General features: G+C 49.1%; 6 protein-coding genes across 13 annotated transcripts; 1 reads left to right on the top strand and 5 right to left on the bottom strand.

The window, feature by feature from the left end:
* The first annotated feature begins 4,230 nt into the window (after nt 1-4,230).
* Nucleotides 4,231-5,123, top strand: OXT (oxytocin/neurophysin I prepropeptide). Its single transcript, XM_012454997.2, has 3 exons — nt 4,231-4,384; nt 4,686-4,887; nt 4,972-5,123. Exons 1-3 carry the CDS (start codon nt 4,265-4,267, stop codon nt 5,025-5,027), a joined length of 378 nt encoding a protein of 125 aa, XP_012310420.2. The 5' UTR covers nt 4,231-4,264; the 3' UTR covers nt 5,028-5,123.
* A 14,614-nt stretch (nt 5,124-19,737) lies between these two features.
* AVP (arginine vasopressin) lies at nt 19,738-21,745 on the bottom strand. Its single transcript, XM_012454959.2, has 3 exons — nt 21,593-21,745; nt 20,059-20,260; nt 19,738-19,910 (listed from the first exon to the last, which is right to left on the bottom strand). Exons 1-3 carry the CDS (start codon nt 21,710-21,712, stop codon nt 19,738-19,740), a joined length of 495 nt encoding a protein of 164 aa, XP_012310382.1. The 5' UTR covers nt 21,713-21,745.
* Nucleotides 21,746-48,633: 26,888 nt separating this feature from the next.
* Nucleotides 48,634-94,962, bottom strand: UBOX5 (U-box domain containing 5). 3 transcript variants are annotated; one of them, XM_012455339.3, is made up of 5 exons: nt 94,875-94,962; nt 61,665-61,759; nt 59,380-60,580; nt 53,349-53,510; nt 48,634-49,341 (listed from the first exon to the last, which is right to left on the bottom strand). In XM_012455339.3, the coding sequence occupies exons 2-5, from the start codon at nt 61,716-61,718 to the stop codon at nt 49,133-49,135; spliced, it is 1,626 nt and encodes a 541-aa protein (XP_012310762.2). In that variant the 5' UTR covers nt 61,719-61,759; nt 94,875-94,962; the 3' UTR covers nt 48,634-49,132. The 3 variants fall into 3 exon arrangements, with proteins under 3 accessions (XP_012310762.2, XP_012310765.2, XP_012310764.2); XM_012455341.3 differs by having other exon boundaries at nt 49,125-49,336; XM_012455342.3 differs by lacking the exon at nt 53,349-53,510.
* Nucleotides 80,749-94,966, bottom strand: FASTKD5 (FAST kinase domains 5). The gene is made up of 2 exons (XM_021665761.2): nt 94,875-94,966; nt 80,749-83,486 (listed from the first exon to the last, which is right to left on the bottom strand). Exon 2 carries the CDS (start codon nt 83,294-83,296, stop codon nt 81,002-81,004), a length of 2,295 nt encoding a protein of 764 aa, XP_021521436.1. The 5' UTR covers nt 83,297-83,486; nt 94,875-94,966; the 3' UTR covers nt 80,749-81,001.
* A 3,228-nt stretch (nt 94,967-98,194) lies between these two features.
* On the bottom strand, nt 98,195-108,871 carry LZTS3 (leucine zipper tumor suppressor family member 3). Of its 6 annotated transcripts, none has more exons than XM_012455346.2 (5): nt 108,777-108,871; nt 103,281-103,505; nt 102,267-102,743; nt 101,058-101,921; nt 98,195-100,724 (listed from the first exon to the last, which is right to left on the bottom strand). In XM_012455346.2, the coding sequence occupies exons 3-5, from the start codon at nt 102,723-102,725 to the stop codon at nt 100,026-100,028; spliced, it is 2,022 nt and encodes a 673-aa protein (XP_012310769.2). In that variant the 5' UTR covers nt 102,726-102,743; nt 103,281-103,505; nt 108,777-108,871; the 3' UTR covers nt 98,195-100,025. The 6 variants fall into 6 exon arrangements, with proteins under 6 accessions (XP_012310769.2, XP_012310770.2, XP_012310768.2 ...); XM_012455347.2 differs by having other exon boundaries at nt 103,321-103,505; XM_012455345.2 differs by having other exon boundaries at nt 103,343-103,505.
* Nucleotides 108,872-125,673: 16,802 nt separating this feature from the next.
* DDRGK1 (DDRGK domain containing 1) lies at nt 125,674-138,053 on the bottom strand. The gene is made up of 9 exons (XM_012455352.3): nt 137,891-138,053; nt 136,594-136,800; nt 134,680-134,792; nt 134,308-134,409; nt 130,654-130,776; nt 130,253-130,291; nt 126,928-126,984; nt 126,344-126,392; nt 125,674-125,975 (listed from the first exon to the last, which is right to left on the bottom strand). Exons 1-9 carry the CDS (start codon nt 138,048-138,050, stop codon nt 125,809-125,811), a joined length of 1,017 nt encoding a protein of 338 aa, XP_012310775.2. The 5' UTR covers nt 138,051-138,053; the 3' UTR covers nt 125,674-125,808.
* Nucleotides 138,054-140,472: the final 2,419 nt, after the last annotated feature.

Below are 140,472 nucleotides of genomic sequence, written 5' to 3'. Positions count from 1 at the left end.
CCTTGGCCTCCCAAAGTGCTGGGACCTACTGCGCCCAGCCAACTGCACTCCAGCCCGGGTGACAGAGTGTGACTCAGTCTCAAAACAAAAACAAAAACAAAACAGGTGTGAGCCACTGTGCCCAGCCAACTTTCTTCTAAACATCAGAAAAATATGGCAAAAGTGATGACCATGATGATACTAGGTTATATGGCAAAGGTGAGGGGATTTTGCAGATGTAATAAAGACACCTAATCAACTTGAGTTAAAGGGTGGTGATCCGGGTGGGTCTGACCTACTCAGGTCAGGTGACCCTTAGAAAAGGACTCCCTGTGCGCTTAGACTTGAAGCAGCAAAGACTTTTCTCTCTGTCCCTGACCTTGAAGAAGCAGGCCACCACGAGTTTGACAGCTGCAAGGAAATGAATTCTGCTAACACTCACCTGGGCTCTGGAAAGGAATGCAGCCTGCTGACACCCTATCGCAGCCCCAGAGCAGAAGACCCAGTCAAGCCATGCCTGGCCCGATGTATTAAGCAAATGTTGTTTTAAGCTGCCAATTTGTGGTAGCTTTTTTGTTTTGGTTTTGAGACAGTCACGCTCCGTCGCCTAGGCTGGAGTGCAGTGGCGCCATCCTAGTTCACTGCAGCCTTGAACTCCTGGGCTCAAGTGATCTTCCTGCCTCAGCTTCCCCAGTAGCTGGGACTGCAGGTGCATGCCAACAAACTCAGCTAATTAAAAAAAAAAATTTTGTAGAAACTGGGTTCCCTGTGTTGCCCAGGCTGGTCTCTAATTCTGTGCTTAAGTGATCCTCCCGCTTCAGCCTCCCAAAGTGCTGGGATTACAGGCATAAGCCACCATGCCTGGCCCGTGGTAATGTTACACAGCAACAGAAAACTAATGTCCCCTCAGATATCTGCATGGTTTATATTCTCTTCTTCACAAGAAAGTCTACCCCAGGCACCCTCGGTGAAATCGCAATAGGCCTCCCTTTAATCTCTATAGCACTTACTAATCCACCGCAATACGTGCATGGTTACTGAAGTATGTTTATTGTTTACACCTGCTTCCTAACTTACCGAAATGTGCTCACTGTTTAACACCTCTGTTCCTCCATTAGAATATAAGCCCCATGAGGGCAGAGGTTTTGGTGTTTTGTTGCCGCTGCTTCCAAGCATTTGTAATGGGACGTGGAGCATCTTCAGAAGAGGAGTTGTTGAACAGGTGAAGGATGCAGCCCATCTGGGGGATATAATACTATGGTAATTTATGCACATGCATTAGCTCAAGTGAGGTCATTGTGCCCACAGAGCAGGTGCGAGGCCTCTCTGGGCCACTGCAGGGTCAGGCCCTTGGCCTTCTAGACCCGGAATGCCAATAAGCTAATCTGAGTGAGAGAGGACTGGCTGCTGATTTGTAATGCGGGTCAGCCTGACCGGCTCCTGAATGCTGGACAGCTCATGTTGGTGACTCATGCCAGTGACGAGGGTCAGATGGGCTCTGTGACCTGCTTAGCGCCATCAGCCTCCGCAGTGTCCTCAACAAGAGGGCAGGAGAGTCTGGAGTTGTCCCGTTCTCCTCTCCCAGGGGTCGGGGACTGGTCCACCGCTGATGCTGGTCTCTCAGTGCTTCTCGTTTCTTCTATTCTAACCTCGGGTTGGGTTCCCTAAGCAGCAGATGGAGATGGTTTCACAAAGAGTTTTTTGTTTTTTTTTTTTACAGGAGGCCCTGGGGGCCCAGACCTTTGGGAGGGTGGGGAAAAAATAGGAGTGGGCAGAGGGAGAACTGCTATGCAGACCTCAGCTGACCCCATAGGGAGCTCTGGAGCCAAAATGCTCCTTCAGAGTTATCCTGAATTTGGGCCAAAATGGACCAGTCATTGGATGCGGGCCACCTGGGAAGGGTGTGACCCGGAGCCAGACGGCTCTCTACTGCTGAATCAGGCCCTAGAAGAGCTACCCCTGAGGGGCACCTGCAGAGGGCACTCCCAGCAGCTGGGGGGGCAGGTGCTTTCCCAAGGGAGAGTTGAGCAGCGCCTTTCCTTCCTTGTGCACAATATCTACCAATACCTCTCCCATTGGGGTAGTCCATCTTTTCTTTTAATTATTTTCCTTTGAGATATATTTAAAAATTTTTAAAAAAGGTTTTTTTGAGACAGAATCTTGCTCTGTTGCCCAGGCTGGAGTGTAGTGGTGCGATCTTGGCTCACTGCAACCTCCGCCTCCCCGGTTCAAGCGATTCTCTTGCCTCAGCCTCCTGAGTAGCTGGGATTACAGGTGTCTGCCATCACGCCCAGCTAATTTTTGTATTTTTAGTAAAGATGGAGATTCACCATGTTGGCCAGGTTGGTCTGGAACGTCTGACCTTAAGTGATCTGCCCGCCTCAGCCTCCCAAAGTGCTGGGATTACAGGCATGAGCCACTGCGCCTGGTCAAAAAAATTTTAATGTAGAAAACAAAAGCAATAGAATTACAAAAGAAACCAATTATAGGGCCAGGTGATGCAGCTCACGCCTGTATCCCAGGCACTTTGGGAGGCCAAGGTGGGCAGATCACCTGAGGTCAGGAGTCGGCGACCACCCTGGCCAACATGGTGAAACCCCGTCTCTACTAAAAATACAAAAATTAGCCAGGTGTGGTGGTGCATGTCTGTAATCCCAGCTACTTGGGAGGCTGAGACAGGAGAATCACTTGAACCCAGGAGATGGAAGTTGCAGTGAGCCAAGATGGTGCCTGACATTGCACTCCAGCCTGGGCAACAGAGCAAGACTCTGTCTCAAAAAAAAAATATATATATATATATATATATATATATATATATATATATTCAGATATCAAAACGTTAAAACACTTTTTTTTTTGAGACAGGGTCTCGCTCTCACTCTGTCACCCTGGTTGGAGTGCAGTGTTATGATCACAGCTCACTGCAGTCGTGAATTCCCAGGCTTAAGCAGTACTCCTGCCTCAGCCTCCCAAGGAGCTGGGACTACAGGAGCACTCCACCACACCCGCTAATTTTTGTGGGGTTTTTTTTTTTTTTTTTTTTTTTTTTTTGAGACGGAGTTTCGCTCTTATTACCCAGGCTAGAGTGCAATGGCACGATCTTGGCTCACCACAACCTCTGCCTCCTGGGTTCAGGCAATCCTCCTGCCTCAGCCTCCTGAGTAGCTGTGATTACAGGCACTCGCCACCATGCCAAGCTAATTTTTTTGTATTTTTAGTAGAGACAGGGTTTCACCATGTTGACCAGGATGGTCTCGATCTCTTGACCTCGTGATCCACCCGCCTTGGCCTCCCAAAGTGCTAGAATTACAGGCGTGAGCCACCGTGCCCGGCCAATTTTTGTGTTTTTTTTGTAGAGCTGAGGGTTCTCACTATGTTGCTAGGCTGGTCTCACACTCTTGGGCTCAAGTGATCTGCCCACCTTGGCTTCCTAAAGTATTAGGATTGCAGGCATGAGCCACTACGCCCAGCCAAAACACATTTTGGTAGTGTCATAAACGTGCTTCTTTATTTAACCATCAGACAGCAAGATCTGGTGCTGGCCCAATAACTGGGATCATTGTGAAGAGACAATGAATCTAAGCAGTATTTAGAGGCATTTGTGACCTGTGATAGGATGTTATCTGTTAGTTTGATTTGTGACAAAGCCACAGGTATTGCTAATTCCACTGTGTTTTGTTGCCTAATTTATAGTGAAAGGAAAAGTTGAATTTCAGTTACAGATTAGAGACGGATGTGACCTCTTCCTATCTAAGTTCTGGGTGCAGGAAAGTGAGTGTTACTGTGTGGTGAGGGTGAAGAGGTTTTCTGGAAATTTGGGTTTAGGAAGAGGAAATTTTCCTAAAAGAGGGGACAAGGATGCATACCCGTGGTGGGCCAAGAGGGTGGGTGGGGAGTCCTGCCAGAGCTGCCTCCTACCTGGAGGGGTCCCAGTGTCCACCTGCCCTGCCCCAGCCCCTAAAGGCTTCGGCTGGGCCACACCCCACCCCAAATTCTCCCTGTCCCACGCTAGTCACCCACGCCACCCTGGCCCGCTCCCTTCCGCAAAGCACCTCACCTTCTGTGCCCAGACCATTAGCCAGCGAGGTGACCTTGACCCCGGCCCAGACCCTGCAAATGAAGAGGCGCGCCTGTAAGCGCTCGGCCTGACCCACGGCGACCCTCTGTGACCAATCATTCGACCAACCTCTTAAACAGAGCTCCACCGACGCAATGCCCAGGCATAAAAATGCGAGGCCGAGAGACCGCCAGCAGTCACCGACTCTGGACCCAGTGCACCCGCACCATGGCCGGCTCCAGCCTCGCCTGCTGTCTGCTCGGCCTCCTGGCGCTGACCTCCGCCTGCTACATCCAGAACTGCCCCCCGGGAGGCAAGAGGGCCGCGCTGGACCTCGACGTGCGCAAGGTGAGTCCCTAGCCCGGTCCCGAGGCGCTCCGGGGCAGGAGGGACCTGCAGCCACGGGGACGGGCTCCGCTCCGGCCTCGCCTGACAACCCCAGATGCTGAGCAGATTTTGACGCCCCGCCCGTGACTGCGGTCGAAGCCCAGACGGCGCCCAAGCGCGCCTGCAGCCTCGTTGTCCCGCCCGCACTGCGAGCCCAGGACCCCAGCATCCCCTCCCCGTGCACCCCGCTCGGCCTCGCAGGGACCTCCGGGTCACCCCAACCCCGGTCCCGCTCCTTCGCTCACCCCGCCCGTCCCCGCAGTGCCTCCCCTGCGGCCCCGGGGGCAAAGGCCGCTGCTTCGGACCGAATATCTGCTGCGCGGAAGAGCTAGGCTGCTTCATGGGCACGACCGAGGGGCTGCGCTGCCAGGAGGAGAACTACCTGCCATCGCCCTGCCAGTCCGGCCACAAGGCCTGCGGGAGCGAGGGCCGCTGCGCGGTGTTCGGCCTCTGCTGCAGCCCGGGTGAGCGGGGCGAGGCGCGCCGGGGCCTGGGGGAGGCGGGCGGGGTCGCGGCCGGGGGTCCCCTGACGCTACCTCTCCCTCCAGACGGCTGCCACGCTGACCCTGCCTGCGATATGGAAGCCACCTTCTCCCAGCACTGAAATCTGACGGCTCCCAACACCTTCGAAGCGCATCACTGGCTTCCCCCATAGCCACCCCAGACATGTGAAAATAAAACAAAGCAGATTATTCTCCTCCAACTCGACTCCTGTCTTAAGTGCCAGAAATGGGACGGGGAGGGGGTGTTTCGGGACTGGAAGATCGCGCCCGGTGGACCTGCGGCTTGTTGCACTCAGAGCAGGAATTCAGAGCTGGCCCGGGGGAAGTGTCCTGGCTGCTCGAGCGAACAGAGCGGTGCTGTCCTGGGTGCCACCATCCTGAGGGACTGGAAGAGGGAGGGGCACAAAGGTTCTGGGGACGTGGAAACAGCCCCAGCTTCCAGCTCCCAGCCTGGGCTGAGGCCCACAGCAGGCTGCACTTCCGAAGATCTTTCAGAATCGAAAAGGACCAGGATGAGGGAGCGAATTCAGACTAGGGTCTGAGCGGGGGTGACCACAGGAAGCCCAGTGCACACTGAATGGCTTCCTGACCCCTGAGAGGAAGCTTGAGCCCCTGAGAAGCTGGAGCAGAGCTGGTCTGTGGGGAGGTGGCCCTGGGGAGCAGCTGAAGGGCCACCATGTTTCCAAGGAACTGGCACCCAGGAGGCCACTGGCACATTCAGAAGGGGGAGCCCAAGCTGGGGGGCTGGGCTTGAATGCCAGCATGACTCTTTCCGGTGTCCCAGGGCTGGGTCTGAGCCACAGCCTTACTTCTGCCTATGCAATAAAATATGTCAAAGCTGTGGACCCCAAAGAGGGCAGGGGATCTTGAGAGCCCCCACAGAAATGGCATGAACAGAGAGATTCTCTTAACCTCTCTCCCATCTGTGAAGCAAAAGTTTCTGAGACGGGTGTCAATCAACTTATTATTATTTTTTTTTTGAGAGGGAGTTTCATTCTTGTCGCCCAGGCTGGAATACAATGGCACAATCTCGGCTCACTGCAATCTCCACCTTCCAGGTTCAAGTGATTCTCCTGCCTCAGCCTCCTGAGTGGCTGGGACTACAGGCACCCCCACATATCCTGGTAATTTTTGTATTTTTAGTAGAGATGGGGTTTCACCATGTTGGCCAAGTGGTCTGAAACTTCTGACTTGAGGTGATCTGCCTGCCTCCGCCTCCCAAAGTGCTGAGATTACAGGCGTGAGCCACCACGACCAGCCTGGTTTTATACATTTAGGGAGACAGGCATGAGCCATAACGTGAGCCACGGTGCACAGCTAAGGTCTCAATCAATTTAGAAAACTGATTAAGGGCGGGGCGCGGTGGCTCATGCCTGTAATCCCAGCACTCTGGGAGACCTAGGCAGGTGGGTCACCTGAGCTCAGGAGTTTGAGACCAGCCTGGCCAACATGGCAAAACCCCATCTCTATTGAAAATACAAAAATTAGCAGGACCTGGTGGTGGGTGCCTGTAATCCCACCTACTTGGGAGGCTGAGGCCGAAGAATCGTTTGAACCCGGGAGGTGGAGGAGGTAGTTTGCAGTGAGGCGAGATTGCACCACTTCACCCTGGCCTGGGCAAAAGAGAGAGACTCTGTCTCAAAAAAAAAGAAAGAAAGAAAAAAAGAAAGAAAGCTGATTAAGGACACACCTCAGGTGGTCCTGAGGACATGTGTGCAAGGCAGTCAGGGTACAACCTGTTTTTTTTTTGTTTGCTTTTTAGAAGGAGTCTTGCTCTGTCACCCAGACTGGAGTCCAATGGTATGACCTCAGCTTACTGCAACCTCTGCCTCCTAGGTTCAAGGGATTCTCCTGCCTCAGCCTCCCAAGTAGTTGGGATTACAGGTGCACACCACCAAGATCAGCTAATTTTTGTATTTTCAGTAGAGACAGGATTTCACCATGTTGGTCAGGCAGGTCTCGAACTCCTGACCTCATGATCCTCCCGCTTCAGCCTCCCAAAATGCTGGGATTACAGGCATGAGCCACCGTGCTCGGTCTGGTTTTATACATTTAGGGGGACAGGAGACATTGATCAATATAGCAGGATCGGAATTAGATATTACACGTGGAAGAATCTTAGGTTTATAGCTTTAGAAATAACATATGAAAAGGGTCTCAGTTTACAGCTTCAGGAATCACATATGAAAGGGTTCTGATTTAGTTTTAGGACTCACCTGTGAAAAGGTTTCTGGTTTGATCTCGTTTTAAGTAAAAATAGTGCCTTCCTGAGAGTTTCCCCAAGACCAAGGCTGCCACCTACAGGAAGGTGAAACAGGAGGCGCCAGTCGGTCAGCCTTTTCTTCTATTGAAATGCAGTGTGATAGTCAAAGGGGAAGTTGATCTCAGATGCCTGGGTCTCTCTCTTCACCCCCCTCCCCTTTGAGACCCTCACCACTCTATAATATTAGTGGGAGATCTCACTCTTATTCTCACTTTCCAGATCCTCTGAAGAAACTGATTAATGATTTATATAATATACTTGTGATGTTATTTTTCTGGTCTTATTACAGCAGTAAAGGATTTCTTAGCCATTTAGAGGAACAAGGTAGGGAAGCAGGAGAATAGTAAACAAACACCCACTATTGTTATTACACTAATGAGAAGGGTTTTTTTGTTTTTTTTTTTGAGACGGAGTTTCGCTCTTGTTACCCAGGCTGGAGTGCAATGGCGCGATCTTGGCTCACCTCAACCTCCGCCTCCTGGGTTCAGGCAATTCTCCTGCCTCAGCCTCCTGAGTAGCTGGGATTACAGGCACGCGCCACCATGCCCGGCTAATTTTTTGTATTTTTAGTAGAGACGGGGTTTCACCATGTTGACCAGGATGGTCTCGATCTCTTGACCTCGTGATCCACCCGCCTCGGCCTCCCAAAGTGCTGGGATTACAGGCGTGAGCCACTGCGCCCAGCCATGTGGAGGGTTTTTAATCCTCCCAAGGCTGAGGACCAACCTTCAAACAAGGACTTAGGGTTGAATTCATGCTATACCTGCACAGGCACGTGTGCCGGTTTGGTTATATTCTTAACTGCATGACCCTGGTCGGTTATGTGCTGGCAGCAGTTGGTTAGTTTGAATTTTCCACAGACTCCTCCTTCGGTTGCTAGCAAATAATCTACGGCCAGCTGGTTCTGATAAATCGCATTCCTCATTTGAGTTTCTTGTTGGGCTAAAAGGGACAGAGCTTTGCCCATTTTATTAGTGAGTATTTCCAAAACAGCCTGCAACCCGATGATCCAGTTGAGCATGTAAATAGGGGTCCGGTATCCCCATGAGCCATCCTCCGCCCATGTGGCCAGCCCATAATACTCAATCGCTCTCTCCGGTGGCCACTCGTCATTTGTCCAATCTCCTATTTTTAGGTTTCTTTTCTCCCTAGCAGAGTAGACTGAATACCTTAACAGCTCACCTGTCTTAACAGATAATAGGAAGAAATAGGGCTTAATGATGCCTACGACACAGCTACCTGTCCATCTCACGATTACACATCTTATATTGAGTACCATTATATAAACAGGTTCCCTTCTGTGTCCCTGTACATTTGTAAGAACTATGGGACAAAAGAATGGCAGTAACTTTTACATCCTACCTGGTGTACGTACTGAGGGCATTCTTCAAAATTAGTTAACGTTCCTACCGTACAAGTCCAAATATTAAGAACAAGTCCCACGATGAACTTCCTCCTGCTTCGGCCATGCGTGGACCAGTCAGCTTCCGGGATGCGGCTGGAGCAAGGCTTGTTGTCCTTTTTAAGGTGATTCTGCAGTCCTTGCCTTGGTCCAAGTCTCAGCTGCTGCTGGTTTTTACACGGCTGTGGTGGATTTAGGCTGGGATTCCCTCTACCTTCACGGCTGTGGGATTGGTCAGGATCAGGTCTGAGGTCCTGTTTACGGTTTTAAGAATCACATATGAAAGAGCTCTGGTTTACAGTTTTAGGACTCACACGTGAAAAGGTTTCTAGTTTAGTTTGATTTTTTTTTTTTTTTTTGAGTTGGAGTTTTGCTCTTGTTACCCAGGCTGGAGTGCAATGGCACGATCTCGGCTCACCGCAACCTCCGCCTCCTGGGTTCAAGCAATTCTCCTGCCTCAGCCTCCCGAGTAGCTGGGACTACAGGCGCACGCCCTCATGCCCAGCTAAATTTTTTTTGTATTTTTAGTAGAGACGGGGGTTTCACCATGTTGACCAGGATGGTCTCAATCTCTTGACCTTATGATCCACCCGCCTTGGCCTTCCAAAGTGCTGGGATTATAGGCGTGAGCCACCGCGCCCAGCCTTGATCTTGTTTTAAGTAAAAATAGTGCCTTCGGGAGAGTTTCCTCAAGACCAAGGCTGCCACCTACAGGAAGGTGAAACAGGAGGCGCCAGTCGGTCAGCCTTTTCTTCTATTGAAATGCAGTGTGATAGTCAAAGGGGAAGTTGATCTCAGATGCCTGGGTCACCCTCTCCACTATACATGCAAGATGAACATTGGTTTGCTCTGGAAAGGCACGACAATTAGAAGGGGAGAAGTGGGGGTTCCAGGTCTTAGGTAAATAAGAAACAAAAGGTTAACTTCTTGTCCAGGCGCAGTGGCTAACGTCTGTAATCCCAGCATTTTGGGAGGCGAGGTGGGTGGATCACAAGGTCAGGAGTTCGAGACCAGACTGATCAACATGATGAAACCCCATCTCTACTGAAAACATAAAAATTAGCTGGGTGTGGTGGCGCGTGCCTGTAATCCCAGCTACACAGGAGGCTGAGACAGGAGAATTGCTTGAACCCAGGAGGCGAAGGTTGCTGTGAGCCAATATTGTGCCATTGCACTCTGGCCTGGGGGACAGAGCAAGACCCGTCTTAAAAAAAAAAAAAAGTTGCCTTGTTTTGAATCTTTGTTCAGCCTTTCACTGAATACACAATTTACATGCAAGAGGGGAGTAGAGGAATAGTCACATATGCCTTACTCTGGCTCAGTGAATCTGCATTTTGACATAAACAACAGAGCAGAAGGAGCAATCAGATATGCATTTGTCTCAGGTGAGCAGAGGGATGACTGTGCCTGGCCTTTGTCCCACACCTGTGAAGATAAGCTATCAATTTACATTGCCAGGGTGAAATGAGGCTCACGGGGAGTTTCCCTGTGGGCAAATTGTGAAAGAAGTGTGTAGCTTTTTGTCTTTGTAGTTTCTTATTTAGGAATAAAATGGGAGGCAGCTTTGCCTGACTCAGTTCTCATTTTGACTTTTCCCTTTGACTTAGTGATTTTGGGGTCCTGTGATTTGAAATTTATTTATTTTCCCTTCCCACATCTATGCCTGCATCTAGACCCTGAGAATCAGATAAAAGCCTGGTCCCCAGAACATCACCCCCGCCACCACCCCACCCTGGGGCCCATGTCGCTGGGCGGTGCACTTCAGAAGGCCACACCCACACTCCTACTCCAAAGAAAACAGGAACAGCCCAATCCTGTGGCTTCCCCACACTCAGGAGCACCAGGGCGGGGCAGGGAGAATGAACCCACAGGTGCAAGACTGAAAAAAATATACTGAAGAGTACTAGATTTCCTTCACAGGTGGCGTCAAACAGGCCAAAAAGATGTATGGGCCTCAAGGTTTGGGTGGGCAGTGGCTGGAAAGAGTGTCAGGGCTTCCTGGGTGGTGCTCAGATTCTGTTTCTTGGCCTGGGAGCTAGTGAAACAGGTGTGCTCAATTTATGAAAATGCATTAAACTGTATACATGGGATTGGTTCACTTTGTTTGTAGTGAAACTTCCTGCCTGTGAGATGTACACCAGTGAAATCTACCAATCTGGGATCGTAAATATATGAAAAAAAAAAGTCTCTGTACTGAGCATGTGCAGACATTTTTGTCTTCTCATTAGTCCCTCAACAATATTTACATTGTATTAGTTTTTTGTTTTTTGTGTTTTTTGAGATGGAGTCTTGTTCTGTTGCCCATGCTGGAGTGTAATGGTACGATCTCGGCTCACTACAATCTCCACCTCCTGAGTTCAAGTGATTATCCTGCCTCAGCCTCCCCAGTAGCTGGGATTACAGGCGCCCACCACCATGACCAGCTATTTTTTTTGTATTTTTAGTAGAGACGGGGTTTCACCATGTTGGTCAGGCTGGTCTCAAACTTCTAACCTCAGGTAATCCACCTGCCTCGGCCTCCCAAAGTGCTGGGATTACAGGTCTGAGGCACTGCACCTGGCCTTGTATTAAATATTATAAGTATTCTAGAGTTGACTTAAAGTATAGAAAGAATGTAGATAGGTTACATGCTTCTCTTTCTTTTCCTTCCTTCCTTCCTTCCTTCCTTCCTTCCTTCCTTCCTTCCTTCCTTCTTCCCTCCCTCCTTTCCTCCTTCTCTCTCTCTCTTTCTTTCTTTCTTTCCTTTTGAGATGGAGTCTCGCTTTGTGGCCTAGGCTTAAATGCAGTGGTGCAATCTCGGCTCACTGCAACTTCTGCCTCCCAGGTTCAAGCAATTCTTCTGCCTCAGCCTCCTCAGTAGCTGGAATTACAGGTGCGTGCCACCATGCCCTGCTAATTTTTGTATTTTTAGTAGAAGTGGAATTTCACCATGTTGGCGAGGCTGGTCTTGAACTTCTGACCTCAGTGTCAGTGACCTCTCAAAGTGCTGGCATTAAAGATGTGAGCCACCACGCCCAGTCTCTCTTTTCTTTTTTCCTTTTTTTTTTTTTTTTTTTAGACAAAGTGTTGTTCTGTCACCCAGACCTGGAGTGCAATAGCACAATCTTGGCTCACTGCAGCCTCCACCTCCCAGGTTCAAGCAATTCTCCTACCTCAGCTTCCTGAGTAGCTGGGACTACAGGTATGTGCCACCACGCCAGGCTAATTTTTCTATTTTTAGTAGTGACAGGGTTTCACCATGTTGACCAGGCTGGTCTTGAACGCCTGGCCTCAAGTGATTGTCTGTCTTGGCCTTCCAGAGTGCTGGGATTACAGGCATGCGCCACTGCGCCCAGCCTGCAAAATCCTAAGCTTTCTTATGTACAGGACTTGAACTTACTTGGATTTTGTATCCAAGGCAGGTACTGGAACCAATATCTCACAGACACTGAGGGTCAACTATACTTGAAGAACGTGTTCCTGTTTGTTTGTTTGTTTTAACAGAATAACACTCATATTACTAAGAGGTGCGAAAGAGAATAGCAGTGAGGCTTTTGAAAGCCTCTGGCCTACGGCACAGTGGAGCGGTTTTTGCTGGGGCTGTGAGGGGACGTCCCTATTCTGACCTCACATCTAGGGGTCAGGAGGAGGGGAAATTTGTCATGGAAGGGAACAAGGAGTGACTCAAAGTGGAGACTGTGGAATCCTTTTCAAATTGCTCCGAACAATTTAATACACAGAAAGGGGTATTCGAGGAAAGCTGTCAAAGTTCTGTGGCCCCAGAAACCACCCGCAGGGAGAGGAAGTGCCAGCCTCGGGAGACTTGAGGGACCCGCCTCCTCCGCCTGCAGGGGTACGCGGCTGCGGCTTTGTGCTTTCCAAGCTGCCTGTCCACCTTTCACGGGATGTCTGGGCCTCCCCCTGGGTCCCTAGTCCCTCCTCTGAGTGCCTCAGATTCCCTCGCACCCCAGTGGCTGACACAGCAGAGGGGTGTCAGCCCAGGTTTTCCCACCTTGGGAGAGACTGCAGGATCCCTCACCCCCTCAGGCACCCACCTACTGGGCCATTCTTTTCCTGGGATCTGAGGCCCGCAGTGTTTTCTTTTGCAGCCTTAAAACACAGAGGGCTGGCCGGGTAAGGTGGCTCACACCTGAATCCCAGCACTTTGGAAGGCTGAGTGGGGTGGATCACCTGAGGTCAGGAGTTTGAGAACAACCTGGCCAACATGGTAAAATCCCATCTATACTAATAATACACACACACACAAAAAAAAAATTAGCCAGGCTTGCTGGTGCATGCCTGTAATCTCAGCTACTCCGGAGGCTGAGGCAGGAGAATTGCTTGAACCCAGGAGGCGGAGATTGCAATGAGCCAAGATCATGCCACTGTACTCCAGTCTGGGCAACAGAGGAAGACCCCATCTCTAAAATAATAATAATAAAAGTAGCATTCTGGCCTCCATAAGTCATGTTCTTTTATTTTTCAATTGTTTCAGAATTTGAGGGTTATAGTTAAGGTGAGGTTAGGCTACTGTAATAAAAACACTCAAATGGTAAACAGACATTGTGGGCTTAAGGAAGATAGATGTTTATTTCCCTCTCTTTTCTATCAGCTGACATGAACATTCCTGGTTCTGTTCCACCCTGCCATTTAGGACCCATTTTCTTGCATCGTATAGTTACATCATCCCCTAGACCTTGTCACAGCCTGCATGCTTCAGGCTGGAGTGCTGTGGATGCCACCTGGTGGAAAGAGAAAGCACGTGGCAGGGAAGAGCTGCACCCACTGTCTTATGAGTGGATGTGCCGGCCTGGCTTAGTGGGTTAGGCCCATAATCCCAGCTACTTGGGAGCCTGAGGCAAGAGAATCACTGGAACCCGGGAGGCAGAGGTTGCAGTGAGCCAAGATCGCACCATTGCATTCCAGCCTGGGCAACAAGAGTGAGACTCTGTCTAAAAAAAAAAATGATTTCAAGTGCCACTCTTCCTTTTACTCAGGTTTTTATTGACAAAAATATGGTCATGTGGCCATACCTTACTGCAAACGAGGCGGGGAAATATAGCTACAATTTCTTTTTTTTTTTCCCTAAAGGGAGTCTCACTTTTTCACCCAGGCTGGAGTGCAGTGGCACAATCTCAGCTCACTGCAACCTCTGCCTCCCAGGTTCAAACAATTCTGGTGTCTCAGCCTCCCGAGTAACTGGGACTTCAGTCACACAACACTACACCTAGCTGATTTTTTTGTATTTTTAGTAGAGACAGGTTTCACCATATTGGCCAGGCTGTTCTTGAACTCCTGACCTCAGGTGATCCACCCACCTCGGCCTCCCAAAGTGCTGGGATTACAGGTGTGAGCCACCTCGCCTGGCAACAATTTCATTACTATGAAAGAAGTTGTGGTGGATAGCAAAAACATTGCCCCAATTCTCCACCTCTCCCTGTAGCCAAATCCGCAATGTGACTTTGCAATTTCTCCCATCAAGAGAAGTCTATTTCTCTACTCCTTGAATCAGTTCTCATCTACCTATTTTGAAATGTCTCCATGGTGGTTTGTCACAAGCAATTCATTGTGGCCAATAGAATATGGCAGAAGTAATGAATGGCAGACCTAAGCTGAGCCTAGACCCCAAGAAGTCTTGTACACCTTGTTTGTTCTTTCTCTCCTCTGTCTCACCACAAGAACACACTCAGGTTAGCTACTCTACTGGAGGATGAGAGACCACATGGAGCAGAGTCAGTCCCCACCTGAGCTATCAGCTGCTAACAGATGTATGACTAAGTTCAGTCAAGATCAGCCGAACTCTGCCAGCTTCCCCAGAACCATTCACACAACCCATGGAGTGACGGGAAATAATTGGTGTATTTAAGCCACCTCATTTTGGGAGCAGTTTGTTACCCAGCATTATTGTGGCAATAGATATATGATATGGAGAGAGAAGAGATTTTGATGAACAGCTAGAGAGTATTAGGTAACTGGATACTCTTTGAACTCCTGGAAATGACAGTGTTTATCTTCTTTTGAGAATTATATGAACAAATTTCCCATTGTTGAGCCATCTTTCCATTCATTAAGAAATCCTATTTGAGGCCGGGTGTGGTGGCTCACGCCTGTAGTAATCTCAGCACTTAGGGAGGCCAAGGCGGGCGGATCATGAGGTCAAGAGATTGAGACCATCCTGGCAAACATAGTGAAACCCCCTCTCTACTAAAATATAAAAATTAGCTGGGCATGGTGGCGTGCGTCTGTAGTCCCAGCTACTCGGGGGGCTGAGGCAAGAGAATTGCTTGAACCCAGGAGGCAGAGGTTGCAGTGAGCCGAGATCACGCCACTGCACTCCAGCCTGGCGACAGAGCGAGACTCTGTCTCAAAAAAAAAAAAAAGAAATCCTATTTGCTCATCATGTACTCTTCAATTTAGTCTTCTGCAGCCGATTTACTATTATTTTTTGGATGTTTGAATCATAAATTAGATTGTTAGACACCTTTTTTTCTGTGCTATAATTTTATATCAGTTAGGATCGAATTTATCATTAGGTTGGTACAACCTAATAGGTTCTTGCCATTACTTTTGCACCCACCTATAGTAAGTAACAGAAAACCCAGCAGATAACACCTTGAATGTGCAGTTTATTCATGCAACTCATAGGCCACAGAGCAGCATTTTAGGACTAGTATAGCCATTCCACAGTGCCCTACCCATTCTGCCTTCCTGCTGCGTCAGCCTTAGTGGACACCTTTTGTCCTCATGTCACAAAAATATTACTTGTTCTTTGGACATCATGTCTAGGACCCAGGCGAGATGAAAGCAGAAGCGTCAATCATTTCTCTTTTAATATTAAGATAGAACTTTTGCTTCTGTCCACAGAGTAACTGGTAACTGACTAGACCTCCTACCATAAGCAGTTGCAAAACTGGATAAAATATATAAAGCGACTGTTTTCAGGCATGATAGATAGAGCAAAATTTACTAGGTGAACCCCATGATTACCCCGGGATTCTGCTGGGAACAATGGCCTGACCATGATGCAATGAAACAGAGTCTGAGCAAAGCATGGCTGCCACACTGACTGGGGAGGCATGGAAGGAAGTTGCAAAAATCCTCAGCAAAAAGAAAAAGAAAAAAAAAAAGAAAAAAGAAATTACTGTCTATGTAGAACACTCCAAAGAATCTTCAAAAAAATTATTAGATCTAATAAGTACATTTAGCAACATCACAGGATACAAAGTCAACACATAAAATTAATAATAATTCATAATTCTATATACTAGCAATAACTACTTGGAAATTAAATTTTAAAACACAGGCTGGGCATGGTGGCTCACACCTGTAATCCCAGTACTTTGGGAGGTTGAGGCGGGTGGATCACCTGAAGTCGGGAGTTTGAGACCAGCCTGACCAAGATAGAGAAACCCCTCTACTAAAAATACTAAAAATTAGCCAGGCGTGGTGGTGCATGCCTGTAATCTCAGCTACTTGGGAGGCTGAGGCAGGAGAATTGCTTGAACCTTGGAGGTGGAGGTTGTGGTGAGCTGAGATTTCGAACACCTGAGGTCAGGAGTTTGAAACCAGCCTGGTCAACATGGCAAAACCCCCTCTCTACTAAAAATACAAAAATTGGGCCAGACACGGTGGCTCACGCCTGTAATCCCAGCACTTTGGGAGGCCGAGGTGGGTGGATCACCTGAGGTCAGGAGTTCAAGACCAGCCTGGCCATCATGGTGAAACCCCATCTTTAAAAAAAAAAAAAATATATATATATATATATATATATATATATATATATATACACACAAAAATTAGCCAGGTGCGGTGGTGGGCGCCTGTAATCCCAGCTACTCAGGAGGCTGAGGCAAGAGAATCACTTGAATCCAGGAGGTAGAGGTTGCAGTGAGCCAAGATTGTGCCACTGTACTCCAGCCTGGGTGACAGGGAGACTTCGTCCCAAATAAACAAATAAAATAGTGTAAAAAATATGAAATCTTTTGGATAGAAATCTTACATAATATATAGAAATTCTATATGCTGAGAATTATAAAATGCTGATGGAAGACATAGAAGACCTGAATAACTGGAGAGATATATTTTGTTTATTGATTTGGAAGACTCATTAAAGATATCACTTCTCCCCAAATTGATTGAAAGATCCAACACAATTTTTTTTTTTTTTTTTTTTTTTTTGTAGAGACCAGGTTTCACCATATTGATCAGGCTGGTCTCGAACTCCCGACCTGAGGTGATTGACCCTCCTCGGCCTCCCAAAGTGCTGGGATTACAGGTGTGAGCCACCGCGCCAGGACAGATCCAACACAATTCTAATTAAACTCTCAATAGGATTTTTTTGTAGAAATCATTAAGTTAATTCTAAAATTTATATAGAATGACAAAGGAACTAGAATAGCCAAAACAATTTTGAAAAAGAACAAAGTTGGGAAAGCCACACAACCTGATAAAGTTTTTATATTCAAAACAGTGTAGTATTTTAGAAAGGATAGATTTAGGCCAGGTGCTGTGGCTCATGCCTGTAATCCCAGCACTTTGGGAGGCTGAGGCAGGCAGATCACTTGAGGTCAGGAGTTCGAAACCAGCCTGGACAACATGGCTGTTGAGTGAGATCGTGCCACTGCACTCCAGCCTGGGCAACAGGGTGAGACTCCGTCTTAAAAAAAAAAAAAAAGAGAGAAAGAAACATAGATCTATAGATCAATGCAACAGATTGGAGAGTCCAGAAATAGACTCACATATATATGATGTGATCTTGGCTCACTGCAACCTGTGCCTCCTGAGTTCAAGCAATTCTCCCACCTCAGCCTCCCAAGTAGTTGGGACAACAGGTTCATGCCACCATGCTCGGCTAATTTTTATATTTTTAGTAGAGATGGGGTTTCACCCTGTTGGCCAGGCTGGTCTCGAACTCCTGACCTCAGGCAATCTACCCTCCTCAGCCTCCCAAAGTGCTGGGATTACAGGCGTGAGCCACCGCACCTGGCCAAGAAGTTATTTAAGAAGAGACACTGCTGTGTCCTTAATTTAGATGCTGAAAAATAAATAAAAATAAAAAGAGACGCTGCCAATGTCACCATTTTTATGAACCAGCATGGACACTCTGCTTTGACTCTTGTCATAGATTTGCTGCAACCCCTTTGCCCTGGAGAGACTGAGCAGACAAGGCCAGAGCTCTCTCTGCTAAATGACTCTGTAGCTGGGTCAGGGGACTCAAGGAGGAGGAGAAAGAGGGAAAGGCTGTTCTGCAGGGTGGACATTTGGACAAAGTATGGGCGGGCAGACATCCCTCACCCCTTCCCAGAATTAGTCACCTGATTGCTTAGAAGACAAGTGGAGGGAAAGGTGTATCTAAGTCTGTATTTGGGAAGAGGAAGTTCCTGGATCTCATTCTGAAACTGTGCCCAAGTCCAGACACTAGCACTTTGGATTGGATTCAGTGCAGCCAAGCCACCTGCCCCTTCCTGCCTCCCAGTCTGGAAGAGTTAATCAATTCCTATTAGGTTTGGTCCTGCTCCAGCCCCAATCAGATGAGGGCTGGCCCTGAATGGACCACATGAGACAGGAGCAGGAGGTCATGGCAGTGACCCAAGCCTGCATGGCCCGTGCCCCCACTGGCTAGACCCAGTCTCGTCAGGCACTGCCTGGTAGAGGAGGCCAGAACCAGATCAGGGGTGAGAGCCACACTTCCATGTGGGAGTGTGGAAGACAGTCTGACCTTGGCATGTGCCTGGACTCTGACCAGGGCTGCTGAGGCTGGGCTGCTTGAGTCACCAGGCTGGGCCAGAAGTCTGGGCGTTGGGGTCAGGACCCAGGGGGACTTCCCTCCTCCTGCACTCCATCTGGCCTCAGAGTTTCTGGAGGATCCCGAAGGAGATACAGCCTCTTGCGGCTCCAAGACCTGGAGCAAGGAAGCCCAAGGAGAAGATGCAGAGAACGGAGGAGGCCTAGACAGAAGGATGGGAGGTGGCAGAGGGGGTGAGGGGACAGAAGGGGAGGGATGGAGAGGCCAAGGGGACAAATGGGGAGGGATGGAGGGGCCAAGGAGAGGCAAGAGGGGGCCCGGGAGCTGCAGAACAGGGAGGAGAGAGCAAAGAGAGACAAAGGAGAGAAAGGGCAGATGGGACCAAGAAAAGGTTCGAGGTTCAAGAAGTGGGTGAGAGACTCCAGGGAAGAGGGTAGAGGAAGAGGCGGAGTGCCGGTGGACATCTTTGTGCCAAAGAGGCTCGTGTCAAAGGGCGGAGGGTCTGTATGTCCCGGAGCTAATGTGAGTGCACTCCTGCGCACGTGAGCCTGTGTGAACTTGCTCCTGCCCATCCCCGTGTCAGCTGTGTCTGTGTTTCTCTGGGTGTGTCTGTGGCTCTGAATGTGGGACTCAGGGTCTTTGTGGTTGCGGACATGTCCCTGACAGCTATTTTCTTGTCTGTGTTTCTGTCCAAGTGTGCCTGTGGGTGTGTGGGGCTGTATCCTTAGGGATCCCCCATTCTGGCTGAGCGGCCCCAGTGGTGGGTACACTGGACGGACAGCAGGTGGCGCTGTCTCCGACCACACTCGAGCACTGCCTTGGGTGAAACTGACATTGCACTTGGAGTCCTGGGACCTGGGTGGGTCCCTGAACGGTTTGTGCTTCAGTCTCCTGGGATGAAAATGAGGACAGAATGGTCACCCCTTGGCCTGTCTGTCCCCTCTGCTCTCTCTCACTCTTCTCTTGGTCACTGTCAAGGTCTCTACCTCTCTCTCCATCATTCTGCTGTCTCTGTGTCTCTTGCTCTCTTGCTGTCTTGTCCTGCAGGCCTTGCCCCTCTCTGCTTTTACTTCTTTCCCTCTGCCGGAGGATCCCCAACCCACCCGCTCCAAGGCCACTCTCAGCCTCTGGTCTCCCCTTCCCCTGCCTCCCAATTCCCCGTGTCCCTCGGCCTAGCGACACCTCTGAGGGTCCCAGATCGCTTCCTCTACGGGACCTGTCGCTCCTCTGGGGTGGCTCTGCCCACGATCTCAGGTCCGGGGACCGACCGGGCGGCGCAGTGGCGGGGGACCGGGCGGCGCGGTGGCGGGGGTCCTCGTTCCCACCTCCCTCCCCTTCCCTCTTCCCGCCACAGATGGAGACAGACGCGAGACGCTGCATTGCTAGAGATTTATTGTCCGTGCTGTAGGGGCGGGCAGGGGCTCAGTAGACACCAGGCTGGGCGGGCTCGAAGGGCTCGGGCGCCCCTGCCAGCTGCACCAGCCGCAGCAGCAAGGCCCCTGCCGGCCCATCCAGCTGCGTGGCGTTGCTCCGGTCCCCGGCGCGGGCGCGGCGGTGAAAGCCCTCGCGGCACTCGGGCTCGATCACGCAGCTCTCTGTGATCGTGTGAGCGTGTGAGTGCGGGCGCCCTAGGGTGGGCGCAGCTCGGGATGGGGGCCCGCCCCTGCCCCCGCCCCCGACCAGCGTCCCCCCCACCCACGCGGTTAGCACCCGCCCCAGCCCCAACGCGCCCCCGCCGCGCACCGTCGTTGCAGCAGATGCCGAAGGCGGCGCAGCGGCCCCCGCTCCCGCAGGCCTTGTGGCCGGACTGGCAGGGCGACGGCAGGGAGTTCTCCTCCTGGCAGCGCAGCGCCTCAGCAGTGCCCACGAAGCAGCCCAGCTCGTCCACGCAGCAGATGCTGGGCCCGAAGCAGCGGCCTTTGCCCCCGGGGCCGCAGGGGAGGCACTGCAGGGACGGGCGGGGTGAGCGGGAGGAGCGGGGAGCCGGAGATCGGAGGTTGGAGGGGAAACTCGCTTGGCGGGGATGCTGGGTCTGGGGCGGAGTGCGGGCGGGACACCAGCGCTGCAGCTGCAAGGGCGCTGGGGCCTCTTCCGCAGTCAAGGGCGGGGCGTCAAAATCCGATCAGCACCTTGGGTTCTTGGATGACCTCTCAGTGATAGCCCTCAGCGTCCTCACCGTCATATGGGGATGGTCTCCCGTAGAGCCCTTCCTCTAGCCCCAGGGCCATCGCTGGTGGGCGCTACTCTTGAAGCTGCCCCCACCCCACCCCCCGCCACTCCAGACCCTTCCTCCTTCCTCCTCGCCCTGCTGCGGCTTGAGCTGGGGTCCACCCCCTCCCCACTCCACCATACAGAGGCCCTGCTCATCCAAATCCCTGGCCCTTCCTCTGCCCCCCTCCCTCCCCAAGCTCCTGGGCCTCAGCTGGGACCCTGACCCCCTTGCTCAGCCGCCTATGACCTACCAGGTGGGTGGCAGGGGCCTGAGCCCTAGAGGAGGGCACAGAGGTCACGGACACCCAGGTGCCTCAGGACCCCATAGGAGCCAACCAGGAGTACGAGAGGCTTCAGGGGTTGCCCACCTAGCTACTCTAATTTCAACAGCCGGCTCTGTGGCGCAATGGATAGCGCGTTAGACTTCGAGCCCAGCCTGGGTGGTCTAATTTGCTCCACGGCTCCTCATTGCATCTGGACAGAATTGCACAGCATAGCTGGATTTCCTTCAGCTCTGCTGGAAATGGAGGAAACCTGACTAGAGAATTAGGTCAGGTTCCCAGCAGAGCTTCCCCACAGGCTGCCCCACTTGAGTGCGCTCAGACCAGTGGCCATCTTCTGTGGAGGGGGGCCTGGGGGCCTGTGGCTGGGAGGCTGGGGCTGGATGAGGAAAGCCTCCAATGCCAGCTAGGATGGAGCTTCTGCTGCCCCAGCCAGTCCAGGTGCAAGAACGCCATGGGCACAGGGGAGGCTATGATGCCATATTCTCCCTGATCCAGCCCCAAGCCCAGTCACAGGGGAAGCATCCCTCACTTCCCTGCATCCCTGTCTGGATGGCAACAGTGACCAGGAGCCCCTTCAGCCTCTCCCAGCCTCCCGAAAAGCCTGGTCCCCTCTGACCCACTCCATTGGCTCCTCTGCCCTGCCATGCCATGCCTCCTTCTTCCTCCCCAGCACTTCCCCTAAAGACTGCCATCACCCATGACTTCCCTCTTTCCTAGCCCCTGACTCAAGGTATCAGCACTGCCGCTATGGCAGCCCCAAGATGGCCCATGGTGGGAGGTACCTGTCTCAGCTCCAGGTCAGACATGGCCCTCTTGCCACCCCTCGGGCAGTTCTGGAAGTAGCACGCGGAGGAGAAGGCCAGTAGGCCGAGGAAGCAGGTGGGCAGCATGGCGTCAGGCATCTTGGTGCACACAGGTGGGCCCCGTATGCAGCTCGGCTTGGTGGCTCTGTGCTGCTGCCTCTGCTGGCTCCCTATTTATGTCCGCAGGTGTTCCCTCAGAGGCAAGACGTGGCCACCACCCCCTCCCCAGTGGCTCCCCAGGAGCCCACAACCGCCAGGTCCCCAGCCGTCAGCAGTGATTCAGGCATCTGGGGACACACGTGGGCCTGTCTGTGCAGGGGACCATGAGGGAGGGATGCGGGCTGCTGGGCTGTCATGGGCCATGGAATGACAGCAACTGCCTCTACTGTGACTGCAGAGCTCTGGATTCAGGGAGAGAGGCAGACTGAGGGTCGCCTGGTCACTGTCTCCGAGCTTTCTGGTTACCCAGAAAGGGCTCGGGGTCCAAGAAGACAAGAGGAACGGAGGAGCTGGGTGTTAGGGGCAGGGGCAGGCGTGGCTCAGGAGTGGTGGGGCAAGGGACAGCCAGGTGTGTGGGGAGGGTTAGCCCTGTGACAACAGGATAGGGGACCAAGAACAGCACAAGCCCAGGTGTCGAGGACGGGGGCTTTGTACTGGCTGCACCAGGAACGGGGATTCCTGCCTCGTGGACAAGGTAGCTGCGGTCGTGGAGTCAAGGGACACAGAATGAGACAGGCTTGTTCTCACAGGTTTGAAGGGGGTGGCAGGCTGCTGGGGGAAGTGCAGGACATCACACCCCTGTACACCCATAGAGCAGGGAAAGGGGACTCAGGCCCTGAAACTGGGGGCCTTGCGGGCACATTTGTCACATGACCCATCACTCCCTCCCAGGTAGGAACATGAGTCGGGGGAGCTACTATGGGGAGCAAGAACTCCTCACCAAGTCAGGTTCAAAGGTGGGGAGACCCCCAGGGAAACTGACAATGCCTGTCCCAATTTCTACACTCACCAGGACCGTAGTCTGTGGAGGCCAGAGCAGGTAGCATCTCAGGCCTGGGGTGGGAGTGGAGCTCAGGGGGCTCCGGGCCTGGGGGAGGGTGCAGGAGGAGCCACAGCTAAATGGACCCAGCCTGAGAAAGCCACTTTTGGTTCCTAATCCAAAGGTGGCAGGTCTGAAGAGGCCATGGCCTCTCTCCCTGGGCCACCAGAGGGCCCCGCTGGTCTGGGGCTCAGGCCAGGCACCCCCTGGCTCAGCCCGCAGCTCTCCCAGTTCCCACAGGCTCTTGGCCTCCTCTCCAGGGTGCAACCGGGTGCTGCCAGGAAGCTCTAGGGGACACAGCAGCCCTGTCCCCACCAAGGACAATGAGGAGCCCAGCAGCCCAGGAGGGGCCTCCTACACTCAGGCCATGACATTGGCCTTTTCAGAAATGACCCCTCAGGGACTGCAAGGACCCTCTGAGAGGCAGCATTGGGCAGTTGTGATTGCAGGGACACTGGCTCCCAGTGGCCTGGCTTAGGGTCTAGCCGCTATTGCTTGAAATTTCATGGCTTGAGAAGCTCACTGGACTTCTCTGTGCCTCACTTTCTGCCAGTGTGAAGTAAGGAAACTCACGAGGGTCATTGTGAGGACGGAAATAAATAATTTATTATACAAAAGTTTTAGAGCCGGGCATGGAGGCTCATGCCTGTAATCCCAGCTACTTGGGAGACTGAGACAGGCTGAGACCAGTCTCCACAACATGGTAAGACCCCATCTCTAATTTTTTTTTCTTTGAGACAGAGTGCAACCTCCACCTCCTGGGTTCAAGCAATTCCCCTGCCTCAGCCTCCCAAGTAACTAGAATTACAGGCACATGTCACCATGCCAGGTTAATTTTTGCATTTTTAGTAGAAATGGGGTTTTACCGGGCCGGGCGCAGTGGCTCACGCCTATAATCCCAGCACTTTCGGAGGCCGAGGCGAGTGGATCATGAGGTCAAGAGATCGAGACCATCCTGGTCAACAAGGTGAAACCCCATCTCTACTAAAAATACAAAAGTTAGCTGGGCATAGTGGCGCACGCCTGTAGTCCCAGCTTCTTGGGAGGCTGAGGCAGGAGAATTGCTTGAACCCAGGAGGCGGAGGTTGCGGTGAGCCAAGATCGCGCCATTGCACTCCAGCCTGGGTAACAAGAGAGAAACTCCGTCTCAAAAAAAAAAAAAAAAGAAAAGAAAAGAAAAAGAAATGGGGTTTTACCATGTTGGCCAGGCTGGTCTCGAACTTTTGGCTTTAAGTGATCCACCTGCCTCAGTCTCCCAAAGTGCTGAGATTACAGGCGTGAGCCACTGTGCCTGGGTCATCTCTAATTTTAAATAAATAAATAAATACTTTTTTTTTTTAATATGGAGTCCCATTCTGTCTCCCAGACTGGAGTGCAGTGGCATGATCTTGGCTCATTGTAACCTCCGACTACTGTGTTCAAGTGATTCTCTTGCCTCAGTCTCCCAAGTAGCTTGGATCACAGGTGCCCACCACCATGCCTGGCTAATATTTTTGTATTTTTCATAGAGATGGGTTTTGCCACGTTGGCCAGGCTGGTCTCGAACTCCTGACCTTGTGATCTGCCCTCCTCATCCTCCCAAAGTGCTGGGATTACAGGTGTGGGCCACCACGCCCAGCCTATAAATACATTTTAAATTAAAAAAAAAATAGCTTTAAAGCAGGCATGGTGGCTCACGCCTGTAATCCCAGCACTTTTAAGAGGCAAAGGCAGAAAGATCACTTTAACCCAGGAGTTCGAGACCAGCCTGGGCAAGACAGAGAGACCTCATCTTTACAAATAATTTAAAAATTGGCCAAGTATGGTGTCACATGCCTGTGGTCCCAGCTACTCCAGAGGCTGAGGTGGGAGAATTGCTTGAGCCCAGGCTACAGTGAGCTATGACCAAGACACTGCACTCCAGCCTGGGTGAGAGTGAGATACTGTCTCAAAAAAACAAAACAAAACAAAAAAACTAGCTTTAGAAAAGTTCCTGCATCAGGTGGGGCGTGGTGGCTCATGCCTGTAATCCCAGCACTTTGGGAGATGGAGGCAGGCGGATCACAAAATCAGGAGATTGAGACCATCCTGGCTAACATGGTGAAACCCCATCTCTACTAAAAATGTAAAAAAAAATTAGTGGGGCATGGTGGCATGAGCCTGTAGTCCCAGGTACTTGGGAGGCTGAGGCAGGAGAATCCTTGAACCTGGAAGGCGGAGGTTGCAGAGAGCTGAGATCACGCCACCACACTCCAGTCTGGGCGACAGAGCAAGACTCTGTCTCAAAAAAAAAAAAAGAAAGAAAGAAAAGAAAAGTTCCTGCATCATTGTAAAGTTGATTAACAGTAGTATGTAGTATTGCATTATTAATTCCATTATTCTTTTTTGTTTTGTTTTATTTTGTTTGAGATGGAGCTTTGCTCTTGTTGCCCAGGCTGGACTGCGGTGGGGCAATCTTGGCTCACTGCCACCTCCGCCTCCCAGGTTCAAGTGATTCTCCTCCTCAGCCTCCCAAGTAACTAGGATTACAGGCGCCTATTACCATATCCAGCTAAATTTTGTATTTTTAGTAGAGATGGGGTTTCACCATGTTGGGCAGGCTGGTCTCAAACTCCTGGCCTCAGGTGATCTACCTGCCTCCCAAAGTGCTGGGATTATAGGCTGAGCCACCAGGGCTGGCCAATGCCATTATTCCTGTTAAGAGCTGGGAGATTTTCCCACGGGGGCAGCTTTCTGGATAAGTCCAAGAGGGACATTTTCATTCCACTCATGGCCTGGAAATGAGCTTGATCTGAGGCCATTGCCCCATTGAGACTCCGTGCATTGTGAGGCTAGCTGAGGAGGGAGGCCAGAGCCCTGGCTGAGGTGTCTTGGCCCAGCACCTTACCCACTCTTCACTGCAGGGGGTTGAGTCAACAACTGAAAATGGATGAAGCCAGACTGACTGAAGGGCCCAAGCCATGGGACAGGCCAAGGCCCCTGTGCTGACCAGATCGGTCTTCCAAAATCTCTATTCTAAGACTGGCCTCTCACACCAAGGCCCCTTTCCCCCAGGACCCACCTTCTCAGAACCTCCACTGACTGGGAAAAGTCTCTATACTATGCTGACTGGCGGCATTTCCAACACATCACCCCATATGTCACATGGGTCCCCCAGATACCCCATACCCTTCTACACATCCCTTACAGGTTTCCTTTCCCAACCTACTTTTCACATGTTCTCAGCCCTTTTATCTTCTACCTGTCAGCTCATGATGCTGATTCAATCAGGCTTTCAAAAGACAGGAGTCAGCTCCTTCGCCAGTTCCTCCCCATCCCCTGACATATACCCTCCATCCACTGTTTTCTAGACATGATGATGTCATGCTAGATTGCAATTATGCCTCTGAGCTAAGCCATGTAGTATATTATGATGATTCTTTCTATCTCTGAACAACTTTTTGTATTCCCTGGAGTGAGTGGTCATCTTGGTCTTTCATTTGTGGTCCATCACAAATGAAAAACCAAGACTTTTTTTTTTTTTCCGAGATAGAGTCTTGCTCTGTCACCCAGGCTGGAGTGCAGTGCCATGATCTCAGCTCACTGAAACCTCCGCCTCCAGGATTTAAACAATTATCCTGCTTCTGCCTCCAAAGTAGCTGGGATTACAGGTGCACAACACCTCACCCAGCTGATTTTTGTATTTTTTAGTAAAGGCAGGGTTTCACCATGTTGGCCAGTCTGGTCTCGAACTCCTGACCTCATGATCTACCTGCCTCGGCCTCCCAAAGTGCTGGGATTACAGGTGTGAGCCACTACACCTGCCCCCGCAACTTTTTTTTTTTTTTTTTTTTTTTTTAGAGATGTGGTCTCACTCCATCTGCCGTTTATCCAGAAGTCAACATTTATTCTTCAACTCACTCCACCCAGGCTTCTGCCCAAATCAGCTCATTGAAACTCTGTTGTCAAGGTCGTAAAGTCCCTCCATATTGAAAAATGTGGAGGTCATGTCTACGTGCTCACTTTGCGTGATCTCCCGGCAGCATTTGACATGGAGAACACTTACCCTTTTCTAAAACAGTCTTTGTTTGGTTCCACTGCTGCTACACTCTTTGTTTTCCTTGTTACACTCACTGGATGTTCTCTCACACTCTCCTTTTCTGGCTCCTCTTTGACCTTGACTTCTAAATGTTGGAGCATCCCAGGAATCAGTCCTATGTCCCTTCTCTTCTCTTCCTGGGTGATCCCACAATTTTATATACTTACTGCAAGCTAATAATTCCCAAATTGATATTTCCATCCTGGGCCTCTGCCCAAAGAGCCAGATGTATAGTTACAAGTGCCCAGTGATATCTCTCCTTGGATATCCAATAGGCTTCTTGAACTTAACAAGGGCAACACCCAACTCCTGATTTTCAGCTGTTTCCTGGCTCTCTTCCAGGGTTTCCCACCTCTGTGATCGCACCACCATCCAACCAGCTGCTCCTCCCAGAACCTGAGACTCACCCTGGACCTTCTCTTTCCCTCACCCTTGCTCAGTCCTACCCCTAAAATCAAGCTCAACTCTACCTGCTGCTTGGGATCTGAGATCCTGCTGTTTCCTTGTTCTAGAAGATTCCCCCACCCACACTGTCCCCAGGATTCACTTCATTGGCTTAAATGGCGTCTCTTAAGAGGAGGCTGCCCTGACTGCCTTCTCTAGAACATCCCCTACCTCTATGATCTTCTGTCTGGGTCTATATTGATGAACTTCATGGTATCTACTGCACTTTGGAGTTCATTTTTTGTGTGTGTCTATCTTTTTGTGTGTGTATGGCTATAATCCCTTTAAAATGAAACACCAGGGCAGAAAAGAAGGACTCTATCTTTCATGCTCATTACAGTAACTCCACCCAGGGCTCCACTTCCTTCTTTCCATAATTTAGTGAATTATGGAATTCTTTCCATAATAAATTCACTAAATTATGGAAAGAAGGAAGTGGAGCCCTAGGTACCAGCCTCAGCTCTCCACGGAGTTGCTCTGTGACCCAGGGCAAGTCACACCCGTTCCCCAGGCTATTTACTTGATGTACTAACCCCACATCCTGCCCAACTGAGGTCTTAAGGGAATCAGATGAGGGTGCTATAAAGGGTTAAGATTCCTGCAATCCTTACATAATAAAACCTTGCAAGCCTCCAGATTAAACCCCAAATGTCAGAATGTTCTATAAAGTACTTCTTTACCCTTAGACCACCTTTTCTGAGAAGTAACAGTCAACTAATCTTAGCAGAGCACCTGCCCCGCCCACACCTTCTGTGTCTTATTCCCGGCTGTATGTACCATAGAACATCTCTGCTACTGCCAGAGAGGGCATGGCCTCGTTTTCTATCTTTTTTCCTTTTTAAATTTCTTTTGTAGAGATGGGGGTCTCACTGTATTGCCCAGGCTAGTCTCAAACTCCTGGCCCCAAGTAATCCTCCTACCTCGGCCTCCCAAAGTGCTGGGATTACAGGCGTGAGGTACTCTGCCTGGCCAATGGCTTCATTTCTTTTTCTTTTCTTTCTTTCTTTTTCCTTCTCTTTCCTTCCTTCCTTCCTTCTTTCTTTCTCTCTCTTTCTTTCCTTTTTTTTTTTTGACAGGGTCTCACTTTGTCACCCAGGCTGGAATGCAGTGGTGCAATCACAGCTCACTGTAGCCTCTACCTCCTGGGTTTAAGTGATCCTCCCACCTCAGCCTCCCAAGTAGCTGGGACCACAGGCACATGCCACCATGCCCAGCTAATTTTTGTTTTCGTGGAGACAGGATTTTACCATTTTGCCCAGGGTGGTCTCAAACTCCTGGGCCCAAGTGATGTGCCCACCTTGACCTCCCAAAGTGCTGGGATTATGCATTGCATGAGCCACAGTGCCCAGCTGGCCTAATGGCCTCATTTTCAAATGGACACTGCCGTAAGTCCAGCTTTCTCTCTTCTCACAGTAGTCTTTTTTTTTTTTTTTTTTTTGAGACTGAGACAGAGTCTTGCTCTGTCACCCAGGCTGGAGTGCAGTGGCATCATCTCAGCTCACTGCAACCTCCACTTCCCAGGTTCAAGCGAAGGTCATGCCTCAGGCTCTCTAGTAGCTGGGATTACAGCACTTGCCACCACGCCTGATTAATTTTTGTATTTTCAGTAGAGACAGGGTTGCACCATGCTGGTCAGGCTGGTCTTGAAGTCCTGACCTCAAGTGATCCACCTGCCTCGGCCTCCAAAAGTGCTGGGATTACAGGTGTGAGCCACTGTGCCCCACCTCCAGTAGTCTTTTTGAGGACCCACAGAAATGCTTTGTAAACTGTGAAGAGGCGAACATTCTAGTCCTTAGAGGTAGACTCATAGAAAAAAAAAAAAAAGAAAAAAAAATGAAGAGTCGAACAAAAGAAGTTGTAGGAGTCCAAGACCTGCTTACTGAATTGAATCAAATAAGTTACATTGAGCAGGGATGAGAAACCGCTGAGAAAAATTCTGGGCCTGCTGGGCCTGGTAGCTCACACCTGTAATCCCAGCACTTTGGGAGGCTGAGGAGGGCGGATCACGAGGTCAGGAGTTCGAGTCCAGCCTGGCCAACACGGTGAAACCCGTTTCTACTAAAAATACAAAAATTAGCCGGGTGTAGCGCTGCATGCCGGTAATCCCAGCTACTCGGAAAGCTGGGGCAGAAGAGCCGCTTGAACCCGGGAGACGGAGGTTGCAGTGAGCCGAGATGGCGCCACTGCACTCCAGCCTGGGTGACAGAGCAAGACTCCTTCCCCCCCGCCAAAAAAAAAAGGAAAGAAAAAGAAAAATGCTGGGCCTGAGGTGGACAGGTACGGAACCAAAATGGATCCGCCGCAGGACGAAGTGAAAAAGGAGGGCGGGGAAGCTTTCTGTTCTGTCCAGACCCGCACCTAACGCTCAGGCACATCTCAGCTGGATTGAAGAGCCAAACAGAATAAAATGAGCCGATGAGGGCGGGGAGGGGAAGCGGGAAGCCAAGTCTGAGTAGTTATCAGATCTCTAGAGGGAGTTACATTAAGCTCTTAAAAGAAATCAGAAATGAAGAGACAATAAAAATTCTTACTTGCAAAAATAACCTAAATAAAAGGCAAAATAAACGAGGAAAAATATTTTTGACAAACTCGTTTCTATAAGGAAAAGCTGTATGGCAGCAAGACGTGTGGATTCGCATCTAGAGACGCTCAACCCCCAGCTCCAGGTTCCAGGTGATGCGGCCTGCCGCACCCGCTAGGGACAAAGACTGCGGCTCTGGGGTCGCACAGACGTTCCGTTTGCTAGACTTTTAGGGAAGAGCCAGGCCTGTCCACACCCCCAGCCCCCACACAGCCAGACATTCGCGGGTGCTGAGATGAGTGAAGTCACCAGGAGAGACAGGAAACAGCGCGGGCCTCGGGGACCCGAGGGCGCGGAAGCTCGGGAGCCGGGGTCGAGCATAAATTGGTAGGCGCAGCGCTGGGCGCACGCCCCCCTTGGCCCCGCGGCCCCTAATGAGGCGCGCTGTGCGCAGACTGCTAAGAGCGGCATGAGCGCCGCTCCGGCGGCCCCCAGGGCCCCGCAGGTCGGCGCCACCCGGGAGCGCGGCGCCCGGAATCACTTAGGGCCATCAGCCAGGCGCCCAGGCGGGGAAGGCGGCCGATCCAGGCGGCGGCGGAGGGGGCTGCGGCGGAGGCGGCCCCGACTTCCAGGCTCGCCCTTCTGCCTGCCGGACAGGGCCCATTCCGAGGCCCGAAGAGGTCCCGCCTCACCCTTCCAACCAGGGACGCGCGGGCCGGCGGAGGGGTTTGGGGCGAGTGGGAAGGCCAGGCCGCTGCACAGGGAAGGCTTCCCCAGGTGTACTCGGTGCCTGTGGACTGGGGGCTGAAATTCCCCGGAAGAGGAAACGAGAAAGACACAGTGGGCGGGATAAACAGCTTGTGCAGAGATGTGAAAGAGAACCTAACTGTGTGCGTGTGCGTGTTTGTGTGGTAGGGACATCGTACAGGACGCGGGCTATGAACACGCTAAACCACAGGCAATAAAACACGGAGTGTGGGGCCGGGCGTGGTGGCTCACGCCTTTAATCCCAGCACTTTGGGAGCCTGAGATGGGTGGATCACCTGAGGTCATGAGTTCGAGACCAGTCTGACCAACATAGCGAAACCCCGTCTCTATTAAAAATACAAAAATTTGCCAGCGTGTGGTACGCGCCTGTAATCCCAGCTACTCGGGAGGCTGAGGTAGGAGACTCGTTTGAGCCCAAGAGGCGGAGGTTGCAGTGAGCCAAGATTGCACCACTGCACTCCAGCCTGGGCAACAAGAGCAAAACTCCATCTTTCTTTTCTTTTCTTTTTTAGACGGAGTCTCCGAGTCTCGCTCTGTCCCTCAGGCTGGAGTGCAGTGGCATAATCTCGGGTCAAGCAATTCCCTGCCTCAGCCTCCCCAGTAGCTGAGATTACAGGCGCCCGCCACCTCGCCCGGCTAATTTTTGTATTCTTTGTAGAGAGGGGTTTTTACCATCTTGGCCAGGCTGGGCGAAACTCCATCTCGAAGAAAAAAAAAAAATGGAGTGTGTGCCAGCCCTGTTTTAAGCCTTTTATATATATTTTCCTCCTTGAATCACATAAAACCCTATGAAGGAGGAAGTATTTTTATCTCATTTTCAGACAGGAAACTGAGGGACAGAGAGGTTGAGTAATTTGCCCAAGGATGCACAGGTAATAAACAGCAGACCTGGGATGCAAACTCAGGCTCCAGGGTCTGTGCCCTTCACCAGCTACTGCCTCAAAACCCTGGAGCCAGGTGCTGGGCGCATGCCTGGAATCCCAGTTACTCCCGAGGCTGAGGCAGGAGAATGCTTGGGCCCAGGAGGTAGAGGCTGCAGTGAGCCATGATCGCTCCACCGCACTCCAGCCTGGGCTGTCGTGGGCTATGCCTAGCTGGTGTCCACACTAAGTTCAGCATCAGCATGGTGACCTCTGGGTGCAAAGGGACCACCATGTTGCCTAAGGAGGGGTGAACCGACTCAGATCGGAAATGGAGCAGGTGAAAACTTTTGTACTGATCCGTAGTGGGACCCCACCTGTGAATAGCCACTGCATTCCAGGCTGGGCGACATAGCTAGAACCCATCTTTGAGGGGGAAAATAAAGACTGGGCATGGGGGCTCATGCCTGTGGTCCCAGCTACTCACAAGGCAGAGGCAGGGTGATCACTTGAGCCCAAGAACTGGAGGCTGCAATGAACTATGATTGTGCCACTGCAGTTCAGCCTGGGTGACACAGTTAGATCCTGTATTGTAAAATAAAATAAAATATAAAATAACAAAATAAAATAGTAGTGACTAAACCCCAAGGACATTTGTAATTTACTATGATTCAAGTTGGGAAGTGGGTGGTCCCAGGCCTGGCTGGGGGTTCAGGGATTGCATGCAGGGCTTTCTCACTCCTGTCTGGCACCTTCCACTGTCTGAATGTCCCTCCTCATAGCAAGGGGACAGCCACAAAATGGGTTCCCTCTTCTGAGCCTCTGCATTCTCAGGGAGGATAAACCTGCCCAGTGCCCCCACTCCCAAATTCCTCCAGCTGTGCAAGCACCTGACTGCTGGAGCCCACCCCCACCCGCTGCCTTGTTTGTGTGTGTGCTCCCAGGCCCCTGACAAAATGGGGTACTGTTGGTGAGGAAGAGGAGGGACTGGCTGCTGGGTCAGTAACGGGTATTTTTCCCAGGCCCCAAGCTGGAGGCTGAAAGGTATTTGTAGACTTTTTTTTTTTTGAGACGGAGTTTTGCTCTTGTTGCCTAGGCTGGAGTGCAATGGTGCGATCTTGGCTCACTGCAACCTCTGCCTCCCAGGTTCAAGTTATTCTCCAGCCTCAGCCTCCCGAGTAGCTGGGATTACAGGCATGCACCACCACACCCTGCTAATTTTGTATTTTTAGTAGAGACGGGGTTTCTACATGTTGGTCAGGTTGGTCTCGAACTCCTGGCCTCAGGTAATCTGCCTATCTCAGCCTCCCAAAGTGCTGGGATTACAGACATGAGCCACCATGCCTGGTGCATTTGTAGACTTGTACAGGTCACTTCACATGTGAGGACCCTGTGGCCCAGAGAGGCTCCATGGCTTGTGCAGGGCCACACAACTAAGCTGGGCAGAGCTACTGAGCGAGGAGTCTATCAGCCGGGTTCCCAAGCTCCCTGCCCCAGCCTGCCCCTGGCCTCCCAACGTCTTGGCCTGCCTCACATGCCTGGGCTCGGCCCCAGGTTATTTTCAGAGCCACCCCATTCAGCCTCCCTGACTGACCATGCCACTTCCTACCCAAAACCTGTCCTTGGTTCCTCACTGCCCTCGGCTCCTCACTGCCCTCTGGACAATGTCCAGACGCGTTCAACAGGCCTGCAGGTCTGGCCCTGCTAACTCTCACCCTTGTCCACTCCCGCTGAATGCCACACCGTTTTTTTGTCCCCAGGCCCCAAGGGCACGCCAGCTCCAAACCGTGCTGCTGGGTCTTCTCTTCTTGGTGCCTTTTATGTGCTTTTTTGTTCTTTTGAGACAGGGTCTCACTCTGTTGCCCAAACTGAAGTGCAGTGGCACGATCTCAGCTCACTGCAACCTCCACTTCCTGGGTTCAAGCCATTCTCCTGCCTCAGTCTGCTGAGTAGCTGGGATTACAGACACACGCCACCACACCCAGCTAATTTTTGTATTTTTAGTAGAGATGGGGGTTTCACTACGTTAGCCAGGCTGGTCTTGAACTCCTGACCTCAAATGATCCACCTGTCTGGGCCTCCCAAAGTGAGCCCCTGGGCCCGGCTCTTTTTGTGTGATTTTTTTTTTTAAAGAACTGACCTCTTGTTGTGTTGAATCTCCATAGTGTTTGTTTCATTGATTTTATACCTTTATTACATTGTACCTGCTTTCTTTCTTTTTCTTTTTGAGACAGAGCCTCACTCTGTCTCCCAGGCTGGAGTGCAATGGCACAATCTCAGCTCACTCACTGCAGCCTCCACCTTTCAGGCTCAAGTAACTCTCTGCCTCAGCCTCCCGACTAGCTGGGATTACAGGCGTCTGCCACTACGCCTGGCTGATTTTTGTAATTTTAGTAAGACGGGGTTTCACCATCTTGGCCAGGCTGGTCTTGAACTCCTGACCTCATGATCCACCTGCCTCAGCCTCCCAAAGAGTTGGGATTACAGGCATGAGCCACCGTGCCAGACCCTTTTTTTTTTTTTTTTAAACAGAGTCTTGCTCTATTGCCCAGGCTGGAGTGCAATGGTGCGTTTTCAGCTCACTACAACCTCTGCCCTCCAGGTTCAAGCAATTCTCCTGCCTTAGCCTCCCAAGTAGCTGAGATTACAAGTGCCTGCCAGCTCACCCAGCTAATTTTTGTATTTTCAGTAGAGACAGGGGTTTCACCATGTTGATCAGGCTGGTCTCGAACTCCTGACCTCCATCCACCTTAGCAGCCTCCTAAAGTGCTGAGATTACAGGCCTGAGTGTGGTTTTTTAGAGACAGGGTCTTGCTCTGTTGTCCATGCTAGAGTGCAGTGGTGCAATCATAGCTGACTGTAGCCTCAAACTCCTGGGCTCAACTGATCCTCATGCCTCAGCCTCCCAATTAGGTGGGATTATAGGTACCCACCACCACGACCAGCTAGTTTTTACTTCTTATGTTTTTGAAGAGATGAGATCTTATTATGTTGCTTAGGTTGGTCTCAGACTCCTAGCCTCAAGGAATTCTCCCGTGTTGGTCTCTCTCTAAGTGCTAGAATTACAGGTGTGAGCCACCACGCCCGGCAAGAATTTTATTTTTTATTCAGTCTGAGAGTTCCTGTTTTAACAAGGCAAATTTAATCTGTTAACACTGATGGTGGTTACCCACCTACTTGGACTTATTTGCAAACATTTAGCTTCTGTTTTCTTTTTGTTGTTGTTGACACAGAGTCTAGCTCTGTCACTCAGGCTGGATTGAGGTGCACAGTCATCAAACTATTCTCCTACCTCAGCCTCCCAAGTAGCTAGGACTACAGGCCCAACCCACCATGCCAACTAATTTTTAAAAAAATGTTTTGTAGGTCGGGCGCAGTGGCTTACTCTCGTAATCTAGCACTTTGGGAGGCCGAGGCAAGTAGATTGCCTGAGCTCAGGAGTTTGAGACCAGCCTGGTCAATGAGGTGAAATGCTGTCTCTACTGAAACACAAAAAATTAGCCAGACGTGGCAGCACGTGCCTATAGTCCCAGCTACTTGGGAGGTGAGGCAGGAGAATTGCTTGAACCAGGGAAGCAGAGATTGCAGTGAGCTGAGATGGTGCCACTGCACTCCAGCCTGAGCACAGTGGCACAATCAGAGCTCATTACAGCCTCGACCTCCTGGTCTCAAGTGATCCTCCCACCTCAGCCTCCCAAGTAGCTGGGACCATAGGTGTGTGCCACCACACCAAGCTAATTTTTAATTTTTGTAGAGACAAAGTCTCACCATGTTGCCCAGGCTGGTCTTGAACTCCTGAGCTCAAGCAATCCACCTGCTTCAGCCTCCCAAAGTGCTGGGATTATAGGCTAAGCCACTGAGCCTGGCCTATGAAATATGTTTATCATGAAGTTTGTTTGTGCCATGTTTTTCAGAAGGCACAAAGGGGTTAAGCAAATTTCCTAAAGGTCCAGAGCTAGCAAGGAGCATTATCAGGATTCAAACCTGTTCTGGTTTCAGAGCAGCCCTGAGGGGGTCACCACTCCCATGTCCTGGAGTCTTTGATGTGTTCTCTCAGATCATGATTTGCCATTCTGATAGAAAGAGGAAACGCCAGGAGTTCCACTATCTAAATTTGTTAATTTTCCAGGCACCGTTGCTCACACCTGTAATCCCAGCACTTTGGGAGGCTGAGGCAGGCAGATCACTTGAGGTAAGGAGTTCGAGACCAGCCTGGCCAATACGGTGAAACCCCATCTCTACTAAAAATACAAGAATTAGTCAGGTGTGGTGGCGCATGCCTGTATTCCCAGCTCCTGCAGAGGCTGAGGCAGGAGAATTGCTTGAATGCAGGATGTGGAGGTTGCAGTGAGCTGAGATTGTGCCACTGCACTCCAGCCTGGGCAACATGGTGAGACTCTGGCTCAACAAAATAGAAAAATATTGAAATTTAAAAAATAATAACTGTGTTAATCTAGTGCCACCCTGACTTGCTCCAAAATATGCGAGGGGCTAATTGAGTAAGGGTACTATAGAAGAAAGAAGACCATGAACATAGAGTTATTGAAACTGAGTGATGGGCACACAAGAATTCATTATACTAATCTGTGTCTTGTATCTGTGTGAAATTGTCCATTAAAAAAGTTTAAGGCTGAGTGTGATGGCTCATACCTAGAATCTACCACTTTGTGAGGCTGAGGTGGGAGGACCTCTTGAGGCCAGGAGTTCAAGACCAACCTGGGCAACGCAATGAGACTCCCATCTCTATAAAATTTTTTTTTAAATCATTTTAAAATTAGCTGGGTGTGATGGTGTGTACCTGTGGCCCTAGCTACTTGGGAGGCTGAGGTACGAGGATGCCTTGGGCCCAGGAGTTTGAGGTTATAGTGAGCTATGATCTTGTCTCTGCATTCCAGCCTGGGCGACAGAGCAAGACCCTGTCTCTTAAAAAATAAATGGCTGGGCCCGGGCACAGTGGCTCACACCTGTAATCTCAACACTTTGGGAGGATGAGGTGGGTGGATCACCTGAGGTCAGGAGTTCGAGATCAGCCTGTCCAATACAATGAAACCCCGTCGCTACTAAAAATACAAAAATTAGCCGGGTGTGGTGGCACATGCCTGTAATCCCAGCTACTCGGGAGGCTGAGGCAGGAGAATCACTTGAACCCAGGAGGTGGAGGTTGCAGTGAGCCAAGATTGTGCCACTGCATTCCAGCCTGGGCGACAGAGCAAGACTCCGTCTCGGGGGGAAAATAATGGCCGGCACAGTGGCTCACACCTGTAATCCCAGCACTTTGAGAGGCCAAGGCGGGTGGATCACTTGAGGCCAGGAAATTGAGACCAGCCTGGACAACATGGTGAAACCCTGTCTCTACTGAAAAAATTCAAAAAATTAGCCACATGTGGCAGCATGTGCCTTTAGTCCCAGCTACTCAGGAGTCTAAGGAATGAGAATCGCGTGAACTTGGGAGGCAGAGGTTGCAGTGAGCTGAGATCACACCACTGCACTCCAGCCTGGGCGAAGGGCTAGAGTCTGTCTCAAAAAATAAATAAAGTGAAATAAAATAAAGTTGTTGGGCCAGGCACGGTGGCTCATAACTGTAATCCCAGCACTTTGGGAGGCTGAGGCGGGCGGATCACAAGGTCAGGAGTTTGAGACCAGCCTGGTCAATATGGTGAGACCTCGTCTCTACTAAAAATACAAAAATTAGCTGGATGTGGTTGGCATGGTTGCGCGCACCTGTAGTCCTAGCCACTCAGGAGGCTGAGGCAGGAGAACCACTTGAACCCGGGAGGTGGAGGTTACAGTGAGCCGAGACTGTGCAGTTGCACTCCAGCCTTGGCAACTGAGAGAGAATCCATCTCAAAATAAATAAATAAATAAACAAAGTTGTAAATTAAGCTAATAAAATTCTAAATTTAAAAAAAATTTCTTTTTTTTTCTTTTCTGATTAGAAAGACCCAGAAAAGAAAAATGAAACATGCTCTATCCTCCTACATATATTGACAAGTATGTGTTCATGAAGACCTGGAAGGCCAGGTTCAGACTTGGAATTCTCAGACTCTTTGAAGTTCTGCAGGAGGACCTGGCAACTTGGGAGAGTTGGCTCTCCCCATAGCCTTGTTCTGTCCTCCAGCCCAAGGGACCTCAGATGCACAGGCGTGGGCAGGCTGCAAGTTCAAGTTCTGCTCATACACCGCACAAACTGCCTCCGTTTCCACTGCTCAGTCCTGTCGTTGGTACGCCTCAGGTGTGCTTCACCCTTGGGAGCGGACCCAGGGAAGAGGATTTCTCCAGCACTAGAAACAGTTACGGGAAAGTTGGGGAGGGCGTTCCACAAGGTGCAGATGTGCCCTGATCTCACCCTAAGGAGGGCCAGTGCAGGCTCTCCAAAACATGGGGCCAGGGCCAGGGCCTCACTTGTCTGGGTCTTAGGCATTATTGGTCCTTGAAACCCTCAAACCCTGAAATCCCATGGCAACAGATCAAAATCTGCCAGAACCCCACCCTCAGTGGTGGGCACATGGTTCCAACACCTCACCGGCTGCATCCCCACTTGCCACCAGACACCAAGGTCCAGACCAGAAGACGACTGTCATGCCTTCTTCTTCTTCTTCTTTTTTTTTTTTTTGACAAGGTCGCTCTGTCATCCAGGCTGGAGTGCAGTGGCACAATCTCGGCTCACTGCAACCTCTGCGTCCCAGATTCAAGCAATTCTCCTGCCTTAGCCTCCTGAGTAGCTGGGATTACAGGTGTGCACCACCACACCTGGCTAATTTTTTTATTTTTAGTAGTGACTGAGTTTCACCATGTTGGCCAGGCTGGTCTCAAACTCCTGACCTGCCCCCTTTGGCCTCACAAAGTGCTGGGATTACAGGCATGAGCTACAGTGCCTGAACTGAGGGTCAAATTTTTAATATTTGTGTATTAGTCATTGACCCAAGGGGGCTGTGGGCAGGGAGTCTCTCTTGGTGAGGTAGCTCCCACTGGCTGAGGGCAGGTGTCCAGAGGAAGGCCAGCTGCAAACCACTGACCCCAACGTGTGGCATCTGAGGGACAGACACGCCCAGGGGTCAAGAGAACAGAGCCTGGGAGTGGCATCCACAGGGTTGGCTGTAGGTGACTCCATGCCTTCCTCCTGATCCCTCTGCTCAGATGCGTACTCCAGGGAGGGGCTGGCTTTTTTGATTAGATTGGATCATGCCCATCCCTCAAGTGTCTAAATGAAGCTCCTTCAGACTGTACGCTATGGAGAAAGGGCAGTGCCTTGAAAGAAACCCAGGATGCTCGTAGGAAGGAAATAACCGCCGTAGAGCTAAGCACCCCTCACCCCCACAAATCCACTGAGATCTTTTCTTTTCTTTTGGACAGGGTCTCACTCTGTCACCCAGGCTGGAGGGCAGTGGCACAAACACAGCTCACTTGACCTCCTGGGCTCAAATGATCCTCCCACCTCAGCCTCCTGAGTAGCTGGGACTACAGGCTTGTGCCACCATGCCCAGCTAATTATGTTACCCAGGCTGGTCTTGAATTCCTGGGCTCAAACAATCCTCTCACTTCAGCCTCCCAAAGTGCTGGAATTACAGGCGTAAGCTACCACACCCGGCCCACTGAGATAATTTCTAATATCAGAACTAGAGTCTCCTCTTTCCTGCCCCCACCCCTAACCTCAGCAAAACCAGCCTCCTCCCTCTGCTTCAGGTCAATGTGGAACCCTAGACATGCTTTATTCACGTGCTTCCCTGTCTTTCCACCCCACTAGAGAGTGGTCCTTTTGGTCACTATGTCCCCAGGACCCACCATGGACCCCACCCTGGGTCTTTGGTAAATGACTAGCTGAGCTGGTTTGCAGGCAAGCCTCGGCCAGCCTGGCATTCCTCTGTCTGCCTGCCCCGGCCCGGCAGCAGTGAAGGGTACGAATTGTCAGCACACGGGCATTCGCAGTCGCTCTCGGCTAAGGAGGATTCTGTTTTTGCTGCCTGGTTTCTCTGTCCTTCCTAGCCCCACTGCAGCAATCATCCAGGATTTTGTGGTTGTTTCCATTACTGTTGCTGTGTAACAAACCACTCAAAACGCAGCGGCACCGACCCATCGCCATTTTATTACGCGCCCAGGTTCTGAAGGCCAGTGAACATCTTAATCTCTTCCACCATGTCTGGGGCCTCCACAGTAAGGAGGAGAGGGCTACGAGCTGAAATCCCGTGGGCCTTCTTCACGCACATGCCTGGGCACTTGGGCGGGAGTGACCCAAAGGCTCAGCTCAGTTGTGGCTGTTGCCTGGACTGCCTGCTTTCCTGGGAGTTGTGGTCACCTATTTTTTTTTTTTTTTTTTTTTTTTTTGAGACAGGGTCTTGCTCTGCTGCCCAGGCTGGAGTGCAGTGGCATGATCTCGGCTCACTGCAACTTCCGCCTCCCAGGTTCAAGGGATTCTCCTGCCTCAGCCTCCTGAGTAGCCAGGATTACCTGCCGCCTCATCCAGCTAATTTTTGTATTTTTAGTAGAGACGGGGTTTCAACATACTGGCCAGGCTGGTCTCAAACTCCCAACGTCAGGTGATTTGTCTGTCTCGGCCTTCCAAAGTGATGGGATTTCAGGCATGAGCCACCGGGCCCAGCCTGGATTCACTCTTGAAGCCATTGAATGGCAGCTCAGGGCTTCGATGAAGAGTGACTCTCTGGAAAACAAGGGCAGAGTGACATGGCATTTTAGACAGCCTCCGAAATCACAGAAGGTCAGAGTTGCCATGCTCTATAGGTTGAAGCAGCCACACCCCCGTCCAAGGTCAAGAGAAAGAACAGAGCCCACTTTTGGCGGGGAAAGTGGGCCAAATAATTGGCAGCCAATAATTTAAAATAATCACAGTGACACAAAGCCGGGAGGAAAGGAGACTAAGCTTTGGAACAGAGTTTTCCAAGGTGGAAAAATCCAAGGTTGAAGAGAAAGGCGGAAAAGCAGCTGCAGGGAAGCCGTGAGGGAGGCAGCTAAAAGCAGCCGTTTAAGCAGCACTGCCGAGTCACCCTGCAGTGCCAACCACATCCCGGCCACAGAATCGGTTTCACTCTCACACTGAGTTGCAGGGGCTGGAAGCTTTGCGGGGGTTATAGATCCACCTGGGCCACACCCAAGCCTGCCCCGGAGTTTCTTCAGTAGCGGAAACATTTACGGAAGTTCAGGCCACTTGTCATTCCATCATCTCATGATTGAAGGTCGGTTCACGCAGGCTGTCATGCATACACGCGGGCCTGGTATCTCATTCCTCCTATTGCTCACGCTCCCCTCTCCCCTCCTCAGTCCCAGGAGCCGGACCTCCCCAGCCTGATGTCATCCTTTGGGTGGGAGGGAGGAAGGCAGGTGAGAGGGGCTCTCTCTGGAGGCTCCTGGTTTCTGAGACAGGCTAATTACAGGCTTCCTAATTAATGAGCCATGGGGTTGCATTTCATCCGCTGAGTCAGAGCTGGTGTCTGGGCCCTGGGCCCAAGGGAAGGGTATCAAGAATCGTGGGAGGGGGAGGCCAGCCTGTGCCTCTGTCTCCCCATGCCGATTCCCTGTCCCTTCCCTTTTCAGGCCCAGTTCTCTCCAGCAGTTTAGAGGAGGACATGGTAGGCCCCAGCCCCGCCTTGCTCCTGACTTGCGCCTCTGCTTCCTGACCTCTTCCTGGGCCTGTCCCGCTGTCTGCCCCTCACACCTTCCCACTTCGCCAGGACCACGCAGGCCTCCTTTGGTTACCGACTCTCACAAGGTTTCCCAACACCCAGTTTCGTTTCTCTTTCAAACTGGATCTTCTTTGGTCACACGTATCCCACACTGGGGTCTCTGGAGCGAGGCGGCCGCACCTCGGCAGGATCCTAGCACCCAGTGCCCTGGGTCCCAGATAGAGCCATTCCTGAGCCCGTCTGTGCTGCTCCTCCCCACATCCTCCTCTCCCAGGAACTGCACACGAGTACTTTTCCATTCACATTTCAACCAGGAGATTCATGTATTTAAATGAGACTAACTCTGCTGAGCCTTTATGGGGAGAGCATCTTTTATTTTTGTGCCTACAGGTGTAATACTGAACTTCAAAGGCTGTGCTAGAGTCTGGTCATGAGGTTGTTATTCCATAATTAGACTCCGTTGTGCCTCTGGTTCTGGATTGCACAATGGATTTGGAACCAAGTGAAGAGACTTGTATAGGTTGTGTTAGGTAATCAGAGGGGCTCTTTGTGGTCTGAGCCTCTGTTTCCTCCTAACTCCAAGAGTTGGAGTTTTTTGTCTTTATTTTGTCTTGTTTTGTGAGACAGTCTTGCTCTTGTTGCCCAGGCTGGAATGCAGTGGCTTGATCTCAGCTCATTCAACCTTCCCCTCCTGGGTTCAAGTGATTCTCCTGCCTCAGCCTCCCAAGTAGCTGGGACTATAAGCACGTGCCACCATGCCCAGCTAAATTTTGTATTTTTACTAGAGACGGGGTTTCACCATGTTGGCCAGGATGGTCTTGATCTCTTGACCTTGCGATCCACCCACCTCGGACTCCCAAAGTGCTGGGATTACAGGTTTGAGTCACTATGCCTGGCTGAGTTGTGGGGATTAATGCATTTAATGCAATGCCTAGGACATTGTATTCAATATATAAACTTTTATTAAAACTTTTGAATGCAAAAGGTTTTTGTTTTGTTTTTGAGACAGAGTCTCGCTCTGTCGCCCAGGCTAGAGTGCAGTGGCGCAATCTTGGCTCATTGCAACCTCTGCCTCTTGGGTTCAAGTGATTCTCCTGTCTGAGCCTCCCCAGTAGCCGGGACTACAGGCACCCACCACCATGCCCGGCTAATTTTTGTATTTTAGTAGAGATGGGGTTTCACCATATTGGCCAGGTTGGTCACGAACTCCTGACCTTGTGATCCGCCCACCTCGGCCTCCCAAAGTGCTTGGATTACAGGCATGAGCCACCACACCCGGTGAATGCAAAAGTTTTTAACATGCATCATGGCCTCCAAGGTCTCCATAATCTCCTTGATAATATGTGTGAAGTCATGCATGTGTAAAGCCCTTGCTTCTGAGCTGGCTCCTCCATGAAGGACAACATGGCTCCTCAGCCTCTCAAAGATCAGCTCTGGGTGCCCAGGCTGCCTGCTGCTGGGGCTGGAATTCTTTTCATATTTTTCCAGGGGATCTTTGGACTAGAATCCTAGATGTAGGATGGCTGGGCAGAAGGGTACATACATATATGACTTGCCCAGATATTGCCACATTCCCCACCAAAGATTGTAGTCTTCTCACCAATAGTGTATGACAGCCCATTAACCCACAGTCTTGCCTACAAATTTTGACAAAACATGGAGATCTGCTAAGCAAGAAGTGGTATTTCATGGTCCTCTTTATTTCATCATATTATGAGCAAGGTTGAACATTGTTTTTATGTTTAAAAGCCATTTGCATTTCTTTGTGAATCTGTTATTTTTAGAAGCTGTATGTTATGGATATTAACCATTTAATACAGGTTCCAAATATATTTTCCCAGCTTGTAATTTTTATTTTTACTTGCTAATGAATTTTTCCATGTAAGAGGTTTTTTGGTTTGTTTTGAGAAAGAGTCTCCCTCTGTCGCCCAGGCTGAAGTGCAGTGGTGTGACCTCGGCTCACTGCAACTTTTGCTTTCCAAGCTCAAGTGATTCTCCTGCCTCAACCTCCTGAGTAGCTGGGACTACAGGCACGTGACACCATGCCCGGCTAATTTTTGTATTTTTTGTAGAGACAGGGTCTCCCTGTGTTGCCCAGGCTGGTCTCAAACTCCTGGGCTCAAGTGATCATCCTTCCTTGGCCTCCCAAAGTGCTGGGAGTACAGGTGTGAACCACCATGCCCAGCTGATTTTTTTTTTTTTTTTTTTTTTTTTGGGCAGTCAAATCTATCAGTCTTTTCCCTTACTGTATCTGATTTTTTTTTTTTAGATGGAGTTTTGCTCTGTCGCCCCGGCTTGAGTACAGTGGCACCATCTCGGCTCACTGCAACCTCTGCCTCCAGGGTTCAAGCAATTCTCCCCCCTCAGCCTCCTAACTGGGATTACAGGTACCCACCACCACACCAGCTAATTTTTGTATTTTTAGTAGAGACGAGGTTTTGCCACGTTGGTCAGGCTGGTCTCGAACTGCTGCCCTCAGGTGATCCACCTTCCTTGGCCTCCTATATTGCTGAGATTATAGGTGTGAGCCACCGCACCCGGCCTGGATTTTGAATTAGGACAGTTTTCCTCACTCCCAGGTTGTGCAGGAATTCTCTCGTTTTCCATTGATCTGTAGTTCTTACATGGTTTCATTGGCCCAGTGACTCCAGCACACCCTGTGGAAAGACAGTTTTCCCCCATTCCCGCCTTTGCAGTACAAAAAATGTCCATGTGCAGTTGGGCCTGCCTGTGGGTTTTTCATTCTGTTTTGCTCATCTGCCTGTGTATTCATGGGTTAGTTCTCCCCACCCACAACCCAAACTGTTCTTTTTTTTTTTTTTTGACACGGAGTTTCGCTCTTCTTACCCAGGCTGGAGTGCAATGGCGCGATCTCGGCTCACCGCAACCTCCGCCTCCTGGGTTCAGGAAATTCTCCTGCCTCAGCCTCCTGAGTAGCTGCGATTACAGGCACGCGCCACCATGCCCAGCTAATTTTTTGTATTAGTAGAGACGGGGTTTCACCATGTTGACCAGGATGGTCTCGATCTCTTGACCTCGTGATCCACTCACCTTGGCCTCCCAAAGTGCTGGGATTACAGGCTTGAGCCACCGCGCCTGGCCTCAAACTGTTCTTTTTCAGGGTTTTCTTGGCTACCTTGGCTTGTTCTTACAAATGAGATTTATTTATTTATTTATTTATTTATTTATTTTAGATGGAGTTTTGCTCTTGTTGCCCAGGCTGGATTGCAGTGGTACGATCTCAGCTCACTGCAACCTCGGCCTCCTGGGTTCAAGCAATTCTCATGTCTCAGGCTCCTGAGTAGCTGGGATTACAGGTACGTGCCACCACTCCCGGCTAGTTTTTTGTATTTTTAGTAGAAACAGGGCCTCAGCATGTTAGCCAGGCAGGTCTTGAACTCCTGACCTCAGGTGATCCGCCTGCCTCGGCATCCCAAAGTGCTGGGATTACAGGTGTAGATACTCTTCTTATAAAGCCCATTTATAGGCCACCATGCCCGGCCTACAAATGAGCTTTATAAGAAGAGTATCTAACGACAAGGGCAAATGTCCATGAGATGGTGTTAGAAATAGCAGGCAACAGAACCATGCACTACATACCTATAAATATTTTTTCTTTACAAAAAAATATTGTAAGGGAAAACATCAACATGTTTGTGTGGTCACATGATAACTGGGTTAAGGGTAGCATTATCCTGTTATTGGTGAAAACCCTGACGGAATACACTTGACCATCCCAAGGCTTCCTCCTTTGTCCTCACCTCAGTCCTGTGCCACTCTGGAGATCTTGTCACCCTCTTGGAACAGACAGAGCAATTTCAGGCACCTCTCTGCAAGGGAGAGAGTGCATTATGGCCAGGTGGAGCCTGGGTGTACTGCTTCCGCCCAGCGGGGGAGGAAGGCAGGTGGGGTTCAGGCCTGTCTGATTTTGCTCCCTACTGTTCTGCTCTCCTGTCCCCATGAAGGGGAGCTTTCCTCCTCTCCCAGGTGACAGTTCATAAGAGGGAAGGGGACCAAGCTTCTATTTTGGCCCAGCACTGTCCAGAACTTTTGGCGATGGTAGAAATGGTCTCTATCTGTGCTGTCCAACATAGGACCCACCTGGGCTGATTATAACCCCCAAAACAGGATCCTAATGCCATAATCCTGAATGTTGAAATCCCAAAAGATCAAAACTCCTAAAGGCTGAAACCCTAAAAATCACAATCCCAAAAGTCCAAACTTAAGAAGTCTTGATTGTACCTAATTTCAAATCTGTAATTTATGATTTGGGGATTCAATTAGACATCAAGGGATTTTAGACTTTAGGGATTTTGATCTTTATGGATTTCAACATTTGGGGTTATGGTGTTTGGGACTGTCTTTTGGATTATAGCCAAAACCCAGGAGCCACTAACCCATGTGACTATCAAGCACTTGAAATGTGGGTGGTGTAGGTAATGAACTGAGTTTCAAATCTCATTTACTTTTAATTAAATAGCCACTGTGGCTAGTGGCTACTCTACTGGACAGTGCAGCTTTGACTACTTCCCAACCCAGCCACCCCCCTTCCAACCCAGAACTGGAAGGAAAGACCATGTGAGCACACTGAACATCCAGGCGAGGTGACAGCAGCCCTGGGCAGGGAGTGGGAGAGGCCCGGGGGGCAGCTCTGGAGCCAGGCCCTGCTCAGCGAAGGCTACAGGAGCCCTGGGGAAGCAACCAGCCTGAAGCATCTCCCCACCCCAGTGGCCACAATGGCAGCCCTCCCACTTCACAATGTCACAATACCGCAGGCAGGAGGCCAGGCAGGCAAAGCGGTTTCCTCCAGGGCAGGGCTCTTTGTCTCCAGACCTACTTCCAGCAACCAAGGCGTCCGAGGGCCCATCTCCTGGGGAATGGAAAAGTGCCCAGTCGCTGGGCGGCCTCAAGCTGGAGAGCTATGGGGGAAGCAGGGCAGGTGTGGGGCTGGGAGAAGCTACTAAGCCCCACATCCGAGGTGCCCCAGGGCCTGGCAGCCCAGCTGCAGGGAGATGGAACACTCTGAGAAGCTATTCCTCTTCCTGGCCATTTGATTCATCTACTTCTTTTCTGACACCAACCTCTCTTCCAACTACTCAGGGGCCGAAAGGGCGACTGGAGGGCCGAAGCCCCTGCGAGTGAGGACAGAGAATGGCCAAAGGCCAGAGCCAAACAAACTTTGCACCTTGGGAAGAGAGATTTGGAGACTGAAGCTGCCTGGGCCCCTCTGCCCCGCAAACTGCAGGGGTGCCATGGCCCTGGCCTCTTGCTTTCAGAGGGCTTCAAGTTAATGTCACACGAAGGGGAAGAGACATGTGCCCACAAACCCTCTGGTCATGGAGGGGGCAGAAGGTCTCTGGAGGGCAGCAGGGCCACAGCAAGGCTCTGGGGTCCTGAGTCTTCTCCTTCTGTGGATTTCAACTGCGTGTTGATAGCTGCTCTGTGCCTGAGTCCAGGCTCTAGTGAGAAATAAACTGCCTTCGGAGCCACGTGACAGCAAGAGAAATTTTATCCTCATTTTCTAGGGGACAGAAACAGAGCCCAGTGGTGCTTAGCATGTTTCTGGCAAGGGTAGTGAAAAGACCACTTCCTTTTGGGGGAAGTTTTTCAAATAAGAAAAATGAACACAACTCCTGGACATGGCTCCACCTGGACCTAGGACAGGGCCTGACATTCCAGGGACTCCCAGGCTGGGTTTTCCACCAGAGCAGTCTTGGGGGGCAGGAGCCTGTTAGAAATGCAGATCCCCAGGGCCCTGCAGGCAGTCTGGATAGTACCTCCAGCACAGCTGCTTAAGGGAAGGCAGCCCAGCCCTCACCTGGGAGCGCTGTGCTGACGCTGACTGCACGCTGGGGCTCCTGGGGTTGGGTGGACAGGATTCCCCTGGAGAGATGGGCCCCAGCAGCCAGAGCGCACTGTGGGTGTCAAGCTGCTAGTAAGAAGTAGGCTGTTCCCTGAGACCATGACAGGTTGAGGGTGGGAATCACCACCCCCCACACTCACCAAGAAATGCTTTTGCTACATGCTGGGGCTTTTTCTTTTCTTTGAGCCAGTCTCGCTGTCACCCAGGCTGGAGTGCAGTGGCACAATCTCGGATCACTGCAATCTCCGCCTCCTAGGTTCAAGTGATTCTCCTGCCTCAGCCTCCCAAGTAGCTGGGAGGGGCGCCCACCACCACGCCCGGCTAATGTGGTAGGGCTTTTCTAAGAACAAAAGCACATGGGAGGGCAAGACAAGATTCTGGAGAGGCACAGACACTGAAAGCCAGGGGCACACAGGAGCCTTGCCAGCCAGGATGGCACAGGGCATCCATGCAGACCCTCAAGTCTCATGTGAGGGCTGAATCAAGGTCAGTGCCATTGGGAAGCAGAGGGAAGCATGTGACCACCTCTCTGAAGCCACCTTTGTGGACGAATGACATACAAACTCAAGAAAATGCAGGCTTAGCTAGGCAGTGGTTCACACCTGCAATCCCAGCACTTTGGGAGGTTCACTTGAGCCCAGGAGTTCGAGACCAGTCTGGACAACATAGCAAGACCTTGCCTCTACAAAAAATAAAAAATAAAAAAATTAGCTGGGCAGGGTGGGACATGCCTACAGCTTCTGCTACCTGGGAGGCTGAGGTGGGAGGATCCCTTAAGCCCAGGAGTTTAAGGCTGCACTGAGTTATGATCACACCACTGCCCTCAAGCATGGGGAACAGAGACCAACCCTGTCTCAAAAAAAAAAAAAAAAAAAAAGCAGCTGGCCAGACTTGGTGGCTCAGGTCTGTAATCCCAGAACTTCGGAAGGCTGAGGCGGGCGGACTGCCTGAGGTCAGGAGTTCGAAACCAGCCTGGCCAACATCATGGTGAAACCCCATCTCTACTAAAAATAGAAAAAATTAGCTGGGCATTGTGGTGCACACCTGTAATCCCAGCTACTCCAGAGGCTAAGCAGGAAAATCGCCTGAACCGAGGAGGCGGAGGTCACAGTGAGCCAAGATCGTGCCACTACACTCCAACCTGGGCAACACAGCGAGATTCTGTCTCCAAAAAAACCTAATCCCAAACCCGATCTCTAAAGTCCTGGGTGTTGTCTAGAGCCCTGGACGGCCTAAAGGAAAGGAATGTGCAGCGCGCCATGGCCTGTTCACAGGAACCTGCGCTAAGCTCAAGGGTATAATACAGCTTTACAAAGCATCTCCAGGCTGCTCCTTCCCAAACATACTTAGAAGTGAAGAGGGAAAGGCAGGTGTGTTTTCTCACCGAGGTTCTTCTAATGGCTGGAATCTGATACAGTATCGAGTTGTAGGGATATGGATCTATTTGGGACTCCATAAAGCTAAATGTTGGACTAAAGAAGAATGCAGCCTGTAAACAAGTATTTTTTCCTGAAACTGGCCACATGCAGACAAGCTGCGCTCCCTGTCAGGGAGCAGTTTGAGGAGCCAGCTGAGCACGGCTGGCACAGGCAAAGGGAGCTCTCCACCCTCCCACCATGTACATCCCCCTGCAAACCTAGGTTCTGAGCCCCCTCGCAGAGGACAGATCCGAAAACTCGAGTTTGTGTCCTTTCAGGCTGTTGACAGGAATGACAACCTGATGGGTTGCAGTGACTACATACAGCTGCCCTGTGAGTTCTACTTGTGTGGGTGCAGGTGGGCGACAGGAGTGTGACGACACAGACGGGCACTGTACCAGGAGGAAGCCCAGAGCAGACGTCAACCATCGCTTTATTAAGGCTGCCAGTCAGGGGCTGAGTCATGCACTCCACAAACACCCCCACCCCACAAGGTCCACTTTTGGATGACCCTGAAGGCGGAGGCTCCTGAGATCTGAGCCACAGTCTAGGGTGAGCCACCCACAGTGCCCTGCTGGATGGGGGTGCACATAAACTGCATGGGGGGCCCTCAGTAGGGGTGCTCCTGCCTAGGGTGGGGTTGGTTCCAGGAGGCCCTGGGCTCAGGCAGGGTGAGTGGCAGGAAGGCAGGGGAGACAGGGACATTCACCCCGCCCTCTGGCCTATGGCTTTGTTGCCCTATTGCCACCACTGCGAAAGCAGTATGCTACACCGTGAAGTGATGAATGACAGCCCCGGGAGGGAGCAGACAGCTTTGTGCCTGGGGCCTGGCCAGACCTCAGGGGTGCTGTGCCCTGCTCCTGTTCCCCTCAGCTCCTCCCAGTGATGGGTCTCCTCCGGTGGAGGCCAGTCATTCAGAAGTGGACCCGCAGCACGTCCTGGCTAGCAACTGGCCGCTGGCAGGCGGTGCACGTCATGGGCAGGGAGCGTTGCTTCTCACCCAGGCAGGGTCGGCACAGGAGGTGGCCGCAGGGCAGCTGGTACACTGGTTCCTTCTTGAAGTAGGGAGAAAACACTCTTTTGCAGGAGGCACACTCGGGGCCCGGGATGCTCCCAGGCTGCTCTGGTAAATCAGGGAGGAAAATAGCCCAGGGTTAGGAAAGCTGTTCCATGGTCAGGCTGGTCTGAGAGGCACAGCCTTCCCACCAGGCCGCTGCAGCAGCTGGTTCATCCCTCCCGAGCCCGCCCCAGGCTGATCTGGGAAGGGAGTGGGAGGTGGAAAGGGAGCCCAGGAACCCAGGAGGCCTTTTCTCTATCATCTTTGACCAAATCTCAGTGCCTCTACGAATGCTTGAGAGGAGCTGGCTTCTGAGGGCAGCAGGCAGGACTGGGCCCTTCCTCCTGGTCTCCCAGCAAGCTATACTTTCCCTGAGATAGGCAGCCAAGGCTGGAGCAAGGCACAGCTCACTCTGACAATATAAACTGCAAGAAACATGAGATGCGACAAGAAAAGGAAAAGGCAGGCCAGTGGGTGGCTCACGCCTGTAATCCCAGCATTTTGGGAGGTTGAGGCAGGAGGATCATTTGCCAGGAGTTCGAGACTAGTCTGGGCAACATAGTGCAATCCTGTCTCTACAAAAAAGAAAAAGAAAAGGAAAAACAGCACATGGTCCAGTGTACCAGAGTTGGGAAGTGTGAGGAGGGAGGTCAGCAGAGACAGGGCTGAGGCCTGCAGCGCACCTGCCTCTGGGGCCTGGCTCCTGCTCCCTTCAGCCCTGCAGCCTGCAGCCCCCTCACTGCTACTGGCAGCTCTGCTCCTGACCCCTCAATCCCCTCCTGTGCTTCCCTGGCCGTCTGGGGAGGCTCTCTCTTCTTCCCCAACTCCTGCAGGGCATCCTTGAATGAGGGTCACAGTGGGCAGCTCTGGCCATGCCCCGCTAGGCTGCACCCACGGCTCTTCCTTTCCTCGTGACCCCTCTGGAGAGTGACAGGGGATGGGCTTGCCTGTCCTCTTTACGGTCCCTGTCTCCACTCCTAGCCGCTACTCTCTGGAGGATCCCAAAGGAACCTCAAACCAATTTGCTTCAGAAATGTTTCTTAATCCCCCTTCTCTCTGTCCATTTCATCACCGTACCCCAGACCGCTCAGCACATCTCTTCCTAACTCTTCTCCAGGCTTGTCCTCTCAATCTGTCCTCAAAGCTGCCTCCAATGACCCACCTATGTAACCTGATCACTCCATGCCTCTGCTTTCTACCTCTTAGTGGCTCCCCATCTTTTGGGACAGTGAAGACTCCCTGCACGGCCCACCCAGCCTCCTCACCTCTCTTCATACCAGTCTCACCTTCTAGAGTGCAGCAGCTTCCAATCACTTCTCTGCACACACACTGGCCAGACCTCAGAGGTGCTGCTGGCCTCCTCACTTTGTGCTTGCTGTTCCCTCTGCCTAGAATGCCCTTATCTGAAGACTTGGCTCAGACCTCACCCATTCCAGGAAGCCTCCCCAGACTGCCCCTTTCCTGTGCATTTAGAGCCCATTCACACTGCTCAGCCTCCAAGCTAGCATGCCTGCTTCCTCCCCAGGCTTTGCAGGCCCGGAGGGTCAGGACTATGTCCATGTTGCTCATCTGGCCTCAGGGCCTGGCACAGCACCTCACAGGACACCTGCTCCATCCACATGTGATAAATGGACCTGCCATCTACACTCAGGCACCAGGAACCAAAGAAGGGAGAGCAGGGGTGCCCAACACAGGGGAGCAGAAACTGAAGTGTAGTCTAATGAGCACTCCCTGCCTCCACATCCCTGAGAACTGTAGCCAGGAAAGAGTGGCCTGGCTGTGGGCGTTTTCTTTGGGCCAAACATTAAGCAACATAAAAGTACTGGTGCCTCTCCTGTGCACACAAGCCAAGAATTCCCCAGTGAGTGGAAAGGTGAACCTCTACAGGGAAGGGAAGGAGGGAGAGAGAAGCCAAGGAGCAATGCAGGTGGGGAGGGAGGAGGGAAAGAAGGAAGGGGAGGAAGCGAGGAAAGAGCCACTGACTGCTTTTCAGTGGTTCCTCTTCCATGAAGGCTCTGCTAGAGGCTTCAGAGATCTGCCTGACCCACGGTGCACCATGAGAACTTATTTTCCATCAGAGTTTTAAAAACCACACCTGGCACAACATCACAGAGACATGCAAGGGCCCCAATTTCTCCCAGCACTGACCAGAAGTCCTATTAAAGGGTCTCAGAGGCCTAGAGCCCTGGGGGCAGTTTCAGTGACAGAAAAAAAAAATCATCAAGGAAAAGACAATTATTGTGCCCTGGGCAGACTGGAAACCCAAGTATATAACTGCAAACTGAGGCGATTAAGAGAGAGAATGAAAAAGAGACCTTGCTTTGAACAGGGTGGGCTAACATGGCCTCCTACAGGAAGAGCTGTGAGAATGAAAAGGGGCCAGCCACGAAGAATGAAAGGACAGCAAGCACAAAGAACAGACTGTCCCTTAAAGAAAAAGACACAGTGAGACCGAGTGTGGTGGCTCACGCCTGTAATCCCAGCACTTTGGGAAGCCGAGGCAGGTGGACCACCTGAGGTCAGGAGTTTAAGATCAGCCTGGCCAACATGGCTAAACACGAGGTCAGGAGTTGGAGACCAACCAGTCTCTACTAAAAATACACACAAAAAAATTAACTGGGCTTGGTGGCGTATGCCTGTAATCCTAGCTACTAGCGGGGGCTGAGGCAGGAGAATTGCTTGAACCCAGAAGGTAGAGGTTGCAGTGAGCCGAGATCATGCCACTGCACTACAGCCCAGGCAACAGAGCGAAACAGAGCGAGACTCTGTCTCAAAAAAAAAGAGATTAGAGAGTCCAGGGCCAGAGCTGGTAGAGAAGGCAACTGGCAATGGAAACTGAAGAGGGACCACTGAAGACAGGAGAAAGATGCAAAACAGCCTGAAAGCCAAGAGAGAAGGTGTTTCGGGCAGCACGGGCTGGCTGGCCACATGACATACTGCCGAAAGGGTAAGCAACCACGAGATCTGAAGTCAGGGAAGTGGAGGCCACTTTATAAGATAGGTTCTTGGGGGTGGTCAGGATAATCAGAGTAGGCAGGAGAGAGACAGGGAAGTGGGGAACTAGAGACAGAAGAGGAAGGCAGCCTGGGGTCCAGACACCAATGGAAGGCACTGGCTTTGTGCAGGCAGGAAAGGAATCAGGTGTGTGCCTTATCGTAGGCCCCACCAGGCTCTATCTCGTAAAAGATGCCTTGCTTTGCAGTCAGTTTCTCTTGCTTTGTATCCTAATAGATTCTGGCATACAGTGGGGGCCAAGGTTCATTTTAGGCAAAAACTGGCCCATAAGCTGCCACTGCTCTTTTCTAAGACACTGATGGAAGTGTTAATACAAAGGGATGAGGATGAGGATGACAAAACCCAACCCCAAACTTCTCTTCACATTTATATAAAGTGCTTGTATGTCACACTGAAGACAGACTAAATGAGAAAAAATAACAAAAAAGGCCAGGCACGGTGGCTCATGCCTGTAATCCTAGCACTTTGGAAGGCCAAGGCGGGCGGATCACGAGGTCAGGCATTCGAGACCAGCCTGGCCAACACAGTGAAACCCTGTCTCTATTAAAAATACAAAAAATTAGCTGGGCATGGTGGTGGGTGCCTGTAATCCCAGCTACTCAGGAGGCTGAGGCAGGAGAATCGCTTGAACCCAGGAGGCAGAGGTTGCAGTGAGCCAAGACTGTGCCACTGCACTCCAGCCTGGGGAATTAAGCAAGACTCTATCTCAAAAATAAATAACACAAAAAAGAGAGCAACAAAAATCCTCAAGAGAGAATAATTAATATTAGATATCACAAAGAAACACAGCAGAGGGTGGCCAAGCCCTACATCCACAGAATCACTAAGGGTTGACTAAAGAAAGCGTTTCTTGTAAGAAATTTAAGTTCAGAGGCAGCCCCTCAATTCCCCCTGGAAAAGGCAAGAGAACAGGCTCTCTCCCAGGCTGGGTGTTGGACCTGAGGGGGAGGCTGGCCAGGCAGGTCCACAGAGCCCCGAGGGACTCAGCCCAGCATCCAGAGACAGAGAATAGACCACCTGTTCCAAGGCTTCAAGGAGATGGCGGGGGCCCATGTTACCCGAGCTGGTGCCAGGCCTCCAGGAAGCGCTGCTCCCTCTCGCGCCAAGGTGCTGGAGCTGTCCCCTGGTCAGCCGTGCCGTAAAGGACGGCATGGAGCCAAGGGTGGACGCCAAGGCAATTTCCAAGCTTTGTGACAGCTTCTGCTCGTGGGACAGTGGACCTGTTGAGAGAGGCACACATCCAGAGACAGGCTCCGCAACACAGAACAGCCTCAAGTCCTTCGAGGGCTACAAAAATGTCACCTTCAATCTCACGCATCAATGTAGTGAAACTCCATCCTAATGTCTACTTGTGGACCATGACAGAACACCAGGAAGTAAAGCCCTAGGAACCCTTGGCAGTTCCTGCCCATCCCACCCGCTTCAGGCTTTTCTCCTCCTGGAGAAACTGCTGGGCAGGCATGGGCCACCTCGTGGCTCAACTGCAGAACTGCACCCTCCTTTTTCTTTTTTTGAGATGGAGTCTAGCTCTGTTGCCAGGCTGAGTGCAGTGATTCAATCTCGGCTCACTGCAACCTCTGCCTCCCGGGTTCAAGTGATTCTCCTGCCTCAGCCTCCCGAGTAGCTGGTATTACAGGTGTGCACCACCACACCCGGCTAATTTGTGTATTTTAGTAGAGATGGGGTTTCACCTTGTTGACCAGGATGGTCTTGATTTCCTGACCTTGTGATTCGCCCACCTCGGCCTCTCAAAGTGCTGGTATTACAGGCGTGAGCCACCATGCCCGGCCTCCTTTCTAAAGACCTCCTTGCTGGCCAAGGAAATGACAGGAGCAAGCAAAAGCTGGCTTTGGATTCATGCTCCCTACCCACCATTCCCTCCCCGGTGGCCTTAGTCTTCTCTTTCCCTAACTCCTCCCTTCTGGGGACCCCACTACCCCGCAGTGGGGCTCGTCTGCATTTTCTAAGTGTTCATGCCCTCTCTCTCCTGTTAAGTAAAACAAAGCAGTTATTACCGAATAGAACTAAGACGCCACACTGACCACACCACAATTTAGGGGACCTTCAGTGTAGGGTCAACAGAAAGCCAAGTCATGGAATGAGGGTGAAGGCCAAAGGGGTAGGGGGACAGCTGCCCAAGAAAGGCCCCAGGGACCTGCCTCAAAGCAAAATTTGCAATGCTGTCCCAAAGAGGGGAATGGAACGTTTTGTCTACTGTTTGTAGGACACAGAACATCAGCCTAGGGCCTTGAAGGAGCCCTAGTCAGCATGGTCCTGAGTCACCAAGTTTGTCAAGGCCAACTGCACGGAGACCTCCACAAACTGACGCTGAGGTCTAAGGACTTTTTTCCTTGTTCCATCCCACTGTGCCTCAGATGCTTCCAGGATTTTCTGGAGATCATGTTAACTAGAATTTACTCTTAAAACCAAAGACACAGAAATAAACATTAAGCATACTATTTGCATAGCCTTTTAGAAGAAGACAGGAAATTAAAACAACGATCAACTCTAAACAGAATAATTTTAATTAAAAAAAAAAAAAGATTGTCAGGCTGGGCACAGTGGCTCACGCCTGTAATCCCAGCACTTTGGGAGGCTGAGACAGGCAGATCGCCTGACGCCAGAAGTTCAAGACCAGCCTGGTCAACATGGTAAAACCCTGTCTCTACTAAAAATATAAAAATTAGCCAAGTGTAGGGGCATGTGCCTGTAATCCCAGCTACTCAGGAGGCTGAGGCAGGAAAATTGCTTGAAATCAGGAGGCAGAGGTTGCAGTGAGGTGAGATTGCACCACTGCACTCCAGCCTGGGTGATAGAGCGAGACTCCGTTCCCCTACCCCCCAAAAAAACCACTAACAGGGCCGGGCACAGTGGCTCACACCTGTAATCTCAACACTTTGGGAGGCCAAGGCAGGCAGATAACTTAAGGTCAGAAATTCAAGACCAGCCTGGTCAACACAGGAAAACCCCATCCCTACTGAAAAACACAAAAAAAAATTGGCCAGGCACACTGGCTCACACCTATAATCCCAGCACTTTGAGAGGCCAAGGTGGGAGGATCACGAGGTGAGGAGTTCGAGACCAACCTGGCCAACATGGTGAAACCCCGTCTTTACTAAAAATATAAAAATTAGCCAGGCATGGTGGTAGGCACCTGTAATCCCAGCCACTCAGGAGGCTGAGGCAGGAGAATCACTTGAATCCAGGAGGAGGTTGCAGTGAGCCGAGATCGTGCCACTGTACTCTAGCCTGGGCAACAGAGCAAGACTCTGTCTCAAAAAAAAAAACCAAAAAACAAAAAAACTTAGCCGGGTGTGGTGGTGCGCACCTGTAGTCTTAGCTACTCAAGAGGCTGAGGCAGGAAAATTGCTTAAATTCCAGCAGCAGAGGTCACAGTGAGCAGAGATTGCATCACTGCACTCCAGCCTGAGCAACAGAGGGAGACTCTCCAAAAAAAAAAAAAAAAGAAAACCAACTAACAGGAGGGGCACTGTCCTGTTAACAGGTGGTTCATGCCTGCCTGTAATCCCAGCACTTTGGGAGACCAAGGCGAGTGGATCACTTGAGGTCAGGAGTTCGAGACCAGCCTGGCCAAGATGGCGAAACCCTGTCTCTACTAAAGATACAAAATATTCTCAGGCGTGGTGGCAGGCACCTGTAATCTCAGCTACTTGGGAGGCTGAGGCAAGAGAGTCTCTTGAACCTGGGAGAGACAGGTATCAGCAATCTGAGATCATGCCATTGCACTCCAGCCTGGGTAACAGAGCAAGACTCTGTCTCAAAACAAAAACAAACACAAAATAAACACCCATTAACATTAAAAGATTCATGACCAAATGGAGTTTACTCCAGGAATGTAAGAATGGTGCAATATTGCTAGTGCAGAGAAGGCAAAGAAAGGAGAAAAAAAAGAATGGTGCAATATTAGAAAATCCATTAACGTATTTTATTACATTAAAAGATTTGAAGGGCTGGGCAGGGTGGCTCACGCCTGTAATCCCAACACTTTGGTAGGCTAATGTGGGTGGAGTACCTGAGGTCAGGAGTTCAAGACCAGCCTGACCAACATGGAGAAACCCTGTCTCTACTCAAAATACAAAAGTAGCCGGGCATGGTGACACATGCCTGTAATCCCAGCTACTCAAGAGGCTGAGGTGGGAGAATCGCTTGAACCTGGGAGGTGGAAGTTGCAGTGAGCCGAGATTGTGCCATTGCACTGCAACCTGGGCAACAAGAGTGAAACTCTGTCTCAAATAATGATGATGATAATAATAATAATAATAATAATAATATCATTTCTACTGATACTAAAAGGCATGAAACAAAGTTCGATTCCCCAGTCCTGGATAAAAATAATAAAATAGGAATCAGTGGCAGAGGAGAGTTTCTGAACCGTCTCCAGGTAAATCCTACCTCCTGATATTCATGCTCTTCGGTATCCTCTCCCCTTGAGTGGGCTGGACTTAAGAGTCTTGTTCTAACAAACAGAACACAGTGATCCATTTCTCCACCAGGCAGGAAAGACACTGGTGTTGAGGCTGACATACCTATCAAGGACAACCACTATTATGGCTTCTGGTGCTTTGAGGAAACCTCAGGTGATTGGCCCTCTAGCCCGGCGTCTGAGGTTTCATATTGTTGGAGCATTCGTTGTGTTCCTGGGGGCTGCAGCTAACTTTGCTGCAGCTGAAAGAAGAAAGACGGCACATGCAGATTTCTAAAGAAATGATGACTCCATGAAAGATTGTGAGGAGATGAGGAAGGCTGATATCTTTCAAAATGCAAAGTGATTTTGGAATATAAAGAATTTCTTGGCCAGGCACAGTGGCTCATGCCTGTAATTCCAGCACTTTGGGAGGCCGAGGTGGGTGGATCACTTGAGGTCAGGACTTTGAGACCAGCCTGGCCAACATAATGAAATCCCGTGTCTACTAAAAATACAAAAATTAGGCCAGCTGAGGTGGTTCACACCTGTAATCCCAGCTACTCAGGAGGCTAAGGGAGAAGAATCACTTGAGCCCAGGAGGCGGAGGTTGCAGTGAGCCAACATCATGCCACAGCCTGGGTGACAGAGTGAGACTCCATCTCATAAAAATACAAAAATGAGCCAGGTGTGGTGGCATGCACCTGTAGTCCCAGCTACTCCAGAGGCTGAGGCAGGAGAACTGCTTGAACCTGGGAGGCAGAGGTTGAAGTGAGCTGAGATCATGCCACTGCACTGCAGCCTGGGTGACACAGCAAGACTCCATCTCAAAAAAAAAAAAAAGAAAAAGAATTTCTGAGTTGAATTACACAGAAGTTTGTTACCGAGCTGTGCTCTCGAACTAAGAAATACGAAGATGGAAGCTAAAAAAATTATTTATCTTGATATTATAAATAAGCAATTAACAAACACCTTGGGAAAAATTAGAATACAGTAGAAGTGAGGAGTGTGATTTTCAAGATTAGATTCTAAAAGACAATTTTTCCCTCGTCTGCACTCTCTCTGGAACACACAGCTGCCATACGTGCACTGCCCTATGGAGAGTCCCATGTGGCAAGGAACAAAGGGAAGCCTGGGGCCAACAGCCAACTAGCAAGTGAGGCCTCCATCCCACAATGCATCAGAAGCTGCATCTTGCAACAATCGTGGGTGAGACTAGAAGTAAATGCCTTTCCTAGTTGATCCTTGAGATGACCACAGCCCCGGCCACCAGTTTGACAGCAGCCCTGGAAGACCCTGAAGCAGAGAATCCAGACAAGTTATGCTGGGATTTGTGACCCACAGAAGTTATGAGAAAATGAATGTTTGTTGTTTTAAGCTACTAAGTTTTGGGGTAATTTGTTACCTAGCAATAGAGAACCAATACTTCTTTAACATGGCAAAAACATCTATCTCAGCCTAAGAGCCAATATCCGGCTTACGATGAGGCATTCACACTGAACACGTTCAGCTGCAGAGGTCACCCAGTGAACCAGGGCTGCTCATCTCAGGAGAGAGCAGCATCACCGGCCCCAGAAATCACTGGCAATGCCCCAGGAAGAGGCAGGAGGCCAGGATCCCTAAATCTCATATTCAAGAATATTGCAGGCTGGGCACGGTGGCTCATGCCTGTAATCCCAGCACTTTGGGAGGCCAAGGCGGGTGGATCACCTGAGGTCAGGAGTTTTGAGACCAGCCTGGCCAACATGGTGAAACCCTGTCTCTACTAAAAATACAAAATTAGCCAGGTATGGTGGTGCATGCCTGTAATGCCAGCTACTCAGGAGGCTGAGGCAAGAGAATTGCTTGAACCCAGGAGGCGGAGGTTGAGGTGAGCCGAGACTGTGCCATTACACTCCAGCCTGAGTAACAAGAGTGAAACTCTGTCTCAAAAAAAAAAAAGAATGTTGCAATTTTACCTGTGGATCCCGCCAAATGCAATAAGGAAGAAAAACAGAAAGAAAAAAACACACACACACACAAAGAGAATGTTGCAATTTGTCCACACATTTACAGAGTGTACTTTCTTCAGTGTGGCTTTTCTCTTCAGTAACTCTCTCCTGAAAGGAACGCCCACAAGCCTAGTCCCTTTTTCCTTTTCTGTGTACTCATGGCACATCTGGTGAGGTGGGCACAGAGGACCCCATGCAATGTATCCTTGTACCTCTGCGAAGGTTAGAAACAACACCCAGAGGAGCCCACTGGCACATGAATAACACAAAGAAGGTACCAGAGGACATCCTCTGCTTTGAGGAACTGGTATCTCTCCTCCCAGCAGCTCTGACCAGAGGCTTCAAGCCCAGGAAAAAGTGTTGACTAGGCCAAGGCACATAAAGGGAGCCCAAGGAAGGCCAAAGTGCCCATGGGACCATCAAAAGCAGAGGAGCGAAACATGCACACTGAAGCCTTGGAACAGATGAGAACACACAGAACCCCTCCAAGGCTCCAGGTTGTCCCTGGTCTGAAGACAATGCTGAGGGGCCCCACTATGGGAAATAGGAAGGAGGCAGCACAGGCACAGCCTCAGGAATGTAAGCTGGCCAAGCACAGAGCAAAGGGTAGCAGAGCCGAGTGCCCCCAGGAAGGAGATGGACGAGCCTGGCCGCGGACACAGGATGCTGAATTACCTGTCGAGCAGTCCATGTGTGTCAGGCTCGGCTCACTGGTGGCTTTCATTTTCTTAGCAGTATGCTCTGAGGTAGTGGGTAGAACCAGAGGGCTTGTGGCAGAAAAACAGGAGGCATTTATACCAAGGTTACTGTCTGGGACACGTTCAGCCTGCTCTATCTTCCTTTTCCTACAGGGCAGAACAATGGAGGAAGGGGTCACTGCCAATGCCGACTGTGCTCTCCCAAGCAGGTGGCAGCCAGGGATGGAGTGCTGGAGCAGAAAATGGTCAATCCGGGCCTTCAGGGAGGGGTGAGGCAGGGGCTGACAGTGTGGAGTAAAAGCTACCCCTGTGAAAGGGTCACTGGGCACTCGGCCCCATGTGGCCTCGCTGCGGTTACACTTCTCCAGCGTGCTCTGGTCGATGACCTTGCCTGAGGGCAGCAGCATGGGACAAGGCATGATCTCCAGGGTGATGGGATCCAGGAACTCCTCGGGCACATCCTGAATGCTCTCAGCCAGCTTCTGCAGGCTGGAGGGGGCCTGCTGGCTCTCAGACTGGTCCCCTGGGTCACAGTCACTTTCCATGGGCAAGGCTGGGGCCTGCAGAGCCACGTCCTGAGGGAGGCTCTCCGAGGCGACCAGCAGGACGCTGTCTATTACCTCCTGGGAGCAGGTCTTGGCTGGCTGACCCCATACTTCCAACCGCTTGATACAAGGGACACTGCCGCCTGTCATATGGGTGATACAAATCCTTAGATGGGTCACGTGGCTAAGAGAAAGAGCCCCTTTATTCCAGAGCTCCTGGGCCACAACAGCAGGGGAGGGGAGTGTGGCTTCCATTGGGCCAAAAGGAGGCCTGGCCTTGAAGCCCCTATGGCTAAACACCACTTGGCTCTGGTTTTTCAGTAAGACTTTGCCTACCAAGGTGAATGTCTCCTTATCTGGGACAGATGGCTCGGCTGGGCCCGGGGTCCGGCACTGGGGCGTACTCCAAGACACTCTGCTAGATGAGGCAGATGTATACATTTCCAGGCCCGTGATGTTCTGACCTCCCCCAGCTGTGAGGTCTATGTTGATCCTACAGATTTCCACGTTAAAGGGAAATGAAACTGTCACACAGACTGGTGGCTTAATGAAATACTCCGTCCTGAAACCATGATTTCTCTTTGTGAGATCTTCAGAGATGAGATTTTCTACTTCATAACCATCAGCTGATATCTAGATTTAATAAAAAAAATGAGACACAATGATCCAAATGAAGACAACTTGTCACTTGTAAGAAAACTCTTAAGCCTGAGGTTCCTCATTTTAAAATTTCCTCTATTAAACTGAATTGTCCCAGATTTTTTTGCAGGCACCCAATATCAGATCAAAGGCCAAGGGCAACCATGTCCCCAAGTATTCCCCAACCTCAAAAATATGAGCAAACTGAGCTGGGTATGGTGGCACACACCTGTAGTCCCAGCCACTTGGGAGGCTGAGGCAGGAGGATCCCATTAGCCCAGGAATTAGATAGGCCTGGGCAACATAGCAAGACCCTGTATCCCCACCCCCCCAAAAAAAGCAAGCGACAAAATCCTGCCCAATCCAACCAAAACTCTCTTCAAAACAGTATCTGGGGAGAGAATGGCAGAGGAGAGAAAGTATTTCTACCTTTGCTATGACTTTGACAAGACTTGAGATTGATCATCAAAGAATAAAGAGTACAATTATTAAAATAAGTATTAAGATACTTTTTTTTTTTTTTTGAGACAGAGTCTCACTCTGTCACCAGGCACCAGACTGGAGTATAGTGGCACAACCTCGGCTCACTGCAACCTCTGCCTCCCGGGTTCAAGCAATTCTCCTGCCTCAGCCTCCTGAGTAGCTGGGACTACAGGCACGCGCCACCATGCCCAGCTAATGTTTTTGTATATTTTGGTAGAGATGGGGTTTCACCATGTTGGCCAGGATGGTCTCAATCTCTTGAACTCGTGATCTGCCCGCCTCGGCCTCCCAAAATGCTGGGATTACAGGCGTGAGCCACCGCGCCCAGTCAAGATTCTTTATTAAAAAAAAAAAAAAAAAGAGTACGGTGGAGAACACTGCACAAAATGCGTAACAGCTCACCTCATCATGGCGCTGTGTGTGATTCTAGAGATGAGCCTGCCCCATGCTTACCTAAATACTATCTGATGGAATCTGAAGTCACAAGGGCAAAAGTGCAGTAAGCCTGAATCAAATCCACACACACAAGGCAGGAAATGATGAAACACATGACAAAGATATCATATATTTATGATTATATATTTGTTTTGTTTACCTTGTTGCAGTGAATTCTTGGTCTGAACTGTGGAAGGCAAAGATTTATTACCATCTTTGTGGCCGAGTGGAAAGCTTCCAAGCATCAGAAGCAGCCTTAAACAAGAAATAAAACTAAGTATTAGAAAATTTTAAATTCAATTCTAAACTTTCAGAAGCTGATTCCTAAGAGAATCAAACAGGATAGCAACAAAAACTTTAACACATACACTGTCACAGTCTATACTCACTTTCCTTATATCCTGTACATGACCTTGGGGAAAAAATCAGTCACTAAAAAATTACAGAGAAGACTTCTATGGCAGGCTCAACAGGTTGGCAAAGACTGCCAGTTCTCTGGCCAACAGCTGTCCCAAAGACCCAACGGAGGCAAGGCCCATCAGCTGTGCTGGGGGTCCCCATAGAAAGGGAGTAGCAAAAGTAGCTGAGCTCAGAGAAAGGACAGAGTGCTCAGAATGGAAGGGGTTACAAAAAATAATTATAATGGTGGTAAGCATCTTTGTCATTTAACACTTATCAATGCAATTATGTTTTCTTATTAAAATGAAAACAATGAGTCAAAAACATCATTATTGAGAAATAGAAAATTTTTTAGAGGCCAGGTATGGTGGCTCACACCTGTAATCCCAACACTTTGGGAGGCTAAGGTGGTAGAATCGCTTGAGCCCAGAAGTTCCAGACCAGCCTGGGAAACACAGTCAGTTTTACTGTAGAGACTCCATCTCTACAACTTAGAGGGGTCTTGCTATGTTTGATTTGCACCTGTAGTCACAACTATTTGGGAGACTGAGGTGTGAAAATCACTTGAGCTCAGGAGTTCAGGGCTGCAATGAGCTATGATCACACCACTGCATTCCAGCCTGGATGACAGAGTGAACCCTGTCTCAAAGGAAAAAAAGACAAGAAGAAAAAAAGAAAGGAAGGACAGAAGGAAGGAAGGGAGTTGGGGAGGGGCAGAAAGAAAGAAAAGAGAGAAAGAGGAAGGAAGGGAGGGAGGAAAGAGAGGGAGGGAGGAAAGAAAGAGAGAGCGGGAGGAAAAGAAAGAAAATATTAGTGTTGGAAAGCACCTTAAAAGGACATCTAGGCCAGGCACAGTGGCTCACGTCTGTAATCCCAGCACTTTGGGAGGCCAAGGCAGATGGATCATCTGAGGTCGGGAGTTCGAGACTAGCCTGGCCAACACGGTAAAACCCCATCTCTACTAAACATACAAAAAGCAGGTGAATGTGGTGGCAGGCGCCTGTAATTCCAGCTACTTGGGAGGCTGAGGCAGGAGAATCGCTTGAACCCAAGAGGTGAAGGTTGCAGTGAGCTGAGATTACACCACTGCACTCTAGCTAGCCTGGGTGACAGGAGCAAAACTCTGTCTCACAAAAAAAAAAAAAAAAAAAAAAAAAGGGCATCTTATGCAAGTAATCATTTTAATGGCCAATTCCAATGGCTTCTGGAAACTCTGTAGAGAAGCAGGGGAGCCACTGGAAAACACCCCTCCCAGTGGCAGATCTCTCCAGTGGATCTCAACTCCTTGGTGAGGCCAGTCAGCCATTTATGCTTTTTCCCCTGACAGTCATGGCCATGAAAAATCACATTAGCCCAACAGGGATAGGGCCACACTCTGAGCCCCTTTTGTTGTCATAATCAGTAGGGGCCACTGGCAGGGGCCAGGGTACTGGGCGTCCTGCAACGTTTCAGTGGAGAGTTGCCACACACTGAGGATCTGTCACGGGACTTGCAAATGTCCATTATCTCAGCCCCTAACTCAGTTTTACATATAAACACAAAGTATTTTTAAACATGGTTTTCATATATGCTAAATTTTCTAGGATGAAAACATTCATGTAGGCCATAGGAAGGTCATATTTTGTTTTGTTCAGACCTTTACTAAGAGATGTCCACCATTTCTGAAAATCACATCACTGAGAGCAAAGCTCTCCACCTTGGTCAGTCTGCATTTGTAGCAGTGTACATTCCATATGCTCCTGCATGACGGTAAAAGCTTCTGAACACATCTTTATGTCTTCTAGTATGGTCACACCCAAACATTTACACATGAGAACAAATTTTATTATCGTACCTAAAAATTTTTCTTTACAGTACTGTTAGGGCATTCTGTGTGTGTGTGTGTGTGTGTGTGTGTGTGTGTGTGTGTGTGTGTGTGTGTGTGTGTACCTATACACATTATTTTTTACAAATAATGTACATAAGTAGGTTTTACTATTTGGCTTTAAGCTCATTATGACAGAAGAAACATGAATCTCATGGAGTGAAGAGCTCCTGGCCTAAAGCTTCCTGTTCTTTGTGAACCTGTGTTGAAACTCCTACTGCTTTCCACTTTGAGGCACACACACCATTGCTTTGCCAGAGAATTTTAGAATCTGGCCTAAAGTTTCTACAATTCCTTTTCTCGAAGATTATATTAACAATGTCTCCAGGCCTCTGACACCTTTCTTGTTCTCCACAATAAGTAAAAATGAATGAAGTATCTGATGCATTGCATCTGCAAATATCCTCGGAACCCCTGTAGTTACCTCTTTTTGGCCAGGACACCAGAACTTATTTAGAGCAGCATTTCCCCCAGCTTCCCTGCCCACCTAGTGCAGCAGCTTCCTGTTGGTTTTAAATGTAAAATTAAGCCATTCGCTTTAATTGAATATAGAACCATTAAAATAAATATACAGTTAAACCAAGGAAATAAAACATTCCTCCTTTGAAAAGCAAGCCTAGGATGCCAAAGGAAAGCACAATACGCTACTGACAGAGATGATGACACTAGAAACAGGCATAGGCAGAACTGCACTGGCCCCAAGCAAATGGCTGAGGCTAGGGGGCTCCGGGGTTGAGAGGGTTTTCTTTTCACTGCCCCAGGCAGTTCCCTCCTCCCCTCTTGGCCCTGACAGAGAGCCAAGAAAAAACAAAGCCAGGCAGAGTGGCTCTCACATCTATAATCTGAACACTTTGGGAGGCTAAGGTGAGAGGATCACTTGAGCGCAGGAGTTTGAGGTCAGCCCAGGGAACACAGTAAGACACCATCTTTACAAATAAAAAATAAAAAAATGAATTAGGTGTGGTAGCACACACCTCTAGTCCTAGCCACCTGGGAGGTGGAGGCAAGAAGATCACTAGAGGCCAGGAGTGCAAGGTTAAATATAGTGAGCTATGACTGCACTACTGTACTCTAGCCTAGGTGACAGAGTGAGACCTTGTCTCAAAAAATAAAATAGAGTCCTTCTAGACTTAAATGAGGCTATTATGCTATATGATATAGAAATGCAGAACCTTGACTGCCCTTTCCAATAGGCATTACACCAGACCTGAAATTAAGGAAAACCTTGGTCTGCCCTTAGCTACTTCTTCCCACCTCTATGTGAAAGTGACTCAGCCTTCTGTTCAAGCATCTCAGCTCATGAGGCTTCTCCACCTGCCTCAGATGCTGCCAACTGCCCCAGTCAACTACAAAAGCATATGGACCTAACCTGACCAGAAACAGACTACCTGCTCTCCACAGCACTCATCAAAATATAAGCTGAGTGAACATTTACAGAAGAGTGTTCAGTCCAACACCATTACATTCACCTTGGTGCTGGCCTAAGTGGCTTCTCCTGCCTCTTACCTGGCACTCCTTGTGGCTGCTGCAAATCTTATCCCACATCACTATCTGACAGATTTCTTAGCAGTTTTGATCCTCACCAGTTGCAAAAATAAATATAACACATTGATAAAAATTCAGTGGCCAACTTGTGAAGATTCACAGGACACCAGGGTAGCAGGACACATCAGGTGAGAACCATAATTTTAATCTCTAAAATATACCACTCCACTGAGCTGACCCTCAGACCAGTGCACAGGCCTATCCTCATGTTCATCCCAGCCACAACCATCACCATCCTCACCACCTCCTGCAAATACTCTTCACCAAGCTGCTCACTGGCATTGTGTGGTCCTTTAGCAAGGAACTTCAATAAGAAACAGCTCTATAAAGTCAGTTACTGTTTTGTTTGGTGGACAAAATGATCACCATCTATTCTATATGGTATCCTCTCTTTGAGACCTGTAGAAAATTTTCAATTTGGTCTCAGCACTAGAAGAGTTGTTTTTCCCAAGCAACTTAATATTTTGTGGTATAAACATGGATCATATTCCTTCTTGACTCAGGCTGCTGGAAAGCTCCGAATAAAATCCGTGGCCCATCCCTCACATTTCTCCCTGCCTGAATTATTTATTGTTATATAATAGAGTATAATATGAAAGCTAGCTTAAAATAATTTTGGAACATCGTGGGGTATAAATAGGCTGGGCAAAGGGGCTCACACCTGTGATCCTAACACTCTGTGAGACCAAGGCAGGAGGATTGCTTGAGGCCAGAAGTTTGAGACCAGTCTGGGCAACAAAGAGATGCCATCTCTACAAAAAATTTAAAAAATATTAGCTGGGCATGGTGGCATGTGCCCATAGTCCCAGCTATTCAGGAGTATGGCTTGAGCCCAGGAGTTAGAGGCTACTTTTGAGAGACATTTGGGTTGTTTACACCTATTTTTTTTTTTAAAGACAGGGTCTCACTATGTTGTCCAGGATAGAGTCCAATGGCTAGTCACAGGTGCCATCACAGTTCACCGCAGCCTCAAATTCCTGAGCTCAAGCAATCCTCCTACCTGAGTGCCTCAAGTACCCAAGTACCTGGGACTACAGGTATAGGTCACCAAACTCAACTTGTTTGCAACTTTTTACTACTACTACATTAAGATAAAATCTTGGCCGGGCGCAGTGGCTCACACCTGTAATCCCAGCGCTTTGGGAAGTCGAGATGGGTGGATCACCTGAGGTCAGGAGTTCAAGACCAGCCTAGAAATCCCGCTTCTACTAAAAATACAAATTAGCCACACATGGTGGCACGCACCTCTAATCCCAGCTACTTGGGAGGCTGAGGCAGGAGCATCGCTTGAACCCAGGAGGTAGAGGTTGTGGTGAGCTGAGATTGTACCAATGCACTCCAGCCTGGACAACAAGATTGAAACACCGTCTCAAAAAAAAAAAAAAAAGGAATAAAATCTTAAGTAGATTTTTTGTCATTTTTTTTCCTTTGGTCTTAGTACAATTTTGACTTTTTAACTTAAGGGGTCCTACATGTTTCTACTTAAGGTTGCTATTTATGAAAGGTTCTTTTTACCCCATTAATTTTTCTAGCTAGTAACTGCTATATAGAAAAGCTTTTCACTTTGGTATCTTTATTGTATTTTCTTATTAACTCTTTTTTTTTTTTTTTTTTTTTTTGAGACGGAGTTTTGCTCTTGTTACCCAGGCTGGAGTGCAATGGCGCAATCTCGGCTCACTACAACCTCCGCCTCCTGAGTTCAGGCAATTCTCCTGCCTCAGCCTCCCGAGTAGCTGGGATTACAGGCACGCGCCACCGTGCCCAGCTAATTTTTTGTATTTTAGTAGAGGCGGGGTTTCACCATGTTGACCAGGATGGTCTCGATCTCTTGACCTCGTGATCCACCCGCCTCGGCCTCCCAAAGTGCTGGGATTACAGGCGTGAGCCACCGCGCCCGGCATTTTCTTATTAACTCTTACTGATTTTAACACATTTTCAGTTTGTTTTCTTGTTTTTTTTAACAACCCTATTATATAGATAACAATGAGAATTTCTTCCTCAAAATGGTAACTCTTACTTCTCATTTTACTGCATTAACTAGAACTTCTGGAATTACACGTAAAAGAGTTGCCATCCTCGTTTATGCCCATTAGAAAATGCATCTTTGAACATAATGCTGATTGTTAGAATGAAATATCATCTGCGTGTTAATAAAGCATTCTAATTTTCATAGTTTTGAAAGTCAGGCATATGCTCTGAATTCTGATTTTTCTCTATATGTTGTCTTTTATTATTTATCTTATCTGACAGACTAATGGGATACATTAACACATTTTTCTAATTTTAAACCACCCTTTTTATTCCCAGGAGAGATTCTATTTGGTTGTGGCAGATTGTTCTTTAAATGTACTATACTACTGAATTTGTTTTGCTCATATTTAATTTTAGATGGAATATTATTACACATTGGTGGAACATTTGCAAGCCCTCTGCTAGGCACTGGAGTATAGAGAGATAAAAATGAAATGGCAGTGAAACTATTCTGTATTATACTGTAACGGTAGATACATAACATTATACATTTGTCAAAACCTATAGAATCATAAAACACAAGCCAGGCATGGTGGCTCACATCTATAATCCCAGGACTTTGGGAGGCTGAGGTGGGCAAAGCACTTGAAGTCAGGAGTTCAAGGTCAGCCTGGTCAACATGATGAAACCCCATCTCTATTAAAAACCCAAAATTAGCCTGGTGAGGTGGTGGGCACCTGTAATCCCAGCAACTGGAGAGGCTGAGGCAGGAGAATTGCTTGAACCCGGGAGGCAGAGGTTGCGGTGAGCCGAGATCGAGCCACTGCGCTCCAGCATGGGCAATAGAGTGAGACACTATCTCAAAAAAAAAAATAAAGGCCAAGTATGGTGGCTCACATCTGCAATCCCAGCACTTAGGGAGGCCAAGGCATGAGGATCACTTGAGGCCAGGAGATCAAGACCAGCTTGGCCAAAATGGTAAAACCCCATTTCTACTAAAAATACAAAAATTAGCCAGGCATGGTGGTGCATGTCTGTAATGCCACCTACTTGGGAGTCTGAGGCAGGACAGTCACTAGAGCCCAGGAGGCAGAGGCTGCAGTGAGCCGGGATCGTTCCACTACACTCCAGCCTGGGCAACAGAGCGAGATCCTGTCTCAAAACAAAACAAAACAAATATGAAGAATTATATAGATTATATAGCACAAAGAATGAACCTTAAACTATAAACTTAATAATAATTTATCAATATTGGCTCATCAATTGTAAGAAATGTACCACACTAATGTAAGATGTTAATAGCATGAATAATGCTCAATTTGTATGTAAATCTATAAATGTTCTAAATTATAAGGTGTATTCATAATAATAATAACAAAGAAATGGCTGGGTGAGGCTGAGCACAGTCGCTGATGACTGTAATCCCAGCACTTTGGGAGACTGAGGTAGGCAGATCACTTGAGGTCAAGAGTTCGAGACCAGCCTAGCTAACATGGTGAAACCCCATCTCTACTAAAAATACAAAAAATTAGCCAGGTGTGGTGGCAGGTGCCTGTAATCCCAGCTACTCAGAAGGCTGAGGCTGAAGAATGGCTGGAACTGTGGCAGCAGAGGTTGCAGTGAGCCAAGATGGTGTCTTTGCACTCCAGCCTGGGTGACAGAGCAAGCTCTGTCTCAAAAGAAACAAACAAACAAAAAGAAATGGCTGGGTGGGCTAGTGTATACCTATAAATTCCCAGCACTTTGGGAGGCCAAGGCAGGAGGATTGTTTGAGTCAGAAGTTCATGACCAGCCTAGGCAACATAGCAATACCTGGTCTCTACAAAAAAAAAAAAAAAAAAAAAAAAAAAAAATTAAAATTAAAATAATAATAATAAAGAATGATTGGGGTAAAAAGTGATTGAAAACAACTCAGGACTGGAGATCAAACTGGAATATGCAAATTGAAACAAATGAGCATGTCACAGGAGAATGGCAGATATTTTTAAAGAATATCTTACAAATGATATCTGTTTCTGTGGGAAATAGTGATGTCCAATAAGACTCTGGTTGTTATCAGTCTTTTTTTTTTTTTTTTTTTAGATGGAATCTTGCTTTGTCACCCAGGCTAGAGTGTAGTGGCGCAATCTTGGCTCACTGCAACCTCCACTTCCTGGGTTCAAGCAATTCTTCTGCCTCAGCCTCCCGAGTAGCTGAGACTATAGGTATGCACCACCACATCCGGCTAATTTTTAGCAGAGATGGGGTTTCACCACATTGGCCAGGCTGGTCTTGAACTCCTGACTTCATGATCCGCCAGCCTCAGCCTCCTAAAGTGCTGGGATTACAGGCATGACCCACCGAGCCCAGCCACTATCAAAGTCTTTAACAGGTATAATCTCATCATCTATCTTGTTCCAATACTCTGGACTTTTAAGGTCAGATGTCTCCTCCCTTAACACTTAATCCAGAAAAGAAATAATGGCTCAACATATGAAAATGCAAACAGCGTAGCCCAGAAAGACTCTCTCCCCAGTCCTGCTGAGGAAATGGCTGTATAACTTGAACTCACTGCAAACACTGTCCAGTAAATACTTACAAAGCATAGCCACTTTCTCCAGATGTGGCATCTAAGTACAAGAAAGAGAAGGCATGAGCATAAATTAATCCGAAACCTCAGATCATGGCTAATGTGCCCTGCTTTCAGAGAAGTAGCTTGGAGACAGATAGATAATAATGGCATTATATGATGGCAATACAGGTTTATAAGAAAAAAAGAATATAAAATAGTAGACACTCTTGTACCTACCACCTAGATTTAGCAAACGTTAACATTTTGCTATGTTTGCTTCTGATTTCAGTGTTAAAAGCAATATTCAAGAGACAAAAACAAAACCCAGCACCCATCTTATTTCCTCTCCCTTTTGCCAAGGGGTAAGCTCTTTCTTTCTTTCTTTCTTTTTTGGAGAGCGGGGGTGGAAACAGCTCTCACTCCCATGCCCAGGCTGGAGTGCAGTGGTGTGATCTTGGCTCGCTGCAACCTCGACCTCTAGGGCTCCGGTGATCAGTGATTCTCCTACCTTAGCCCCCCGAGTATCTGGGATTACAGGCATGCATGACCACATCTGGCTAATTTTTTTTTTGGTAGAGATGGAGTTTCACCATGTTGCCCAGGCTGTTTTCAAACTCCTGGGCTCACGCAATTCACCCACCTTGGCCTCCCAAAGGACTGAAATTACAGGCATGAGCCATTGGGCCCCGCTGAAGTAAGCGCTATCTAATGATGTCTATCATTCAAATCAGTATAGGTATGCATATTTATATATATAAAAGACATACAGTTATATATTTTAATATACCTTGATGATAATATGTGTATCATCTGGCAACCTGCTTTTCCATTAAGCATTATATTAAGGTTTTCCATATTGAAATGTTTATATCCAGTGTATTCATTTTAACTTCCTCATACTCAATTATATGACTAAAACAATTTCTCCATTGCCCTATTACTTATGTTGTTTATAATTTCTTACTATGAAAAAAATGCTGCAATAAATATTCTCTACAAATCTTCTTGTGGGGAAAAAAATGAAATGAATGGTGTTCTCTGTGAGTCTTGAGACAATAAAGACTTGTTTTGTTTTTTTTTTGAGATGGAGTCTTGCTCTGTCACCCAAGCTGGAGTGCAATGCCGTGATCTCAGCTCACTGCAACCTCTGCCTCCCAGGTTCAAGTGATTCTCCTGCCTCAGACTCCTGAGAAGCTGGGATTACAGGCGCCTGCCATTGCGCCTGGCTAATTTTTGTATTTTTAGTAGAGACAGGGTTTCGCCATGTTGGCCAGGCTGGTTTCCAACTCCTGACCTCAGGTGATCTGCCTGCCTCAGCCTCCCAAAGTGCTGGGATCATAGGTATGAGCCATCAGGCCTGGCCAATAAAGACTTCTTTCAAACAGTGATTATATAATAGAACATATGCTTGAACCTGGGAGGCGGAGGTTGCAGTGAGCCAAGATGGCACCACTGCACTCCAGCCTGGGTGACAGAGCGAGACCCTATCTCAAAAAAAAAAAAAAAAAAAAAAAAAAAAAAAGCCAGGCATGGTGGCTCAAACCTGTAATCCCAGCACTCTGGGAGGCCAAGGCAGGTGGGTCACTTGAGGTCAGGAGTTCAAGACCAGCCTGGTCAACATGGTGAAACCCTGTCTCTACTACAAATACAAAAGGGCATGGTGGCAGGCACCTGTAATCCCAGCTACTTGGGAGGCTGAGGTAGGAGAATTGCTTGAACCCAGGAGGTGGAGGTTGCAGTTAGCAGACACTGTGCCACTGCATTCCAGCTTAGGCAACAAGAGCGAAACTCTGTTTAAAATAATATTAATAATTATATATATATGTAATACAATATAAAGGTTTGTAACAGAGCTTTCTGCAGATGACATTCAGAGTGGGGAAAGATGGCCTAGATCAATGTTTTTCAATTTGTGGTTTTTGAAATCAAGTAATGTGTTAAAGGAAAGAAATAACTACTGGATAACATTGAAAGGAAAAAAAAATAAAGAAAAAAAGACATAACTAGAATACAAAATATGAAGGTGCAAATAGTATGAATATGCCATGAAATTGCTTCAATTTTGTACAAACGTATTTAACAAATCCATGTATTTCATCTAATATAAAATGTATTTCTTACAGTGACTTGACAAAAAAAATTTTTTTTTGAAAAACACTGGTCAAAAGTTTTGGCCAAAACATTGGTCAACTCAGGGCAGAATTCACAGGAGTACCATGTAAACTCAGGACGACTAGGACACATGCCTGATCTCATGGACAACTCTGAAGCAGGACAGATGCTACATACTAATGCTACCACAGACTGCAGACTATAGGAGCCAAGAGGTGAGAACATGAACAAAAGGGAAGGAGCCCTGGAGAAAAGGATCGGTAAGTATCAAGGCAGGGAGGAGGGAAGTTTGAGGCAGGTTCAGGAAATGCTGAATATGCCACTTAGCTAGAAGTGGAGTGGAAGCCAGTACTAGGAAGGCAAATGGAGCCAGATGAGGAAGGCCTTGAATGTCATGCCAAGAAGTTGAGATTACTTCACTTAGTGGGCTGAGATAGTGTTTCTCCAAATTGCAGGTTGAGAATTAACAACTTAAATTACTGAGCCATAACTAGTTTTAAAAATAAAGTAGAACAGAAAATGTCAGCATGCACCACATATAAAGGTGAGCACTGTTTTATGAAAGTTTTGTTTCAGTTACATATATATTTGAACACACAGACACACGCATTTATTCTTTCGGGGTTTTGCTGTAAAAGTTATTTCTTACTAAAAGTTGTAGTTTTTTTAAAAAAAAGTCTGAAAGCTACTGGTCAGAAGTAAGTCATAGAAGGCTTACAACCAGAGAGAGAAATGACACTAATGAAAAGTCTGCCATTAACCTCCTAGATGGCAACAGCAGTTCTGAACCACTTAGAGGCAATTCACCCTTCAAGAGGTTTCCCTTTCCTCTGGCTGACGTGTTCCCCACTATCTTTTCTGTACTACATGAGGGGCTCCTTGCAAATGGCTTCCTGAAGATATCAAAGATGAGTGCCAAGGTACTAACTACTTGGGAATAAACTGGTAGTCGCAGTTTTTCCGCTGGCATTTTCTTCCTTTAGTTTTTCTCTTTTTATCCTTTTTTTTTTCTCTTTTTTGAGGAAGAGGCATTCTTTAGAAGGAGAAAAATGAACTATGCATAATGTATTACTGAGCATCTCACAAGGATTTCAAAGCTACGTTCTAAGAAATTGTTTATTTTTATTTTATTATTATTTTTTTTGAGGCACAGTCTCTCCATTGCCCAGGCTGGAGTGCAGTGGTGCAATCTAAAAAAAAAAAAAAAAAATCTAATTAAGCTTTTAAAGATAATTGTGGACTTATGTAGTTGCAAGAAACAATACAGAGAGATCCCACATATGCTTTACTCACTTTCCCCCAACAGTAACATCTTTTTTTTTTTTTTTTTTTTTTTTTTTTTTGAGACGGAGTTTCGCTCTTGTTACCCAGGCTGGAGTGCAATGGCGCGATCTCGGCTCACCGCAACCTCCGCCTCCTGGGTTCAGGCAATTCTCCTGCCTCAGCCTCCTGAGTAGCTGGGATTACAGGCACGCGCCACCGTGCCCAGCTAATTTTTTGTATTAGTAGAGACGGGGTTTCACCATGTTGACCAGGATGGTCTCGATCTCTTGACCTCGGGATCCACCCGCCTCGGCCTCCCAAAGTGCTGGGATTACAGGCTTGAGCCACCGCGCCCGGCCTTTTTTTTTTTTGAAATGAAGATTCATTCTTGTCACCCAGGCTGGAGTGCAGTGGCACGATCTTGGCTCACTACAACCTCTGCCACCTGGCTTCCAGGGATTCTCCTGTCTCAGCCTCCCAAGTAGCTGGGATTACAGGTGCCTGCCACCATGCTTGGCTAATTTTTGTATTTTTATTAGAGATGGGGTTTCACCATGTTGCCCAGTCTGGTCTTGAACTCCTGACCTCAGGTGATCCACCCACCTCAGCCTCCCAAAGTGTTGGGATTACAGGCGTGAGCCACTGCGCCTGGCTGTAACATCTTGCATAGCTATACAACTTCATAATCAGCCTACTGATACTGATAATTACCTACTGATTTTCAGATTTCACCAGGTCCGCATGCATTCATTTGTGTGTGCCTATCTAATTAGTTGGATGCAATTTTACTATATGTGCAAAGTTGTGTAATCACAACTGTAGTCAAGATACAGAATACTTTTATCACAAGAATTTCATGTGTTATCATTTAAAAAGTCTTTTATCACCGGGCACGGGGCTCACACCTGTAATCCCAGAACTTTGTGGGGACAAGATGCCTGTAATCCCAACACTTTGGGAGGCTGAATCACGAGGTCAAGAGATCGAGACCATCCTGGCTAACATGGTGAAAACCTGTCTCTACTAAAAATACAAAAAATTAGCTGTGCATGGGGGCAGACGCCTGTAATCCCAGGCTGAGACAGGAGAATTGCTTGAACCCAGCAGGCAGAGGTTGCAGTGAGCCAAGATCATGCCACTGCATCCAGCCTGGGCAATAGAGCAAGACTCCATCTCAAAAAAATAATAATAAAATAAAATAAATAAAATAATTTTATCTTATAAATCCAAATACTGTACTTCCACAGAAGTCTTGAAATTTTTCATTCAGATCTAAGCCTTGACTGAAGACTCCAGTTAAGCTCACTGCCCACATTATAAGAAACAAACTTGAATGACATGTTTAGTCTTGGCATTCATGTCACATAAATAATATAACTATGCAGGAAAATGCAAAATTATATATAGGCTGGGCATGGTGGCTCACGCCTGTAATCCCAGGACTTTGGGAGGCCAAGGTGGGCGAATCACTTGAGGTCACGAGTTCGAGACTAGCCTGGCCAACATGGTAAAACCTAGTCTCTACTAAAAACACAAAAATTAGCTGGGTGTGATGGTGGGTGCCTGTTATCCCAGCTACTTTGGAGGCTGAGGCATGAGAATCACTTGAACCCAAGAGGCGGACGCTACAGTGAGCCAAGATCACAGTCAGGCCTGCACTCCAGCCTGGGTGACAAAGCGAGACTCCATTTCAAAAAAAAAAAGTATGTAGAAACAAAAAGAACACAAAACTTACAGAAGTATTATGATCATACACTGGGCGTAGTGGCTCACACCTGTAATCCCAGTACTTTGGGAGGCCAAGGTGGGCGGGCCACTTGAGGTTAAGAGTTTGAGATAAACACGGCCAACATGGTGAAACCCCATCTCTACTAAAAATACAAAAATTAGCCAGGCCTGAAGGCGCATGTCTGTAGTCTCAGCTACTCAGGAGGGTGAGGTGACAGAATCACTTGAACCTGGGAGGCAGAGGTTGCAGTGAGCTGGGATCACACCACTGCACTCCAGCCTGGGCTATAGAGCGAGACTCTGTCTTTTAAAAAAAAAAAAAATTATGATCATACATTTGTTAAAAAATCTACATCTAGGAATATGTATACATAAGTAGTTTGAGAGGTAATGGTGGACATGCAGAAATTTAAATATGCAATGTATTAGGGTATTGGGATAAGCTGTTCTTTTTTTCCTTTTATGTATTTAAAGTTGATGTATGCCTGAGGTCTCAGGATGACAGCAAAGACTGAGCTTTATGTTCAGAGTACTTTTTGCAGTTGCCAGTACTCAGGCTCAGAAAGGGAAGTGCACAGGAAGGGCCAAGAAGGGATCCAGGAGTTGAGTTGCCAAATGTTTTGGTATACCCATAGCTAAGGAGTTTTCTAGAACATGGTACTTTTGGTGCTAAAACCAGGAAAGTGCTGGGCAAACTTGGAAGAGCTGGTTGCCCTGTCTGGAAGATTGTTGTCTGTGCTTCCTTGGAGCTTGAAGCAACCAAACATATCTTTTGTTTTTGCTGTTGAGGTTTAGAACCTGGGGGTAGGGAAGTACAGAAGGATAATTTAGAAGAAAGAAAGGTGACCATGACACTTTCTGAACACCTCAGCATCCGGCTTCCTTCAGCCCACAAAGTTACCATAGCTGTGTTATACAATCTCATTTTGAGTCTCATAAAGATGTACTGAAAAGTAATTCGGGCAGACACATGTATTTTAAAGACTAGGCTCAAACAGGTTACAGAGGGAAAAAAAGAAGAAGAAAAGATTACCTGTCAAATAAGAGAAAAGCATTTCACCTTAAAGAGTAGGTGGAATACCAATGCACTGAGCAATTTCATAAATTGGGCACTTCAGCTTTTAAAGAAGTGCAATACTTCTTATAATTTCTAAATTGAGCTCCCTGTCCATCCATGAAAAAAGTTTGACTCATGTGCCTTTTTCTTAGAACTGGTTAAAATGAAAGACAGCTGTCCCAGCCCATGCTACATGGTTACACACCAGTGAGAGGTGTGCAAAAAGACCACACGGCACAGGTGAAGGCCCCAAAGAAGCCTGCAGTTTTACAGCACATGGAGGCAAGTCACTCTCCAAGGGCTTAACATGTGCAAGGCACTGTGCAAGGCACTGTGCTAGGCACAAGCAGACGGTTTTTACTATTTATTTATTTTGAGATGGAGTTTCGCTCTTGTTGCCCAGGTTGGAATGCAATGGCGTGATCTCGGTGCACTGCAACCTCTGCCTCCCAAGTTCAAGCAATTCTCCTACCTCAACCTTCTGAGTAGGTGGGATTACAGGCACTCACCACCACACCCAGCTAATTTTTTTGTATTTTTAATAGAGATGGAGTTTCACCATGTTGGCCCGGCTGGTCTTGAACTCCTGACCTGAGGTGATCCACCCACCTCGGCCTCCCAAAGTGCTAGGATTAAAGGGGTGAGCCACTGCGCCAGCCTATGGAATCTTGCTGTGTCACCCAGGCTGGAGTGCCATGGCACAATCTCGGCTCATTGCAACCTCCGACTCCCAGATTTGAGTGATTCTCCTGCCTCAGCCTCCTGAGTAGCTGGAATTACAGGCATGCACCATCATACCCAGCTAAATTTTGTATTTTTAATAGAGACGGCATTTCACCATGTTGACCAGGCTGGTCTTGAACTCTTCACCTTGTGATCTGCCCACCTCTGCCTCCCAAAGTGCTGGGACTACAGGTGTGAGCCACTGTGCCCACCTCAGTTTTTACTTTTTTTTTTTTTTGAGACAGGGTGTCACTCTGTTGCCCAGGCTGGAGTACAATGGTGCAATCTCGACTCACAGCAACCTCCACTTCCCAGGCTCAAGCAATTCTCCTGCCTCAGCCTCCCAACTAGGTGGGATTACAGGTGCACGCCACCACATTCAGCTAATTTTTTTTTTCTTTTTTGAGACGGAGTCTTGCTCTATCACCCAGGCTCCCAGACTGAAGTGCAATGGTGGGATCTCAGCTCACTGTAACCTCTGCCTCCTGGGTTCAAGCAATTCTCCTGTCTCAGCCTCCCCAGTAGCTGGGATTACAGGCGCATACCACCATGCCTGGCTAATTTTTGTATTTTTAGCAGAGATGGATTTCACCATGTTGGCCAGGCTGGTCTCAAACTCCTAATCCCAAATGATCTGCCCACCTCGGCCTCCCAGAGTTCTGGGATTACAGGTGTGAGCCACCATGTCTGCTGAATCATCTGTATTTCTAAACACTCACGATGAACAATTCATAAAAGAAATTTTAAAAACAATTCCATCTACAATAGCATAAAAAAGAATAAAATAATTAGGAATAAATTTAACATCTGGGAACAGTGGCTTACACCTGTAACCCCAGCACTTTGGGAGGCTGAGGTGGGAGGATCACTCGAAGCCAGGAGTTTGAGACCAGCCCTGACAGCAGAGTGAGACTGCATCTCTACCAAAAATAGAAAAATTAGCCAGCAATGGTGGCGTACACCTGGAGTATCAGCTACTTGGGAGGCTGAGGCTGGAGCACTGCTTGAGTCCAGGATTTGAGGCTGCAATGAACTACAATCACATCACTGCACTCCAGCCTAGGTGACAGAGTGAGACCCTGTATCAAACAAAACAAATCAAAACAAAACAAAAAACTAAGATGTAAGATTTATACACTGAAAACTATAAAACATTGCTGAAAGAATTAAAAATCTAAATAAATTGAAAGATATACCATAATTATGGATTAGAAGACTTAATATTGTTAAGATGGCAACATTCCCCAAAGCAAACAACAGATTCAATACTGTCCCTATCAAAAGCCCAATGGCTTTTCTTGCAGAAATGAGCAAGCTGATCCTAAAATTCATATGGAAGTGCAAAGACCATGAGTAGCCAAAACAATATTGAAAAATAACAAAGTTGGAAGACTCATATTTCCCAATTGTGTGGTACTGGCCTAAGAACAGATGAATGGAATAGAAACGAAAATCTATAAATAAGCCCCCACATGTATAGTCAATTGATTTGACACAGATGCCAAAACAATTCAAGGGGGAAAGAATATTCTCTTCAACAAATGATGCTGGGACAACTAGATATCCACATGCAAAAGAATGAAGTTGGACTGTTCCCTCATGCTACATATAAAAATTAACTCAATGTGGATCAAAGACCTATATATAAAGAGTTCAAACTATCCGAAGACATAGGAGTAAATCTCCCTTACCTTGGATTTGGCAATGGTTTCTCAGATATGATACCAAAAGCACAAGCAACAAAAGAAAAAATAATAAAGTGGACTTTTACAAAATTAAAAACAAAAAGTGAAGACAACTCACAGAATGAGAGAAACTATTTGCAAATCACACATATTATATCTGTTCTCTATATTATGTTACTTATATATATACAATCTCCTTGTTTGTGCTCTAATACAACCAAACCTGAATCCCACTGGACTTCCTAATACAACACGTAGCATGTTTCCTTCCTATCTGAGCTACTTGCCATGAAAACAATTCTGCCTAAGCATCAGACTTGGGAACCACTGGCCCAACATGTGCTTATGAATTCTAAGTCCAATTTTAAGAAGAAAATTATGAGGGTAGGGGGAGTTTATGCAAGACAAGTAGAAATGTGGAAGAGGGAGCTAAGAGAAATATATTAAGTTCACTAATTCTGAAATGGCTCTTTAAAGCAAGAAGAATCAGCAACTAAGGACAATCAACCACATGTAAACAAGAATAAGAATTTTAGAGTATGTGAAAAGATGTGTTGGAGGAAAAATCCTGAAATGTAAGTGAAGCTATGAGAGCTTTTTTTTTTTTTTGACAGGGTCTTACTCTGTCTGTCAACCAGGTTGGGGAGTGCAGTGGCACAATCATGGCTCACTGCAGCCTCAACCACCCAAGCTAAGGTGATCCTCCCTCCTCAGCCTCCCAAGTAGCTGGAACTAAAGGTGTGCATCACCATGCCCAGCTAATTTTTTGTATTTTTAGTAGAGATGGAATTTTGCCATGTTGCTGGTCTGGAACTCCTGAGTTCAAGAGATCAGCCTGCCTTAGCCTCCCAAAGTGCTAGGACTACAGACGAGAATCACCACGCTTGGCCTTTGCTTGGTCGGTTTTTTTTTTTTTTTTTTTTGGTTAGGGTCTTGCTCTGTGACCCAGGCTAAAGTACAGGAGTGCTATCTCAGCTCACTGCAGCCTCAACCTCCCAGGCTCAAGAGATCCTCTCACCCCAGCCTCCTGAGTAGCTAGAACTACGGGGGCACACCATCACCCCTGGCTAATTTTGCTTATTTTTTGTAGAGGCAAGGTCTCACTATGTTGCCCAGACTGGTCTCAAATTCCTGGACTCAAGCAATCGTCCCACCTTGGCATCCCAAAGTGCTGAGATAACAGGCGTGAGAGCCACCATATCCAGCATGAGATTATTATTTTAAAACAAGGTATAGGCCAGGCATGGTGGCTCATGCCTGTAATCCCAACACTTTGGGAGGCTGAGGCAGGTGGATCACTTGAGGTCAGGAGTGTGAGACCAGCCTGGACAACATGGTGAAACCCCATCTCTACCACAAAATAGAAAAATTAGCTGGGTGTAGTGGTCCATGCCTGTAGTTCCAGCTATTCTGGAGGATGAGGTGGGAGAATCCCTTGAACCTGGGAGGTGAAGGTTGCAGTGAGCCAAGATCGCACCACTGCACTCCAGCCTGGGCAACAGAGTGAGACTGTCTCAAAAAAAAAAAAAAAAAAAAGCATGGTATATTAAAAACACTTTTTAAAAACTGGCTTTGGCCAGGAACAGTGGCTCACGCCTACAATCCCAGTACTTTGGGAGGACAAGGTAGGCAGATTACTTGAGGCCAGGAGTTTGAGACCAGCCTGGCCAAGCTGGTGAAACCCCATCTCAACCAAAAATGCAAACATAAACTGCACGTGGTGGTGGGTGCTTATAATCCTAGCTACTCAGGTGGCTGAGGCAGAACTGCCTAAACCTGGGAGGCAAAGCTTGCAGTGAGCCAAGATTGCACCACTGCACTCCAACCTGGGTGACAGAGGGAGACTCTATCTCAATAAAAAGGCCTGGTGTGATGGCTCACGCCTGTAACCCCAGCACTTTGGGAGGCCGAGGCGGGCAAATCACCTGAGGTCAGGAGTTAGAAACCAGCCTGGCAAACATGGAGAAACCCCATCTCTACTAAAAATACAAAAATTAGCCAGGCATGGTGGTGCGCGCCTGTAGTCCCAGCTACTTGGGAGGCTGAGGCAGGAGAATTACTTGAACCTGGGAGGCAGAGGTTGCCGCAAGTCGAGATCATGCCACTGCACTCCAGCCTGGGTGACAGAGTGAGACTCTGTCTCAAAAACAAAAACAAAAACAAAACAACAACAACAACAACAAAAACTGACTTAAAAAATTAAATAATAAAAATATATGTAAGTAGGGGAGGGTCTCCAGAAAAGAATAAAATTTTTAAAAATTGGCTTTATACAATGTCTGACTTTACTTTTAGTCTAAAAACTTTGTGACATAAGGCTGGTAAACAGAAAACTCCAACAAGGACTTGACCATAGGACATATTAAGATGTTTATTACTTACTAAGAGTAACAGGTACAAATTTGCAACAATTTGTATAATCCAACTAGATTATAATTCACAGCAACATACACTAGCTCTAATCTGCCTTGGACACAGCTAAGTTTTCTCAATAGACTATTTTATTGCCAAACTTACATTCTGGCTTTTATAATCATGGTGCAACACCTAGTACAGTATACACCTGCAGCTTTGCTATAGAAATGCCCCTAAATGCCCTTCAGAGAGCAGAGGTGAATACTTTTTCATGGAGAAATGCCAACTTTTCTAAGCGAGTTCGTTTCAGTATTGGGAACCATTCCCAGTGGGATAATTCTACCACATGGTAGCCAAGCCGAACCAGTTGCCGCCTCTTCATGCTGTGCAGTCCAAGGAGATTCCTGGAGCCATAGCAGTATTGATTCCTGTTTGTAAACTGAATAGCCAGCTTCACTCTTGGGGTCTGCATGCAGGCTGGGGGGCATAGGCCAGCAATCTGCATGGCCCCTGGTTTATCTGCTACATTACAAAGGGAGCCCCCCAAAGGTACAGCTGCCTTATCTTCTAACTCCACGGGCTGATGCCCAGGCTCCGACTCAGTTTTGCCCTGGAAATGTCCTCTTGCTTTCCCTTTTAGTAACTGATTCATCAAATCATCTGTAAGTCTGACTGCCACATGCTTAAGCCGTAATTTGGCTACATTTTCAGCTGGTGTGGCTTCTCTATTAAATGGTAATGGCTTCAGGTTAACATCAAGCTGGACCTCTATGTCAGAAGATCGGGTATGAGGCAAAATCATATGGTGCTTGATGTACTGGGGCCCCCCCAACATGGTGTCAAGTAAAGAGAGAGTTTCTAAGAATTCAGGCTTTGAATTCATATCCTTTCTTGCTAAATTCCACAGCAATTCAGACCCCTCTTGCTGAAGGTGGGCACTAAGACGATTGCCTCTGTAATCTGGACACTCAATGCCTACTGCACCATCGAGAGTATACAGTTCCTTAAGGAGGTCAAACTTAGTTCTCTCCTGCGCTAACCTGACAAACCCTGGACTGAGAGCATAATCAATGAACTCTATTGGAAAGTACTCCGAAAACGCCAGGCCCAGCAGGCAGGTGAGCAGGTGTTCTGGGAACTGGCTGAATTCAGGCATCTTCCTGTGAATCTCATTTATCAGGCTGGAGTAAAATTCTTCTGCATTGGGTGGCTTATAATTCAGAGTTCCAAATGACCACAGTATCTTGGCAACATCTTTACTTCGACAGTGCACCACCCTAGGAGGCAAAGACGCAGCCACTGCATTCAGTACTCCTTCATCCAGGAAGCGTAAGGCCGAGCAGGCAAGAGTCAGGTGCATGACACCCTGAACTCCCAGGGAAGGAATTCGCTCAGGAGCAATCTCTCCAAACTGCTTCATGAAATTGATGTGATCCACGTGAGTGAAACGGAACATTTTAAGAATATTCACTAAGGCGTGACTACTCAGATGCTGCATGTCAGCACAAGCTAAGTCTCCAAATTTCCGCATGACAAATTCAGAGAGACTAGTATTTGATTTAAAGAACCCCAAACAGATGGTACCAACCTCCTCTAAATTGAGCAAATCCATATATTTAAGGATCAATGATTCCAATTTTTGCATTACGTCCTGGGATACCTGACGATTTTCACCTATAACATAAATTAAGTGAACTAGCTGGGACAAGGATATATCTTTCCAGTGCAAATTAAGATAACTAAAAAAAATTTTAAACAACCGAGGTACTCTGTGGCCTAAGCACCTCCAGAGATCGGCCACCAAAAGGAGCTGATCCACACTCATCTCCCATACCTGATGGCAACATTTGGTCTCATATACATCTAGCATAGAATGGGAATGAGGGATTCCTAAAATTACAAAAGCTTTTAAAATACTGATGAGATCCTGGGTATCAAAGAGCTCTATCTTCTTCACACTCAGCTGGCAGAGCAGAGCAAACCTGGTACTGCCCAGCAAGGCAGAATGCTGCTCTGGAGGCAAAGAGCTCAGCTTACACAAATAATCAGCAATGACTTGAGCCTGGAGATGATCTTGATAAACTGTAACTTTGTGCAAAATTAGTTCACCTTCTGAAACAGACAGGGGCTGACAAGTCTCGGATGCGTTATAGCTGTGAAGACGGTATTCTGGTCTTAGCTCAAGAAAAACTCGGGTGTCTTCAAAGGAATCAAAAACTTCTACATCCTCTTCAACAACTCTCGTGGTCCTGGGTGAGCCCAGCTGCAATGTGCTGGCCTCAGAGGAAGAAGCCTTGCTGAATTCCAAACCTCGGTGGGCACTGCTGGTTGTGAGGATATTCCAAGAAGAGAAGGTGCTACAAATGTTCTTAGCTTTCTTGGCAGAATGGCAGAGGCTAGTGTGCTCTGGAGGGTGTGGTCCCCCATGCTGTGTGCTGCTCACATTCCAATATGCCACACTTCGGGCTGCGCAGGAGGCAAAAGGACTGCGAAATGCTCGGTGTCCTAAAAGTTTTAACAACTTGGGAGTAGCTGCCATTCTGGTGTCAGTAGTGATCTTTTTGGCAGTCAGAATACAGTCCTCACAGGTTTGACCAGGCAATTTCTTGTTTACATGGTGCTTGATTAGAGCTGGGCGTGGAGGTGTTCCACAAAAACTGCCTGGAAATCTTCGGCATATCACAAGAGCCAGGGATCACAAATGACTGGGTCAGAATTGGTGCCAGATACTGAAAAAAGGGTAGATGAAGAATGAGTGGCTTCCACCTATAAGAGCACCCAAATTTACACATTATAAAAAATAGATTGAAACTACACTGCTGTCCACTCAAGGAAGTTCAATGCTAGTAAATACCTAAATCACATGACAACATATATCAAGGATAAATTGTGTGCTCTACGTAAAGGCCTAGGAAAACCCCCAACCCAGGGCACCCCTGGGCAGTTCATAGACTGCTGCTCACCAGACTTCCTTCACTGTACAAGGCAAGTAGTAACAGCTAGAGAAGAGATGATGCTCACTAACCTTTGACAGGAAGAAGGAAGGCAGATCTCTAGAAAGAAGGCTGGGAACGAAAGTGAGAAACTCATTCCATCTCTTTGATATCAAGGCATACAGGTCCTACCTGAAGAATAAGAATGTTTATAAAAACTGCTATGCTAATAGCACTAAGTAAAAAGTGGGATCTGGTATAAGAGATAATTCGCAGGCTAGGTGTGGTGTCTTACGCCTGTAATCCCAGCACTTTGGGAGGCCGAGGCAGGCAGATCACTTGAGGTCAGGAGTTCAAGACCAGCCCGGCCAACATGGTGAAACTCTGTCTCTATTAAAAATACAAAAAATTGGCCGGGTGTGGTGGCACACACTTGTAATCCCAGCTACTCAGGAGGCTGAGGCAGGAGAATCACTTGAACCTGGGAGGCAGAGATTGTGGTGAGCCGAGACTGTACCACTGCACTCCAGCCTGGGCGGAAAAAAAAAAAAAAAAGGCCAGGCGCAGTGGCTCATACCTGTAATCCCAGCACTTTGGGAGGCTGAAGCGAGTGGATCACCTGAAGTCAGGAGTTCAAGACCAGCCTGACAAACATGGAGAAACCTCATCTCTACCAAAAATACAAAATTAGCCAGGCACGGTGGTGCATGCCTGTAAACCCAGCTACTCAGGAGGCTGAGGCAGAATTGCTTGAACCTGGGAGGAGGAGGTTGCAGTGAGCTGAGATCTGGCCATTGCACTCCAGCCTAGGAAACAAGAGTAAAACTCTGTCTCAAAAAAAAGATTTAATTTGTTATATCCACAATAACTTCCCCTGTTCTTACAGTGCAAAACTGTTAATTACAAAACCCTGTCATTCTAATGCTGTTCTCGTACTTTTTTAGAAGATGCCTACTCTCCACTCCAAGAAGCTTATAACAGAATTTTAGTCACTATTACAGAGTAGACATAGCATAGTGGTGTAATTATAAAGTACACTAAAAAACTCACTCATTTTGGTGGAAGAAAGCAGAAGGTTAAGGGTCTGCTCACTGTTACTTCACAGGTGGGAAGCAAGGAGTACCTTAAAGCTGGGCTCAGGGTTCAGGGAACATCAATTGATGCAACTGCCCTGCTGACATCTGGAGGAGGCAGCTTAGCAATATTTCCAGTGAGTCGGGTGTTAATTACTTCTTTATTCTGCCTATGAGCAGTACAATGCCCATTTTTCTCCCATGGCAGAAACCATGAGAGACTATGACGTTGACTCTGCTATGCTCTCACTTTCCTCAATGCTTATTCTTTCTCTTTCCACTTAAGTGCCAAAGCCTAACAAGCAAGACCCAAGGAGACCTGAGTTGTCAACTGATGGACCAGACGGGGCTGTTGCTGCAGAAAACTCCATAAAAGTTCCAAGGGTGCCAGAATGATTTTCTGAAAAGCCTGCCCAACTCTGCTGTCAGCCACTTTCTTCCAGAGCCCATAGCCCATGAACCAAAGGACAGCAGGGCAGGCCAGTAGCTCTGTTCCTGTAGCCCAGCTACACAGGCTTCTCTAGATGGCAGGAACATATGTTTGAATTTCTGTGTGAATCAGAGCAGAATTCTCTCACACTAAATTTTTGTACACTTGGTTCTTTACTGTGGCTTGTGGACCATTCTTTTTTTTTTTTCTTTTTTGAGACAATCTCACTCTGTCACCCAGGTTAGAGTGTAGTGGCATGATAACTGCAGCTTTGACCTCCCAGATTCAAGCAATCCTCCCACTTCAGCCTCAGCCTCCTGAGAGAGAGAGAGAGAGAGAGAGAGAGAGAGAGAGAGAGAGAGAGAGAGAGTGTGTGTGTGTGTGTGTGTGTGTGTGTGTGTAGATGGAGTCTCACTGTGTTGCCCAGGCTGGTCTCGAACTCCTGGGCTCAAGTGATCCTCCTACCTTGGCCTCCTGAAGTGCCAGCATTACAGGCGTCAGCCACTGTGCCTGACCACCTGTGGACCATTCTGCCCATCAAAGCTATGGTTCAGGTCAAGGGTCAGCAAACTATGTCCTGGAGCCCAAATCTAGCTCTTCACATGTTTTTGTAAACAAGGCTTTTTCAGAACATAGCTAGGCCTAAAAAGCATTTTTAGTGTCTGATCCATTACATAAAAAGCTTGCTGATCTCTGCTACATACTACTATTTCTATAAATGCAGATGGCCTGCTTTTTAAAAATTAGAAAAACGTGGCCAAGTGCAGTGGCTCACACCTGTAATCCCAACACTTTGGGAGGCTGAGGTGGAAGGACTGCTTGAGGCCAGGAGTTTGAGATCAGCCTGAACAGCACAGCAAGACTGTCTCTACAAAAAAAAAAAAAAAAAATTTAATTAAAAATTTTAAAACTGTAGAAAAATAGTACTAAAATATTTTTTTCTTTAATATCTAGATGATAATTGAAGATTATATTCCTCAAAATAGTCATTAGGAAACTCAATTAATACTGCAGCACAAGAAAGGTGGAAACAGACAGCAGGATAGTCAGGTGCAGCAGTTCATGCCTGTAATTCCAGCACTTTGGGAAGCTAAGGCAGGCAAATCACTTGAGGTCAAAAGTTTGAGACCAGCCTGGCCAACATGGCGAAACCCCATCTCTATTAAAAATACAAAAACCAGCCAGGTGGGGTGGCACAAGCCTGTAATTCCAGCTACTTGGGGGGCTGAGGCACAAGAGTCGCTTGAACCTGGGAGGCAGAGGTTGCAGTGAGGCAAGATGGTGCCACTGCACTCCAGCCTGGGCAACAGAGATTCTGTCTCAAAAAAAGAAAGACAGAGATAGCAGGTAATAGAAATCTCCAGTTGACAGAACAGGGCTTTTAAGAAGACCTACTCTTGAATTTGGAATTTAATTTAATCCACCACAATGTGCAATTAAAGCCATACATCCTTCAAATCTGTAGTCTTCATCTCATTTTAGGAAGTAGATCCTGGCCAGGCACGGTGGCTCACACGGATCACTTGAGGTCAGGAGTTCAAGACCAGCCTAGCCAACATAGCAAAGCCCTGTCTCTACTAAAAATGCAAAAATTAATGGCCAGGCATGGTGGCTCACGCCTGTAATCCCAGCACTTTGGGAGGTGGAGGTAGGTGGAGCACCTGAGGTCGGGAGTTTGAGACCAGCCTGGCCAACATGGCGAAACCCTGTCTTTACTAAAAATATAAAAATTAGCCAGGTGTGGTGGTGCATGCCTGTAATCTGAGCTATTTGGGAGGCTGATGTGGGAGAATGGCTCAAACCTGGGAGGCGGAAGTTGCAGTGAGCCAAGATAGAGCCATTGCAGTCCAGCCTGGGCAACAGAGCAAGGCTCTGTCTTAAAAGAAAAAAAAAAAAGCCTGCAAATATAAGAAGAAGGGGAAAAAGACAACCCTCTTTTAAAAAGGCTAATGCCCTTTTTGGCCTTAGCCCACCTGCACCCAGGTGAATAAAAAAAAAAAAAATTAGCTAGGCGTGGTGGTGCACCTGTAATCCCAGCTACTTGGGAGGCTGAGGCAGGAGAACCACTTGAACCCAGGAGGCGGAGGTTCCCGCGAACCGAGATTGCACCACTGCATTGTCCCCTCAGCAAAAGAGCAAGACTGTCTCAAAAAAAAAAAAAACCAAGAAAGTAGATCCTAAAAAATAGCTTTAAAGGCCCTATTTTTTACAAAAGTGCTAAACTAAAGCAAAAAAAACTGAAAATGTCTGTCCAGAAGGAGGCTGGTTTACAGGATAAATATGTGGCAGGCATCAACATGAGAAAGTACACACAAATATTCAGTGGAACAAACAGCAAATAAACAAGAATTAACAAATATCTCTATAAATGATGTTAATTTTAAAACTACATTAAATAATTAAAATTACTTCAATTAATTCTACCGAAGAGTACTTAATGAAATTACTGTACGTGGTCTGGAAATAAAAGAACCATCTCCTAGAACATCAGTGTTTGGTGTAGCTCCAGTGTTTTGAATTCATGCGACTCTTTTTGATTTGTAAAAATAAAGGCTAAGATCCAAGATGGAAATATCAAGAGCTATGGCTGCCTGAGGGCCTCCTCTGTGCCAAGGCTTGGAGCCTTGTAAAAGCTGCTTTATCTGCCTTAGTTCCCATCCTTATAATATCTCTGTAATGTAAGTTTATTTTCCCCATATTATTGATGGGAGAGAGACCACAAGATTAAGAAACCTGCCAAGAGTTATACAGCTAAGGGACTGAGTGTAGCCAAATATTAAAGACTGTCTGACTCCCGAGCCCACATTACTGGTGTACTAGGGAGACAAGAACGGGTGTCAGGAAACACAGGTTCGCGGGGCAGTAGGGGGTGGGATGGCTGAACAATCTATGGTCTTCTAGGGCATCCAGGTGCCTCTAGGGAGCTGGAGGGTTAGAACTAGGTGAGCCTCAAAGTTCTTTCCACCACTAACAGTCTAGGATTCTAACTATCACTATGGTTTATACTGCAGGTTGAGTATCCCTTGTCCAAAATGCTTGAGACCAGAAGTGTTTCAGATTTTAAATTTTTTCAGTTTTTGGACTATGTGCTGTATACTTACCAGTTGAGCATCCCAAATTCAAAATTCCAAATTCTGAAAAACTCCAGTGATTTTTTTCCTTTGAGTATCACGTTGGTGCTCAAAAAGTTTCAGATTTTGGAGCATTTTGGATTTTGGAGTTCCAGGTTTGGAATGCTCAACCTATACTTTAAAAAAGAAGAAAGAGAAGACCTCAAAGGCTGAAATCTACATGAAGGAAAGAGTTGGTGGGATGCTGCAGGATCCAACTAAAGACAGCTACCACAATTGAAGACCTAAAAGCTGGCAGTAGAGATATGGGATCCAGAAACTAGGGTTCAATACAGAGAAATATAGGTAAACTCCAGGAAAAAGATGAAGGCAGATCCCAGGACAGAAGCTGTGAGCAGACATAAAGAGCAACTAGCTCATGCTGGAAGACACAGACAGTACCCAAGAGAGGAGAATCATACTTCTACTGGATAATCTGGGCACGATCAAGAGATGAGATATAAAGCCATGCTAATAACAACAGTAACAAAAATTATTAATGCTAGGGAAGACAAAAAAGTTATACAAGATAGACTATGTCATCACAGGCAAGATGCAGTGGCTCATTCCTGTAATCCCAGTACTTTGAGAGGCCAAGGTGAGAAGATCACTTGAGGCCAGGAGTTTGAGACCAGCCTGGGCAATGTAGTGAGATCCTCTACCTCTATAGAATATTTAGAAATTAGCCAGGCCTGGTGACACACACCTTTGGTCCTAGCTACTCAGGAAGCTGAAGTGGGAAGATTGCATGAGCCCAAAAAGTTAAGGCTGTAGTGAGCTGTGATCCTACCATGGCACTCCAGTCCAGGTGACAGAGAGAGACCCTGTCTCAAAAAATAAAGAAAGAAAGAGAATGTTATCATATTATACTCCCTATTCAGTTGAGAATAATACTAACACAATTTTAATAACATAAATCTTGGTATTAACCTAACCAAAAATTATGAGCAAACCTATATTGGGAGGATAAAGTGAGAAAAAGAGGGGTAGGGGGAGATTCATGATACAAGAGACCTAGAGCCCCATAATAAAAAAGTATAATTGGCCCGGTGTGGTGGCTCACAACTGTAATCCCAGTATTTTGGGAGGCTGAAGCAGGAGGATCACTTGAGGCCAGGAGTTTGAAACCAGCCTGGGGAACACAGCAAGACTCTGTCTCTATAAAAAATAAAGAAAACAGGCTGGGCACAGTGGCTAATGCCTGTAATCCCAGCACTTTGGGAGGCCAAGGTGGATCACAAGGTCAAGAAATTGAGACCATCCTGGCCAACATGGTGAAACCCTGTCTCTACTAAAAACACAAAAATCAGGCTGGGCACAGAGGCTCACTTCTGTAATCCCAGCACTTTGGGAGGCTGAGGCAGGAGGATCATCTGAGGTCAGGAGTTCAAGACCAGCCTAGCCAACATGGTGAAACCCTGTCTCCACTAAAAATATAAATATTAGCCAGTCATGACGGCACGTGCCTATAATCCCAGCTACTAGAGAGGCTGAGGCAGGAGAATCGTTTGAACCTGGGAGACGTAAGTTGCAATGAGCCAAAATCATGCCACTGTACTCCAGCCTGGGTGGCAGAGTGAGACCCTGTCTCAAAAATAAATAAATAGAAATAAAAAAAAAAAAAACTCCATCCCAAAAAATAAATAAGTAAATAAAAATACAAAAATTAAGCAGGTGTGGTGGTGCATGCCTGCAATCCCAGCTACTGGAAATGCTGAGGCAGGACAATTGCTTGAACCCAAGGGGTAGAGGTTACCCCTAGACCATACCACTGCACTCCAGAGCAAGATTCTGTCTCAAAAAAAATTAAAAAAAAAAAAAAAGGAAAAAGAAATACAGTAATCAATGGCAAAAGAAATAGTTGAGTAGTTAAAAGTACTTCCGCTTTGGGAGGCCGAGGCGGGTGGATCACGAGGTCAAGAGATCGAGACCATCCTGGTCAACGTGGTGAAACCCTGTCTCTACTAAAAATACAAAATATTAGCTGGGCATGGTGGTGCGTGCCTGTAATCCCAGCTACTCAGGAGGCTGAGGCAGGAGAATTGCCTCAACCCAGGAGGCAGAGGTTGTGGTGAGCCGAGATCGCACCATTGCACTCCAGCCTGGGTAACAAGAGCGAAACTCCATCTCAAAAAAAAAAAAAGTACTTCCGGGGAGTAAAAATGGAACCAAAAAAGGGAGAAAACCTGACCGGGCCCAGTGGCTGACATCTGTAATTCCAGCACTTTGGGAGGCCAAGGCAGGTGGATCACCTGAAGTCAGGAGTTCAAAAGCAGCCTGGCCAACATGGCAAAACCCCATTTCTACTAAAAATACAAAAAATTAGCCAGGCGTGGTGGTGGGTGCCTGTAATTCCAGCTACTTGGGAGGCTGAGGCAGGAGAATCTCTTGAACCTGGGAGGCAGAGGTTGCAGTCAGCTGAGGTCGCCACTGCACTCCAGCCTGGTGACAGAGCGAGACTCTGTCTCAAAAAAAAAAGGAGGAGGACAGGAAACTAGTATTTAGTGTTGCAAGCTCTATTGAACTATCTGACTGTTTAAACCATGTACATGTACAATTTTGACCAAAATTAAATTTACAAAATGCATGTATTAGCAGGATATTATGGTATTGTTCAAGATAATGAATGAAGTAACTTAATATACAAAGAAAATACTGAAAAGTTATTTCTAGTGCAAGCACTTTCTACTATCTGTAGAACTTCTTTAAAGATGTTCAATAACAGAAATGATAACAAAATAAGGAATCTTAGAGGCATGAAGGGACAACCTACAAATGGTAAACAGTGGCTACTTATTTTTTTCACCATGCAACATTTACAGTAACTCTATAGAAACCATATCTATATATATATATCTGAAATCGAGCCACTTCAGTAGTTGGTCTTGAGTACTGTGGAAAAGGAAAGAGAAACAAGGAAGATACAGAAGCAGCGGAGAAGAACAGTAGGGAGAAAAGACAATACAAAGAAGAGGCAGTCAGGATGTGTTGACCAGACTGTGAAAACACACCTGAAAGGGTTAGTTCCTCACTCAAGGACTCCCAGAGAATCCATAAGAAAGCTAAAAAGAGAACACTATGAGATGCTCAGGGTTAAATTAAAACTTTTTACTTTTTTTTTTGGAGACAGAGTCTTCCTCTGTTGCCCAGGCTGGAGTGCAGCGGCGTGATTTCAGCTCACTGCAACCTCTGCCTCCCTGGTTTAAGTAATTCTCCTTCCTCAGCTTCCCAAGTAGCTGAGAGTATAGGCACATGCCAACACACCTAGCTAATTTTTTTTTTTTGGTAGAGACGGGGTTTTGCCATGTTGGCCAGACTGGTCTCAAACTCCTGGCCTCAAGTGATCTGCCTGCCTCAGCCTTCCAAAGTACTGAGAGTACAGGCATGAGCCACTGCACCCAACTTTTTTCAATAAAAGTTCGAAGATACCTGATATGATTTCACAAAGCTCCTTTCCTAGTTTAAGTGCCCCAAGTATACCTTTCTTCCCATCTCCTTTTTAGGGGTCCTAACAAAACAGAGTAGAGCCTCAGAGACACCTGGACACTGTCAGTTCCAAAAGGCAATGCCCAAACCTCCCTGAATGATGTGATTTCACAGGACTGAAGCATCTTACCTTTCTCCCTTCCACATACAGGTCTAAGCAAGGCCAAATACCTTCATTTTAAACTAGGATCCAGAAGTTAGAGGAGTGGGGCCAGGCAGAGGAAGGCAGCTATGCTAACTGTAGACTGAGTATATGACACCTTAAACACATACAATTTACCAATTACCAGATCTGATCCCTCAATTCTAACACTTTTCCTTTCTATGTCCCAATAAAATTGCCACAAATAAATGAACACTCCAACCCTATTCGTGTCTCAACAAATAATTTGTTGAGCAACCTTGAGAATTAAAAAGGCAGCTGGCACAGTGGCTCATGCCTGTAATCCCAGCACTCTGGGAGGCCAAGGTGGGCGGATTATGAGGTCAAGAGATGGAGACTATGCTGGCCAACATGGTGAAACCCCATCTCTACTAAAAATACAAAAATTAGCTGGGCGTGGTGGGACGTGCCTGTAGTTCTAGCTACTTGGGAGGCTGAGACAGGAGAATTGCTTGAACCTTGGAGGCAGACATTGCAGTGAGCCAAGATTGTGCCACTGCACTCCAGCCTGGCGACAGGATGAGAATTTGTCTCAAAAAAAAAAAAGCAAAAAACTGGCCAGGCAGGGTGGCTCATGACCATAATCCTACCACTTTGGGAGGCCGAGGCAGGTGGATCACTTGAGGCCAAGAGTTCGAGACCGACCAGTCTGGGCAACATGGCAAGACCCTGTCTCTACCCAGAAAAAAAAAAGGCAAAATAAATGAACTTTCTCTAGGCACTGAGGTCTCCTGCTGAAAATCTACAAAACTTCAAAGTCCCTACTGAGGGCTTAGAGACTGACAGTAAGGACTCTTAGCTGTTAACGTGGACGTTAACTGGGCTAGACTCTTCTGTGTTTCCGTTTCCACATGGGAGCAGAGCCTATGATAGGAGTCTACCAGTACTGCAAAGGTGAAGCACTAGTGCGAAGGTGTTTAGGTCAAGTGTCACTCGCAAGTCTAAGCCAAACTAAAATTACTAAGTCTAGCAATCCATTCCTTCCTCTTTGTTCTAGATTCCATGCTGATAGGAGAAAAAATAGCATATCACAATTTGTGAAACTTTTCAGCTATACAGCCCTCCCGTTTCTCTTCTAAGACTCTGCTATTCCTCTATCAGAATGGCAAGAAGGATATGGATGGATATAGTATGACTAAGCCCTATAGATGATTCTGTTAGAGCTACTGCTTTTAAAGGGTTTAATAAAACCCTGTCTTTAGAAAACCTCTCCATGTAACAACAGGGAGTAGGCACTCATGTCCTCTCAACTCATCTAAATGGGACTTGTAGAGAAATTATAAAATCCAGGCAGGTAAAGAGAAGCAGCTGCATGGTCCCGTAACTGAAAGCTCAACAAACACTGGGTTTTATCTGCTTTTACAATTTGCAAGGCTGTATAGTACAGTATTTCAGACAAGCAAAGAAGGAATTTCAGAATCCTTTTGTTTTTTTCAGACAGGGTCTCGCTCTGTTGTTCAGTCTGGAGCGCAGTGGTGCAATCTCAGCTCACGGCATCCTCCACCACCCCCCACCCCTCATTGAAGATCGCTCAAGGATATCAAGCAATCCTCCCACCTCAGCTTCCCGAGTAGCTTGGACTGCAAGCGTGCCACCACGCCTGGCTAAATTTTGGCTTTTTGTTTTGTTTTTTTGTAGAGACAGAGTCTCCCAATATTGCCCAGGTTGGTCTTGAACTCCTGGGCTCAAGCAATCTTCCCACTTCAGGCTCTCATAGTGCTGGGATTACAGGCATGAGCCACTGCACCTGACCTTGGAATTATTTTATATCAAAGTTAACTTATGCACACAGGATGAATGGCGAGGCCTTATTAGGGACTAGCAAAATAAACCAACGGATGGGAAAGAAAATCATACTGACTAATAAGCATCAGACCTGCGTAACAGCCAAAGGCCTCACTTTTTCAGTTCTGTTATGCAGCACAGACTCTTCAGATTTTATTTTAGTCTACCAGGTAGTAGCAAAATCATCCGAGGACTTGCTCAAGATCATTCAAGATCATTCCAGAATCTAGTTCTGGAAAGGCGGCCATTCTTACTATTCACAAAGTGGAGAAAACGTGAGTTCAGATTCCAGCAGCAACAAATGACTGGAGCACAAAACGTCAGCCACAGTTGGTGCTAATGCAGCTGGCTATCGGCTCCACTGGATGAAGCACTGTCCAAGGGCCTGATCAGTGAAGCACCACCCGAGGAGACTGATGAACATATTTGATATAAGGGGACCCCAAGTTCCCTGAATCAAGACAGAAGAGCTGTGTCATGGTTTGCAAAGAAAGAGAAAGAGTAACTATTCTTACCCACGGAGAGAAACAAAGGGGAGAAGGCCATCAATACTACCCTTAGAAACTGCTAAAAAATGAGGGGAGGGGGGCGGGAGTATATATCCTATCATACTGATGTTTACTGAAGACTCCGCATCCCAAGTACTAAGCAAAATACTGTAGGGCCTTGCTACTCAATGTGTGGTCTGCGGGCCAGAGGCTTCAGCCTCGTCTGGAAGCTGGTCAGGAACACAGTATCTCAGGCCCCACGCCAAACCTACAGAATCAGAATCTCTAAGCGATTCGCAGGCACATCAAAGTGTGATGAGAGGCACGGCAGAACATCTCACTACATTCTCATGACAGCACCGAGAGACAAGTACTGTTACGATCTCCATTTCACAAAGGAAAAATCAAGGGTTAGATAAGCCCTTTGCCAAAGGTCACAAAAGTCAGGAGCGGCGAGAATCACTCAAGTTCTCACCACAGCCAGGCCTGCGAGAAGTACTCGCAACCCCGGCCAAGAAACGCTGAACAGGCCTCGGTGCGCGCCAGCCCTAGACGGGCCGGCAGGGCAAAAGGCACAGGCCAAGGCCCAGGTCGGTCGTGAGCGCAGGAGGCGGCCGCCGCGACCTCTTTCCCGGCCGCCGCCACTCACCTGATCCTCTTGAAGGTGGGCGCCGCAACAACAAACCCGGGACCCCGCCAGTTGCGGCGACACGGACGCTCCTGCAGCAACTCGAGCCTCACAGCCTCACTTCCGGCCAACTGTCCGCTACTTCCGCCTGCGGCGCGAGTGACGGGTGCGGCTGAGGCTCAAAAGACTCTGTTAGCGTTTTCCAAGGGCATTTTCCACTGGAGGACGTTGTTCAGGAGACTGGAGAAGTCTAGGACCTGAAGAGGGAAAACACCTTCCTGGATGCATCACTCTGGAAGTCATACAGTAGCTTAGACCCGGCGCGGTGGCTCGCACCTGTAATCGCAGCACTTGGGAGGCCAAGGTGGGCGGATCACCTGAGGTCGGGATTTCGAGACCACCCTGGCCAACACGGTGAAACCCTGTCTCTACTAAAAATACGAAGATTAGCCAGGCGTGGTGGCGCACGCCTTTAATCCGGCTCTTCAGGAGGTCGAGGCAGGAGAATCACTTGAACCCGGGAGGTGGAGGTTGCAGTGAGCCGAGATCGTTCCACTTCACTCCAGCCTGGGCAACAGAGCAAGACTCTATCTCAAAAAAAAAAAAAAAAAAAAAAAAAAAAGTAGCTTAGACACAGGTTCAAATCTGAGGAGCACCACTCAGGGTTTTATGGCCTTGGGAAGTCACATAAATTCATTATTATTGTTATTTTCATAGAGACAGGGGTGGCAGTGTCTTCCTTTGTTTCCCAGGCTGGTTTCAAACTCCTGGGCTCATGCAATATTCCTGCCTCAGCCTCCCAAAGTGCTGCGATTACAGGTATGAGCCACTGCACCCAGCTCACATAAATTCTCTAAGCCTGTACAGTGAGAAAAACAATGCCTGTATTTATTTTTATTTATTTATTTATTTTGAGACAGAGTCTTGCTTCATTGCCCAGTTTGGAGTGCAACGGTGCAGTGGTTCACTGGAGTGCATGGTTCACTGCAGCCTCAACCTCCTGGGTTCAAGTGATTCTCCTGCCTCAGCCTCCTGAGTAGCTAAGACCACAGGCGTGCACCACCACACCTGGCTAATTTTAACAATGCATTAGCCAGACGAGGTGGCTCATACCTGTAATCCCAGGTGTTCCAGACCAGCCTGGCCAATGTGGCGAAACCTCGTCTCTACTAAAAATACCAAAAAAATTAGCTGGGCATGGTGGCGGTCACCTGTAACCCCAGCTACTCAGGAGGCTGAGGCAGGAGAATCACTTGAACACAGGAGGTGGAGGTTGCGGTGAGCTGAGATTGCATGACTGCACTTCAGCCCGGGTGACAGTGAGACTTCGCCTTTAAAAGAAAAAATGCATTAAAAAAATGCGTTTATAATAGAGATGTATCTGTAAAGTGCTCTCAGGAAAAGAGCTAGTGACATGATGGATAGATGAGCCTGCTAAGAGAAATGGATGTTGAGCTGGAACTTAGGGAGGCCAGAGCTATGGCGCATGAGCCAGGGCAATCCTCCACCTCCCTAAAAAGGAGGGCTGGCTGGGCGCGGTGGCTCACGCCTGTAATCCTAGCACTTTGGGAGGCCGAAGTGGGTGGATCACCTGAGGTCAGGAGTTCAAGACCAGCCTGGCCATGATTGTGAAACCCCATCTTTAAAAAAAATAAAATAAAATAAAGGAGGGCTAGGTAGCCAGGCGGGCGCGGTGGCTCACACCTATAATCCCAACACTTTGGGAGGCCGAGGCGTGCGGATCACATGAGGTCGGGAGTTCCAGACCAGCCTGACCAACATGGAGAAACCCTGTATCTACTAAAAATACGAAATTAGCTGGGTATGGTGCCACATGCCTGTAATCCCAGCTACTTGGGAGGCTGAGGCAGGAGAATTGCTTGAACCCGGGAGGCGGAGGTTGCGGTGAGCCAAGATCCTGCCATTGCACTCCAGTCTGGGCAACAAGAGCGAAACTCCATCTCAAAAACAAAAAGGAGGGCTGGGTCCTACTGGGTACATATACTGACACAGCTGTCAGTATAGGTATAGGTACCTAGACAAGAAAGAGATTCTACTAAGCCTCTACCTATCAGAAAGGCCTGGCCTCAGGCTGCCATTCCTGAGAGCACTTGAGATCTGCTTATCAGGGTTTTTGTATCTTGTCAATGCCTTGGCTCTACCAGTCCACACATCCTAAGGGCTGTGAGGGAGAGTTGTGAAATCATTTTCCCTCCAGGACACCATCTTGTCAGGAAGACAAAATCAACGTAGGGAGAACACGTCCCTGCAAGGACTTGCAAGCCTGGCATCCCAACTCCTGAGCTCTGGAAACAGCGCTGTTTGAATATGTGGAGCCCCAGACCACAGACACTACTGCTTGGGAAGGGTTCTCTCACTCAGGCCAGACCAGGGCAAACACTGTTCATTGCTATGACTCTGTTCTTGCCAGTAGAACCCAGAGAAAGCAGAGAGCCTATCCCGAAGGAATTAACCATATTTGTTCCCAGGCAGCCATGACAATCCTGTTTTTCTTTGTAATACTCAATTTCCCATTCTCCCTTGAAGTGGGAGGAGCATGTGACTCAGTTCTGGCCAACAGGACTTAAAGGGAAGGGTCCTGGGAAAGCAGGCCACTTTCGTGATAAAGTAGGGTAGCCTCAAGGCCTTCACAGAGCTGTGGCAGCCACCTTGTGGCAAGGAGGAAACATGCTAAGGATGGGACAGTGGAAGGATGAACATCTAGATCCCCAATGATCCAACAACCATGACACCCACTTCCCAATTTCTTGTCAGGTTGGAGAAAAATAAACCATTCTTTGAGGTCCTACATGTTACTTATAGCAGAATGCGTTCTTGATTGTGGTGCTTTGAGAGGATGACAGAAGGAAGTGTTGTAAAGGGAAGCTCTCTGCTGTGCAGCATGCTTGGGTCCCTTTGCCTTTGGGGCTTCACCATTAACTGCAAACCTGTTCTCAGTCTTCATGTCTATACGTTCAGCTCGCAAATCTGCCAGTTGCTGTAGGGTGGCTTAGGTGACTGCAGGCTGCATCTGGCTGTCCTGTGTCACCTGTTTTCTGGTTAGCAGCTTAGTGTCCAGATTCTGAGAACCAGCTTGAAATCCCTTTGACAACAGTCTAAGGTGAAGAGAAAGACCCACTGGGCAAAAACGTTGAACCATGACTCTTCCCGAGCAACATGGCAGAGCTTGGGCTTTGGGCCAACCTCCTGGCATGGGCCAGTGAGCACCTCCCATCTCATGCTTCCTCTGGGGAATCTGTTTAATCCAGCTTTGCCCCCGTCCCCCACCCGGGCCTCACCTCCCACACCTGCAAAGACACCAGCAGGCCAAAGAATACCACTCAAGAGGCTTTCTCCATTTTATTTCTTTGGGAAAGGAAAACAAAAAGTCTTTCCATCACATATGGTAGAGATATATATTTATATATATTTGTATATAATTTCTTTTGTGGTTGGACATCCCAAAGCTGAGTCTGTTCATATTTTTTTTTCTATTTTTTTTTCTTACTAATGCCTTCTCTTCTCCCTGCCCCTGTGGCCTAGGCTCAGGTTCTAGGGCAGGTGCAGTGAGGGGTAAATGGAATGGGCAGTGGTTGCCAGGGTGGCCTCCCACCCAGCTCTGAGAACTGGTGAGGACCACCCAGAAGGGCTGTGCAGAGGGTTAGAGGCCACACAGAGGGGCACTCATGTTTTTGTGGGGGATGCACAGCTCATTAAACAGTCACCAGTCATGGGAGGAGGCTGGTCAGGTGCTGGGGGACTTGCTCACAGTAGTTGCCAGCTCTCTCTACCCTGCCCCTCCAAACTCAGTCTTGAGGGTGGGAGGAAGAGAGAGTGAAAAAGATAAATATAAGGGCTGAGGGCCAAGCCTCCTCCAATTTTTATTGCTGGTGAATTAGAAATTTGCTTTTCCCTTCCTGTCTTGGGGAGATGGACTCTGAGAGGGCCCCAAGAGAAGGAACTGACATTGGCTGACCTAACCCCTCATGCCAGGCCTACCCTGGGCAGATGCTGAGCCACCTCAGGGTGCCAGGACCTCTCAGGTCAGCCTTGTTCTTCAAGGGCAATCACATCCAACCCTCCCCCCGCCCCTGAAACAAGGGCCTGCGGCTCAGACTTGGGCCAGTGGAGCTGGGAAGTGGGCAGTGCACCAAAGGTCAAGCAGAATTTTCTACTGGAAGAAAAGGTGAGACTCTGGGGAAGAGGCTGCCTAGGAAGATGATATGCTGAGCATGAAAGCAGAAAGAGGCTGGGGAATATAGTGCGGGAAGACATCGCAGACACTCGTCTGACCTCAGAAACTGGGTGAGGAGAGTGCCTGAGAGGCAGGTAGCACTTAATAGCTGTATTAGAGCCGGACAGTGGCCCTGGGTGTGGGGTCAGTCAAGCAGATGGGGTTGTTGCCCTGCAGGATCCTGGCCAGAAGGGTGAGGGTAGAGTCGAGAAGCCGTTAGGCAACCCTTCCCAAGAACAGGAGGGCAGATCTTCCCTGGGTGCTGGACTTCCAGCCCCAGCCCTCCCCTCCCACAACATACACACAGGGACACACACTCACGACCAGGCCAGGCTCTGAGGCCTGAGCCCAAGAGACCTTGGCGGGGGAGGGGCTGGGCAGGTAGCCCTCTCAACCACAGGCAGGCCATCTGCTCCCACTTGTCCTGCCAATCTACCCAGGGAGGGAGAGGACTACAGGAAGGAGAGAGGTCAGGAGCCCAGGGTCTGTCAGTTTCAGCAAACCCAGTGCAGGCCCCCTCAGGCTCCTTGACCTAGGAGGTGAGCACAGTGAGCATCACTAGACACAGGGGGGCCAACAGTAGCAGCCCAGATCCCCAGAAGGACTGGGGCACCTCATCACTGCAGGCCTGCTGCCTCTATCTCCAACAAGGGGGTGCCAAGAAAGGGAGCATGACTCCCCCACCACCTAGAATCGCCCTCACTTGCCCTGCCCTCCCCCTATTCTCTTCTTTTAGGAGGGTCCGAGTGGGCTGCCACAGGGGCAGTGCTGGAACTGGGAGGGCAGGTGGGGAGGGAGGAACCTGGTCACAGCTGCTTAGAGAACCTCTTTGGTCTGGGGATATGGGGTCTATGGGGAAAAGAGGTGGAGGGGAGGGGACACTGGGGACTCTGGCCTTTTGACAGGATATTTGTCATAAGGCCGAGTGCCCAGGTCGATCAGATTTCTGTGGATTCAATGCGCTCGAGGCGGGAGGGGGTCCATGCCTTCTTCTCCTCGCCATGTTGGGGAGTGGGCGTGCTCGCACCCCCTGCGGCCCCGCGCTCCCGCAGCCGGCGCTCCAGCTGCTGGTTGCGCTGGTACATCTCTACGTAGCTCAGCTGCAGCTGCTTCTGGTACTCGATCACCTTCTCCTTCTCCTCCAGCCACACACGGCGTTCCTCTGCGAAGCTGGCACCCTGGCGCTCCCGGGCCCGCCGCTCAGCCGCCAGCTCGGCCTGCAGCCGCCCCACCTCCCGCCGCAGGGCCCGGGTCCCACTCTCCCCGCCGGCCTCCGCCTCCCCGTCCACGGAAGCCAAGGAGGCGGCGGCGGCCACCCCGGCCTGACGGCGCATCTTAGCCTCGTCGCTTTCGCAGGTGGCCAGCGCATCCTGTGGCTCGGCCGGGTCCACGGGGGTCAGCGCCGGCTTGATGCAGGCGGCAGGCAGCTCGCCCTCGCCCAGCTCCAGGCTGGCCTGCTTGCTGCTGAAGGAATCCCGCAGGCTGAGCAGCTGCTCCTCCTTCTCCCGCAGCGAGGCCCGGCCCTCCCGCAGCTGCGAGCGCAGCCCCACGATCTCACTCAATTTCTGCGACACATCCGCCTGCGAGTCCTTCAGCTGCTGCTTCAGGAGGGAGATCTCGCCAGCTTTCTGGCACACCTGGGCAGGAACAGGTGAGAGGAGAAGCCGAGTCAAGGCAGAGCTCTGCTCACCCCAACCCAGCCGCCAGATCTGGAGCCAGGGGCACCAAGATTCCCGGAGCAGGCTCAGCCCCTCATCAGCAGCAATGCCCCTGGTTCCCTGCCTGGACTCAGGATGGACATGTCTCACCCAGCCCGGGGATGGCCTCCAGTCCTCACAGACACTCCCAGTTGATTTTTGTCCCCCCTGCTCCTTTCATCGCCCGTTATGATGGTGAGGGGCAACTGCTCTGGGGTTCCCCAGAGGGACAGAAGGGAGGCAGAGAGGGAGGCCCAGATCTCCAGCCCGCACCTCCCACTTAGTTTCCTCCATCCGGGGCAGGAAGTCGGCCTGCTCCTTCTGGCAGGCGGCCACCTTGTCCTCCAGCTCTTCCCGCTGCCGCATCAGCCGGGCTGCCTCCTCCTGCAGCTGCTTCTTGTCCTGCTGCAGCCGCAGCACCTGCAGCTGTAGGCCCTGCTGGGCACGCTGGGCACGGCGGGCCACCTGCTGTAGCTTCCCACTGCAGCCCTGCCGCAGCTCGGCCAGCTCCCGCTCCCACGCCTTCTGCCGCTCCTCCAGCACCTGGGCCACCGCCGCCTCGCTCTGCTCCAGGCTGCGCCGCAGAGCTGCCACCTCCTGCTCCTTCTCCCACAGCCGCTCCTCCAGCTCCTGGATGAGTGCACTGGGCGAGGGCGGTGAGCAGGCCGCAAACGGCAGGCCTCCACCTCCGCCCTCCCCAGAGCCCAGGTGGCCTGGCCGTCCCATGGATGATGACGACCCGCTCTTGCTGGAGGCCCGTCCACTATCAGAGGTCCCCAGGTCCTGGTAGCCCGACCCCCCACCACTGCTGCCACCACTGCCACTACCATAGCTGGCAGTGCCAATGCGGTTGATGTGGCTGGTGGAGGCACTGAGGGGCGCCAGGTGCTGGCTATAGCTGGAGCTGTAGGTGGGCAGGCTGGTGAGGGAGTTCCGGCCTGAGTCTGAGAGGCCGCTCCCACTCCCACCCGCTGGAGTCATGGTCCGACACTTGTCCAGTCCGCCTTTGAGGCCACCAGGGCCCTGTCGTCCCTCAGAAGTCCCATTGGTCTGCGGGGGGCACAAGTTCTGCATGGAGTGGAAATTCTTGGGTACAACAGGCTTGAAGGCTGATGGCCGGACTAGTGGCTCTGAGCACTGCAGGAAAGGCAGAAGGGGCTGGGCGTCAGGATGAGGCCTTGGCCTTGGCCCAGACTCTTCCCTCTGGCAGAGACTTGGCCAGCCCCACCTCCCACCCCTACTGGATCTCCATCCTGAGGTTCCCCAACTGGGGTTCCACCTCTTGGCTCCCTGAAGCCAGCTCTCTGTCCTGGATCCACCCGATATAGACTTGGCCTCAGGGCCCTAGTCCGTGACTCCTCAGCCCAGCCTCCATCCTGCCCCCACAACCCAATCTCCAAGAAGGCCCGCTTTGCCTTCCTCTCTGCGTTGCCTCCCACCCCCAGAAAAAGGCTGTGAGGGTCTCAGGCCCTGGGGACTGACCTGGTCTAGCTTGCCAGAGGTGGCCAGGAGCTTAGGTGGGTGGCTGGGCTCACGATACTGCGGTGGGGCTTTGTCGCTGCCACCACTGCTGCTGCTGCCACCGCTGCTGCCAACTACGTTGCCACAGACATCAGTGTGGTCACTGCCCCGCAGCTCGCCATTGAGGTAGAGGGAGTTGGCAAGAGCCTTGTCCTCTGAGGGGTAGCGGCCCGGCCTCTCCCTGCTGGCCCCACTGCTGCTGCCTCGGGGGCCAGGGAAACTGCCCTGGCTGCCCCCACCCCCTGTACGGGTGCCCACGCTCTTCATGGCAAACTCCTGGGCATGGGCCACCCCACTGCCCACGCTGCCCATGGCCAGGCGGGGATCTGGGGGTCCGAGCTCAGAGGGCCGTGGGGCAAAGGCCAAGAGAGGATCCCGCCCTGGGTCAGCTCGCACAGGCAGTGTCTCCAGCTTCGCCATGACTAAGCCAGGAGGGCACTGTGGGCACAGGTGGGAAGGTAGAGATAGGTCAGACCCTACTACTCCCACCACCCCAGCCAAGTCAACCCAGCACCCTCTACCCCTCAGTGTCCCCTTCCCTACAATGGGTACAAAGAGTTCCCAGGCATCCAAGGTGAAGGAATAGGGCTGAGATAAAAGAGAGAACTTGGAAATGGGGCTGCCTATTGCCCACCTGATAAAGCCCAACCCCCAGGGCTCCATGCACATAGCCCCCAGCACAGCTCAGCTCAGCTCTGCATTCCATTCCTAAACTCCTGCCTTAGCCCCACCGTGCCCATGAGCTCCCCAGGCTCAGTGGTCCTCTTCTCAACTCTTTGCTGCAACCCCAGAATTTTGGGATTCTCTATCCTGGGTCTGGGCCCCTAATATCCCAACCTCATGGGCTGGAGAAATGGGATTGGAAAGGGAGAACAGTGCCTGAATCCAACAAGGAACCACCTCAGAAGTTAGGGGAGGGAGAGAAAGATACCCCATCCAAAAATTGAGGGTGGTGGTCCTTCACAGCCCCCTAACCTAAGGAGTTGCAGTCAGGGCAGAAGTGGAAGCTCACTACCAGCGCAGGCTTCTCTCCTTGCCTTTCCAAGGGGGTGAGGGGCCGACGGATCCTCAAGCCTGGGACCCTCCGAGGCCCGGTCTGCAGGGGCCATGTGCCTCACTCCCGCAGTAGGGGCTTCGCCCAAACCAGCTGCGCGACTTTGGAGGGGCCGACTGAGCCATCCTGGACTGCAGTTTTCTCCTCTGCGAAATGGGAGGAATGAAGGACCTACCTTGCGGGGCTGCTGCGTGCCAGGCGCCCCGAGGCGACGGGCGCCGGAGGAAACGGGGAACGTGGGGAGGGTGGGTAGGCGGTGCGCATCTGGGTCGCAGGTGGGCGCCGCTAAGGGTACACCCTGTGCCCCACGGACGGACGGGGGGCAGCGGCAGCAGCAGGTGGCAGGACCGCCCTCCCAGAGGTCTTCCCAGCTCGGCTGCACCAGGGCCCTGGCAAGAGAGGGCCCCCTTCCCGGGATCAGTCCTCCGCAGAGGTCTCAGGGCTGGCTGAGGCCGGGGCAGGGGACCTAGTGGCGCCAGCTGCTGGCGCTGACGGAGCCTCCCTCGGGACCTGCGTTTCTCACAGGTGGGCGGGGGAGGAGCGGGGCCGCGCACCCTGCAGTGCCCCCAAAGATCCGGCGCATGCCGAACCCGCTAAGAATTCACTGCCACCAGGAAGACTTCCTGGATTACTCCCCTCTCCCGCTCCCTGTGGACCTTGACCCTGCTCAGTTTACTGTGAAGCCCTCTGAGCCCTTCTTGTGGGTGCGTGTCCCCCTCCCCCCGCAAGGCCGGCCCACAGGCGCAGGGGGAGCCAGGCCTCGGGTTACTTGTGCTCAGGGAGGCCCTGCTTCCTCATTCCTTTGTCTCAGGTTTGCACCTGGGAACACCTGGCCACAGAGATCTGCATAATGAAGCCGGGCAGGGGCACCAGGCAGTGTCTGCCTCGGGTTAGGCCCTCAAATAAGTGTGTGGGAAATGGGAGGGGATGCCCTTCAGACCTTTTCCTGCTACTCCCTCCATAAACCAGGCAGGGAGCCCTCCTTCCCTTCAAGATTAAGGGGTCCACGTGGCACAATGTGGCCCCACAGACCATCTTCTACCCAGCTGCCCAGTTTTAATGCTGTGTCCTTGCCCCAGACCAAGGGAACCTGACAAAACTATTGTCCTTCAGGAGTCTTCTGGACCCCACACCAGGAATGAGAGTCCTAGGTTGTTGGAAAGTTCACTACCAAGCCTGAGCACTGTCTCTGTAGAATTCCATTCTCAGCATCTGTCCCCGTAGGTGTGGAGAAGAGCACTTTGCCACCCTCCTCCTTTGGGCCCGTCTGTCCCCATAAGCAAGGGCCAGGACTAGGGTGAGGCCAGAGAGCCACATAGGGCACAAGTGAAGGGCGCAATCAGCAAGCGCACAGCCCTGAGGGTGACAGTCTCCTTCCCTTGGTGCCTTGGGTGCCTCTCTGGCCTCACTCTAGTCCCTGCTCTGCCTCCACTCCCCAGCATACTCCAGCCCACTATGCCTCAGCCCTGCAACCCCCTTCTACCTTAAATATGCCCCCCTTCCCTTGCCATCTCTGGGTGCAATGTAGGGAGCAGCTGGGGACTGGGAGGATGAAAGCTGAAAGGCCTGAAGCTTCAAACCAGTAGGAAAGCCTGGGCAGGGTTTGGGAAAGAAGAACTGGCAAAATTTCATACAGATGAGGTCAGGCGGTAGGGACAAGGGAGGACTCTGGACTGGGGACCACGGTGGTGTGTGACACTTTTAACATAGGGGAGACTGCTTGGGGAAAAGAGGTGTTTTGGGAAACAACAGAGGAAGATACCTCTCAAGCACTAGATGGAGGCCAGGTGACGTAGCTCATGCCTCTAACCCCAGCACTTTTGGAGGCCAAGGTGAGCAGATCACTTGAGGCCAAGAGTTCAAGACCAGCCTGGCCAACTTGGTGAATCCCTGTCTCTACTAAAAACATAAAAATTAGCTGGGCGTGGTGTGCACTCCTTTAATCCCAGATACTTAGGAGGCTGAGACACAAGAATCCCTTGAACCCTGGAGACAGAGGTTGCAGTGAGTGAGCTGTGATTGCGCCATTGCACTCCAATCTGGGCGACAGAGTGAGACTCTGTCTCAAAAAAAAAAGCACTAGATGGAGAGAGATTGAGATCATCAGTTTTGAAGGGTGCTGGGGGTGGGGACCAGCACTGAGCCAGGGAGCAAAGGCCCAGAAGTCTGGGAGGCACTCTGGGAGCAGGAAAATGGCTGAAAGGTGGACCCGAAGGCCAAGATTGAGGGGGTTCAAGAATGTGGGGACAGTTTCCAGTGTTAAAAATAACAGGGCCAGGTAACATTGGGATTGAAGAGTGTGTTGGGGATTTGGGAACTGGAGACATTGCTGGTATCTATGTCAGAATGGTTTCCGAAAAGTGGTACAAGGGCCAGATGCAGTGGCTCACACCTGTAATCTCAGCACTTTGGGAGGCCGAGGCAGGCAGATCACTTGAGGTCAGGAGTTTGAGACCAGCCTGGCCAATGTGGTGAAACCCCGTCTCTACTAAAAATACAAAAAATTAGCTGGGCATGGTGTGCACCTATAATCCCAGCTACTCAGGAGGCTGAGGTGGGAGAATCACTGGAACCTGGGAGGCAGAGGTTGCCATCAGCCGAGATCCTGCCACTGCACTCTAGCCTGGGAGACGGAGCTGTAATCTCAGCACTTTGGGAGATCAAGGCGGGTGGATCACAAGGTCAAGAGATCGAGACTGTCCTGGCTAACATGGTGAAACCCCATCTTTACTAAAAATACAAAAAAAAAAAAAAAAAAAAAAAAAAAATTAGCTGGGCATGCCTGTAATCCCAGCTACTCAGGAGGCGGAGGCAGGAGAATCACTTGAACCTGGGAGGCAGAGGTTGCAGTGAGCGAGATTACACCACTGTACTCCAGCAGGAGTGACAGAGCGAGACTCCCTCTTAAAAGAAACAAATAAATACAACAAAACAAAAAAAAGTGGTACAAAACAAAGGCAGTCCATAAGACTAGAGGAATGCAGAGAAAGAGATGGCAGAGTTCCTGCTAAAAGAGAAGGGAGTCATTTAAGGAGGTTTGAGATTCAAGGGCTTTTTGATTTTAAAATTAACCATCATAGTAGAAACCTGAGTGTGTTAATATGTCGAGGGAAGGTGCCAATAGTGAGGTAAAAGATCTAGGCAAGGGGCTAGCAAAGTGGCTGCACCAGAGACCTGGGTCTGGGCAAAAATAAACCTCAATGGTGATCATGGTGATCTTGAGTGACAGGGTATAATGTTTGGGAAGGTGCTTGGTAAACTATAAGGGGCAGTACAGACATGGTACTACCTTCTCTGAGATCGGGACAGGACAATCTGAGCATAGGTTGGGGCTGGTTGTATGCCACTATGCCCTACTGTTTCTCTAAAATGTGTGTAGTCCCCAGCCAGTCTCAGACACCTAGAGTCACAGATGGAAACAAGGTCCCAGGACCATTGTCCTGAGGCTCCTTTCTCTGTGCTCTACCTGGGGAATGCTTGACTGTCAACCCTCAGATGCTCTCTCTGGAGCCTCACTCCCTAAAGAGCTTCTTGCCATAATTGTAACCTGTCATGGTTAACCCCTTGTAAGCATGCCCTGTCCCTTGTCTCTCCTGAGCTTCGGCTGCTGCAGCTTCTTTCCACAAAATCCCAGCGGGGCATTGGCAGGACAAGGAAGGGGATGTTTCCCTGATAAGCAGGAACTGAACAGAGAGGAAAGATCAGGGTCCTGAACTGGTCCAGGTAACTGAGCATTGGTCTGCAAAGGCAGCCTCCTGGCATCAGTGCACCACCCTGGGATGACAGCCTGTTGCCCGACTGCCTCGATCTCTGTCACCTCAGCCCTCAGTGCCTGGGGCATTATACACGGTATTAGCATCATAGAGGGGCCAAACGGACTCTACCTGAAGGTTACATGTACAGGTACCTTCAACCCACGGTGACCACCCAGCGCCCCCACAACCTGTATCTCTCCCAAAGCTAGGAACACTTGGGATCTCAGAGGCCCCAACCCCAGCCCATTCTATCTCCTAAAAATCTCTAGCCAGCCCCTCCGTCCAGCACCCCGGCTGGGGTCTCCTCACTGGACTTTCTTCTACACTCCCTCCCCCAGGCAGCTGCCAGGGGACGACTTCTAAAGGGCAAAGCTGATCCTGTCCCTGCTCGGTCCAAATCCTTCCATGAGCAGAACCAAGTACAGTAGACAGAGGTCTGGCAGCATCAGCTCCAAGTGTAAATCCCACCTTGACTGATTAGGAGTGCAACCTCATGCAGGTTATTTCACCTCGGGTTCTCACACCTACCTTACAAGCATTTTAAGAAGTAAATGTATTATGGGTAAAATGCCTGGTATTCCTCTTGGCCCCCAGAACCAGAGCAGAGCTTGCAGCAGGGTCTGCAAGTCCTCTCCTGATGCCTCTCCTCCATCTCCCCTGACCTGAGTCCCTCTCTACTTCACACACAAGCTCTTCCTAGCTCTCTGTGCCCATCCTACATGCTTTTAGACCAGTCCAAACGCTGGCCTCAGGATAGCATCCCTGATCTCCCACCCCTAGAGGGGGCGTCTTAGAACACTTGGCTCAGAACACCCCAGGAGGTTTCGCTCTGAGGCCTCCCCGGGGCTGGCCTGTAGGTTTGTTTCCCAGGGGCACAGATGGCAGAGTCCTGGGGGTCTCTGGGCCCTGCACCAAGGAAATGCAGGGCAAATGCCTGTTGGAAATGCTACTTATGGGCAATGCAAAAAGGCAGTGAATCCGGGCAGGGAGATCAGGAGGGGTTTCCAGGAAGCAGGACTGAGGGAGGAAAGGGATCGGAGGGGGGGTATGCAGGGCTTTTGGGGTGCAGAGACATCTAGAACTTCTTGATTGGGATGAGTAAGGGGAGATCCATCTTCCCTTGGTGGCCTAAGCACTGGCCAGGGAATGGGCCCATCACTTAGCTCCTGGCTCTGATGAAGCCGGTGTTTCAGGACTGAGGGGGCCGAGAGCGCGCCCCCCCACCCCGAGCACTCACACGCGCGCACACACGAGCCTCTGCTGGGGGGGGCGTCGCCATTTACCAGCAGCCCACGGCCCGCAGGGCCAACTGATAGAGACCCCAGCCACAGTCCACAGGACCTGGGGGTCCTTGCAGTGGGGGAAATCCCACCCGCACCTCCCCAGGCTCCCCACCAACGCGTGTGGCCCCGGGGGGCGGGGCGCAGAGGGAAGAGGTGACATAATCCGAGCCGCACCCCCTCCGGCCGCCACCTCCCCCCAGGCCGGGCGAAGCATCCATGACATCATCGGCCTCCTCTCCGCTCCCCTCCCCCTTGGGACCCCAGCAGCGGGACGCGCCCCCTACCCAGTCTGAGTCCGGTCTGACGTGCCGCGCAGTGCAGGAGGCACGGCGGCAGGTCGGAGCCAGGAGGGATGCCACGATGGGCCTGCCTCACTTACTCGCTGCTTCAGGGTCCGGCGCAGGGTCTCCGACTCGGGCGCCACGGGTTCCGCTCGGTGGCGCAGCCCGAAGCCCGCCCGGCTGGGCGCGCGGCGCGGGCCCGGATCGGCTCCGCGCCCCTCCTGCTCCCCGCCCGGGCCCCGCCCACCAGCGGCTGCGGCAAACGCGAGCCCGCCCTCAGGCCACGCCCCCCGGGGCAGCCAATGCCCGGGTTGAGGCGGGGCGCGGCGCCTTAACCCCTTCGTCGCTGCGCCCCGCCCGCACGTGGGACCCCCCCCGCCCCACACCGCCTCGCCCTCTCTAAGGCGCAGCAAATCCGCCACTAGCCCCTCCGCTGGTCGCTCGTTACCCCTCAGGCCCTTGGGCTCAGTACTACTCGTTCCTCTGCAACAAATCCAATGGAATCGCGCCCTCCCTGCATCCCACGTCTAGGAAGAGGGGGAGGAGTCCCTCTTGCTTGGGGGAAGGGGCTCCCGGGGCTCCCGACTCGGAGCCCCGAGCCCCGTTCCTCGCCCGTGCCAGCTCTTCGGGACGCGGCCTCCCAGAGGATGCCTTGAGACCTTGCAAGTCTGCTAGGTAGGGTCGGGACGAGCAGTCGCGGGTTTATCCAACCCGGCCAAGAAACGACCCGCTCAGGCGCGAGGACCACCGGCTGTGGTGCGGGAGGCGTCCAGAGGCAGTAACCTCCGTTCGTAATCAAACGGGGACGATTTGAAACTTGCCGATCACAGGGGATCACCGTCCGGAAGGTGCGATGAGGAAAAAATACACATTACACTCCAGCAGGATTGAACGCTCTCACGCTGTGCCCCGCGCCTGGCGTATCGCGTGGCCCCAGACCACACGCTGCAACCCCGGGTGAGAGAGAGTGAGGTGGGGACTTCGTCCTGGACGCAGAGGGCGGCGCGGCATCGCTCGCGCGGGCAGCGTTCACTGTAGAGAGTGCTCACTCTGCCTAGGGCAGCCCGGGAGGACTTCCGGGAGGAGAGAGTCGGCCCTGAATTGAGGCCTCAGCCTTGAATAGGGTGGGGAGGCCAGCCTAGCCGAGAGTTTGGCATTACCAAAAGCCTGGAGGCACCAAGGTCTGTCCTAAAAACTGCAGCGCCTCCACTCTGGCTGAGATTTAACGCATTCTGTCTCTGCTGTTACAGGTTATGTGTTTGGTCTTATTACTTCGTATTCTATAGTTTTTATTTATTGCTGTTTTCTTAATTTTCCCACATTTGCTTTTATCTTCTATGGTGATTTTCAAGTCAAAGTGTTAATTCTACTATTAGAAATAGAGTAAAAGAAAAAAAGAAAAAAAAGTGTTAATTCTTCTCGCGGCTGCCTTTAATCAAATGAAAATATTTTTATTTAACAAATTAGTAAAGTCAGTGACAAATAATTCTTTTTTATATTCCCCTTTATGTCCTGAGAAGTTTAATGTGCTTTTCTGCCTCCTACCTGCCGCCCTCACTACTTATATTTGTCCACTTAATCAGGACGACACACCTAGCTTTTGTTTACACTTTTTTGAAAGCCACATTCTTTTTCAGTCCTTGTTTTTGGCTTCTGCCAACTCTGTTTAATTGGTTTCAATGTCACTGCCAGTTTTTTGTGCTCTAATTTTTCTATTCCTCATTTGGACCTATCTCTCACATGATTGGTGATTTCTGGGAGGACTCTGGAATGCTGTATTTCCTAAGCCTTTGCCTTAGGTGAGAATGTCTTTACAGTGATTTCCTGTTTATAGAATTCTTGAGTCTCAAGCTTTCCCCCTCAAAACTCTTCTTTATTTCATTGTTTTCTGGCACTGAAAATGCAAAGCTGGGTTTGTCTGTTTAAGGTCAGCAATTTGCTTGGTGCTTGCAAGGGTTTTTTACCCTCAAAAGTCAAACATTTTGCCAGTATAAATCAATATGGGCCTTATCTATTAATTTTCCAGAAACAAAAGAGGTCTTCTTTGCAGCTTAGAAAAGTTTTCTTTCTGTCCATTCTGTGAAAAGATTTGGGTTTTTTTCTTTCCTCTCCTCTAAAATTATCGCATTGGATCATCGAATGTCAAATGAATTTGTTCGTTTTCTCTGCACCCTGGAAGACTGTCTCAAGGTTTTCTTCACCATTACGGATTTTCTTCAGAGGCAAGAGTACTGTTTGTTTTCTCCAATAAGACATTTGATTCTGCTTGTTTTATTTTTCTTTCTTTCAGCCAGTTCCCATTCCACCTCTGTCTTGATCTTAACTTAATCTCTCTTTATAGTTCTCCATTCCTATTTCATAGAGTAATGAGATTTTTTTTTTTTGAGACAGAGTTTCGCTCTTGTTACCCAGGCTGGAGTGCAATGGTGTGATCTTGGCTCACTGCAACCTCTGTCTCCTGGGTTCAAGCAATTCTCCTGCCTCAGCCTCCCGAGTAGCTGGGACTACAGGCGTGCGCCACCATGCCCAGCTAATTTTTGTATTTTTAGTAGAGACGGGGTTTCACCATGTTGACCAGGATGGTCTCGATCTCTTGACCTCGTGATCCACCCGTCTTGGCCTCCCAAAGTGCTGGGATTATAGGCGTGAGCCACCGCACCTGGCCGAGTAATGTGATTTTGCATCTTTAAAATAACACCAGGAAAATATGAGAATACTATATCTGACTCTGGTCCAATGCATATGAAAAGTTTTTGTTTTTTTTTTGAGACAAGAGTCTCACTTAAAATTTACACATTTAAATTCTAGCATAGTGTATAACTGTTGAATGAATAAACTAATGCAATCCCCTTCCTTTCAGAGCAACTATGAACTAGACTATTTCTTTATAATTGGGTTCATCAGTTAAGCAAACCAATCAGTACTTTTTGTGCTTTGTTTTGTTATTACCTAAGATGATCTGTCATTTGCTGATTAATGATCACACTGACACAAACTTTTTTTTTTCTTTTTGAGACAGTCTTGCTCTGTCATCCAGGCTGGAGTGCAGTGGCACGATCTTGGCTAACTGCGACCTCTGCCTCTGGGGTTCAAGCACTTCTCGTGCCTCAGTCTCAGTAGCTGGGATTACAGGCGAGCACCACCATACCCACCTAATTTTTTGTATTTTTAGTAGAGACAGCGTTTCGCTATGTCGGCCAGGCTGGTCTTGAATTCCTGGCCTCAAGTGATCCACCCACCTCGGCCTCCCAAAGTACTGATTACAGGCCTGAGCCACTGCGTCCAGCCCTGAAAACCTTGATAAAGTGGATCACTTTCTGGGAAATAAAATTACAAGAATAACAAAGATGTTAACAACATCATCCAAGAAGTATGTCCAAAAAAGGTTCTGGTTGCATGGTTGCCTATGCCTATAATCTCAACACTTTGGGAGGCCAAGGCAGGAGGATGGTTTGAGCCCAACAATTCAAGACCAGCCTGGACAACATAGGGAGACCTTGTCTCTACAAAAAAATTTAAAAATTAGGCTGGGCACGGTGGCTTATGGCTGTAATCCCAGCACTTTGGGAGGTCAAGGCAGGCAGAGTCACCTGAAGTCAGGAGTTTGAGACCAGCCTGGCCAACACAGTGAAATCCCATCTTTACCAAAAAAAAAAAAACAAAAATTAGCCAACTGTTGTGGTGAGCACCCACAATCCCAGTTACTTGGGAAGTTGAGGCTGGAGAATTGCTTGAACCCAGGAGGTGGAGGTTGCAGTGAGTTGAGATTGTGCCACTCCAGCCTGGGCGACAGAGTGAGACCCTGTCTCAATAAATAAATAAATAAATAAACAAACAAATAGCTAGGCACAGTGGTGCACAACTGTGGTCTCAGCTATTAAGGAGGCTGAGGTTGGACGATGGCTTGGGCCTGGGAGGCTAAGCGTGCAGTGGGCCGTGATTGTGCTACTCACTGCACTCTAGTCTGGGCAACAGAGCAAGACCTTGCCTAAACAAAAACAAAAACAAAAACAAAAAAGGCTCTGATAGTTGTTTAATGGAAGAAATCTCTCAAACTCACTGAACAATCTTCACCCTACCAAACTGTGTCAGAGCCCAGAAAAGATAGAATGCTATTTCATTTTATGAAGCCTTATACCAATTCCTAATAGCATAGGAAGAAAGGAAAACTGGAAACCATACTCATCAGGTCATGAGTTCCGGGGTAGAAAATCCTACACACAATTCAAGAAAATAAAACTATATTATTCTGTATGAAATTAATAAGCCATGAGTTTGTCAAATGAGAAAAAAACAATTATCACAATAGATGCAAAAAAAAAAAATCAGTCAAAAATCTGTACCAAAAAGAACCCTCCTAATTAACCAGGAACAGCTGAAATTAAGAATTATGTATTACCAGCTAGGCGGGGTGACTCATGCCTTAATCCCAGCACTTTAAGAGGCTGAAGTGGGCAGATCACCTGAAGTCAGTTCGAGACCAGCCTGGCCAACATGGTGAAGCCCCGTCTCTACTAAAAATACAAAAATTAGCCAGGTGTGGTGGCACGCCTCTGTAATCTCAGCTACTCTGGAGGCTGAAGCAGAAGAATCACTTGAACCCTGGAGATGGAGGCTGCAGTGAGCCAAGATCACACCACTGCACTCCAGCCTGGGCAACAAGGGCGAGACTCCTTCTCAAAAAAAAAAAAAAAAGAATTATGTATTACCTTGACTTCTGGTAAAATCAAGAGGGCCTCAAATTGCCTAAACTGTAAGCTGCCCTCCTGCTCTGTTTCTGTGGGTAAGGTCCCCTAGCCAATCCTTTCATCAAATGAACCAAGTGCAGTTCCTGCTTATCTCTTAGTAGTAGGCTTCCGTTCCCTGCCAGCCTGTAGAATTATTCAAACAAGCCAGTTACCTCTCATGCAGGAACCAAGGAGCACCTCACTCTCATCACTACAAAGCCTGCCCTCCACAACCCCTGGCTATTCACTCCATTCCTGAGTGCACCTCCTGTGTGGCCCTGCGTGGCTTCTGGTGTCCTCCTCCCCTGGGCCGGGAATATGTAACTAATAAAGTGCAGTAAATCTCACCTGTCCAGTGTCACATGTTGTGTTTGGCCACTGCCATTACATGAGAGTGGGAACCCCTCCCTCAGCTATGGGGCAAAGAGGACATGATTAGAACAAACATTTAAGAAACTAATGATATCCCATGTTGGTGAGGCTGAAGGAAAACAGGAACTCACATAACGTTTGTTTTTGAGATGGGGACTCTGTGCCAGGCTGCAGTGTGCAGTGGCATGATGATTGTTCACTGCAGTCTCGACCTCCCAGGTTCAGGTGATCCTCCCACTTCAGCCTCCTAAGTTGCTGGGACTACAGACATGTGCCACTATGTCTGGCTAATCTTTGTATTTTTTGTAGAGACAGGTTTTTGCCATACTTTCCAGGCTAGTCTCAAACTCCTGATCTCAAGCAATCCACCTGCCTCAGCCTTCCAAAGTGCTGTGATTACAAGCATGAGCCAACCCATTTAGCCTCATATAGCATTTTTGAGGGTATACATTGGTACAACCCTTTGGGAGGACAACTGGGAGTATATAAAAATGTGAAACATATATATCCTTGGACGCAGCAGTCTCATTTCTAGGAAGAGATACCATCACAAGTAATATAACATATATCTGAAGACAGTCACTAATATACTGATTATAAAAGTACAAAAATTTAAAAACCTCCTAAATACATCAATCTATTAATAGAAGATTAAATGAAGGGGCCGGGCGCGGTGGCTCACGCCTATAATCCCAGCACTTTGGGAGGCCAAGACAGGTGGATCACGAGGTCAAGAGATCGAGACCATCCTGGTCAACATGGTGAAACCCTGTCTCTACTAAAAAATACAAAAATTAGCTGGGCATGCTGGCACGCGCCTGTAGTCCCAGCTACTCGGGAGGCTGAGGCAGGAGAATTGCTTGAACCCGGGAGGCTGAGGCAGGAGAATTGCTTGAACCCGGGAGGCTGAGGCAGGAGAATTGCTTGAACCCGGGAGGCGGAGGTTGCGGTGAGCCGAGATAGTGCCATTGTACTCCAGCCTGGGTAACAAGAGCGAAACTCCGTCTCAAAAAAAAAAAGATGATTAAATGAATTACAAGGCATCCAATGCAATGTAACAATAGTTATTAATATTTAAAAGAAGGACATGGATGCCTATGTGTTGACACAGAAAGATGACTATAGTAAGTGAAAAAACTGTGGCAGAATCATATGTATACCTACATACTCTAATTTTTATATTATTATTTTTTATTTATTGAGCAGCCCCCAAACTAAAATAGGTTCCAAGAGAGTCTTTTTCTTTTGTCTGTGTGTGTGGGGGGGGAGGGGTGGGGGATGGAGTCTCACTCTGTCACCCAGGCTGGCATGCAATGGCATGGTCTTGGCTCACTGCAACCTCCATCTCCTGGGTTCAAGCAATTCACCCACCTCAGCCTCCCGAGTACTGGGACTACAGGTGCATGCCATCACATCTAGCTAATTTTTGTATTTTTAGTAGAGATGGGGTTTCACTATGTTGGCCAGGCTGGTCTCAAACTCCTGACCTTGTGATCCACCCACTTTGGCCTCCCAAAGTGCTGGGATTACAGGTGTGAGCCACCGTGGCTGGCCTCCTCTATTCTTTTTCAAATAATATATATGTATGTGCATAGAAAATTCAGGAAAGATACATATAAGATTAAACATGGGCTACCTTGAGATGGTGAGATCACAGGTCATACAGCAGAAGAAAGGAGTCTAGGCACTAATGTAATTTTTGCACTTTGGCACAATCAGCTCACTGCAGCCTCAAATTCCTAGACTCAAGTGATCTTCCTGCCTGCCTCAGTCTCCTGAGGAGGTAGGACTACAGGCATGTGCCACTCATGCCCAGCTTCCTTTTTAAATTTTTTTTTCTAGAGAAGGGATCTTGCTAAGTTGCCCAGGCTGGTCATGAATTCCTGGCCTGAAGCAATCCTCCCGCCTCTGCCTCCCAAAGTGCTGGGATTACAGATGTGAACCACCACAGCTGGCTAAATATTTAATATCTTAATACTTTGCTGTTTCTACATTTTCAGAGCTTATTTGCCTGTTTATTCTTCCAAATAAACTTATTTTCCTTTTTGACTAGCTTTAAAAATATATTTAAAATACAAATTTTTAAAACTGGCCAGGCGCTGTGGCTCATGCCAGTAATTCCAGGACTTTGGGAGGCCAAGGCAGGCAGATCACAAGGTCAAGAGATCAAGATCATCCTGGCCAACATGGTGAAACCCCGTCTCTACTAAAAATACAAAAAGTAGCTGGGCATGGCGGCACGTGCCTGTAGTCGCAGCTACTCGGGAGGCTGAGGCAGAAGAATTGCATGAACCTGGGAGGTGTAGGTTGCAGTGTGCCAAGATCACGCCACTGCACTCCAGCCTGGTGACAGAGTGAGATTCCATCTCAAAAAAAAAATAAATAAATAAATAACCTATATCTCTAACTTAATACTCTAAGCAGAATAATGCCCCCCACCTAAAATGCCCAAATCCTAATCCCCAGAACCTGTAATATGTTGTTACATGGCCAAGCAAAATTAAGGCTGTAGATAGAATTAAGGTTTTGATCAGCTGACCTTAATTAAAATAGGAAGATTAGCCTGGATTATCCAGTAGGCCCAATGTCAATACAAGCCTTTTTTTTTTTTTTTTTTTTAATGAATTGAACCAACACAAGCATTCTTAAAAGTGAAAGAGGATGGCAGAAGACAGTGAGACGGAGATGTGACTAGGGAAGAATGATCAGAGAAAAGCAACATAACTGGTTTTGCAGATGGAGGAAGGGGGCCATGAGCCAAGAAATGTGGGTGGCCTCTAGCTCGAAAAGAACCTCCAGAAAGGGAACACAGTCCTTCCTTGATTTTAGCACAGAAGACCCACATTGGACTGGTAAGCTACAAAAGGATAAGATAATACATTTGTGGGCCGGGCACGGTGGCCCAAGCCTGTGATCCCAACACTTTGGGAGGCTGAGGTGGGTGGATCACTTGAGGTCAGGAGTTTGAGAACAGCCTGAATACAAAAATTAGCCAGGTGTGGTGGTGGGTGCTTGTAGTCCCAGGTCCTTGGGAAGCTGAGACAGGAGACTTGCTTGACTCTGGGAGGCAGAGGTTCCAGTGAATGAAGATCGTGCCACTGCACTCCAGCCTGGGTGACAGGGCAAGACTCTATCAACCAATCAATCAATCAATGTTGTTTTATGCCACTCAGATTTGGTCATTTGTTACAGTGGCACTAGAAAATGGCCAGGTGCGGTGGCTCATGCCTGTAATCCCAGCACTTTGGGAGGCCAAGGCGGGCGGATCACTTGAGGTCGGGAGTTCGAGACCAGCCTGACCAACATGGAGAAACCTCGCCTCTACTAAAGATACAAAATTAGCCAGGCATGGTGGCACATGCCTGTAATCTCAGCTACTCGGGAGGCTGAGGCAGGAGAATCACTTGAACCCAGGAGGCAGAGGTTGCGGTGAGTTGAGATCACGCCATTGCATTCCAGCCTGGGCAACGAGACGGAAACTCTATCTCAAAAAAAAAAAGAAAGAAAGAAAATGAATACAAACACACAATAGACACAACATTCCTTTGTTGAATGATGAATGAAATCTCAAAAACCCTAGGTCTACAGATAAATGACTAAAAGAAATATATCACCGGCTGGGAGCGATGCCTCATGCCTGTAATCCCAGCGTTTTGGGAGGCTGAGGCAGGTGGATCACCTGAGGTCAGAAGTTCAAGATTAGGCTGGCCAACATGGCGAAACCCCATCTCTACTAAAAATACAAAAATTAGCTGGGTGTGGTGGCGCGCACCTGTAATCCCAGCTACTCGGGAGGCTGAGGCAGGAGAATCACTTGAACCCAGGAGGTGAGGTTGCAATGAGCTGAGATTAGCACCCCTGCACTCCAGCCTGGGTGACAGAGCAAGACTGTCTCCAAAAAAAGAAAAAAGAAAAGAAATATATCACTCAGAATCCAGATAGCCAGTAACAGCTGAAAACATCTGTAACATTGTTGATACTAAAGAGATGCAGATCAAAACCTATCAAATTAGCAAAGACTACTGTGATCCTTTGGGGTCTTACCCACTAAGTTGTCCAGAAGGGGATCTGGGTTTACTTCTCTGAGATGACTGCTTGCAGTTACCTCTGAACACCAAATTAGGGGGCAGACAAAGCACTTTAATTCATGCTAAAGTTTGAATGTTTATCTTTTTTTTTTTTTTTAAAAAAGATGGAGTTTCACCCTGATGGCCAGGCTGGTCTTGAACTCCTGACCTCAGGTGATCCACCCACCTCAGCCTCCCAAAGTGCTAGGATTACAGGTGTGAGCCACCGCGCCCAGCCTGAATGTTTATCCTAAAGCCTTTTACAGCTGTGCTTACTTTATGAGGAAATGAAAACTTCTGGAATTGGGCCAAAAGTCCTGGGAATTACCAGTAAAGGTCTTGGGGGTTATCTAAGACAATATAAAACTAACTGAAATGATTATGATCCAGGTATGCTGGGGTCTTTTATGACTGTTTTATAAGTTGATAAGCTGATGTAGTTTTTTTGTGTTTGTTTTTTTGAGACAGAGTCTCGCTCCGTCGCCCAGGCTGAAAGTGCAGTTGCGCAATCTCAGCTCACTGCAACCCCCACCTCCCAGGTTCAAGCAATTCTCTCAATCTTTGTAGAGATGCGGTTTCACCATGTTGGCCATGCTGGTCTTGAACTCCTGACCTCAGGTGATCCACTCGCCTCAGGCACGGTAGCCCACGCCTGTAATCCCAGCACTTTGGGAGGCCAAGGCAGGCAGATCACTTGAGCCCCAGAGTTTGAGACTAGCCTCAGCAACATGGTGAAACTCCGTCTCTACCAAAAAAACAAAACAAAACAAAACCAGAAATTAGCCAGGCATGGTGGTGCACACCTGTAGTCCCAGCTACAGGAAGTTGAGTTGGGAGGATTGCTTCAGCCTGGGGGAGCGGAGGTTGCAGTGAGCTGTGATCATGCCACTGCACTCCACTCTGGGCAAAAGAATGAGACCCCGTCTTAAAAAAAAAGGTGGGGGGGAACCTAAATGCTCTATATTCTTCATACATGTATGATACAGAGTCACTCACTTCAAGTGGTGACTTGTGTTCCTTTTTGCTTTGTATCTAAATATCTTTTTTTTTCTTTTTTTTTTTTGAGACGGAGTTTCACTCTTGTTACCCAGGCTGGAGTACAATGGTGCGATCTCGGCTCACCGCAACCTCCGCCTCCTGGGTTCAGGCAACTCTCCTGCCTCAGCATCCTGAGTAGCTGGGATTACAGGCACGCGCCACCGTGCCCGGCTAATATTTTGTATTTTTAGTAGAGACGGGGTTTCACCATGTTGACCGGGATGGTCTCGATCTCTTGACCTCGTGATCCACCCGCCTTGGCCTCCCAAAGTGCTGGGATTACAGGCATGAGCCACCGCGTCCGGTGGTTGTATCTAAATATCTTGAAACGAGGCTTACAGGGTATAGGTACAGATAAGTCTCTTACTATCATATAAACAATGCGTCAATTATATAAAAACAGAATCAAATGTTACAGGGGGACCCCAACACAAGAAAAACATAAACCATCTTCTATCTTAGGTTAAATGTGCAAGTAGTAAAGAATAGTGGTAAGAAAGAGAGTATGGCTTTTTATTTTTTGCATATTTTCCCTTTAACTTTTGTTTTTCATGGACCCTGTGTGCGTGTGTGTGTGTGTGTGTGTGTGTGTAAACATCAGCTTGGTCGGGCACGGTGGCTAACACTAGTAATCCCAGCACTTTGGGAGGCCAAGGTGGGTGGATCACCTGAGGTCAGGAGTTCAAGACCAGCCTGGCCAACATGGTGAAACCCCGTCTCTACAAAAATACAAAAATTAGCCGGGCATGATGGCAGATGCCTGTAATCCCAGCTACTCAGAAGGCTGAGGCAGGAGAATTGCTTGAACATGGGAGGCGGAGGTTGCAGTGAGCCGAGATAGCACCATTGCACTCCAGCCTGGGCGACAGAGCAAGACTCCATCTCAAAACAAAAACAAAAACAAAACAACAACAAAAAGACAACTGCCCAACTAGACAGCAAGCATATGCCCACACAACTATACTACTATGTGAACAACACAGGGAACTGTGGAGTGACTTGACTTACCTTGCTGAGAAAAAGCTAAAGGAAAATCTCTTACAGCAATTGAGGAATTAAGTCTGTTACTCAATACTGAACAGTTAGAATACTAAGAGTTTTAGTTTTATTATATTATGGATATGTTTTTATATCATATGGTAGAAATGTAAATAATAAATGTAAAATAGAAAGTTAAAATGACTAAAAACCAGTCAGAGTAAATCTACCAAGCTATACACAAAAGGTTATATTTAAATAAGTTTAATGTTACAGTATTGGTATTTGGTAGGTTTTCTTATAAGGTTCCCCTATCCATTTTGCTGTAATTAATAATCAAATAATGTATTGGCCAGGGAAAAATTATGTATGCTGTCAGGATAAATCAGGTCAAAATATTTTGCAATGTCACTACTGAAACTGCTTTTGGTACAACTGTATGACTATCAAAGGTTACGTACAACGCACAGCTCTACCCAGATACTCATCCTTGCCCTGTTCTCAAAATATCATAAATGAAACAAGACTCTTTAGCACTCTGTTTTTCAAACTGTAGGTCAAAATCTGTTAGTGAGTTGTAAAATCAATTTAGTCACCATTGGCAATAAAACAGAATAGAGAATCAAGAATGAATATGCATCAAACCAGAAGGTTTGTACTGTGAAACATTTGCTTCAGGTATCTATATGCATACGTGCACACACAGGAAAATGGATTTCTTACTGAGATACTGTTAAAAGAGTGTGAACAACACAGCCTTAGTGGAATAGCTGTCTCCAATCTTGGGGCTGGGCATGCGCGCATAAAGACTTGAGGGATATTCTCAAACAGTCCAGTGGCATGTGGAGGGAGACGCACATGGTGTAATGACAATTTGTGGGATACAGTGATGTAAAGGTTTAAGAAATGAGTTAACAGATTCAAAACACTAAGTAATTAAACATTCCCACCTCTTCCCCACCCAGGCTTATCAAACATAGCTCAGGTCTCTGGGTTCAGACCTTCCCAGCCAGGTCCTAGCCTCTTTTTCCACTTCTCATTTGCCCTGGCCTGTCCTCCACCCAACACTCCATGCTCTCCTCAGGGAACAACAGGCCTTTATTCTCCACTCCAGATCTCTGCACCTGTCCTCCCCCTAGCCTGGAAGGCCTCTCCTATTATCCACTGGTCCCTTTCATACACTCCAGCATCCAGCTGTGCACTTGCTAGCTCGTGATTGGTTGGTCCCTCTGCTAGATAAATACCACTGCACTAACCCCTACTTGTGGCTGGGGTCATGTTTTGCTCACTGTACTTCCCTAGGGTGTTCAACATCATGCCTTGTATAGTAGGCTCCCCATAAATTATGTTATTTTTTTTTACAACATATTTCAGATGTGTTTAAATAATTTTCTGTTACAAAGATTCAATACAGGGTGGCTGTGGTGGCACACGACTGTAATCCCAGTGCTTTGGGAGGCTGAGGTAGGAGGATCACTTGAGCCCAGACCACCATGAGCAACATAGTGAGATAGTGAGATCCTGTCTCTATCAAAAAAATATTTTATATATATATATATATATATATATATGCTGGGTATGGTGGAGCGCTCCTGTAGTCCTAGCTACTCAGGAGGCTGAGGTGGAGGATAGCTTGAGCCCAGGAGTTTGACGCTGCAGTGAGCTATGATCACTGTACTCCAGCCTCGGCAACAGAATGAGACTGTCTCAAAAACCAAAAATCCAACATGCATCCCTTATCAGTACCACTGTAGTAGCCTAGGGGAGTCACTCAACTGCCATCGTATTACTGGTAGCTTCACATAACCCAGCTATTTTAGCCCCTTTTCTCGAGGTTTAGCATGAGCCAAGGATATACAAGGCCATCTAGGGCTCTTTATGTTTTGTTACAGAGAATTTTAAACACGTATGAAAATAGATGGCTGGGTGCGGTGGCTCACACCTGTAATCCTAGCACTCTGGAAGACCAAGGCAGGTAGATTGCTTGAGCTCATGAGTTCGAGATCAGCCTGGGCAACATGCTGAAACCCCATCTCTATAAAAAAATTAAAAAATCAGCTGGGCATGATGGTGCATGCCTGTAAGTTCCAGATAATCAGGAGGCTGAGGTGAGAGGCTGGCTTGAGCACGGGAGGCAGAGGTGCAGTGAACTGAGATCATGCCACTGCACTCTAGCCTGGGCAACAGAGCCAGATCTTAGAGACAAAAAAGAAAGAAGAAAGAAAATGAGTACAACTCCATGTACCCATTCCCAGTTTTTCAGTAATTTTCAGCTTATGGTTAATCTCATAAATATTTTTTGAAAAATGGTGTAATATGACTCCAAATCTAGAACCTGTCAATAATAGGCCTTGAAGATCCACAAGAGAAGTTACTGGACTCTATGGGGTACAAGTGGTATCAAAATAGACCGTGTTGGGCTGGGCTGTAAACATAAGGTACCCACAGGACAAGCACTGCCTAGGAGTTACAAAAATCAAAATATATCTGATTGGTTGGAGCCAAGAGTCAAAGGGTCCGAAATCTAACTATGAAAAAGGGACCACTAGGCCGGGAGCAGTGGCTCATGTATGTAATCCCAGCACTTTGGGATGCTAACATGGCGAAACCCCGTCTCTACTAAAAATACAACAATTACCCGGGCATGGTGGCATGCACATATAGTACCAGCTACTCAGGAGAATGAGGCAGGAGAATTGCTTGAACCCAGGAGGCAGAGGTTGCAGTGAGCTGAGATCGTGCCACTGTACTCCAGCCTGGGTGACAGAGCAAGATTTTCTCAAAAAAAACCCACAAAATTAAAAAAAAAAAAAGGGGGTCCCAGCTGAGTCACTGGGTGAGCTCTGCCCGGCCCCAACAAAAAAAGAATGAAAACAACAACAACAAAAGGGTAAAAGACTCAGAATTACAACGAAGTCTTGAGTCCTTGGTTCTGAATCATCATCCATCAGTCTTGTCTATGTCCTCAGCTAAGACAGTAACCCTAGTGCTCCGGAGTAAGTGATAACCGTACCCTCAGACAAAAATAAAAATTAAAGCCTGGGCATGGCGGCTTACGCTTGTAATCCCAGCACTTTGGGAGGCTGAGGCTGTTGGGTCACCTGAGGCAGGAGTTCGATATCAGCCTGGCCAACAAGGAGAAATCCTGTCTACTAAAAAATATAAAAATTAATTTCTTGGAACCAAAAATGGGTAATAAATAAATGAAAATAAATTAATTAAAAAATTAGCTGGGCATAGTGGTGGGTGCCTGTAATACCAACTACTCAGGAAGCTGAGGCAGAAGAAATTTGGGAGGCGGAGGTTGCAGTGAGCCAAGATTGCGACACTGCACCGCAGCCTGGGTGACAAAGAGAGACTCTGTCTCAAAAAAAAAAAAAAGAAAGAAAAAAATAATAAAAATAAATATAAAATAAATAAATAAAAATTTAAGTAGAGCTAGCAAGGCCAGGCACAGTGGCTCATGCCTATAATCCCAGCACTTTGGAAGGCTGAGGCAGGTGGATCACTTGAAGTCAGGAGTTCAACACCAGCTTGCCCAACATGGTAAAACCCCATCTCTACTAAAAATACAAAAATTAGCCAGGTGTGGTGGTGCATGTCTGTAATCCCAGCTACTTGGGAGGATGAGGCAGAAGAATCACCTGAACATGGGAGATGGAGGGTGCAGTGAGCCAAGATCGTGGTACTGCACTCCAGCCTGGGTGACAGACTGAGACTCCATCTCAAAAAAAAAAAAAAAAAAAAAAAAGCTAGTGAAATGTTTATAATCAGGTTTAGTTAGTGTCACATGTACAGATCAGTAATGTATTTATAATAATACTAGGCCAGGCGTGGTGGCGCACGCCTGTAATCAAGCACTTTGGGAGGCCAAGGCGGGTGGATCACCTGAGGTCAGGAGTTCAAGACCAGCCTGACCAACATGGTGAAACCCCGTCTTTGGGAAAAAAAAAAAAAAAACAAAGTTAATATAATAATACTATATCTGATCTACTTTTTAGGGTGTAAAAGCATTTAATTTCATTTTATTTTTCCCTTTAAATTTTTCATTTTTTAGTTGTGAAAGCAGTTTCTATATATTTGGAAGAATGTTTCCTATTTGTTGAATAAACCATTCATTTAATAAATGTAGTCGACTACTAGATTGAGCACTAAACAAGGCTCAAATGATCATACAGTTTTTTCCTCCACACTAAGCCCACAGACATGAAGAATATCTGGTAGCTTCCAGGATGTGACAAAGGAATGTGCCTTTTCCCACTCCTGGCCTTTGGGTACTGTCCTGAGCATGGGATGCTGGGAGTGGGCCTGCCTTGGCCATCTGCGTGGCAGTGGCGGAGGATAGCTGAGGGAAGCAACTAGAGAACACTGCACCTGCCTCCTTGCTCTGTGAGAAGCCCCTTCCAATGGAGATTTTAATTACTTGCAACTTTTTGGTCTCCCTCTCCACCCTACCCCGATCTGTTTCCACCCCAATTTGTTCCCTAGCCCTCAACCTTGACTGCACATTGCAATCTCCACTGATGCTCCCTGACTGCACCCTCAGATATTCTGATTTAACTGGTTTTGGGTGCAACCTGGCTGGCATGAGACTACTAAAAACTCCCCAGGTGAATCCAATGAGCAACCAGGCTGAGAACCAATGATCTAACTGTAAGTCATCTCTTTTCCCTTTGTAACTTTGTTTCTACCTGATACTGTGGTTGGCTACATCTGTTTCTTCCTTCTCCTACTAGAATGTAGGCTCCAGATGGCCTTCCAAACAATGCAAGTGGCCCTTCACACTCCAGGTGACAAGTACCCGTTGCTGATGAAAGTAGCAGAGTCACATCTTTCTTGGAATTTAGGTTCTACAGTCAACGCTTATGGCACCCAATGAGTCAAAAACACCCTTGGCAACTCCAAAGGAAGGCTCTGCCCTGGAACCTGAAGTACTGTTTCCCCATCACCATCCCGGGAGACAGTTTCCTCCTGGGCCGGAACAGAAAGCTACCTCCCCCACCAGGCAGCAGAGGAAGTGGGAGGCTTATGTTTAGGGGCCACCTTGCATAAATACACATTTAAACATGTGCCTCACCCTCAGCACAGCAGGATGCTCACGCCATGAACAGCCCACAGGAACCAGAGTGACCGACCCTCCAGGAGGTACACACCTCCCTCCCATCCCACCCACTCCTGAGCATATGGTTCTCACATCTACCAGTGGGTGGAATCACCCACACCATTTAAACTTCTTATTTTCTCAAGATGTAGGGCTGAATTCATGTGATTTACCATATGAGCAATGTCCCTCTGCTGCACAATTATAGCCAGCTCAAGCAGGTCCTCTCCTTCCTTCTACCTGCCCAGCAAATGGCTCTTTCCTTCACTGACCCACCACCCTCTCTTTTAAAGGCTGATGCTCCCTAGGACTCTATCCTTGGTGATTCTCATTAACTCTTCTCCCCAGTGGCTCTCAGCCCTACTAAGGGCTCCTGATCTGTAAAAAAAAAAAAAAAAAAACACCCGTGAGACCTCCCCTCCCCAGTTAACAGAGATGTGGCCCAAGAGGTTCCCCACTTCTATTTTGAGTTGGGGCAGAAGAAAAGAAAGACCTTATCTAGGCCTTGGGGGCAGAGCTTGCAGGGGACAAAGGAACACAGTAAATGTGCAATAGGTTATTTTCTTGAATGAATGGATTCATAATAAGAATGGGACTTCCACCAGCTTCCAAAGGACCCTCCCCACCTCTCAGATATATTCTGAGGCCTAAATTTCACCTGCTCATCTAGGATCCCAGGCCAGGCCTTCTGCCACACCAAGCCACACCAAGCTCAGCAGTACTCACAGGCCTTTAATCCATAACTGCCTGGCTACACTCTGTCACCTCCCCAGGATGGTGGGGAGGGATGAAGACGTATAGCCAGGTAGGCCGCACCAACTCTAAGTCCAAGAGGGAAGGACTGGGGTCAGGCTGGGGCCTGGGCAGAGGGCTCCCGGCCCCAGGCGATGAGGGAGTTGCTGGCTTGGGCAAGCTCGGCGATGGATACCCGGCCCCGCTGTCGGATGAAGTTGGCCACGGCGGCCAGTTCCTCTGGGGTTATGTAGATGAACTTGCCCCGGTCGTCAATCACACCTGTGGGGACATGTGGGTTGTGGGACTGAGCCCTCTGGACCCTCCCCACCTGGCCTGAGAATGCCCACCTACTCCTTCACAGCTGGCTCAGGCCCTTCAGGTCTCCTGCCTGCCTGGCCTTTCCTGGCTGCATCCAGTCCTGCTAGGAGAATCAAATCAGCCTGCCCTGCCTGTCGTCTCCCACTGCCTCCATCTCCAGGCCACAGCATGTCCTCCCTGTAACTGCATCCGGCTTCTCAGTGCCCCTTGTTGCATACCCCTCCCCCAATCTGGGGTGGTCATCCTGCCTCTGCCACATATCCCTGCAGCCCCTGTGGCTAGACACTCTCCAAGGCCAGGCCTGCAGCGAGTGACTCTCATCCTCTCACCTGTTACAGTCCCCTCAGCCAGCAGGTCCTGGATGCGATTTATGGTGTCCTATGAGAAGAACAATTCTCAGAGTAGAGCTAGGCACCAATGTCCCCAGAAAAAGCACTGAAACCTCCCTCCCACTACAGCCAAATCTCATTCTTTCCCTCTCATGCCAGCCCCCAATTGTGACTCTGTGCTTTGCCTTTAGAAGGGCCCTGGGAAGAAGGGGCTCTGGTCCTGGGTCTTGAAAGACCCCCAAAAAAGGATCTCTTTCTTTAGGAGTGAGGCAGTGGCAATGTTTGGCAACATAGGCTGATGCAGTCTGTGCAAGAGAGTTGTCAAGGTAACTGATTTGAGTGGCTTTGGTCACAGGGGCTGGCAGAGTGATGGGATTTGGATTTTTTTTTCTTTCCTGCCTGTTTTCCCATCCATTAAAAACACAGGATTCCTAGGGTGCCAGGAGACTTCTGTGCACTACTCACTCTTGGTTGGGGACAGGGTAGAGGATGCATCACGACTCTGTCTTTAGGGCAGGTCCTCTCTGCTAGCCACACATATCCCTGGCCACACTGCACACAGCAGGCCATGTTCCAGGGCTTACCTGAGTGCGTAGGCCCACCTGGGAAGCCAGGTCTTCCAGGAGCACAACCTTGGACTGCTACAAAAAGAAGGAGGAAAAGAGAGATAGGCTGAGCTTGGGCAAATCCCTCTAAGCATAAGCACCCTCCAGGTTTGCATTCTGATCTGATCCATTCTGTACACACTCCTGTGGGACAGCCTTGCTCTCACACACATACACATACACACATACACACTCACAACCACCCATTGACAGAGACACGCACAACCATAAACCCTCTCATTCCCCTTCTTTCGAGCAGGGAATCTACCCAAAACAACCACCTGCCTCATGGGCCCTGTCCTGGACTCCGAGACATGCATGAGTAGAAATCAGAGCACAGCTGCCACCATCCTCTGCATCTAGCCATCTCTTTTTAACATCATGGACAAGTTGAAGGGGATGCACCATAGAGAGGAAGGAGGTAGCGATAGTCACCAAAAGCTATTTTAAATAACTGTCGCCAGGACTTATGTTTGCTGAGGACCTGCTAGAACAAGGCCCTGAGATGGTAGGAAGGACACACGCTGAACAAGCCATAGCCCCCACCCTGGAGCTCACAGTCTAGCTGGTGAGACAGGTGAGTACATGGACAAGAGGGAGAGCAGATAAAGGCCCAAGCAAGCCAAGGTCTCTCAGTAGAGGCTCCGGGGGCCCACCCCTGCCTTGCCTTTGCTTGCTGCCCCACAGGCCTGGTCCCCCACAACCTGACACACCCACACTCTTTATCCATCTTCTTCATACCATGTGAGGCACTGAGCCTACCCTTAAAATCACTGTCACTAGGCTGGGTACGGTGGCTCACGCCTGTAATCCCAGCACTTTGGGAGGGCGAGGCAGGCAGATCACGAGGTCAGGAGATCAAGACATCTGGGCTAACATAGTGAAACCCTGTCTTTACTAAAAATAGAAAAAATTAGCTGGGTGCAGTGGCATGCACCTGTAATCCCAGCTACTCGGGAGGCTGAGGCAGGAGAATCACTTGAACCTGGGAGGCAGAGGTTGCAGTGAGCCAAGATTGTGCCACTGTACTCCAGCCTGGGCGACAGAGCGAGAATCCGTTTCAAAAAGAAAAGATAAAAAAAACAGTGTCACTAACACTGCTGAATGCTTTCCCACACAGCCATGTTCCATGCTCCACGTGCTTCCTCATACCCTCAGTAGAAACCTGAGTTCCCAAGGGTGCAGCGAAGGGTCCACTGCTGTGTCCACACAGGCACCTACCCCAACTGCCCCAACAGACAGCACAGGACTTGAGAAAAGGCAGTCCTTTTGCATCTCTGTGAATCCTCCATTGCAAATGAGCTGGGGGAGGACTGACATAGTGACACCTCCCTGACTGCAGATAGCATGTGACCTGTTTGAAATGCCAAACCGTATGTGCAAGCAGGAAGGCAAGCGAGAGGCAACTGGGCCAGGATTGGCAAGGACAACGTGACCTGGTCAGCTGGCCTCTACCTACAAAACAGGGATCAGGCACTGGGCTTTCAGTGAGTGTGGTGCAGAAACATGAAGTCACCCCAGGTGGTCCCTGAAGACCTGGCCCGAGGTACTGCTGGGGCTAAAACACATTTGATAAAACAAGCTGGGTGTGGTGGCGGACATCTGTAGTCTCAGCTACTCGGGAGGCTGAGGTGGGAAGATGGCCTGAGCTCAGCCATGGTCAGACAGAAGAATGGAACAAGATCAAGTGAACCCTACACTTCTCTTAAATGATGCTGGGTGCAGGCATGCTCCTCTGGTGCTGATATCTTAAGACAAAAGGGCCTATCACCTTGGAGCAAGGAGGAAAGCAGACAGATTGAATTTCAGAAGTCTTCCTTTTCCCTGCAAGATAGCAGCTCTAGAAAAATCAGCCGGCACAGGCTAGAAAAACTTTTTCGAGATAGTCTCACTCTGTCACCCAGGCTGGAGTGCAGTGGCACCATCTAGCCTCACTGCAACCTCCATCTCGTGGGTTCAAGTGATTCTCCTGCCTCAGCCTCCTGAGTAGCTGGGACTTCAGGCGTGCAGCACCATGCCCAGCTAATTTTTGTATTTTTAGTAGAGATGGGGTTTCAACATGTTGCCCAGGCTGGTCTCAAACTCCTGACCTCAAGTGATCCACCCACCTCGGCCTCCGAGGTGCTGGGATTACAGGCGTCAGCCACTGCGCCCAGACAAGCTGGAAAAACGTCTAAGCTCCACAAAAGTTTGGAGAACTCCCCTAGAATGGCACCTTCAGGGAGCCGCCAAAAGTGAGGGCTAGAACTGGGGACCTTTCTTCTGGTTTCTGCAGAGTAAAGGGTGATACTGAAGCTGACTCCCTCCTCTAATTCCACCTGGGAAGGCTTCCTGGGAAGGGGCTTCAGGACCATCTTGCTGCCTACTGGGTAGATGGAGACAAGTTCCAAACAGCAGCAGGCAAGTGTGAGAGCTATCCTGCCCGGCTGCAGCCCCCTAATCAAGTGTGCCCAGGTGGAGAAAGGGCCCCATGAAAGGGGAATGCACACAGCCTGAGCAGACAGGACCCTCTGGAAGCTGCCAGCATTTCCCCTGCTTAGGAACCCCAGACTCAAGGCTGTGAGCCCAGCCCCTCACTGCTGGCAGGCATCTAAACCCTGCTCTCTTTCAGGAGAGGTGGCGGGAGGATTATGCAAGCCCTGGCTCCTTGGCAGCCCCTAGTAGCACCCCCACCACCACCCCCGCTCCCTCTGCACTCCTTCCCTTAGCCGCCTCTGCAACTCTGAGTTGCACTTGAAAACCTCTCCCCTGACTGCATCCTTCGTGGGAGAGAAGTTGCTTAGCAGCAAAGCAAAGTAGGATGTGCTTATGCAACCTGGCGCGGCATCGAGGTGGCCTGCGTGGTGGCTGCAGACAGAAGGGGACACACTGCCGCCCCATCCTAGACTCAAAGGAAACACCATTGTGTTTTCCCTGAAAGACCCAAGTTCCCAGTCAGGAGCACATGGCAGAGGACGCTTGTTTCAACTCAGTGGAGCTTCAGTGTGACAGAACTGACAGAAAACACATGTGAAGAGACTTGAAAACACACTGACTCACTGAGCGTGGGGTCTGAAGAGCAGGGAAACTGTCAAACTTGAGTGTGAGGAAGTGATCAAAGGCTCGTGCATCCCACACAGACCAAGGTCCTTCTCCACCTTCGGGGCTGGAGCGGGAGAAATGCTCCTGGCCAGGACCCCACAGCTCTGCCCCTCTGGGCCCCCCTGCCCACTCCTGCATGAGCCCAAGTGCACCACCTGCAGACCCCAACATGCACACGCCAGGCAGGGAGCTGACACTAAGGCTCTGTTCAGTGGCATCTTACCTTGATGTAGTTGATGAACTCTGTCAGGAAGCTCTGGGACTAGAAAAGCAGAGAAATCAGGGTGAGCACCCCTTAGCAGGGCCACAGAATTCTGTACCCATCCACCCAAGTACCACCTACTCACTTGAGGGCCACCTGCCTGCAGCCTGCCTTGGGCCCGCCCAACCACCTGCGCGTACGGCTTGCCTACATAAGCAGCAGAGCCTTCCAGGGTGAGGGTTTCGGAGGCACCAGCCTCTGCTGAGGACAAAGCCTCTGGCCACCAAAGTCTGCTAGTACTGATGTCCACCCACTTCTCACTACCTGGCCGGGGGCATCTGGGATGGGGTGGCTGGTCTTGCGTCTGGCACAGGCGGCACTGATGGGTGCAAAGAGGGGCTTCCCAGGGGCAGCAGGCCCACCTGTTCCTCAGTCATGGTCTCTCCCACGCCCTCCTCCTCCACCACAAAGGCCTCCTTCAGTTTCAGGTACTCTTCATGCTCCCGCTGGGCCTGCTCCTCACGGGCCTTCCTCTCCTCCTCCTCCTGTGGACACAGAAGGCAAAAGTCAGCTATTGGTGGTAGGTGACAACCATCCCTGTTCTGGTTGCTGCTACCCCTGCAGGACACCAGGGCATACAGCCCAGCCTTTACTAGGAGACAGAACTCTTTCAAAACCCATGTTTCTCCATCCCCCAAGATGAACAATGGGCCGAGGCCCCTCTTGTCACCAGCGTCACCATCACCTGGACAAATGCTGTTCAGCCCCTTCTCCTGCTCTCCATGCTCAGAAGATCTTAGCAAAAATCTATTGAAAACCCGGCCATGACCTCACCCTACAATACCCTCCAATCACCCGCCCCACCCTCTCCCTGTGTAACTCACCGAGCATACCCCGTCATGTCCAAACTTCATGAGCAAATGTGAAGCCTGCATTTGCTCACCACCCACTCACCCAGTCAGCCCACTCCAGTCTGGCTTCTGTGTTGCCAGTTCTACGAAACAACTCCTGCCACAGTCTCACCCATGCCCCTACTCACAAAACTCAAGGGACAACCTTCAGGTCTCATATGCCTGTCCTCTCAGTGGATCCTTCTTTCCTCCCTTGGCTTCCAGATCCCACCCTCTCCTGGATTTCCTCCTGCTCCTCAGGCCATTCTTCCCGCCTCCTTCATCATTCAGCCCTGCCTCTTCTCTCTCCTCCACATTCTCTGGGCCACCTCACCCATGCCCAAAGCATCAACCCCTTCCTTGCCAGTGACTACCACACTTGTATTCCCAACCAAATCTCTTCTCCAAAACACACAATGGTCCATGTGACACATCTACTGGCCCATCCCATCTCACAGGCACCAGACAGACCCTGGGACCTACTCTTCTATGTCTGGACCTCCTCCTGGGTCCCTGGCTCCGTGAATTAACACAGCCAACTGGTCAGAAATGAGGTCCTATTGACCACTTCTTTCTCTAACTTCCAGAAAACTCCTCAGTCTGTCTGTCTGTGTTGCTCCATCACTACCACCTGGTACAACAGGCTCCCTCAACCCAAAACATTTTCCAGAGCACTCAGAAATATCTTCTTAAAACAGGAAGCTAAAGCTGGGACAAGTAATATACAAGATGAGTCTGGGGCATCTTGCAATGCCAGAAACTAAGTGCTCAAAAAACAAAACAAGTACATGTTAAAGGTACATTGGAGCCAACCAAAAAGGCTCCCATTGGTCAAAGCTGGAACAATCTGAACAGCCTAATAAATAACATGTCACTGGATTACAACACAAAGTATAAGATAAATACTCATGAGTCTATACAGATATAAAAAAATGACTGGCTGGGCACAGTGGTTCACGCCTGTAATCCTAACACTTTGGGAGGCTGAGGCGGGTGGATCACTTGAGGTCGGGAGCTTGAGACCATCCTGGCCCACACGGTGAAATCCCATCTCTACTAAAAATACAAAGATTAGCTGGATGTGGTAGTAGATGCTTATAATCCCAGCTACTTGGGAAGTTGAGCAGGATGATCGCTTGAATCTGGGAGGCAGAGGTTGCAGTGAGCCCAGATTGCACCACCGCACTCCAGCCTGGGCGACAGAGTGAGACTCTTGTCTCAAAAAAAAGAAAAAAAAAAAGACTGCATAAATATTTAATGAATAAGGAAGGAGAGACGTATCGCCCATAAAAGATTTCCAAATGATTTATGTAAGAACTCTAACTCCCCAACCCTTAAGTGTGGGCTGTGCAGAGTGACTCTTTCCAAAGAAATATGGCAAGAGGGGTAAGAAGCAGTCACATTACAGTGGAGAAAGCTGGCAAACGCAACCGCAGCCAGGCGACCAAGGTTAACAACATTAGGGATAAGTGAAGTGGGTAACTTGCATGTTTAGCATGTTGCATTGAAGACGGAACTTCACTATGGTCTTTTTCACTCAAATTCATAACCCCAGTCTAACCATGAGAAAAACATCAACCAAACTCAAATTAAGGGACCTTCTACAAACTACTTGCCCAGCACTCCTCAAAATTGTTAAGGCTGGGCATGGTGGCTCACACGTGTAATCCCAGCAATTTGGGAGGCTGAGGCAGGCAGATCACGAGGTCAGGAGATTAATAAAATCTGAATAATGGGGCCAGTTGTGGTGGCTCTCATCTGTAATCCCAGCATTCTAGGAGGCCAAGGGAAGAGGACTGCTTGAGTCTAGGAGTTCAAAAGCAGCCTGGGCAACATGGTGAAACCCAATCTCTACAAAAAAAAAAACACAAAAAAAACCCCACAAAAATTAGCCAGGCATGGTGGAGCATACCTATAGTCCCAGCTATTCAGGGGGAGCGGGAACTGAGGTGGGAGGATTGCTTGAGCCTGAGAGGCAGAGGTTGCAGAGAGCCAAGATCATGCTGCTGTACTCCAGCCTGGGCAACAGAGCAAGACCCTGTCTCAATCAATCAATCAATCAAAATCTGAATAATGTTAAGAGTTTAGTTAATAATGTGTCAGTATCATTTGTGAGGAATGTACCAAAGTGAGGTAAGATAAGGGAAACGGTACAGGGGAGACGAGCAGGATATTTAAGGTACATTAGGTGGGACCAATATTCAGAAAGGTAAAAAATCCTCTCTGCTAATGCCTCCCCCATGCTGTATTCTGGCTCATCAGCCACAGCACCTATATTGGGGTTTTCTGCCATCCAGGATCCTGGGACAACAGGCCAGTCAGAGGTCACAGGACTTCCCAGCTAGGGCAGCCTTGACTCTAACCCTAGGCACCCCACATCTTTATGCTGTTCCCTTTTTTGGAAACCTGGTTCTCAGAACAAAGGAAGCATCTGGCAAACAAATGTTCATTAGCCACCTTTACTGTAGTAGCCCCCATTCCCTGAGCACCTCCTCTATGCCAGGCCCTCATGCATCCACCATCTCTTTTTCTCTTTTTTTCTGAGACAAAATCTCGCTCTGTCACCCAGGCTGGAGTGCAGTGGCACGATCTCAGCTCACTGCAACCTCCGCCTCCGGGTTCAAGCAATTATCCTGCCTCAGCCTCCTGAGTAGCTAGGATTACAGGCGTGCACCACCATGCCCAGCTAATTTTTTTGTATTTTTAGTAGAGACGGGGTTTCACCATGTTGGCCAGGCTGATCTCAAATACCTGACCTCGTGATCCACCTGCCTTAGGCTCCCAAAGTGCTGGGATTACAGGCGTGAGCCACCGCGCCCAGCCCATCCACCATCTCTTACAATGACCTTTAACATCCTTTAGGCTTTCAGGATCCAGACCCCCCATTACCTCTCTACCATCTTCTCCTCTTCTCCTGGCTTTATCTGCCAGCCACCCTGCTCACCTTGTGTTCCCCACATGCTCCCCCCAAGTTCAACAGTCATGTGCACAAGAATCCCCACTCCAGGCTCTGCTTTTCAGCAGCAGCTTTCCCAGGCTGTGCTGGAGCCTAGGGACCAAATAAACCAGGACCTGACCTTGTTCCAGGTCCATGGCCCACTTTTTATGTTGGAGGTGCCAGGGAGCTACATTGGAAGCAAGGCTGCCTGGTCAAGGGTCAGAGGTCAGAGTTGGGGCTGGCCTCACCTTCTGCTCCTCCTCTAGGCGAAGCCGCTCCTCCTCCTTCTTCCACTCAGCTTCGCGCTGGGACTCAAGTCGTTTCCGCTCCTCACGTTCAGCCTCCTCTGCCTGGAGAGAGGTATTTATAGGGGCACATCCCTCATCCCCAGCTAGAGTGTGCCCATCTCCCAGACAGACTAGGGAATGCAATGCCTGGGCCAGGGCACAGACTAAGGCAGCAGGAGACAGAGCCTCCCCCATGCTGTATGCTGGCTCATCAGCCACAGCAAGCAGCAAACACCAGCCTAGCGGGCAAGGAGCCCTGAGTCTGCCTTAGGGAAAAGGGAAGGTGGGGCCCTTTCCCACTTCCCAGAGCTGTACCCCATCCCTCCAGCTTGCCTCACGCTGGGCCTTTCGTGCTTGTTTCTCCTCCAGCTTCCGCAGTTTCTTAGCTCCAATTTTCCCTGACAGGTGAGTTTCTGCTGGCTTCTCGATGCCTTCTTCCTCCTGGGCTGGGTATGGTCAAAGGATGACAGTTCAGGTTCTGACCAGAGAGGACTTATGATGACAGATCCCCCACTGCTCCTCCCTCTCCTAATAGGGGGGTCCCTTCCATCCACCTGCAAATGTCACTGGCCCAGCTCTGCCCTCCAGAGGCATCTGCCATGAATGCATGTGTGTGTGTGCATGAATATGCGGAATGGGAGAATGGTGAGGGGCCCATGGGGCAAGGGAACAGATGAGAACTTTATTTATTTATTTTTTTATTTTTTGAGACGGAGTTTCGCTCTTGTTACCCAGGCTGGAGTGCAATGACGCGATCTTGGCTCACTGCAACCTCTGCCTCCTGGGATCAAGTAATTCTCCTGTCTCAGCCTCCCGAGTAGCTGGGACTACAGGCGTGCGCCACCATGCCCAGCTAATTTTTGTATTTTTTAGTAGAGACAGGGTTTCACCTTGTTGACCAGGATGGTCTCGATCTCTTGACCTCGTGATCCACCCGCCTTGGCCTCCCAAAGTGCTGGGATTATAGGCATGAGCCACCGCGCCCGGCAGATGAGAACTTTAGATACTGCATAGCCATAATGAGGGAGGTATCAGGTTAAAATAAGCAAGTGTTGGCTGGGCGCGGTGGCTCACACCTGTAATCCCAGCACTTTGGGAGGCCGAGGTGGACGGATCGTGATGTCAGGAGTTCGAGACCAGCCTGGCCAACATAGTGAAACCCTGTCTCTATTCAAAAAAAAAAAAAAAGCCAGGAGCTGTGGCTCATGCCTGTAATCCTAGCACCTTGGGAGGCCGAGGTGGGTGGACCACCTGAGGTCAGGAGTTCAAGATCAGCCTGGCCATGATGGTGAAACCCCATCTTTATAAAAAAAAAAAAAAAGTGTTTCACAGTAACAGATAGGGCTTCCTAGGCTTTGGAGTTCTCTGGATTCTGTCTCTGTGCCAAACCCCTAGAGAAGGGAAATCCCATGGGGAAATTCATCCTGCTTCAAATCTGACTTCTACCTCACTACAGTCAGGAGTTGCTGAGGATTCTGGGCTTAGTCCCTGACCAGGATTATCCCTTTGCCCACCAAAGCCTTGCTGAAAAGACAGTACCAACACCATGACTATGTCAGGGCCAGCTGCAAGTTCAAGACCCACTGATGCCTGTGCAGCAAGGGTCTCTGAACCCAAGTCTGTGCCAGAAGGTATGGCAAAGAAAGGGCCACTTTGTGAGCTAAAGGGGATAATCCCCAAGGGTACAAGGCAAAAGACTCAAATGCCCTCAGTTTCTGAGAAAGGCCCAGATACCCCCTCCTCAGGCTCAAGTCAGCCGTTAAGTACTGGAGAAGCCAATCCTGAGGGCTCTCCTGGTCTCCCAGAAGCAGGGACATGGAGGCCTCTGTGTCAACAGAACATCTCTATCTTTAAACTGGTGTTTTGGGGTTGCAGGTGACCCTGCTCCAGGAACTACAGAAGCTCTTGGCCAGGCACTCTGCCTCTAGGGTGAAATCCTTAGGGAATGAGTGTGCCCATATCAGGAAGGGTGTGAGGACAGAAGGGGTGGTGAACTGAGGAATATTCTGAGTCAATCTGAAGACCCTTGCCCTCCTGCTTGGACACTGAGAGCCAAGATGAATGAAGAGAGAGTTGACCCAGTAGAACAAAGGCCAGGTCCTAATTCTCCCCCTACTCCACCTTGTGGCTCCCAGATGTCCCTCCCACATTGAGGCTTCACAGCCTACTCTCCCGCTTAGCTTTGGGGGCTCCTTTATCACCCCCTCCAACCCAAAACTTTTCCCCACCAGGCTGGGCCCCTCTCACCTAGGATGACAGCTTCTTCCTCATTCTCATCTGCTTCTGCCCAGGTCACCCGCTGGGCTCGCCGCTGGGCCTGTAGGCGGCTGCCCAGGTCCCTCCGGCGCCGGGGCCTGCCTCCAGCTCGTGACTCCTCAGGCTCCAGGGGCCGAGGCTGGGCCACCCAGCCTGCTCCCGCCAGCTCCTCCTCATTGTGCAGTGGCTCTTGGCCAGCTGTAGGAAAGACAGAAATGACAACGCTATCCAGCAGCCCAGCCCAGCCCATGGCAGGAGCAGGAGCAGCCTGGAAGCCTCACCTCCTCTGCTCAGCCTCCTGCTGCCCACAGCACAAAGCCCGGACTTCTCAGCCTGGGTGGCAAAGCCTTTTCTACCAGGCCCACAGCTTGGTCCCAGGCAGCGGCTCAGCCCTTCCCGCCCACCCCTATGAATACTCGTCTCTCCCCTCCCTGCTCCACCTTTCCAAAAGCTGGCCTGTCAGGAGGCCCTTACCCTGATGTCCCCAGCTCTCATCTAGTGCCCCCTGCAGGACTCTACTGATTTCTCTCCTTACACCACCTGGGGTTTTATCTGGCTCCCCAATCAGAGAGAACACGTCCCAGCGGTGGCCGAGCCTCCCAGGAAGACCTGCTGGCTCTCCGCTTTCCCTCAGTGTGGCCCTCCCACCCCTGGGAGCACGCAGGTGCTCAGAGGTAGCTTGTGGGCCCAAGGAGCGGGGAGACACATACACAAACCCACCCGCTGATCAGAAATAGGGGAAAAGGGGGAGGATGGGTTTATCTGTTCTCTGCCCTGAACGACGACATGGCCTTCTTCTGATAGGGGTGCAAATCAGGAAGGGAGTGTGGGCGCTCTCCTTGGCGGGAAGGGATAGCACTTCAGGAGTTTCCTGGAGCCGCCTCACGCTTCTCCAACAGGCAGAAAATATTCGGATGCCCACTTCCTGGCACCTGCTCTGGAGTCAGGCTGGGAGGAATGGGAAACCCCTGCGGCCTCCCTAACAGGCGCAGGGGGAGAGGGCCCAGACGGTGACGGATGGGAGTGTGCGCCGGCCAGGGCCTGAGGCCTTTGGAGGTATGGAGTTCCCGGGGGCGAGGCTCTGGCTCGGGAAAAAGCGGCAGCTTCGCAGCCACCGATACCAGGAAGCTTACAGCGAGGGCCCAGCCGGGCACATTAAAGGCACGGACGCGCATGCGCTCCGCCCACCCAGATGCGCACGTATTTGAGCCGCGGCGCAACGGTCTACAAAGGCTCAGAAGGCCAGAGAACCCGGCCCCACCACTCCTGGCGCAGCGGCATCTCCTACCTGATGCCGCCCGGCCCCGGCTGCGAGTCAGGAAGAGGATAAAGCCGACTAGCAGAGCCGCCGCTACCAAGTACCACACGGGCGCCAACATGACGAAGACCTGCACGCAGAACCACTGCGTCCACACTGAGGCCCGGGATCTCCTAGGCCCCGCCCCCATTTCCCAGTTTAGACCCCGCCCACCACTCGGAGTCCCGCCCAACCGCACATCACAGAGAGGCTTTAATGTAAAATATTAAAATGAGTTTGGGGGGGCGTAAAAAAAACCCATAATGTTAAAAGGAAATTATTGCAGACGGTGTGTGCAGTAGAAAACGTATATTTTTAAAACGTCTAATTTTAAAATCACTAAACAATCCCACAGGCAGGGCGTGGTGGCTCACGCCTGTAATCCCAGCACTCTGGGAGGCCAAGGCGGGTGGATCACGAGGTCAAGAGATCGAGACCATCCTGGTCAACATGGTGAAACCCCGTCTCTACTAAAAATGCAAAAAATTAGCTGGGCATGGTGGCGCGTGCCTGTAATCCCAGCTACTCAGGAGGCTGAGGCAGGAGAATTGCCTGAACCCAGGAGGCGGAGGTTGCGGTGAGGCGAGATCGCGCCATTGCACTCCAGCCTGGGTAACAAGAGCGAAACTCTGTATCAAAAAAGAAAAAAAACAAAAAAACAATCCCACATAGTGTTTCTGCAAACCACCGTGGAAAAAGTACGAAAAGAGGTTTGGGACTGAGGCACACCAACTTCAGGATAGCGATTACCTCTAGGAGGAAGGAAGCGGCTTGGGTTTAAGCCCTGAGCTTTAGCTATATCTGTGACATTGGATTTCTTTGAATGAGACCAAATCTTTGATTTTAATACATTGTGATATATATATACTATTTTTTTTTTTTTTGACGAAGTCTCACTCTTGTCGCCCAGGCTGGAGTGCAATGGCGTGATCTTGGCTCACTGCAACCTCTGCCTCTCGGGTTCAAGCGATTCTCCTTGGGATTACAGGTGCCCTCCACAACGCCCGGCTAATTTTTTATATATATATATTTTTGGTAGAGACGGAGTTTCACCATCTTGGCCAGGCTGGTCTCGAGCTCCTGACCTCAGGTGATCTGCCCACTTCGGCCTCCCAAGGTGCTGGGATTACAGGCATGAACTACCGCACCCGGCCAGTGTACTTTTTTTTACTCAGATCTGCAATTTTATACCTATTTAAAAATTAAATTAGCTTGTACAAGAACTCATGGTCCAGTTTTCCATAGTGAGCACTTGATATGCCCACTGGGAATTAAAATTTCTCTTTTGGCTGGGCACGGTGGCTCACGCCCGTAATTCCAGCACTTTGGGAGGCCAAGGCAGGTGGATTTGCTTGAGGTCAGGAGTTTGAGACCAGCCTGGCCAACATGGCAAAACCCTGCCTCTACTAAATTACAAAAATTTGTCCAGGGGCAGTGGCTTACACCTGTAAATCCAGCACCTTGGGAGGCCAAAGTGGGCAGATCACGAGGTCAACAGATGGAGACCAGGCCGGGCGCGGTGGCTCACGCCTGTAATCCCAGCAGTTTGGGAGGCCGAGGCGGGTGGATCACGAGGTCAAGAGATCGAGACCATCCTGGTCAACACGGTGAAACCCCGTCTCTACTAAAGATACAAAAAAATAGCTGGGCATGGTGGTGCATGCCTGTAATCCCAGCTACTCAGGAGGCTGAGGCAGGAGAATTGCCTGAACCCAGGAGGCGGAGGTTGCGGTGAGCCGAGATCGTGCCATTGCACTGCAGCCTGGGTAACAAGAACGAAACTCTGTCTCAAAAAAAAAAAAAAAAAAAAAAAAAAAAGAGATGGAGACCATCCTGGCCAACATGGTGAAAACCCGTCTCTACTAAAAATACAAAAATTAGCTGGGTGTGGTGGCACATGCCTGTAGTCCCAGCTACTTGGGAGGCTGAGGCAGGAGAATCACTTGAACCTGGGAGGTGAAGGTTGCAGTGAGCCGAGATTGCACCACTGTACACCAGCCTGGTTACAGTTTTGAGACTGCATCTCAAAACAAAAAACAAAAACAGAACTGTGGATAAGATATGAACTCAAGATTTTTTTAAACAGCAAGTAATCCCAGCACTTTGGGAGGCTGTGGCGGGTGGATCACAAGGTCAGAAGATCGAGACCATCCTGTCTAATACGGTAAAACCCTGTCTCTACTAAAAATAAAAAAATTAGCCAGGTGTGGTGGCATGCACCTGTAATCCCAGCTACTCAGGAGGCTGAGCCAGGAGAATCGCTTGAAACCAGGAGGTGGAGGTTGCAATAAGCCCAGATGGCACCACTGCACTCCAGCCTGTGTGACAGAGGGAGACTCTGACTCAAAAAAAAAAAAAAAAAACCGGTGTGGTGGCTCACGCCTATAATCCAAGCACTTTGGAGGCCAAGGCAGGCGGATCACCTGAGGTCGGGAGTTCAAGACCAGCCTGACCAACATGGTGAAACCCTGTCTTTATTAAAAAAAAAAAAAAAAAAAAGCAAGTAAATGGCCAGGCTCAGTGGCTCATGCCTATAATCCTAGCACTTTGGGAAGCCAAGGCAGGAGGATCAT

This window comes from Aotus nancymaae, unplaced genomic scaffold (genome assembly GCF_030222135.1).
Source record: "Aotus nancymaae isolate 86718 unplaced genomic scaffold, 86718_ANA_hifiasm-v0.15.2.pri h1tg000029l, whole genome shotgun sequence".
Taxonomy (NCBI): Eukaryota; Metazoa; Chordata; class Mammalia; order Primates; family Aotidae; genus Aotus; species Aotus nancymaae.
This window is presented reverse-complemented; position numbering and strand designations above follow the sequence as displayed.

Bases quoted from the DNA above. Each gene is read 5' to 3' on its own strand.
- UBOX5 (XM_012455339.3), bottom strand. From the start codon at position 61,718: ATGGTAATAAATCTTTGCCTTCCACAGTTCAGACCAAGAATTCACTGC. The intron at 60,581-61,664 runs GTAAACAAAACA...TATTAAATCTAG, and splicing joins CAAGAATTCACTGCAACAAG to ATATCAGCTGATGGTTATGA. The intron at 53,511-59,379 runs GTAATTCAGCAT...CTCTCTCAACAG, and splicing joins ACACATGGACTGCTCGACAG to GTCCACTGTCCCACGAGCAG.
- OXT (XM_012454997.2), top strand. From the start codon at position 4,265: ATGGCCGGCTCCAGCCTCGCCTGCTGTCTGCTCGGCCTCCTGGCGCTG. The intron at 4,385-4,685 runs GTGAGTCCCTAG...CCGTCCCCGCAG, and splicing joins TGGACCTCGACGTGCGCAAG to TGCCTCCCCTGCGGCCCCGG. The intron at 4,888-4,971 runs GTGAGCGGGGCG...CTCTCCCTCCAG, and splicing joins CGGCCTCTGCTGCAGCCCGG to ACGGCTGCCACGCTGACCCT.
- FASTKD5 (XM_021665761.2), bottom strand. From the start codon at position 83,296: ATGGCAGCTACTCCCAAGTTGTTAAAACTTTTAGGACACCGAGCATTT.
- DDRGK1 (XM_012455352.3), bottom strand. From the start codon at position 138,050: ATGGGGGCGGGGCCTAGGAGATCCCGGGCCTCAGTGTGGACGCAGTGG. The intron at 130,292-130,653 runs GTGGGCCTGCTG...CTGCTTTTCTAG, and splicing joins AGACCATGACTGAGGAACAG to TCCCAGAGCTTCCTGACAGA. The intron at 126,393-126,927 runs GTAAGCCCTGGA...TTCTTCTCATAG, and splicing joins AGGTGGGCCTACGCACTCAG to GACACCATAAATCGCATCCA.
- LZTS3 (XM_012455343.2), bottom strand. From the start codon at position 102,974: ATGTGCATGGAGCCCTGGGGGTTGGGCTTTATCAGGTGGGCAATAGGC. The intron at 101,922-102,266 runs GTCAGTCCCCAG...CCTTTCCTGCAG, and splicing joins CCTCTGGCAAGCTAGACCAG to TGCTCAGAGCCACTAGTCCG. The intron at 100,725-101,057 runs GTGCGGGCTGGA...GTTCCTGCCCAG, and splicing joins TGGAGGAAACTAAGTGGGAG to GTGTGCCAGAAAGCTGGCGA.
- AVP (XM_012454959.2), bottom strand. From the start codon at position 21,712: ATGCCTGACGCCATGCTGCCCACCTGCTTCCTCGGCCTACTGGCCTTC. The intron at 20,261-21,592 runs GTACCTCCCACC...CCGTCCCTGCAG, and splicing joins CTGACCTGGAGCTGAGACAG to TGCCTCCCCTGCGGCCCCGG. The intron at 19,911-20,058 runs GTGCGCGGCGGG...ACACGATCACAG, and splicing joins CGGCATCTGCTGCAACGACG to AGAGCTGCGTGATCGAGCCC.